This window comes from Ruditapes philippinarum, unplaced genomic scaffold (genome assembly GCF_026571515.1).
Source record: "Ruditapes philippinarum isolate M1 unplaced genomic scaffold, ASM2657151v2 ctg4660_1_1_1_1, whole genome shotgun sequence".
Taxonomy (NCBI): domain Eukaryota; kingdom Metazoa; phylum Mollusca; class Bivalvia; order Venerida; family Veneridae; genus Ruditapes; species Ruditapes philippinarum.
The window spans coordinates 109-144,287 of NW_026866199.1; the positions used below are offsets into that span (position 1 = coordinate 109).

Genomic DNA, 144,179 nt, shown 5'->3' on the forward strand with positions numbered 1-144,179 from the left:
TAACAGGAAAAAAAATAGTATGGAAGTTATTGTCTATACACATGTTCATATACAAAAGATGATTTAGCATACAAGTCAGAAAATTCTTTAGGTTCTTAGTGCGTAAGGTCTTCTTGAAACTTCTTTTGGATTAAAATTAAAGTGATATATTTTGGATATTTAAAATTATTTAGTTCTGTGGTTATATTTAAAGATAAAAAAGAGTTTTATATGAGTATAGTTAAAATTGATGTTTGTTAATAAATCAGAAAAGTTAGGTATCATATTAAACTGTAAAACGTTTCTTGTGTTTAGTTCTATTTTCTTATATTACTAAGTAATTGTTATGACAAATAGTTATAACAAATACTTAGTAGTAAAAAGCATAATACAAAGGGTGAAATAAATTCAAACACTGTTTCAGTGTGGTATAAAGATTTCAGTCTATGAACATTAGTTAAAAGAAAACCACAGTGCTAAGATATCATAAAAACATTATATATTTTATTTGGAAAAGAGGTTGTGTGAGATATATTACTAATATAAATGATAATGAAACTAAGTTTTCAAAACTTATAAGCAGACGCCTTCATTACAAAAAAAAAGAAATGTTGATAACGTTGATAATCATTTCTTAAGAATATCAATTGTTTATGTTTATTATTGCATTAAATATACACGAGGCATACAAATCTCGTAAAGAACATGATTATGTTCTAGCAGTACTATCTTACAGATACGTTCACACTGTCATAAGTTTTTAGAAAGGGAATACTAAACTGGTTATATATATAACGATATAAATGACAATTGTACAAGCATCTAAAATATACCATAAGGTATAAAATTGCATACTGTAAATAATCATATACTCAAAACAGTGTATGTCTGTTTGATATATACTTTACAGGATATGATTTTTATGTCTATGTTTCTGCTATCTTCACTTTATATCTTCATGCTACATTTGATTTGTACTTAATCTTTATGGTATGCATGTTATTACCCCCGTGTCTCCTATTTATGCACATTTTTATAATACTGCACGTGTGTAACGTCGCTTTTCATTGGATTATCGTGACGTATATATAGATTTATATACACGGCTGCTGTCGATTCATGAAGAAATCTTGCTTTTTCTCTAAAAAATTATGCTGATAAAGATTGTTGACAGGTTATATGGCCACATATAAACGGCTGTTTGCACAAGAACCCTCGCCTAGCGGCTCGGGTTATATTTACAAATAGCCGTTTATAACCTATCAATAACTAATAGTATATATGTGAATATCTTACATATATTACAATCATGTTAATCACTTAACTATGGAAATAAAGAGTAAATACACCATCCTATGAATTTGACTAGATGTGTGAAATGTGGGTTAATGCCCCAGTCTATCAACGCAACTTAATATGTAATAGAAAGAGCACCGAAACACGAGGCTATCTGATTTGTACGAGGGGGCGTAGCCCCCGAGTATTAATCAGATTGCCGAGTTTTTGGTGTTCTTTCTCTTTTGTATCATAGTCAAACATAAAAGCACGTTCCCTGCTGTCACACTATGAAACCCCGGCAAAAATGAACCAATGAACGAACATCTGAATATGACATTTTTCTCGCTTTCCCTTTCTCTGCCGTCACAATATCTTAAGCCCACCAAAAATGAGCCAATCAATGGCCATGCTATGGAGTGCGGGTAACTAATACCCGCACTCCAGTTAACGCACTGTGCATGTATATGTATACGATTTAACCCTGACACATTTTCAACAGAAAGGTCTCCAAACTATGATACAAGGTCTGATAATTCAAAGTCATGTAGGGGCCCATGCATAAACAAACAAAACAGAAACAAGGGTTTTGAATTTATTTATAGCTATATCAAGTTAGCATTACATAGAGGATATTAAATGTGTAGCTTCAATAATTGAATGAAATTATTATATGCGAGTCTTTTGCACACACCGACATACACACACACACACGCGCGCACGCACGCATATATACACATTGAACACTATATCAAGGTCATTGTTCATATGCAACATATCAACATGTAATGGAGACTGAAATTTGGTTTAATGAACAGAATAATTATATTACTATATTACAATATAGAGTAAATGAAGCACAAGTTTCACATAATGGTATCTATTTAGTAACAGCATTTACCTACAATATATAAATTACAAGTATGTAACAAGTCTTCTTAATTCAGACATTTTGAAGATACCGTTCCAATAATACATGACTTTCATCTTTAAGTTATAGCAAATATCACATTTTCTTTCATTTTAAGTAATACCTTCAGATTTATGTCATCTACCAGTTTCTTCTTTGAATTAATGTGAAGAAATACTAAAGCGGGATAAAGATTTCCTGAACTTTACAATACTAACCATTGACAGACTGATTGCAAGACAAAAATAACAAAATAATACATAACTCCTTGCTCTTAATGAATCTCTTTTTTTTGTATACCAATTTATTAATATGATCTAACTATAGCTGCAATCTCATTGGTCCAAACAGTAGTCAACAGAACAATTTATAAAATCATATATTTACTGGTTGTAGTATCATATTCACTGGCTGAATTGGATTTTCACAGTCTAAAAATAGATTGAGACTCACATTCAATGATCATACACCGTAGACTGTTCATTACGCGTGTTAATTAAAACAAATGTTACTTTTTGCTCTTTATGGCATATTTCGCAATTAAAATATCAATACTTTACTATTATACTTAAAGGCTTAACCGCAATGATGAGTATAAATTTGAATTATTTTTGTATGCGCAGCCTTTGCATAGTCGTTGCACGCCTAATACGTGCGTCTTTTTTTCCCGCGTGTCAACGAGGCAAAATTGGAACATGTATATAAGGTTGTACGTTCTGTGATTGTTTTTATTTCTTAGCCTATTCATATAATAAAACAATTATTGACTCGTGAGCCATTGAATATGATGTGATATTCACCGGCCTGTGAATATTACATCATATTCAATGGCTCACTAGTCAATAATTGTATCTGTCGATCATTGTTTTACTACTGTTATGAATATATTTACATCTCCATTACCCTGATTTTATTGAAATATTGTAACAAATACATAACAGACTTTGCACAAGTCATTGAATTTGGCTTCAGTTCTTTTCTACTAAAGGTAGAAATATTTTGTACTACTTGACTGTACAACTAATATGTTATGACGTTAACAGCTCTCATCGTTTTGAAAAATGTTCACCCTTGTTCGCTTTAGATAGAAATATTTATGACTATCAATTAATCTTAGGATGGGGGATGTTGCACTTTTCATTATCCTTCATGCACAGACTCAATCAAACCGAATTTGCTATTTCCATGTAATTTTGTTGTGATCAATGCTTCCGAGGGATAATTTTGTTTCCAGATTTAACATAAAACGAGTATACGTATTTTTTCCCAGGGTCAACCCTCAAAAAACGAAACCTGGTTTTTTTTTTGACACCCAAAAAAGATACAAACTTCATAAAAGAGGCAATAAATTTTTTTTCCCAAAAGTTCCCAAAGGGGAAATTTTTTAAAACAAAAATTTAAAATATAGATATGTTTTTTAATATAAAAAAGCGGGCACAAAAAATGTGGTGGAAAAATTTTTAAGGAAATTTTTTAACAAAATTTTATTGGGGGTTTTTTCCATTTTGCCCAAAAGGGGAAAAATTGTCATTAATTTTTCTTCTGTAAATTTGAAATTTTTTCTTGGGTTTATTCAAAAATGTGTTTTGAAAAAAGTAACTTAAAAAAAACCCATTTTCAATGTTTCTTTTTCTTCTATGTTTTTGTTATGACAAAAAAATGATGTTGTACCTAATGAAAATATAATTTAAAAAAATGGGTATAAATTTACGAGGAGTTTTAATCCCGATATACAGCTTATTGAATTATTTTATTTTTTTTAATGAGTGAAATATTAGGAAAATGATATTAAGAAGTTTCATTATATGTGCAACTTACCTAATATTTACGCATCTGAAAAAGGATGTTATCTACGGGATTTGAAAATAAGAGCAATATCTTATTTTATCATATCAAATCCTATCTTAAATTTAGTAGGGTTGTCAATCCTGTAATATAAATATATTGCAAGTAAAACGTAAAATTCGAATATCCATTTTAAGACACTTACATTTCGTTTCGCTTAGAATCTCGTTTCAGTCTGAGGATATAAATGACTACATGTATATCATTTATATTATAAAGTCTCTACTTTTGACTTTTGCCATGATAATTTTTATGTGTATATTACTTCTTTCTTAAATTATTCTTTGCTCCATCCACATCCTACAATCATCGTTTTTACTTTTTTCATATATATTTATGTTTCTTTCTCTCCGTCTGTCTGTCAGTTAGCAGTGTCGTGTCCGATCTGTATCTTTTAAATTGAAACTTTTTGTAAGAAAGGTTAACCATAATAAAATGATGAGCAGAGCACATGTTTGGGTTTCCTCAGATCAAGGTCAAAGTCACATTTTGTGATATTGTATTAATTTCATGCACACTCCGTATCGTTTAAAACGATTGTAGTAAATTGAAAATATATGGCAGAATATTCATTTTACTGAGATGATGTTCGGAGCAGGTGAGTTTGGACTTCGTCGGGCTCAGGTGGAGGTTACACACACTCATTCAAAATCCTTAAATAACTTTAAATATTATAAAGGGAGATCAAAATGTATGAATTTATTAATATGTTTCCTCGATATATGTAAGTATGTAAGTAGTATGTTACCTCCCTTTATTATTAACAAATGTGTTACTTTTCATATACAAAATTTATTAAATGACTGAATATCAAGCTGGCGTCGAATGCAGAATCGGCTCTGAGATTTATTTTAAAAATCAAATATCGTACTAGCATTGAACCGATAGTCAGCTCTGCGATCGATATCCATTTTTGGAAGGGCAAAATTCAAGCTAACATCGAATTTAATGCTGGCTCTGAGATCAATTTTCAATATCTTTTAAACCTGAATATCCCGCCAGATGTGAATTCAGAGCCAGGCTCTGGGGTGATGTTCAAATTAGATTGTACGAGCAAATCATTTTTCAAAGGCAAAATTTAAAAATGTAAATTCAGAACTAGTGCCAAATTAAAATTATATGTTATAAAACGGCTCAAAGATTTTGCTTAAAAATGAAAGCCAGACATGAATCATAAATTAAACGTATAACAACATATGATTCACTCCGTGGTATCTCTTTTGGAATCAGTTCTGGGAGTCGCTCGCAAAAAAATGAACTTCTTTTTCCAAGACGGGAAGTCTTTGTGTGTAATGCATTAGAAATTTGTTACAACTGCCTAGGTAAGATTACAGACATTATATTATTATTATTATTGTTATTTTATTAATATTATATTGATAGTTTTTCATTTAAAGTGGAATTTTAGATTTTTGCAAGACTTTCAAATTTTAAAGCTTCTAGACAGTAGTGGAGCTTTAAATAACAACGTTTCCCGCTGCCTAACACAATTCATGTACCTATATTCGGACAATTAAAAATACCCGTACATTATGGCCAGATAGTTATCCAATTTAAAGGGAAGTGATCAAGAATGTATTATATTTTTAATATTACCACAATTAAGTGATTATAAACAATACTATACCGCGATTCTTTAAAAGATATGTCTTTAGTACATGTACATATAAAACATGTTCTAATAAGGAAACCTGCCAGGAGCTCGGGTTTCTGTAATTTGTATGTATATCTTAACATAACTTCATAGACGAAAATACAGGCAGAGTGTCCGTGACCAGAGATGTAGTTATCTATGTCATTGCCCTGATATAATACATCAATAATGATGGTCACAATAATAATAATTATAAAAAAAAACTTCAAAAGTGAAGCATTTAAATAGTCCGCTCTAGCTGTCGTTACACCGCGTGCCTCATATTTTAACCGATGTCTCTTGACAGCTGCGACGGATACCAGACGTTAAGATTTGAAGAAATTTCTACTATAAAATGATATTAATCAGCATTTTTAACTTTTTAATTAGTCAGATGTCACTATGCCATAAAAAGGAACCATATATTATGACCCCCTTTAGTGCAATATTTGCCTGTTATGCAATAATCTAGCGTGAAACGTAGGGGTCTGAGAGAGAAAAGCCGATTGATGACGCCTCGTCGTAGGATTAATGTTAATTCGGCATATCTTTTTTAGTAAGCAAACAATTAGCATGCGGTTTAAAACACATTAAAAGGAAATTCATTTACATTGGAAACCGTGAAAGGGTTCTCGTTTGCTCAATCAACGACTTATCTTTAATTATGTACCATGTTTGGTAAAAAAGTCGCATAAAATGTTTGACGTCACGTAATATTTTTTTAGAAAAGATACAAACGGTCTAAGACACGATTCCCTATATATTATAATGATGTTTATTATAGTTTGATGACAAAAACAATGAAAAATGACTGTGATATGACAATTTCAGAGTATACCATTTTTGCTAAAAATCAATTGTTTACAAAGGCATTTAAAGTTTTTTTTTATCAAGATCAAAGACATTTAATGTATAAAATTTAAATAAATGTCCATTATAATTACAGAAGTTGGATTTAATGACATTTATGGTAGTACCACGGAAAGTGTTCTCTCCTTAAAAGAAGTTGAATAACAATCACAATCTCCGAGCCAGCTCTGTTTTAACGACGAGACAATCGTTCCTTTAAAACAGAACAAATAAAGGTCTCAGAGCCAGCTTTGTGTGTGCAGCTAGTGCAAAATTCATCCTTTTCAAAGAGAACTGTTCATGGTCTTAGAGATATCTCTGTATTCGACGATAGCCTGATACTAGCCCCCTTTTTAAACAGGCAAATAACGAGCTGAGTGTCAGCACTGGCTTCACCGCTTGCACAATATTCACTTCTTTAAAAGAGAATAAATAACGATCTCAGGGATAGCCTTGGGTTTATTGCTAGAACGATTTTCACCTTTCTAAGAAAAAACGAAAAACGATCTTGTTCACAACTGGAACGATATTCGCTCTGTTAAAAGTGAACGAATAACGATCTCTGATCCAGCTCTATATTCGGTTCATTTAATGGAAACAATTATCGACCTCTCGGTGGTTAAGGTTCGTTTCGCCATTAGTACGACATTCGCTCCTTAAAAAAGATATTGTATAACGATCTCAGTGCCTGCTCTGGATTCAACGCTAGTGCGGTGTTCGCACGTTCAGAAGAGACAAAATATTGATATCAGATCCAGCTCAAGTGAAATTATCACTTCATTTTAAGTGAACGAAGAACAATGTCCGAGCCAGCTCTGATATTTGTTCCTTTAAAAGAGAGCGACGAACAATCTCAGTCAGCTCTGAGTTCGCCGCTAACACGACTTTTGCTTAGTTATGCAGGCTACATAACCTCTGATCCCCTTTCAAAAGTCCTTTTTATTTAGTTCCGCCTATTGATTTTTCGTTTAGGGGACACGCATTATTTAATTTGGAGACCATATACCGCTTTTCATGTAACGGCGCTAACGTGTCACAAAAGGTTCAATGATAACAGCTGTATCAACATATTAACGGATGGATGTTTCTAAGTTCAAAATTTCACCATTTTTCCTGTTTAAATGTTGAAAGCTGCTTAAGCTACCGGGTGTTGACGGTAACTTGCACTTTCCAGTACCGTCTATAAACAGGCTCAATCAAACATTTTCAGTTGTGTCGACTGGGCGTTCTTAAGGGACTCTTTTAGCACGATATTTGCGCTTTGAAAACTGAATTTTGTCTCAGAGATTGCTCTGAGTGTTATTTTAAATCGACATTCGCCCTTTTTGAAAAATGCCAATACCGACATCAGAGCTAGTTTGAAATGCAATGAAAGCTGGATATTGGTTACTTTTCAATGAAAAGCGATCTCAGAGCCAGGTCGAAGTTTAAGTAAAAATTGAATTTCGATGTAAATAATTGACCGTCTAAAACCCACTGAATAATTTTTATGATTAATAAAATGTCAGCTATAATTGATTGTTATTTTGCCAATTTTTAAATACACATGTACTTTATTTTATCATAGAATAAACTTTGGTACGAGAGAGTTAAACAGGCTCAGTGACACTTTGGAGATTCAAACAAGATTTCGTCGCTATGGTTTGTTTTCTGGCTATTCCGATGTTTGCGGAACAATCTTTATTCTATTGGACCTGATCCATTTATGTATTTTAGCGGCTGCTCTTGTCTTCTAATAAGGGCCCCAACACTAGTGCATAATTTTGAATAATGCCTTTTGTTAGAGCACATTTTATTAGTATTATAATTTATATGTGCATCATATTCTATTTAAAACATATAAGGATTTGTATAATAATAATAAAATTTTATCAGTGTCTTTTAACATACGCATGACATTCCTTTTAGCAACGTTTTACCAAATCGATGATATGTTGCCCGAACGTTTTTGTTTTGTTCATGAACAGGCTTAATCAAATCAGGCCTGCAACATTTTCAATTTTTGGTTTTGGGCGTTCTTTAGGGATTCCGTTTTTCTCTATTTATTTTTTAAGCTCATATGACACTTTTCGACCAGCGGTTGGTTTTGTTTTCCCTAAATAAAAGTTAAGAAAATATGAACTATGAATAAGCATAAACCAAGCAACCAAAGTTTGATTTAAAATAATACCATTGCGTGCAGGAAAAACTGTCATTAAGCAACATAAAATTTAATTTCCGTAATAAGCATGCCCTGTTTTCATTATAAAATAAATGAGTATATGAAACAATTAACGTCTTAATGATAAATTCGTATTACAAAATTCTATATATAGATATGTGATTATTAATCAGAAAAAGGAAATGATGAGACTGTTCACTTTTTCAAACCTTAAAAAAGTCTTAGAAAGTAAATTTGTACATTGTCAAAAGTAAATGAGTTGTTCTCATCACACAGAGTTTCGTATAATATAAGTAGGTTTAAGAACGAAATTTTTGTGACTGGATTTGATTTGAAACAAAAATGTGAAATTTTAAAAGAAATAGCATGTAAACGTTCTTCACTAGATGGTACTTTTTGTGTGAATATAGGACATGTGATAATGACACAAAAATCTGGTTGGCTTCTAAAATGATATTTTGTATCAACTTATTTAAGATCCTTTTTCGATGTTTCGATGTTTGTTTGTTTTGTTGTTGCTTTTTATGAATGACTATAATATTTGAAGGCAGACTGCAACTATTAATCTTTGACCATATTGTTAGCACTATAATAGCACTGCATTGATAAGACAAGATAAGAAAAAAGTACATATTTTTATTTACGTAACATTTGTGACAATACAAATACATTTGAATATAAAGACTAAGTGTAATCTGGTTACATGTTAATTATATACATCACAAACACACGAGATTAATAGGCCTATTAGTTATACTTATAGGTTTTTAGTTATCAAACCTCCAATTTTCATATAATTTTGCTGTTTATAATACTTCCAAGGGATCACTTTTTACCAGATACTACTTATAGTAAATCAACAAGCTTTTATTTGGAAATTTCATGGCCTGGGCCGACACTGAGGGTCTTCCTCAGCATAATGTGTTTGAGGCCGTAAAGCCGAAGAGAAAAACCGATTTGAACAATGATAATAATTATCCATTTTTATACTGCGGTAATCTACATAAATATATCAGTTACCTTTTTTGTTAATTTGTTGATCCTTAAAGCGCAATATATATAGGTTTCTTCTTCATTAATAGAAAATTTAAGTAAATTGATTGCATGATTAGGTATCAGAGATATATTTAAATACAATCAAACCGTTTACATTTCGCAATATATTAGTTGTAATGAAAACAATATAGAAACTGAAGCTGCTATTTATTTTGGCCTACGTTGACATGTTTGACAGTATTTGAAGCATCTACAACATTTATGTTTCGTATTCAAGGTAATGTTGTTGCGCTTGAAATACATTGAATATATAAGTCTAGATTATGCTCAAATATTAAAGTCAATAGTATAATACGAAATGGTTCTGTGATCACTGTACGTATTGGCAGACCCTACAACACAGTATAGGCGCCGCTACAAGTAAAAGCACATTATGCCACAGAAACGCATATTTTTCTCTTTTTTTTAGGAAGGGCAAATATGGGTTTTAAAATACTGTCATAATTGATAAAGAACATTTGAAATGCTTATTACTTGAAGAACAAAACAATGCATATGATTGATTTTGTGATAAAACTAACAAAATATAAACAATTCCAAACACAAAGTAACTAGGATAATTGCTTGAACGCAAAAGAAGCTAAGGCTGTTTCAGGTAAATGCATATGGCCAATAAGTAATTTCTTGGAAATAAGTAGAATGATAAACATATCCTGGCTCTTCCTAAAGCAATTATGTTAAGACGACCCTAATGTTAAAAAAAAGCTTTTATTGCTTCCGTCAGTCGGTATCGGCTAGCCCTAAAATTCTGTACTGGGACTATAGTTAAATAAATATAGACTTTTAAGGTACAGAGTTAAGTTCGTTTGAAGAAAATAGTAGGGCGATAATGGGCAAGGATTTTATAATCTTTCTGAAATAGTTTGAGTCATATCATTTGGAACACAGATTCCCATTTCTTTGTCAACGCTTTCCACATTTCTCTTACATTTTCGCCATATTTGTAAGCATTCTTCTACTGGCGGCAACACAACAACTATCACTGTACAAATAAAACAGTAAATCTGAAACGTTTTTAACCATGATGAGAACTGGTCAAAATTCAGAACCTCGAAACTTAATGCAATCGCTGGAATAATAATCACAAAAATCACCAAACTGATTACACCACCAACTGCAGCATATAATTTCGCTTTTTTGAACACAATGTCCATAGTTCTGGCTGTAATATAAGTTCCTGCATTCACCGCTTTTAACTCTTTCTCGTATAATTGACGGAATGGATTCAATGGATTATCTATGTTGATAGTTTTGGCCCATTCCCTGTCGGCATCGGCGTCACAGCGTATGTTATGTGTACAGAGAGATACACCGACACAAACAAAACAACTTACAACGAAACCGCTAACCATAGCCGTTAAAAGACTGTAAGATTCTGCCGTGTTAACGTAAAAATTACTGAGTCCACCTTCATATGTTGATCCCATCACCAACATACCGGCAATAGAACATATTGTACCAATTATACCGCCTGAAATATGTCAAGTTGTACCAATTATATCACGCTGTACCAATACAATCATGTTGTATCATAGCTTGTGGATCTTTATATTGAAAAGGTGTCAAAGTTAAATTGTATACATATATATGCACAGTGGAGTGCAGGTATTAGTTACCCGCACTCCAGAGCATGCCACTTGATTGGCTCATTTTTTTTCTAGGGTTTCATATTGTGACAACATGGAACGTGTTTTTATTCTTGACTATGATACAAAAGAGAAAGAACATCAAAACACTCGGCAATCTGATCTATACTCGGGGGCTACGATCCATCGTACAAATCAGATAGCCTCGTGGTGTTTCGATGCTCTTTCAATTACTTGTAGCAATGTAAGAATCTACCATCTGAATCATAACATATTGTTCTGATTAAACTACCTGAAATAAAACATCGTATACATAAATGTGCTACATGTAATTATTTTACACGATATCGTATATCAATTATATGTATTTGTAAAGGTAACAAATCTTTAAGTAAATATGGCTATTATTAAATGGAATTGGTCATGGGTTTGGTCATGTTTGGATTTACCAGGGAGTAGGAAATATTCACTTGTTCTGTCGTGAATTATCTCAAAGATTGCACGATATTGATGTTCAAATTGACTTTATAAGAGAATCGTACCTAGATCTAATTGAAAATTCATATTTCATGTCAATCATTGGTTAAATTAAGAGACGGTTTACTGCCCTTTGGTTAAAACACTGGATTCTGCAATAATATACCAATTGATCAAAGGATATGTCCTCTCTGCTATACGGACTTAGATGATGAATATCACATTCTCTTGATTTGTACTCACTTTCATTCTATACGTAAAACATTCATATATTGGTTAACAATCCTTCACGTGAAATATTTATATCTGTTCTAAGAAACGCAGATGCGACATTATATAAGACTAAATATCTTAAAATTTCTTTGATATGATGTCTACCAATGCTCATATTACAATATACTTTGCATATTTTTGATTACCTCATTGTATTTTACATTGCTATGTCATGTTTGTTGTATTATGTTGTATTTTAGGCCTGAGGCCTATGTTGCAACAATAAACTTTAATTTTTAGTATATATGGCTTCATGACGTTCAAAGAGACCGCAGAGTTAACTTGAATAATATTTGTTTGTATCCGAACCATGTAAAAAACAACTAAGTAATCATAAAGTGATAAGATTAGTTGTAATATTTATATATCATCTTAATCATTTATATATTTATCCACATGCTGGATTTAGACGAGACATATGATTAGATGTTACTGATTGTTTATGTTGTAAAATACGAGTATTACAGATGTAAGATCTCGACAGTTTAATCAATTTATTTGATATCATGTGTCAAAATAATCTAAAAATTTCCTTCCTATCAAAAACAACACAACAACATTTTAGATAAACCTAAAGGAAAAACGCTTTTATGAAAAGAAAAGATGACTAACCTGCTATAACACCTTGTGCTGTTGCCTTGGACCAAGTAATGGTCAAGAACAGTGGCCATAGGAAGGGGCTCGTTAGAACTTGAGAGCCAAGTGTTGCCCAGTTTACGTTCATACCGGTTTCAGATACAAGCAAACCATATGGTACGATACAAATGACAACCCATATCATGCACCAGCTCTGAAATAACAACCGTAATCATATACCAGCTCTAAAATAACAACCTAAATCATATACCAGCTCTAAAATAACAACCTAAATCATATACCAGCTCTGAAATAACAACCGTAATCATATACCAGCTCTGAAATAACAACCTAAATCATACACCAGTCCTAAAATAACAACCCATATCATACACCATATCATAAACAACCTTTATCATATTCCAGCTCTAACATAACAATCCATATCATACACTAGCTCAGAAATTACAACCATATCATACTACAGTCCTGAAATAACAACCCATACCATACATAACCTCTGAAATAAAAACCTGTATCATACACAAGCTCTGAAATAACAACTCATGTTATAGCCTTTTTATGCTCACCGAAGGTAGAGCATATAATCGCCGCATTGTCTGTCTGCACGGCCGATTAGGAATAAGGGGACATCTTACTGTCAGAACAATAGAGTTCATTCCGTAAATGTAGAGTAAGGCGCCAATGGAACCCTATTAAACTAAAGAAAATAACAAAAGTAATTGCCCCTTTTTACATTTCGGCCGGACGTCCGCCTGTCCGTCTTTCCATCTCACCGTCTGTTTGTCCGTTTTGCTTGTGCGGAGCATAACTTGAAAACCCTTGGAGATAATTTGTTTAAGCTTAACACAGTGGTAGAGGGCATTGAGGCGGAGTGTAGTGTCAAAGAACCATAACTCCGTTTTGTCCCGTTTTTAAATTATCCCCTCTTTTCAAAAAATCTTGCCCGGATAACTATAAAACTGCAAGAGATATCAACATGATACTTTGTAAGTAGATAGATCTCAATGTGTAGATGTGCAATGCACAATAACCGTAACACTGTTTTGCCTTATTTTGAAGTGTCCTTTGTTCATTTTACACTTTGAACGTTGTCCAGGACATAACTCTGTAGGTAGATAGAATTCATTGTGATCATTAATTAAGATAACAGTAATCTACCAAGTTCGCCAAGTACCGCTAAGCTTGGAGTTTTTTTGTTTTAAACCTGAAACATTCTAACAAGGTCTTAATATATATAATTTGTCCTTTTTTCGTAGTTATGAACCCCAACCCCAATCTTTGAACCATATAGAAGTATTGGCACCACCATGGTATCAAACAATGATAATTCAATTTCAACTTCAAATTTCACTTTGTCAAATAAAAACATAAGATTGTGGTATACCCTTAATGCTTGATCCTGTAGTGTCTTAACTGCATGTGTCATATTACCTATTTACTTAAACTTAATGCCTAAATAAGTAAAGCTATCTACTTGCTCATTTTTTCTCACAGTTTATATAAAAAAATCTATATTTACAGCGTTAGACCGTTTTATAAAAACACATATTTTGATTTTACTGACATTAGATTTTAAACACTCTTTCACAATAATGAAATATAGTATCAATTTGTTGCTGTAGACCTACAGAAATCGTAGCAAACAATTAAAGCTAGCTGATTTATATCTTTTTGACTATGATGCCTAAAAGGACATTTAAAACTTACTTAAAAAAGTTATCTTGAACAGTTACATAAACAATTAAATACATTTTAATGAATGACGTTTCTGTTAACAAATTGTTGTGTCACGCTTTTCTTCTTCTTTTTGTGCTTTACATATTTTATTCCATAGGCTGTTAGATAAAATGTATTCAAATTTTGATTATTATAATCAACGTAAAATATACCTCGGTTGAATGACACTCTAAACACTAGCTGTAAAAAACAACCAGTAACGTGCCCATTTGTTCGACACGTGGCACATAATCGAGAAAGTGTACAGTTACATATATGTAAGTAATATATAATACATGTAGTATATGAAACGAGTTAGTTACGAGCTGGGGCGACATCAAGGGATGTTTCTGTTTAAAAAAAGTCGCGGCCCAGACGATTTCTTTGCAGAAACATCCCGAGATGTTATATTATAACTGTTTCATCGAAATTTTATAATGATTTGTAACAGAAATCACCAAAAACTTACTATTTTTAGTGCTTTTCCCTCTAGTGTGCCCTTTCCCTTTTGTTTTGAATGGGGAAAATGAACAAATACCAGCAGCATTTGCTAGCGAGAATGTATTATAACCCGCCACATTCCAACCTCTGTAATAACCACACTGATATATAACAGGTGCAACCCCCACCCCCCAAAAAACAAAAAAAAAACAACAACAACAAGAAAAATAAACACTGCTTATATATAAACTGAGGTTCTTTTCTTATATGAATCATTAAAAAAAGAAATAGCACTGTTGTTTCGTAGTTTGGTGACCTTAACATTGAAAATGTTTCAAGAGTTAAATTCATACCCATACATGAAACAGTGCATTAATTTTAGTGCCCATTTCAGTTACTGCACTGTCTGTCGGGGATAAAAATAGAGCATGCTCGTTGATTAGCTTATTTTGTCGGGTCTACTAATTTTAACGACAGGGAAAGGGATAACGATAAACATTTAACAAAAAAAATATCTATGAAATATGAATCAGTAGATGAAGTGCTTAAAAGTGGGTTTTAGTAGCAGTGTGTGTAGTAATAATGTTCAGCCTATATCTCTCTTCGTAGACAAAGCTTACAATGATTTAATAATTTCACAAAATGAGTTTCTAACATATTTGATTTTATGAAACCCAATACCTTATATCCATAATATATAATGGGTGCTATTTGCTTATAATTTAAGAAACGAATTTAAAGCACGATAAAAGTGAAACATTTGAACACCTTTTACATATATTGACTTGAGAGTAACGTTGCCTTAAATCCTTATCTGAAACATTGATAAGCGGCTGTAGGAACGCCCGATCAGTATGCTTTTATTTACTATTTCGATTTATGTTTTTTTACAAGAGACTTAGATCTTTTTGATTCATGGATCTTCTCTTTAAAATTAATTCTGAATTTATTAACTTGGGTGTTAAATTTTTGTAACGATATCTCTTAGTTCTTAAATCATTTTGAATAAATAAATATGTCGATGCCCTTATACAATGTGATACATATAACAAAGCCATTACACTCTTCTATATGTCGCCGTTCCGGGACGGCGATATATACAATTAAAAAGATTTGAACAGTTCTACCTGTACACCGCCTGTCTTTAGCCAATCAAAGGGAATAATTTAATATCACATGATAACAAAATGGACGTAAAAAACCGCCCAAACGCCATTTTTGCCGGGTAAACTATTCGTGCAACTGAAAAATACCATTATCAATGTACGAATTCAGAACCAGTCTTTAAGTTCTTGCAGGAAAAAACACAGCAAAATCCATATTTTTGCTTCATGTCATTATTCATTAAATAATGAAATCTAAAGAGTGGGGTTTTTTGTATTCCTTCCAAAAACTTGCACTTGAAGAAAAAAACCCTTTCTTCCCGCGAGTTTAGATTTGAAAGTTTTATTGCATCATATCTTCAGTATAGCAGGTCAGTAAAGTCCGTTTCAAAAAGAAAAGAAAAGCAGTCGAAGTAGGTAAGCATGAAGGAAAAAATTCTCAGACATCAATATTAATAGCTTGACTAAAAAGAAATGGTAGAGTAAATCAAGTATTTTGTTGGCTTTATGTGTTGACCACATACAATAAAAGTATAAGGCACGACATATGCTCATGGTTGAACGGCGATTCCATGCATCTTTGAAAATGCTAATACTTGTATGGATATAATGTTTTTGTTTTTTTATTGATGTAGGCACAAACAATGGCACGTGTATCTTTTAGGATAAAGAACTTGTTGGTATGATAACTAACCTTATATCGAATAAGTCCATCTTCATACTGCCTGTATTTACCATGAGTGGAGCAAGTATAAACAACATTGTCAATACCGTCTCTCGCTCGGTTTTCAATATCCAATTCACATGCTTTACAACCAATAGAAGATTGACACTGGCACAGATCGTTTCCTTCAGCACACATTTCCTTCAACTTTTCCTTTCCGCACAATATACAACTTGTTGGCGTAATATTTTTTCTTAGAAATATAAAACTCATCAATTTAAAACTATCCGTTATGAACTTGCATATATAGAAAAGATCTAATCAACGTTACCTGCAAAAACTGTGTAAAAACCAAATCATGTTGGAATCCTGATTTGAGTGACTTTGGCAAAGTTCTTTTAAATTTTAATAACAAATTATGCTCTTTCTAATACTAGATGCTTTTTGTGATAATGTTTAAACTCCATATGAGATGTGATGTTTAAAGGACCAGACAAGAACAATAAATTTATTCATGTTACTCAAAAAAATAGTAATTATTCATAGCTATAATCAAGTACTCTAAAGAACTAATAAGATATATGAAATGAATTTGTGGTAGAACTATAATATGTACAGAAACATCTCTAGTAGTCAAAGCATTATCACGTGTACAGAAATTAATCTAGAAGTGGTAATGAATATCTGATATCCGTACAATGTATGTTAAAATAACTTTAGTAGTGATGCACCCTAGAAGTGAAAAAACTCATAGAGACAAAAGGGTTACATTACCTGAACGGTTTAATGTATGTCTTGTAAATATCATATACAATAATAGATGACACAGCCATAACTTCTCCGGAACCTGTCGACATTAGTGACATCATCAACATGGTTAACAACAAGTAAGCACCTGTTTGTCCCAGCAGATCATTCATCACATATGGAGTTATGTAACCTAGTGAAATCCATGAAAAATGCAGCAGAATTTTATTGTACCTATCATATAATTTGGAAGTATACTAAAGCTTCTATAAATTTTATTTAGTGTGATCATTGTATGATATCTCAAACTTTGATACATGTACAGATCATTAAAAGATTGCATTAAAATTATACAAGTACAAACTACATGTATGTTATATACATACCATTGTCAATTTCCTCCAGTGTCAAGATATGCGTGCCATTTTCAGCACTGAGGGAAAAATATGTCATTGTTGCTGTAAAGGAGAGGGCTGTCGGTATAACAAACCACATGTATGCTGCTAGGAAAAATCCCAAAACACCTTGAGATGGTTTAGCCGCAATCCTGCTTTGCCAGTTTGCCTGGTCACAAAAGCTTATTGATGTTGCCATAAACATAAGGACAACTCCATATATAATTCCTGGTGCCGACCGGAAAGTCAAATAAGAGTTGTTAAAGTTGTCATCAGGAGCTTTCATACATGATGCTGCATTGTACAGGGCTTCTATTGATGTAATATCCTTAATATCTTCTGACGGAAAATAGGTCGTATATAAAATGAAAACACTTACAGTTATAAATGTCAGTGCAGTGTTAAAATATGAGATATAGAACGTCGTACCAAGGCCTCCAATCATACAGTACGAACCAAACATAACCGCTAAAATAAGCACAATAAACTCATTGTTTGTATCTTTACCGAGCACCTGTAACGTAGATTTCCCCGCCAATAACATGCTGGTTGTCACGATTAGATTACACACGAGACCCAAAACACAGAACAAAATATGTGCTGATTTACCAAACCTGGCATAAGCTATCTGAAACAAAAAAATCAAAACGTGCATTTACAAGTAACGTTAACATATTCTTTTTGTTTTCAATCAAATATCGGCAATGATAGTCCCTGACAAAAAAAATGAAAACAAAAGGCAGAAGCAAATCACACAGTTGCCATGAATATGTTATTTCAATCCATGGCACATTATTCCCTATTGATCATTTATACTGCAAACTGGTGAATTATTGTTTTAAGTTTAACAAATACAAGTTAACAAAACGTTTGAAACATGATAGAGGTTGTGATTGTATGTAAGACTATTATCATATATCACTTAATTATATGTAAATGGCGTTCTGTTTGGAGAACATAAGAGTGAATATGGCAGCAGATTTTTTAAAGATGAGTATTTATTTGACTCTTGTAGAATGATGCACTTATAATTCATTAATGTTATCAATACAATTAGTCTTTATATCTCCCATGATTCCCTGTAACATGTATTCCCGCCTAAATATACGCAAGTAAGTAAATTTAACAGTCAATATCTGGAAAAAAGTGATCCCTTGGAAACATTGAAACAGCATAATTACATAAAAATTGCAGACTTGGTTTGATTGAGTCTGTATATGAGGGATAATGAAAAAGTGCAACATCCCATATGTCCCCTAGCACCGGCTTAAGCAGTACTCAATTTTCAGCACTTAAAAGTGCTGGGGTCAATGATCCTGAAGGACCAGAAAAAATAACATCACTGAAATGAAGTACAGGGCAACTTTTTACTACTGTCATACAGCATTTGGTATCTGCTGTTGTGATGTATAAATATCTGGAACACTTTGTGTTAGTTGTTTACAACATGACCACTGTCCATACAAATAACCAAACAATACAGGACCGACTGTCAAAACAAAATACATTTTCATATATACTGTATTTGATATGTTTCCGTATTTGTTGAGACGGATGATTAATTACGACTTATTAATTTGTTGTTTTTTAAAAATGGAAGGAATTGTACGGCTATCTAAGAGATGTGACGACAGCAACTTCCCAAAGGCAGTCGAAATTTTGTATGACATGCAAGTCTTCATTGATCCTTTGGCAGAGAAAACAGAAAAGGAAAAAGTGTACTATCTACGTTTGTGGCTTTGTGATAAAGGCCATTACACCCGTCATTCTTGGACTGATATAACGGAGAAAAATACAAAGCTGCTCGATACAATCTTTAAAAAATTTAGAACTTTTCCAAGGCCAACTCTTAATCCAATTGTTATGCCTCCACCAAATAATGGCTGGGGCATATAGTGTTACCCTGTTCCGTCATTCCGTCCTTCCGTCATTCTGTCATTCCGTCTTCATCACTTTCCGTTCATTATCTTAGAAACTGTTAAACACATTCAACTCAAACTTGGCATTTTCAGTTTCCGTTCATTATCTCCCCAACGGTATTACACAATCAACTCAAACTTGATATATGGATATGTAATGAGAAAATACAGGTCAAGTTCGAATTTGGTCATGGTTCGATGATTTTTGGCAGAGTTATGCCCCTTTTACTTTGAAAATAATATGAAATTTTCTGTTTCCGTTCATTATCTCCCCAACGGTATTACACATACAATTCAAACTTGACATATGGATATGTCAAAGGAATGGGCAGGTCAAGTTCGAATTTGTTCATGGTTTGATGATTTTTGGCAGAGTTATAACCCTTTCACTTTTAAAGTTATAAGAAATTTTCAGTTTCCGTTCATTATCTCACCAACGGTATTACACATTCAACTCAAATTTGACATATGGATACGTTAAAAGAATGCGCAGGCCAAGTTTTAATTTGGTCATGGTTCAATGATTTTTGCAGAGTAATGCCCCTTTCACTTTAGAAATAATAGGAAATGTTAAGTTTCTGTTCATTATCTCGCCAACACTGTTACATATTCAACTCAAATTTGACATATGGATATGTCAAAGGAATGCACACGTCAAGTTCGAATTTGGTTATGGTTCGATGATATTTGGCAGAGTTATGCCCCTTTAACTTTGAAAAAAGGACATTTTCAGTTCACATTCATTATCTCCCCAACAGTTGTACATATTCAACTCAAATTAAAGATATGGATATGTCATAAGAATGCATTGGTCACTTTCAAATGTTACGAGCCAGGCGTAACGAGAAAGAAAAGCCAGCAACAAACTTGTAACAATAACAAATTTATTACAGAAAAATTAATAAAGAAAATCAAAATAACAAATTTTGTGTACAAATACCTGAAGTCCAAATAAAAATTACAAATGTCTAGTCTGATCCTGGAATGATCCTTTTTCAATAGCACAGTTAAATCCAAGTTAAATCCAAGAACACTTTAGAATAAATTCCCACAATAAAATCCACAAGAATAATTAATAATCCAAGCTCCAATAAATCACTTAATTTCCAAGTTGAATAATACTCCAAATATATTGATGACTTAAAAGATCACTGATGACTAAAAAGGTAAAGGTAATGAAAAATGTCACTTTATATATATTAACTAAGAAAATTCCAGAAAGGTCTATTATGTTCTAAAGTAATCATAATCTAGCAACTTCAACAATAAAGAACATTCCAGAAGTTTCTATCTAAATATAATGCATGAGTTTTCTACAACAGTTAAGAAAGTTCTAGTACATACATGTAGTTAATGTTCTAAAAATAGAACAATGATAATATTGGAAATACCAACTGGTCAGATATAAACTATATACATGTAATATGTTGCATACATAACACAAATTTGGTCATGGTTTGATGATAGCTAAAAGAGTTATCTCTCTTGAACTTTGAAAAGAAAATCAGAAATTTTAAGTTTTCGATCATTATCTTCCCAATTGTTGTACACATTTAACTCTAATTTGACATATAGATACATCTTAGGAATAAGCAGTTCAAGTTTGAATTTGGTCGTGGTTCAATGATTTCGGACAAATTTATCTTTCTTGAATGTTGGAAAAAATTTGAATTTTCTGTTTCAGCACTCATATTTTGGGGAAATGTATGTAGCCATTATTTTGGCTAAAAATATGCAATATGCAATTTACAAAAGGTTAACACTGAATAGTTTCAGTGCATTGAACTTTGTATAAAAATGGTTGAACACATCTGCGGATGTTTCTAAATTCAAAATTTTACCATTTCATGTTTAAATGTTGAATTCTGCTTAAGCCGGTGCTAGGGGGCGTGGACGGTAACTTGCACTTTCCAGTACCGTCCATGAACAGGCTCAATCAAACCGAGCCTGCAACATTTTCAATTTTGTCGTGTTGGGCTTTCTTTAGGGACTCTGTATTTCTCTATTCTATTGTGTTAACATTGGATAGTTTTAGGGGCTTTGAACTTAAAATGAAAAAAATAATTTGTGCAAACAAATTTGGAACTAAATATTATAACATCTGAAATTATGGTTGTATGCGGGGGCATTCGAGGCGTGACGACACATTTCTAGTTGCTACATACTTTTTTTTCAATGAAATCCAAAAACACGAATCAATAGACTCCAAATGTGGATGAAATACTATGAGAAAGAGTTGTATTTGGGACAAATTCAAACAACATTCAAGAAAGATTGATAAATCAAGAGAAGGACTTAACTTGAAAAGCTGTTCAAATATGTCAAAAGTACGGATATTCCAGGGGACTAATGAAGGAAATTAGCGATGACGTGCATGTGAGTCAAAACACGTTCAACCGCCTCACGTGCAAAAGTTGGCAAAAGTAATCAAAAACAGCACTGGAAAACCTAGGAATTGGGCAGTCATTGATAAAAATGTGATAATTATTGACAGAGAGTGTCGTGCAAAGGAAAAAATGTGACAAATGTAGAAAATTTAACAATTTTAAGAGTGCATACCGTTCTAAAACAGTACATGAAATTCAGGCAAATACGCATTATGACACATCAGAAAATTCTGATGTTGCTTTATATGTAAATACGGTAAATAAGTCTTTATCTCAAAAAGATCAAGCATTTGCATTAAACATTGGTCCCAATTGTACTCAAATCTTATTCAGTATTGATACAGGTAGTCAGGCCAATATCTTGCCGGAATCAAAAATCAAGCACAATGGTATTAAGAACCCCTTAGAACCCTCAATTGCAAAGCTTTCATCATACCCTTGCAATCGCCATAAGGTAAAGGGTACAATCAGGTTATAAGTTCTTAACAAGTTACATGTACTATGCCTTCTACAAATTTGTTATAAAAACTACATCCTCACCCTTGTTATCTCTTCAGGCATCCACTGACTTAGACTTCATCGAAATTGTTGACTCATTAGATAGCCAGGGAAATATCTCCTGAGATTGGCTAAAAGCCCTCTATACCCAATGAATTTAAACCTGTCTTTGATTTCATCGGTTTAATGTTATACGAAGTGAAATTACATTTTAGGCCCGACTCTATACCAGTCGTAAACCCACCTCGGCGAGTCCCTGTCGCATTAAAAGACAAACCAGGGGAGGAACTTGACCGCATGGAAAAGCTCGGAATTATCAATAAGGCCAAAATTCCGAATGAATGAGTTAACAATCTAGTGACTGAAGAGAACCCTAAAATTTAGAAACATAGGGTACGCCTATACTCCAAGACACTCAATGAAGCCTTAAATAGAACTCTTACTCTATGAGTACACTTCAATAAGTCACTTCGCAACTTGCTGGTGCAAAATATTTGTCAGAATTTGACGCCACGAGTGGTTATTGGAGCGTGATATTGGATGAAACTTCAACATATTATAGAACCTTTAACATACCATTTGAAAGATCCCATTTTAAGTGATTATCCTTTGGACTTATATGTTCACAGTCAAACAACAATTAGCAATCATTCACAATTTCATTTGCTAATTGATACCATTTTAAATGGTGGGCGTAATCTAGAGCAAATCATCCCGCCAAATCATAGGTTTCTGTAATCACAGAGATGAATTGTCCGTGGGAAAAGATACAATTTTACTTTACTTAATTTCTATGTTCCTCTGGTCCGCCCGGAAGCAAGTATGGGGCAAGTGTGGGGCAACCGATTTGTTGTTGAATGCGACTCACAGAGATAGACGCAAATAGAGAGACATGATTTCCTAATGGCAATATATGTTTTAATCTAAACATATTACATATTAAAGATATACCTGGGGGAATGTTTTAGCTCCTGGTGCTCGTGTCTTCAAGTAGATAGAGAGAGTGGGAAACAACAAAATGTCAACAACAACTCCAATAGCCATCCACAGACTTCCACCTAGACCAGACTGTAGAAAAACACGATACATGCATATCTTACAATGTGAGATAAAACAATTCATGTTACAGGCAGATATACAGATATGAACCAGGAATGAATTCCTGAGCTTTAATAAACCGCCGTGACCGTGATATTCATGTTGTAAAAAACTTTTAAATTGATCGCTACTAGTCTGAAAAATGCTCTATATCTGTCTGTACGAATCGAATCTAATCATGTTCTTCCGTGATATTTATACATGTTGTATGGCATTTATGTATACTTATTTAAAATTGCCCTTTCAGGATATCTGTAAGAATGACACATATTGATTAAATATGTTAAAATATATTAGGACAACAACATTTGCCGTTTTAAGACATCTTTACCTGATGAAAGTGTCATTTTTAAAAAGTAAAATATTAAATTTCAATTTAAATGTTTGTCAAACATCTGACCACTTTTTGTTGCTAGAAACAGGTATGCCGAACTGAATTAATTTTAATACCTTGCTAATAAGTGTTGAACTTTGAAGAAAGTCTGCCGGCCATAACAATTGTGACGTCACAGTTACTGCTGTCAAACTAAAGCTAACACGACCACCAGCATCAAATACCGTATCAAGATGTTGATCGTCTTTAAACACGTACTTGCGGAGTGACTTGTAACCACGGGCAATAAGAAGAGAAAATCCGCCAAACCCAAGCAAAAGAAGTAGTGCCAAATAACTCTTTGGTATAGATGGGGAGATCCTAGAAAAATATAGAAGCCATTTAGATATTGCAATCGTCGTTCATTATTATACGTATACGTTTTTGTACATTTGTACCAACAAAGTTATTCAAATGTGTTTAATTGAAGAAATATCGTTTGACGATGTAATGTTTAAAGTTTCTATTTTAAATACTATTTGTAAGAATATTTCAAAACGTGTGTTTCTGTATACGTTTTTGTACATTTGTACCAACAAAGTTATTCAAATGTGTTTAATTGAAGAAATATCGTTTGACGATGTAATGTTTAAAGTTTCTATTTTAAATACTATTTGTAAGAATATTTCAAAACGCGTGTTTCTGTGTGTATATGCGTGTATTGCGTGTGTACTTATTTGATTTACTTTTTATGTAATACCTTGATTGACCTTTGTACTCCTTCAATTGAGTTCCACATGTATCCTGGCCTCCAGCTTCAGCTTTCAGTGTACATATGCACAACGCAAGGAAACATATGACAAAAAAACTCATCTGAAATATGATAAAAATTGAAAATAACGCAAAGTAGGAGATAGAAAAGAAATGGAAGAAGTGAAATATTAAAATGTGGGAAATAAAAAAGGATAATGTGAGAACAACAACGTGTCGGATAACGAAAGAAAATATAAAATAACAATACGTCAGAAAAAATTCAAGACATAGTAAAATGTATGAAGGCAAATAAATATGTGCGCAAAAAAATCACCACAGACCACAGGGCAGGTATACGCATCGGTGATGTTTGTTTCTTTTCCAAAAGGGATCTGAGAGGTACATAAATAATGTTAAAAGAAAAAAGGGAAAGTAGACACTTCTGGAGTTTTGAAGTCCACGACCATCAGTTTCAATGCGTTTGACAGTAATTCAAGCATATTTGAATACTTTTTAATGTATTGCAGTATTGGTGGGGGAGGTTATTCCTTTATTACGCCATATCTTACCCGGATGTAATAGTGAATATTGCACTATTCAACTTTACGAAATTAAATGTAATAATACTAATTGACAGGGGAAAATAAAATATATTAGCTCACAAAAGCATCTTGGTATGTTGAATTGATTTGTCATAGAAATTACAACAGTCTATAAAAAATAAAACTGTATGGCCAGTTGTGCAGATAAACTGGACAATACCAAAAATATGAAAAACAAGATCAACAAGGAAGGGCGACATTCAGTGTACGCAAAACCCACACGACCCAGCAATACAGAACCACGGGAATTAAGCCCTGCAGGTCACCGAACAAAAACTGGACAGGACTCAAAGCAAAGCTCGGTGATAATACATAATACAAAATAGGAAATAATAGAAACCGGCAAGGAAATTAAAGAAGATGATAAATCAATAGACCTACAAATAAAGTGGTGTAGGGGAAGGCGGATTGAGGGTCGTGAAATGGGGACTTGAGGGCGGAGAGGAGGGATTAAAAAGAAACTAGGGGCAAATGGAAGATACTTACAGTAGTGGAGGAAAAAAGAAGGGAAACAAAAGTGTCACCATAAAAGTATGAAACAACAAACAATACATAAATCTGATGAACACAGAGGAGCGCCGCCTTATAACGGTAAGCAGCATAAGCTCTGTCGGTGGAGTTTAAACCGGTTTATGGTTCATTAAACCTCACTCTTAGTCCCCAAATATTCCTTTTAAACGAGACAGTGTAAATAAAATAATCCCCGCCAGGTGAAAAAAGTTGCTCTTGTTACAAAAGATGAAAAAGTAAAACACAGAAATAATCATGTAGATACACGTAAAAGTAAAGCAATTTACCATAACAAAAGTATCCAATGTATTAAAGGCGGACAGTCAAAATCTCCCCGACGAAGCAAGGTAGAAAACGGAAATTAAGATAACTGAGTCCGAAAGGGCTTTAAGAAATGTCAATCAAAGAGTTTCCCATTAGTCCCTCAGATGCAATCAAAAGAGGCTGCTGTAAAAGAGTTGAACACTAAGCATGCAGTATGTCTTAATATAGTAGGATCAAAACCTCTTTTAACAAAACGTCTAATAATTTTAGTCAAGACCATGAAGACAGCAGACAAATTACCATGACCCAATATCTCACGAAGTTTGTAAATCAAATCAAATCAAGCTCTAGCGAATCTTATTATCTTAAGATACATATACATATTCCCCGATGTTGCATCGGGTACGTCTCAATCTAAGCCTGGATAATATATAATATATAAAAATTAACAACTTTGCTTTATTTTTTTATATAAATATTTGAAGAAATACTAGTCATTTTTATTTATTAACATTTTTTTTTAGATTTTTTAGATTGTTCAGTAAGTTTTTTCTTAGGTAAATTGTTGTTCAAGAAATTTTGATAAATTTTCTTTTTAAAGTTTTTTAAAGTTTAATTTACTTTGTAGCTTATAACGTATAACCAAAAATTGGATGGACTGTAAGTCTTCTTTCTTCAACCCGTTGCAAAAAGTGTGTATATACTGAATCACTATAAACTACGCTTTAATGCTTAAAAATCTATTTCTATAGCCGAGTGGTTAAATTGTTCCCTTACACCCCTAACACACACAGATCAAAATCAATTGTTTGTGTAATTTTGTTTGACTTGGTGTTTTTCCCATTGCAATTCTTGCAATTCTTTTTCTATAGTCTTTTTCTATAGAAAAAAGAAAAGAATAAGAAATAAAAATGTAAGTGTCGACTGCTCTATATGTGCATATACCTTGTTTGCAAATTTTGCAAGAATTGATTGAATGTTATCGTTCGCGTTGCAAGTAAACAAATTTAAACTTACACGTGTACGCGATATGAAGTTTATACTATCTGATGGATTGGGGCAATTATTAGATTGTATACAGGTGGTGAAAGCAGATAACTAGCACACACAAGTACTCGAGCTCGAATCTTGAACGAGCTGATATTTGTTTTATTTGAAAATAAAAATAGCAGCTTTATATTATTATAAACGATTTGAAGAATAAGAAAGAATTGAGAATCGAACAATTCGACGACGATTTGAAGCAGATTATTTTGAACTCGATCAGGAAAATATAGATCAACAAAAAAGTGATAGAGAAAGTGAAATATCTTGAATACAATCGATGAATTTGTACATTCTAAAACATTAAACGATATCCAAGACTTGAAGATTAATGAGCCACAAAATTTGTTTACAGTCAAAAGATCAAAATAGAACATTGGAAAATAATTTTGCATTTTAGATGATTACATAGAGATACGTCGACAGTATCGGGAAGTGCTATTTAATGCTACAATAAAAACTTGTTGTGTATCTGGAGTGAGGCTCAACATAAAGTCTTTTTCATAGTATTACAAAACAAATCGGCGAACAGCGGTGCACAGTTAGTATATTATTTAACATTCAGCGTCGATGCCGACTGGGTGATTCGTTAAGTTGTTATATTTTTATTTCATGTCCTGAAATACTTTCGCAGAAAATTGGATCAAATAACAATGTTAAAGGAATTAAAATAAATGTGTTAGAACAACGGTATCTCAATTTGCAGGTGATGCTGCATTTATTCCAGATTGCCTAGATGGACATTTGCCTCACACTTTCTTCTACCTCAGGTCTGAAAGTTAATTTTAATAAAACGAAAGTCGCATGGAAAAGAAAAATTTCGTATAAAAAAAGCGTATATATGAGGTAAAGGGTTAAACAAGTTAAACTAGGAAAAGCATAAGCAATTGAACGAGAGCATTTGTGAATAAATAAGGAAAATTAAAGATAACGTTGAGATGTATGGCGAATTGGTATTTCGAGGGTTGTAAAATTGCAAATTGAGAGAAAACCGAAAAAGAATGCTTCTGCAACAATAATAATCAAGAAGTGTAATCACAAGACGTTACACCGCACACAACCTGTGACAGTTCACAACAAATGATGAAACACAGAGGGACTCCGCCTTAGAACGGCAGTATCAAATCGCCTTTTACATCTCAACAATAGGTGGAGCTTAATAAAATGAAAATTCATATTACATAAACTAGTCTGTATGGAATTATGCTGGATGAATGGCTAAAACGTTGCTGATAAATTATTAATTGAGATTTTGACACTATAAGAAATTGGGCAGAATCATGGTTGGATAATTGTCTTCATTTAAGATTTATCATAAATTGCGGCCTAATTTTAAATAGAACCTACAATCCTTACAAAACCATTGCTAAAAAATGAAATTCTTATTCGCTATCTTCTATTCTTCTCTAGTCTATTCGTTTTGAAGGCGACTTTTGTGTTTCTTCGAAATTAAAGTATTCGTACTCAAAGCATTTAAAACTTTATGTTCTGAATATTCAGTATACCTTAGACATTTGCCAAACTATTAGTGTCATATCACACTACACTTAAACAGGTTGACAAAGATTATGCCGGTTTTTATGAAGTAATCAGAATCGTTCTCGAATTCTGCGATACCTCGTCAAAGTTTATCTTACATATTATCTTCTAATTTAAATGTAATAGGACTCGAGTAGTATGTACTGTAATTGACATGTATTTTGTCTTGTATTTGTATGTATGCAAACAGAGAATATGTAAAGAAAATTTGAACCTAGAAACAAGTGTCTGAGGTACACCGAATATTAAAAATCATAATGTAATATATGCGCTTTTGTATTTAAATATAACGAAGAAATACAAAAGTCGCCATTGACACGCTAGAATGATCTTGTAAAACAGACACTTTCATGGAATTTTTTATTGATGATGTTTAAAATATTATGTCTCAGCAGTCGTATTCGCTGATTTATTTCTTTTAATTTGTTGTACAGTGAAAAATAATAGTTTATTTACTCTTCGTAGTGCTGTTTCTGTCCTACAACTCTGTGTTAAAATTGCACAATTCCTGCGTTATTTGCACAGTCCACAAACGATGATGTACTTCTGTGTCAAATACATTAAATGCTAACTGATACGTTTGTTTAGGCTTATAATATGTTTGGTATTTCATTATGTTGATCTGCTTGATTAAATTTTCAATATGAATAATGTGTGACGGACACTTACCTTTATAGTTTATGAGTGAACAGCACTTACCTGTATAATTTATGTGTGAAAGCACTTACCGTTATAGCTTATGATAAAATATTAATTAATGTCTAGTGTAAATATGTATATTTTCGGCCATCAGAATAACATCAGACATTTCTTAACTAAATTAAAATAGATATCTTTCATATTCATGTACTAGAATAAGGGAAAAAAATCCAGAAAAAAGCCTTAAAGGGCGAAAATGAAAATGTTGTTAGCTCGGTTTGATCGGGCCTATTCGTAAATGCAAGCTTTTACCCATGTCCGACGCACCACGATTAGCAGAATTAACGTTTAAACTTTCAATGTTGAAATTATGAGATAAAAATAGCCTCTGAGTTTTTTAACACAGCTTATATCACGGAACCTGAATAGCGGCATTTGGTCCTCCAAGTAAAAGTATGCTTGTACTCTAAACGAAAATACAATGCGCTAAATAAAACGATTTTTTTGAAAGGTATCAAAAGCCTGCATATCACAGACAAGACAACACAAGCTTTTCTAATAAACAATTGAAAAAGGAATTATCCTATTGATACGTATTTGATTGTATTGCAAACTAAATGAATAACACGATTTTAAATGTCTGGCGTTGTTGCAAAACTTTTATTCACATTTTCTTCAAATGGAAAGTCCATGTTTTCTTATATCCGTATACAAATAATTGACTGTGCATTCACCGAAAATAATTATCATGAAACAAGGCTAAATCACGTTGTCTTCACATAAAAGGGAATTGTTTCGCATTTGGACAAAACGCATCGATGTAACATATGCCTTTAATGTTTATGCTTAAATTTGATGTTTTATCGTTGGTCATTTGCCTATTAAAAGTTCATAAATTATATCGTTTAATCGGGATATAAGACCCGCATTGCGACCACCCCGATTTCGAGACCAAACGCTGATAAGAACGTTTTTTTTCAGAGCCGACTTTCTTCTTCTTTTTCAATGGTCACCAACCCCGATATCGAGACCACCCCGTTATTCCGTAACTCGACCAGTTAATTCAGTTCCGTTTGGTAAATAGTGTACATTTGTTAACCCCTAAATACGAACGAATACACTTTAGATGTACTGACCATGTATATTGCTAAAATCCTTTTAACACGTGATGTAAACAACAGTTGTCCCAGCTCAGTTTAACGACATTTTACGATATCCACTTTACGGTAGAACTAGGTGAAGGTAGAGCTGTCATCGATATCGACAATATCGATGTATCGTTGATATTTTTTTGCCGATCAATAATCGATACACATTTTAAAAAATCGATACTTTTGACTAATATATTAAATGTCTAGAAATTATAAAATTCACCCAAAATATATACAGAAGCAGTTATTTATATCTAATGTTATGCCTTTGTTATATAGTGGAATTATTTCATAGCAATTGTGACAAAAAATATTGTTTGGAAAAAATCATGCAGTGGACAAGACACTGTACAGAACATGTTTTTGACTGAAATCATTGAAACAGGTATGAAAATGAATGACAGACAAGTGAGTATAGGATATTATCGATATATCGGTGTATCGTTGATTTTAGTCACTTGATATCGATATATCGTTGATATGCTTTGCACTGAATCAATGACAGCTCTAGGTGAAGGTAAGTGTGTATTAAACCGGTAATAATCGAAAATACCTACAGGCACGAAAACGTTCTGTCTGTTTTTCTCACAGGTGTTCGGCGCGTTGATTGGTCAATACTCTACAACCCTCCTACATCTCCAAAACCATGTAAACTGCAGTTTCTTTCATTTTAAATATGTTTTAATATTTGAGATTGCTTTTAGTTCTGTTACCGTCATTTTCCATAAATAAATAAAAGAAAAGAAAATGAAACATATATATTTAGTAAAGGTATGCAACTCGCCGCCTATTTTTAAGCACTCATCTTAATGTGAACTCCATAACTCCAACATTTTCCCCAAATTTCAAAATCTTGGTACCAAATGGTAGATAATTGAGTACTTAAAGAAAATAAAGCTGTTTTTTACAATCATTTCAAGTTATCTCGAAGTCACCGCAATTGTAAGTCGACTGCGACCTGACCGCTGGGTTTTTTTGTTGTTTTTTTGTTGTTGTTTTTTTTGTGTGAAAATTACCCGACTGAACGACAGTTTATTCGAAATGAATAAATATATTTTTATTGTATTTCGTATATTATTATAATAGAATTATGTTATTATTTGTAATAACTGTTCAATCAAAACATCATATGAAACAATTACGAACCGATTTCCTGATTTGCCAAATTCAGAATCGAAACGGAAGTAACGGGTGTAGCAGAGTGCTCTCCCCTTTATTCTTGTACGGAGTATTTTTATTGATCTGAGGTTTTGACATGATCAATGAAAATACTTCATACGAAAATTAATGGGAGCAATCTGCTGCATCCTTTACTTTCAAGCCTCCGTGGTCGAGGGGTTAGAGTCAATGACTTCTAATCCAGTTACCTCTCTGGCGTGGGTTCGATCCCCGGGAGATGCTTTGGTAGTTTAGCACGGAGGAAGGTAGTCTTGTACTGGTGTAACTCTCTAGGAACGATGGTTAGTAAACTACCTGCCTATATGACTGAAATACTGTTGGGAAAAGGCGTAAAATGAAACAAACAAACAAACAAATTTACTTTCATTTAATATTAATATTACAGTTTGAAGAAAGTCCAGTATAAATACGTTACATTTATATATTTTGTATAAATATTAATGTATCAAAGATCATAATGTCCCGATTTTCAGAGAAAACATATACTAGAATTTCAAAATATATTATCACAATCATTGTATAGCCATGTAGATTATTTTCTTGATTATTTACGTGCAAACACGTGTTGTCATAACATTTTCGCACCACTTAAATTGACAGTAATCACGCGTTAATCCCACGTGTATGATGTTTAATGGCGATGAAAGAAAACTTCAAAGGCAGTGTACAGTATATTAAATTTTAAAAAATCCATTTTTCTTTCTACATCTACATAATTTTATACCATTAACAAAAATCATATAACTCAAATCAAAATTGATTTTGCGTAATTAATTTATTTTCTCTTTTTGGACCAGGTACGTATATATTAATATACGTACCTGTTTTGGACTTATTTGTTTGTTGTTTTTTCTTGAGTGTTGTTTTTCATTCCTACCTTTATAGACGTCAGACGAACTTATTCATATTTTTCCGTATTAATCTATTGCACCAAAATTTAAAAAATCTTACGTATCTATTCATATATACAATGGGTAACGGCCAATACATTTGTTGTTTAACCCTTAGGTATTACTGTAACCAATCATCGATTAATGTATATGTAGCTGATGACACTTGCCCGTTGTTTATTGAAACTAGATATCTCTGCGCAGATTACAGTGAAATCATGCTCATCCAAGTGTAAATGGTCAATGCATAGGTTATCATTGTGTTAAAATAATATTTTACAAAGTAAAAAAGAAAGAAAGATAGAAACAAGTAATCCACGAAAATTTCTAATGATATTGTACTGAATGTATCGGTAAAGTTTATTGGGGAAATATTTTATTTAGGCATTTTTCTATATTGAAACCTTCATAAATTAACACTACCAATATGTTGTTCCAAAATTATGGTCATTTCCTGTATGATTCTATATACTTGCATTGTCTACTTACATCCTCATTCATTGCTTGTCCAATTACTTTCAAATTTTCTGGATCATAGGTGATTAACACCAAAACCTATCTGCGCATGATTAAAAAAAAGATCTTGCCTGTTTCAAGACCTATCAAGCTCACTTTTTATGCCAGGAGGACTATTGTTTCGCAGATGTCGGTCACTCGGTCTATAACCTTCTCGTTTCCGGATGATAACTTGTGAACGCTTTGGCCTAGGATCATGAAAGGTGATAGGGATGTTAGTCATCACTGGCAGATGACTGCTATTGATTTTGAAGTCAAGAGGTCAAAGGTCAAGCTCTCAATGGGCCGAAATGGTAAAACCATGATGGTCAGTTGAGAACACTGGCCCAGGATCATGAATGTTGATACGGAGGTTGGTCATCATTGGTAGATGACCCTTATTGATTTTGGGTCAATAGTTCAAAGGTCAAGGTCACAGTGACCCAAAATGTTTAAACCGTTTGAGGAAAATAACTTTAGTATGCTTTGGCCGTTTCCGGACAATAACTTAAGTTTGCTTTGGCCCAGGATCATGTAAGTGGTGGTTTGTCATGATTGGCAAATGACCCCTATTGATTTTGAGATCAGTAGGTCAAACGTCAAGGTCACACTGACCCAAAATGGTAAAACCATTTTGTGGATAATAGGCCTAGGATCATGAAAGTTGATATGGGGGTTGATAACTTCTGGCAGATGACCCCTATCCATTGTAAGGTCATTACGTCAAAGGTCAAGGTCACGGTGACTGGAAATAATAAAACCATTTCCGGATGATTACTTGAGTATGCTTTGGTTCAGGATCACGAAATTTAATAGAGAAATTGTTTTTCATAGGCAAATGACCCCTATCTATTTTGAAGTAAGTATAAGTCAGAAATATTTTATCTATCACGTGCGCACGCGATGGGGGACATCGGAAAATATTTAAATACCACGTGCGCACGCGATAGCTACCACGTGCGCACGCTATGACTACTACATGCGCACGCGATAGCTACTACGTGCGCACGTACAATTTATTACGTGCGCACGCGATAGCTTTTAATTTCAAACAAGTCATGAATAAGCACTTCCCTGTCCATTTTAGAAATTGAAGGTATTACGTGCGCACGTAGTAGTTATCGCGTGCGCACGTAGTAGTTATCGCGTGCGCACGTAGTAGCTGTCGAGTGCGCAATTAGTAGCTGTCGCGTGCGCACGTAGTAGTAGTATCGTGCGCACGTAGTAGCTATCGCGTGGGCACGTAGTAGCTATCGCGTACACACGTGATAGATAAAATATTTCTGATGTCCCCATCGCGTGCGCACGTGATAGATAAAATATTTCTGATGTCCCAATCACGTGCGCACGTGATAGATAAGATATTTCTGATCTCCCCAATCGCGTGCGCACGTGATAGATAAAATATTTCTGATGTCCCCTCTATGCCACCGTACGAAACAAAACGACTTTCTGAAACATTTTTTTTATTTAAGGCTATTTTTAAACACTTTTTTGTTTCGTTTATTGTAATGTTAGTATCGAAATCTATTGAAAACAGAAAAACATGTCTATCCTCGTCCAAAGACCTTTAAACATAAAATGTTAGCTTCATAATATATCTACATTGATTATCATATGTAATATATAGAATCATACCTTGGATCGTGACATCTTCCACTTTCAAAATTTATTTCCAAATATATCTCATGCTTTGTGTAAACAACGATGATTACAATATTTCAAACGTACAGACGTTTATATACTGCTCGCCAGGCGTGTAAAATACCGACGCAGTTAAGGTAAGGGTCTGAATATTTATCGTTTTAAAGTGGATAAAATTATATACACATATATGTATATTTGTTGTCTGAAGTTTACAAAATTATTGTTTGGATTTTTAAAAAAAAACGATACTGACAAAATACTTGTATGAAGGAAATGTATATTTTTATTGTTTGCTGATTTATAAATGTGTACGAATACTTTTTTCCGTCAGCCTAAAACTCAAAGCATTCTACAGTTTCATTAACCCCTTTAACAATATTGCTGTAAATCTAATGAAATACTGTTCAGAAATTATGATTTTAAAGGGAACATTCCCTTCTGTTAATTCAACAACTTTAGTTTTTGCATATTATAATGTTCATTATCAGTATTATGACGTTCTCCAAACGTCGTTATAGTATGGAAAAAAAAGCATTTGTTATATAATGCGGAAATATACCACTATTTAACGCCATGGGTGATGTTAGGGTGCTTCAAAGGCGGAGTTTCTCTTGCAAACAGAAACTGTACTTTGGAAGTTCCGCCACAAGGAGCTTGTAGACATTAAATTTTACGCTTATAAACCTGGACACCAGAACGGTATGAAACGAAACTGATGACAAATTTATTTAAATGCACATTATGCCTCTGAAATCAATATTCATTTATTTCTTTTGAAATGTCAAACATGTGTTTAATAATGTTTTAATAATGGATTTAGAGCATTTTAGATGTTAAACAGATGTGGAAAGTAGTACTGAATGTGCAGTCCTTAATGTGTTGTAAAAGTAGCAACATGCAAACAAATTGGTACATGCATTTTGACTTACATACGAAGCAAAAAGAGCACAGATAGTTCAACTAATTGGCAGTTAGAGTAGTTTTTGGAAACTGTTAACAAAGATATCGAAAATGAAAAAGATTTTGAGAAATAAAAATTGTAGTATTTCTGAATGATAATGGAGCTTTGACATTTGAAAAGGGGGCTATGTATATCAAGTAGCTTTATTGCAAACCTGACAATAAAAAAGATAAAACGTATTGTGTGTGTCAAGTATTTTGTTCGTAGGTTTCATTTATCGTGCACACCTGAATAAGCTAACATAAAATGATGATGGAAAGGTATGCGACATGCGCTTCATACAAATAATGTTGTCGTATAGTTTATTGCACAAGTTAATTAGTCATACATGTTATATTCAAAAAGAATGACCAAAAAAAAAAAGATCTTACAAGTGCATATGTTTATTTCATAATGTGAACTGTAAAACATGACATTGATTTATATATATTATACTACAAAATACACGCAGGCTGGGCTGGATGGTAATAATATGTCAAAATGAGAGTTCTGCATGTAACTCTAAAACGCGTGCATGTATAAAATTATAAGTTGTCATTATTGCAGGCTGTCATTATAAAATACTGGTCTCAACGCCCATTCAGATAGTTCGAATTTGGTATTTGTATATTAAAAGTATGAAACATCTGTGAGTTCTTTCTCCGTTATACGACAATATCATTTTGTAATTTCGTACGCAAACAAGTCAAATCGGCCACAAGTCAGACCGGACCAAGTCGAACCGGCCCCAAAATTAGTCAAATCGGTCTCAAAATAAGTCACAGAACTATCGTGGCTGATTTGGTACGCTTTTGTACGCTGTCGTCTTGTCGTCCTGTCTCTAGCGCGGCACGCCAAACAGCGTGATGTCACATTGTCGCTCGGTTCAAATTGAAGGATTGGCTTATAAGCCATGCGATAGGGCGACATCGCGACGACAACGCGCCATTTGGCGTGCCGCGCTTGAGACAGGACGACAGTGCGACAACGCGCCGTTCGGTGCGGCGCTTTGTCGTGTTGTCACTAGCGCCAACTAGACGAACAAAAACGAACCAAATCAGCCGCCATACAGAACAGATACGGTATTTCAGTATAACGTACGCTCAGAAACTAAACACGTAAACAAATAGTAATTTTACTAATTTAATGCTGGGAGTTGTTGGCAAGTTTTATTCCTCCAATATATCAAGTAAATCTGCCTTAAATAAGTGAATTCATTGATAAAAAAACAGACTTCATAAACGAAGCAATATTCCTGGCAATCAGCGTACAACAAGCGCATGAAAGTGTAAAGAATTTGTACAAAATTGCGTTTGTTCCATTTAATATCTGGACATTTTATCATTTGTTATTTCTTATTTAAGTACATGGATATGGAGCAAAATTTGGGTATTATTTCATTTGACTACTTGTTGTTTTCATTTGCCTAAGTTTAAATAATATTCCTACAAATTTGATTCATCTGTGAGTAAATCAAAGTTCTTTATTTAAATATTTATTTATTCTTTCTTACTATGTTATAGTAAGTTGTAATATTCTAAAGCCAATGCCAGTACTTCATCTTAATTCGTTTAATTAAATATTAAATACAAATTAATTACTTTTTATGCCCCCACAAAATGGGAGCATATAGCGTTGCACTTGTCCGTCCGTCCGTACGTCTGTCCGTCCGTCCGTACGACCCAAAATCTTGTGAACGCAACTCCTCCTAAACTGGATGGCAGATTTTGCTTAAACTTACAGAGATGATCAACCTTAATGTCTAGATGGTAGTAAAGGAAGGAATTTTTGCTGCGACCAAATTTAACAGAATTATGGCCCTTTGTTGATTTTTTTTCACCATATACCATATAGAAATTTTGTGAACGCAACTCCTCTTAAACCGGATGGCAGATTTTGCTTAAACTTCTAGGGATGATCAATCTTAATGTGTAGATGGTAGTAAAGGAAGGTATTTTTGCTGCAACCAAATTTAACAGAATTATGGCCCTTTGTTGATTTTTTCACTATATACCACATAGAAATTTTGTGAACGCAACTCCTCTTAAACCGGATGGCAGATTTTGCTTAAACTTTTAGGGATGATCAACCTTAATGTGTAGATGGTAGTAAAGGAAGGAATTTTTGCTGCAACCAAATTTAAGTGAATTATGGCCCTTTGTTGATTTGTTCACTATATACCATATAGAAATTTTGTGAACGCAACTCCTCTTAAACCGGATGGCAGAATTTGCTTAAACTTCCAGGGATGAACAACCTTAATGTGTAGATGGTAGTAAAGGAAGGAATTTTTGCTGCCACCAAATTTAACAGAATTATGGCCCTTTGTTGATTTTTTCACTATATACCTTATATAAGTTGTCAGTGGGGGCATCCGTGTCCTTTGGACACAGTTCTAGTTTTTTTAAACTTGTGCTATTTCTACTTATTTAAAAGAAAGTGTGTTTTCTCAAACTTGTTTTTATGCCCCCGGGCATATAGTAATTGAACCGTCCGTCCGTCCGTCTGTCCGTCTGTCCGTACGAGGCTAACCTAGAACGGCAAGTTGGATTTTTCTTAAGTTCTACATGTACCAATGGCTTCTAAGTTTACACCTTTACTAATCAATACAAAGTACATGATCTGGGCAAGTTACATAACTATGGCTTCCGTATTTACCAAATTATTGCCCTTTTCAGCACTTAGATAATCTAAAACGGCAAGTTGGAAATATCTAAAGTTCTATCTATACTAATGGCTTTATAATTTCCACACTTACTTATCAATACAAAGTGCATGATATTGCCAAGTATATAACTGTGTCATCCATATTTCCCTGTTATTTCCCTTTTTCACTTTGAAAATAGGGCCTTGTCTGGTTAACCTATTTCGGCAAGTTGGATTTATCTTAAATTTCTCTTAATTGCTTAATTCTTTTTTTTGGAGTAAGCGGTGTAGGAGCACTGTAACACCGCAAAACGTCCGTACATAAAAACGTACGTATATTGGCGTTTTGCGGCGCATATCGTCCACATTTTTCTGACGTACATTTTGCGGCAAAAAGGCATGGTCCTGCCGCATAACGTCCATATTTTAAAGTTTATATAATTTTCGTTAATTTTGACCAGTTATTATCAGGTGTTATTGAGTGTTAATATAGTTCACCTGAGTATGCGCCTGTCTGTCTGTCCGTCCAAATTTAGCTTGTTACCACTCTAGCATCCACATACCCTAAGCAATATGTCAAGAGTTATCTGTCCATGAATTACAATATCTGTTATATTTCACATTGTTACCACTCCAACGCTTTCATTTCTTCTTTAATCTTGACAATTTTCAACAGAATATCTATTACCATAAAATCTCAACAAAGTTAAAATATAGGCTAAATCTAACAAAAAACAACAACATTAACGCACAAATTATCACCTTGTTAGTGCTTTCGTTTCTTCTCCATTCTTAAAGTATTTTATACAGAATATGTATAACAATAAGGTCTCGATAAAGTTCATTTATGAGCTAAAACAACTGAATATGTCAAGAGTAATTTGCCTTTGAATAATAAAAATAAAGACATATTTTAAAGTCAAATTATTGAATTGTGATAAAACTGCCATTTCTTTCTTATCAATGATCAGATGTCATTCATACATTTATGACAGAACGGACATCTTGAATAGTTCAACTATAATATTGACCTTGAAATGACCTTGACCTCAAGGTCACTATTGAATTTTGCTTAAATTACCATATCTTTGTCATTTACAGATATTTGGATATTGATGACCATTTCATACGTAGAATTGAGTACTGGTATCAGTTACCCAGATTCTGACCAAGTAAATGAAACGTACTTGCTTTTTATTTGTAATATTCAATGCTATCTACCCTTGTCATGTGGAGCCTTTATAGGCCGGTGGGCGATATAAGGCCACCATGACCTTTTTGCTTTGTTCAATTATAAAGTTACATTGTTCAATTATAAAATTACATTATGGCATTCAAACAAAACGCTGGCATTACGATATTTTAAAATATGCTTTATTTTTTATCAATAGAACACATTGAACTTCTTTTTCATCATTTCCTATGCGGAAGAATGTTTGTTATAATATACTCTGTTACATATTATCTATGTAACTTATAGGCAAAATGTTTTGTTCTTTAGGCGATAAAATAATACGGTTTTAGTAAAGGGACGGATTTTCCGGCTTACCTACAGATTAAATCATTTTTTCAAAGTTATATTTTATGACAATTTCAAACTTGCATTTACTAGATTTGTAGTTCAAAATATTTGAGCTGCGTCACGCAGAAATAAGCACTATCGTTATTTTTTTTCCACATATTGATGATGTTGAAAAATTACAATATCATCTTTGAGAAAATATTTTAAAAAGTACAGGGTTAGTTACTGACCCGATACGGGGATACACGGTTCTGTAGGAAACCATAACGGGACTCAACCCACAGAAACGTATATTACGATATCTTACCCTTTAACGAGTCTATCTCGCCGAAAACCTTCCTCATCGTAATTTAGTATAACCAGGGAGACCATACCACGTGATAGTATGTTTATACAGCAAGTAACAAGAAATATCTTTAAAAAAGATAAACGGCGTTGATGGAAAAGATTTTCATGTATAAGAAAGAAAGAAATATAGAGCGGCAAAGCGGACGCAGTTTAGTAATTATATTTTACTTGTTATATCTGTTGCCAAACCATCACTGCCTTCTTAGCATGGCCTAAGGATTAAGCAACCGAGTCGTGGAAACCCCATAACTTCATTCAAGTGTCTGTCCAAAAATGTTGAAGCTGTTGCAACAATTTCGTCTGGTGATAATACGTCGCTCAAAGAAGCACTGTCTTACATTAAGTCGTAATCTACATTTATTCAATTTCAATGCAATACCTCTAGTAGAATTATAATTCAAGATGAATAAATGTTCTTGAAGTATTCGTGAATATATTTTACTACAGAAATTGTGGACGATATGCGGCGCAAATACACACTCTCGCCGCAAAACGTACCAAGTACGATATGCACCGCAAAACGTCCACATGTGTACGATATGCGACGCAAATCGTTCACACGCGAACGTTTTGCGGTACGGACGTTTTGCGGTGTTACAGAGCACATTTGTCTCGGAGCACATTTGTCTCACGAGATGTGACTGATGTGCTCGTAAACATTCATATTTCCTCGCATGAATAGTTCGACGCTCCGAGTGAGTGTCAAACCTAGAGCGGTTAGGCGCAAGTAGTTTTTTTAAATCACCCGGCCACGGAGACCCCTAAATGATCTAAGGACCATCCCACACGTATTTTGTTTTCATCAGAAACATTTAAAAAATATCGCCATTTTCAGAGAAGTGATGCTTTCAGATCTACCATTGAAAAGCACTTACAACGTGCATGAGTTCCTAAAAGAATCCGGTTAATCCATAATTATGGAATATCGGACCTCGCAGAATCGGGCGAGACGCAACATTCCGACGAGACCAGAAGCGAGGCACGATACTGTATCACGAGAACTCGCAATGTCTAAGTATCCCGTATCACGAGATTTCACGGCTCGCTTCATGTTTTGCAAGAATGCCGCTTTTCTTGTCTCTAGCGCATCGCTTCGTGCATGTGCTTCTCAAATGCCTGACTATGACAAAGGAACCAGCGCGGGAGCCATCTTGGCTTGTCGCCTAATAGTTATTGACACTTTTTTCACACTGCATGGCCATAGACGTCAACACGTCAACCTTTTCTGTTGAAATTTCATCATGGAAAGGTTTTTGACATTTGGGTTGAAAAAATGCGAGCAAAGGTTGTATTTGATTAAGTGAATTTCTGTCTTAGTTATGGTAGTTCTTCTTTCACGTCACAGCACTGTAATTCTTAAGTGATTTTACAGTAACAAATCTGACGCTAGAAATTTTTCTTTCATCATTTTATATCAGTTTTATCATAACTCTTTAAAATGAGATAAGGATTTGTTTTATATAGAATATAAAGGGAATACTATTTAGTGCTATATTGCCTTTTTCGCGTCGACGTACGAGATGCGAAGCGAGACGCGAGATTCAGGCGAGATGCGAAACGAGTCGCGATATTGTATCGTTCAAATATCGCCCGATTACGGTGATCCGTGACATTTTTGTCTCCCTGAAACCAATATGCACGATGGTACAATGGTGATTTCAAGCGCGAAGGTACGATGGTGAAAATACGACGGCATGATGATGAAACAATGATGGCACGATGCTTAAATCACAATGATGCAATGACACGATGTTGAAAATAATATCGCGTTTTCAACATAATGCCATTGCAGTTTCATCATCGTACCATCGCATTTTCACCATCGTACTTTCACGTTTTCATCATCGTGCCACGCTGTTTCACCATCGTACAATCGTTGTTTCAAGTTTGTATCATCGTGTTTTCACCATCGTACCATCGCGTTTTCATCATCATGCCATTGTGTCATCTCGTTTTTACCATTGTACCATCGTGAACAGGATTCCGTATGTTTCAGTGTTTGCCTTCAGGTTTAGCCAATCAAATTTCTTGAATTATAGATATTATAATTGATAGTTCCACTGTAGGTTTTAGGGTTAAGATTTAATAAAAAAAGACATTTGCAAACCTATTGTTGATTACATTTGACATAAGGTAAAACGGCGAACCTTGAAAAAATCTGCATGAGACACATGTGCTTTCTTGTCCCTTAAAAATCATGAGACAAATGTGCTTTCTGGTCCCTTAAAAAACTTGATCGGAGCACATTTGTCACACAAATGAGTTTTTTGGGGTACCCATTTGTCTCACGTGGGACAAATGCGACCGCATCGGTCTTACGTAAGACAAATGTGCTCCGAGACAAATGTGCTCCTACAAAGCGGTCTCTAGGGTCAAGGTCAAGGTTGCTGGTTTAAAAAATAAATATAAACATTTTTGCTCATACAACCTTTATTTTTTAGTTGATGTCTTAGTTTAATACAAACATGCCAAGGGAGGTCCTCCTTCTTTGGGTGTAGTAAGGGGTCATTTGGGTCAAGATCAATGTTACCAATGTCAAGGTCACTAATGTTAAAAATAGATTTTTACATTTTTACAGGTGTATTGACCGTATTCTATAGACAGATATTATTTATAATTGATAGAAACATAAACTTTGATGGAGTTAGTGGTCAGTTAAAAAAGTTTTCTTGAATGAAGATTGAGATACTGCTTAAGTCTAAGAAGTAAATAAAGCTGTGAATTGCATTTTATTTTATAGTTGACTGGACCTGTGTTTTTCCATTTAAGATTGTTGTCTACATACATTCCAAGTAGTTTTTCAGTGTTTGTATATTCTATTTCTTGGTTATTAAGATACAAAGTAGGGGGTTGCATATTATCTGGGTTTTTTTTGTGCTTTTTATTGATAAATGCATAGCTTTAGATTTCTGAGCATTCAGAAACTATGAAACTATGAAACTATGAAAAATGCTTCAATACTGATGAAACTTGGCACAAATGTTGACTGGACCATAGCCTCTGTAACATCATGCTCAATCGTTAATTTTCTCTTACCATGGCAACGGGAAACGTCTCAAACTTGCGAAAAATCACTATTTGACAAAAGCATAGTATAGTTTAATATATATATATAACACTATATTACGTTGATAATTAAAATAAAATTTGTTTTATTAGGTTTTACGTCGCACCGATATAGGTCATATAGCGACGTTCAACTTTACTGGTAGAGGACAACCTCAGGTGCCCTTCCATAAGCTAGCTTGATAGCTTCCTAACATGGAACAATCCAAAGTTCTTATCGGGGAATCGAACCTAAAGCAGTGAGGGGCAAGTGGTTTGAAGTCAATGACCTGCACCACTCGGCCGTGGACGACCCTTGAAAAAACATGTTAGGGACATGTGTAATGAATGGATCTCCATTCAAATTTAAAAACAATGATTACTTTAAATTTTGATTATTTAAAACAAATTTGCATTCGGGCTTGTATTGACCTCCCTATACCGTGATCTGGTTTCTCATTTTCTTTATAAACATTGTAACAGTAATGTTTTTGTAATTTGCATAATACGTATCTCTTCATTTATGGAGGAAATAAAAAAATCTTATCTTATCTTACCTTTATAAAAAATAAAGAAGGAAATTTGCATCTTTACGCAAATTGAAATAAGAAAAAAACACACACAAAAAAAACACATTTTGTTCGTAAGCGATGCATGATGTATTATTTATAAAGACAATTTTACTTTAAATTTGCTGATGCAAAAAGACTAGTTTATATTAATATTTTATTTTTTGCATATAAATCTGTTGTCAGAGTTGCTACTTTATTCAGAGATGTAGATCTATGTGTCTGCTTAATTCAGGTATTGGTATTTCACGTTTATTAAATGCTTAACATATTTCTTGTTATTTTTTCTTTTTCAATTTATGATGTTATGATAATGAACCAGCCACTAACATTTAGACAGTTTTATTATTCAGAACAAATGAGCCGCGTCACGACAAAACCAACACAATGGGTTTGCGACCAGCATGAATCCAGACCAGCCTGCGCATCCGCGCAGTCTAATCAGGATCCATGCTGTTCGCTATCACTTTTCTACTTGTTATAATTATGGTTTATAAGCGAACAGCATGGAACCTGATCAGACTGCGCGGATCGTAAACCCATTATGTTGGTTTTGTCGTGGCACGGCTCAAATGTTATTGTTATTTGTGTGTTTTGTACATTGTGTTTCAATAGGTACAATTTAACAAACACTATGTTTTGTAATTGGCTGTTTTTATAGGCGGGTTAAGAAAATAAGACAACACAGATATATTTATCTTATATTCTTCGTGCTCATCATTAATATAATGGAACTTATACATGTATTGTCGACTTTCTTTATAAACTAAATGATAGCATGGATATTTCACCTAATTTCTTGTGATTATCATTACCTAAATGATGACACGGATATCTGGCCTTTATTTCTCGTAATAATCATATATTAAATGATTACATTGATATCTGACCTTTATTTCTCATGAATATCATAAATTAAATGATAACACAGATATTTGACCTTTATTTCTCGTGATTATCATAAACTAAATGATAACACAGATATTTGACTTATGTTCCTCGTGATCATCATGTTCGGACCCGGCTAGTCTCGATGTTTCTCTGTTCATATAAATTCTAATATCTTCATCAAGTAGTGGGTCTTCTACTAGGTATATGCGTACTAACTCTGTATCATCACAAACTAGAACACGTTTAGTATTACCAATCATATTCCAGTGGTCACTACATAATGTATGAACATGTGAAAGGCCTTCTTCTGCTGGAATGACCGACTTTATTATTTGTCCTGAAGTATTTGCAAAGTCTACAGTTTTGCGATTACTACGGGCCAGCAGTAGATTGTCTCCAAATAGTGTTATCCCTCTACAGTCTGATATGCGCTTTTCCCAGACAACTGACCCTTCCATTGTTATACATTTCAAACATTGATGGATTTTGTCAGACACAAAAAATACTTGCTTTGATTTTGAGAATGTAAGAAACGTTGGACATAACATTGAGATAGTCCCTGGACTAACAATTATCTTTTCTACATGTCGCAGGCCAGAATATTGTAGAATTTGTACTGGTCGAGTACATATACACTTACTGCAAACCTATTGGTATTACTTTCATCATCTATGTAACATAAACCGTAACATTCTGCTTCAAACAGTATTGTTTTATCAAGTTCTATTTCTCGATCATATATGCTTAGCATCATCAAACATAGATCTAGTGGACACGTGACCACGATAAAATAGTTATTGAACGCGAGAACATCATGACAACGGGCTTTGAAGGCAGTAACGAACCGGAAGTGGTCATCAAATAGTTTCACTTTTTCGTTTGACTTGTCGGCAAGTACTAAGAAACCGTTTGGCAGAAACGTTGAACCAGTTATCTCTGCATGTACCACGTCAACAGCACTACTTTGTTTCTTTCTTTCTCTTTCCGATGTGATGTGTTTATCCCAAATTTTCGAGTTAAATACTGTTTCTAAACCTGCTCGAAGTAGTGCATCTGTTTTTAGTGTAATCAGATCCTCTATAAGCCATACTCTATGTTCCTTGGAGCGTCGCAGTAACCAGTGCTGATTTCCACACTCTGTACAAAAATATTCTTGACAAGCTTTGCAATATTTTGTTGCTACAACGCCTTTCCATTTTGACAAACAGAAAGCGCACTTTTCTTTCTTATCTCCCTGCTCTAATATCCGGATTTTTTCAAGTCGTTTGTCTAACTGATGGTCTGTGGGAATTGTGTCTGCCCATTCTAACAGTGGTAATGTCGGATCTTTAACTTTCACCATGGAACGACATCTAGGGCATGGAAATCCCGTGTCTGTTGCGTTGCTCAGGCAAAACTGTTGGAGACATGACCTGCAGAAAGTGTGGTTGCAGGTGAGGTTTTTTGGTGTATTCAAGTACTGCGCACATAAGAAACAAGATAAAGATGGTTCATCGGAGGTCGTCACTGAAATAAAAGATATCATATAATTACATGTCAACATGGGCTCTAAACACTCGTTAGCAATACTAAACAAACATACCGACGCAAAAAAAAAGAAGCAAAATATGCATGTCATCTTTGGAAAAAAAGCTTAACCAAACAGGAACGTATGTTGTAACTCCATTAGCTGTGAAAAACAATATCTGTCGCTATGTTAAATCCGTTAAACAAAATATGTGTTGATATGTTATATCCACCAGTCATCATTCAAAACATATGTTAATATGTCAGGTCCGTCAGCACTGAAACACAACTTGTGTTATTATGTCAAATACGTGAGCACCGTAACAAAACATACGTTGGTGTGTTATTATATTCGTCTGTACTGAAACAAAATGTGTGTTAATATGTCATATCTGTTAGCAATGTACCAAAAGATTATTGGTAAATTATGTCTATCAGTTGTGAAGCATAACATAACTGTGTTGGTATATTATGTCTGTCAGTTCTAAAGCATAACATGTGTTGGTATATTATGTCTGTCAGATATAAAGCATAACATGTGTTCGTATATTATGTCTGTCAGTTCTAAAGCATAACATGTGTTGGTATATTATGTCTGTCAGGTTTAAAGCATAACATGTGTTGGTATATTATGTCTGTCAGGTTTAAAGCATAACATGTGTTGGTATATTATGTCTGTCAGGTTTAAAGCATAACATGTGTTGGTATATTATGTCTGTCAGGTTTAAAGCATAACATGTGTTGGTATATTATGTCTGTCAGGTCTAAAGCATAACATGTGTTGGTATATTATGTCTGTCAGGTTTAAAGCATAACATGTGTTGGTATATTATGTCTGTCAGGTTTAAAGCATAACATGTGTTGGTATATTATGTCTGTCAGGTCTAAAGCATAACATGTGTTGGTATATTATGTCTGTCAGGTTTAAAGCATAACATGTGTTGGTATATTATGTCTGTAAGGTTTAAAGCATAACATGTGTTGGTATATTATTGTATATCAGGTCTAAAGCATAACATGTGTTGGTATGTTATTTCCGTCACGTCTAAAGCATGACATGTGTTAGTATATTATGTCTGTCAGGTTTAAAGCATAACATGTGTTGGTATATTATGTCTGTCAGGTTTAAAGCATAACATGTGTTGGTATATTATGTCTGTCAGGTTTAAAGCATAACATGTGTTGGTATATTATGTCTGTCAGGTCTAAAACATAACTTGTGTTGGTATATTATGTCTGTCAGGTCTAAAGCATAACATGTGTTGGTATATTATGTCCGTCAGGTTTAATGCATAACATGTGTTGGTATATTATGTGTGTGTCAGGTCTAAAGCATAACATGTGTTGGTATATTATGTCTGTCAGGTTTAAAGCATAACATGTGTTGGTATATTATGTCTGTCAGGTCTAAAGCATAACATGTGTTGGTATATTATGTCTGTCAGGTCTAAAGCATAACATGTGTTGGTATATTATGTCTGTCAGGTTTAAAGCATAACATGTGTTGGTATATTATGTCTGTCAGGTTTAAAGCATAACATGTGTTGGTATATTATGTCTGTCAGGTTTAAAGCATAACATGTGTTGGTATAATTATGTCTGTCAGGTTGGTAAAAGTTTAAAGCATACATGTGTTGGGTATAATATGTCTGTCAGGTTTAAAGCATAACATGTGTTGGTATATTATGTCTGTCAGGTTTAAAGCATAACATGTGTTGGTATATTATGTCTGTCAGGTTTAAAGCATAACATGTGTTGGTATATTATGTCTGTGTCAGGTTTAAGCATAACATGTGTTGGTAAATATTATGTCTGTCAGGTCTAAAGCATAACATGTGTTGGTATATTATGTCTGTCAGGTCTAAAGCATAACATGTGTTGGTATATTATGTCTGTCAGGTTTAAAGCATAACATGTGTTGGTATATTATGTCTGTCAGGTCTAAAGCATAACATGTGTTGGTATATTATGTCCTGTCAGGTTAAAGCATAACATGTGTTGGTATATTATGTCTGTCAGGTTTAAAGCATAACATGTGTTGGTATATTATGTCTGTCAGGTCTATAAGCATAACATGTGTTGGTATATTATGTGTTGTATTATGGTCAGGCTAAAGCATAACATGTGTTGGTATATTATGTCTGTCAGGTTCTAAAGCATAACATGTGTTGGTATATTATGTCTGTCAGGTCTAAAGCATAACATGTGTTGGTATATTATGTCTGTCAGGTCTAAAGCATAACATGTGTTGGTATATTATGTCTGTCAGGTCTAAAGCATAACATGTGTTGGTATATTATGTCTGTCAGGTCTAAAGCATAACATGTGTTGGTATATTATGTCTGTCAGGTCTTAAAGCATAACATGTGTTGGTATATTATGTCTGTCAGGTCTAAAGCATAACATGTGTTGGTATATATTATGTCTGTCAGGTCTAAAGCATAACATGTGTTGGTATATTATGTCTGTCAGGTCTAAAGCATAACATGTGTTGGTATATTATGTCCGTCAGGTCTAAAGCATAACATGTGTTGGTATATTATGTCTGTCAGATCTAAAGCATAACATGTGTTGGTATATTATGTCCGTCAGGTCTAAAGCATAACATGTGTTGGTTTATTATGTCTGTCAGGTCTTAAGCATAACATGTGTTGGTATATTATGTCTGTCAGGTCTAAAGCATAACATGTGTTGGTATATTATGTCTGTCAGGCTTAAAGCATAACATGTGTTGGTATATTATGTCTGTCAGGTCTAAAGCATAACATGTGTTGGTATATTATGTCTGTCAGGCCTATAGCAATAACATGTGTTGGTATTTATTATGTCTGTCAGGTTTAAAGCATAACATGTGTTGGTATATTATGTCTGTCAGGCCTAAAGCATAACATGTGTTGGTATATTATGTCTGTCAGGTCTAAAGCATAACATGTGTTGGTATATTATGTATGTCAGGTTTAAAGCATAACATGTGTTGGTATATTATGTCTGTCAGGTCCTAAAGCATAACATGTGTTGGTATATTATGTCTGTCAGGTTTAAAGCATAACATGTGTTGGTATATTATGTCTGTCAGGCCTAAAGCATAACATGTGTTGGTATATTATGTCTGTCAGGTCTAAAGCATAACATGTGTTGGTATATTATGTATGTCAGGTTTAAAGCATAACATATGTTGGTATATTATGTCTGTCAGGTTTAAAGCATAACATATGTTGGTATATGATGTCTGTCAGGTCTAAAACATAACTTGTGTTGGTATATTATGTCTGTCAGGTTTAAAGCATAACATGTGTTGGTATATAATGTCTGTCAGGTTTAAAGCATAACATGTGTTGGTATATTATGTCTGTCAGGTTTAAAGCATAACATGTGTTCGTATATTATGTCTGTCGGGTTTAAAGCATAACATGTGTTCGTATATATGTCTGTCAGGTTTAAAGCATAACATATGTTGGTATATCATGTCCATCAGGTTTAAAGCATAACATGTGTTGGTATATTATGTCTGTCAGGTTTAAAGCATAACATGTGTTGGTATATTATGTCTGTCAGGTTTAAAGCATAACATGTGTTGGTATATTATGTCCGTCACGTCTAAAGCATAACATGTGTTGGTATATTATGTCTGTCAGGTCTTAAGCATAACATGTGTTGGTATATTATGTCTGTCAGGTTTAAAGCATAACATGTGTTGGTATATTATGTCTGTCAGGTTTAAAGCATAACATGTGTTGGTATATTATGTCTGTCAGGTTTAAAGCATAACATGTGTTGGTATATTATGTCCGTCAGGTTAAAGCATAACATATGTTGGTATATCTTGTCCGTCAGGTTTAAAGCATAACATGTGTTGGTATATTATTTCCGTCACGTCTAAAGCATGACATGTGTTGGTATATTATGTGTGTCATGTATATTCTGTTACGTTATGCCGACCATAAATAACATAAAACAGCGGTCAAAACTGAATTCTATCTGAATAAAAATGAAAATGTATTTACAATTTATTCATGATCATTTAGATTTAAAAATCTTAATCATACAGTTATCAATGCAAATATAATCTGAATAAACCATTAATAAACATTCATTTAGATACCAATCACAAAACTTAATATGATTTGATTATTCGATTTATAATGATGCATGAGAAAAAAAATGGCTTTCTTTGTTTTAAATCATAAGTTGTATCACCATTGTAACATATTATATATCATTAGTTATATCACCATAGTAACATATCATAAAACATTAGTTATATCACCATTGTAACATATCATAAAACATTAGTTATATCACCATTGTAACATATTATATATCATTAGTTATATCACCATAGTAACATATCATAAAACATTAGTTATATCACCATTGTAACATATATTATATCATTAGTTATATCACCATTGTAACATATCATAACTCATAAGTTATTTAACCATTGTAACATATTATATATCATAAGTTATATCACCATTGTAACATATCATAAAGCATAAGTTATATCACCATTGTCACATATTATATATCATTAGTTAAATCACCATCGTAACTTATTATATATCATTAGTTATATCACCAGTGTAACATATTATATCATTAGTTATATCACCATTGTAACATATTATATATCATTAGTTATATCACCATTGTAACATATCATAACTCATAAGTTATTTAACCATTGTAACATATTATATATCATAAGTTATATCACCATTGTAACATATCATAAATCATAAGTTATATCACCATTGTCACATATTATATATCATTAGTTAAATCACCATCGTAACTTATTATATATCATTAGTTAAATCACCATTGTAACATATTATATATCATTAGTTATATCACCATTGTAACATATTATACATCATTAGTTATATCACCATCGTAAAATTTTACCTGTGACTGCACTTTTCCCTATTAAGGGCTTCCCCCCTTGAATGAATTCTTGCTTCCCACTTGTCAATTTCCGTACATGAATCATTTTGTTTGTGTCCTACACTTTACTTTATCTGATTATAATTATAAAATCTAAGTTATATCATGTGTTCTATAAATCAAGAAAGACTTATTTAATGTATATTTTGTATACTCAACTAACAAATTAATCATTGTATTTCGTATTATTTACATTGGCAAGCAATCAATGTTACATTGTCTATTTGTTATATAAATGAAATATAACACGTTACGAGTATAAACGATTATTTGTAATACTTGAAGTTGTATCATGTCGTATATCAATATTTCTTTATAGCACGGAACACTTAAACTATACTGTAGTTTAAATCTTATCATTAGTATTCATAATGTATTCTTATTGAATTGTTTGCTTATCGTGAAAAATAAAATATAAATGTTTACTTAACTTGTAAAATTATGCAAGCGGCACGCCTCTGAATGACTTACACGTGGCGGGGGGGGGGGGGTTAACAAATACAAACCGATTTTGAAAACGCACGCTTTACATAAGACCTCTTTCACAACGAAGACGCTTATAGTTTTTACATACACATATTATTTTAAAGATATACTGTGGTCATCCTTGAGTAAAATATATTCATCACAAAAATTTACAAAATTAACTAAAATCTGTGAAGTTTTAGACACTAATACAATTTAGATTGATTAAGTAATATAAAAAAAAGTAATCGCATAAATACGGTGTTCTTAACATGAAAAATAAAACTTTTAGGTAATCCTGTACTTACTAACAATATATATACACACGTACAAATGTTGCTGAGAATCTCAGTGCCAACATGCGCTTATGACGGATACCTTACCAAATAATTCCTGCTCACATTTCATTAACTATTTAGGTTACTAATAGACCTTATTCCGAATGTTCTGTAGATCAACTATACTTATAACGTATGCATTCTCCATGAGAGGGGGCAGGTATTAAATAAAAAATGTGTCTGTGGGCGCGGAGCAATAAACCACAATCTGGTTTCCTGCAGCTTCCGGTAAGTTCGGCACGGGGCAGGCGGTGTATATTTATTGTAATCTATAGTAAGCGTTAAATGTGCACTTTAGTTTACAATGAATCATTCTGACCTTCCATGTATCAATTTTACTTCGTTCATCTTATCTATTTATTTTACTTTTGCTTAGCGATATTTGTCCAGGCTGTTTAAACATAGTCGGGGTCAACTGTAGAAGATACATGTTTATGTAAATAGTGAGTGAAAGGGAATATATTAGTGAGTATGGTTTAATTGGCTTATATTTTTTAATGTTTCAGTACTTTACCAGGCTTAATACAATGGTTTTTACTTTTTGTGTAATTTAGAAAAGACTTAAATTAATTTTGTCGACATGCTCGCTTTTTAACCCTTATCCTTGTTTGACATAGACAACTCATGTAAGACTTAAGTATAAGTTAATGTTTATTTGTTAGCATTTACAATCAATTGATCAAAAGCGACACCTATACTTAAATCTTATATAGGAAAATTTTATAAAAAGAGTCTACCTCCGAAATACTTAAGCACGTCTTCAAGATTTATCGGTGTACTAATACATGTAATATTTCAAAATGTCTCTTCAAAAAGACTGTACATTAGATATTTGAAAGGTATCGTAATACCGATTTGAAACTTGCATATTGTGACATGTTTACTTCAAATTAGACAGTCCGCTTCCCTGATATCGGGATGTACCTTCGTTAGATGTACATATATATATTTTAAGTCAACCTTTAGTCTCTTGTAAATCTTATAGATTGGCAATGTGCATTTATATTGTATTTTATATGTATTTTAACTGTGTACATTGATGAGACTGTAATAAACTAATAAATAAATAAATAGATATATAACTAACTGATCTTTATTTGCACCATGGTGGTAGGAGTAAATATTAGGATCGACGCTCTATACGGTTGAAAATTTTGATATTTTTCCCATTTCGACAACATATAGTTCGCATTCAAATGGATGCATGTTCCGCTAGAATGATATTGTACTTGCATTTTGATGAAAAGATAACTGATTTAAGATTATATTTCAGCAGTTGGCTGAAAAGATATATTTATAGATTTTATTACATTGAAATTTCAATTTGTCATACATCAGAGCGTGATACCTCGTCTGCTTTCTTGTAAGGGAGCTAATGCCTTATACACAATTAATATAAAAAAAATTGAGTTACTTCCCATGCCGGAAGGCATCGTATCAAAATATGCACTGCTTAAATAATTTGTTAAAATAATTAAGGGTGAAATGTATCAAATATGCGATAATGTTCACATTTCGAAAAAAAAAAGAAATATTATGCTACCGTGTCACTAATGTCTTTAAAAATTTTACGTTTTTTTTCAATGATACATGATTAAGAAGTCTATGCTATTGTGCTTATCGAGCTTGGCATTGTCGTAGGATTACGTCACATTGTCGTGATGTCACTTTACAATGTCATGATGTCACATCACATTGTAGTGATGTCACTTTACAGTGTCATGATTAAAGTCACGTGTCAAATATCTCATTTTAAACTTTAGTGATGTCATATCACAATGATGTGATGTCAACTCACGCTGTCTTTATGTCACTTTACACTATCATAGTGTTATTTTCATATGAATGTCACTGCACATTGTCTGACAAGATAAACACTTCACGTTGTCGTAATGTCACTTCATAATGCCATATTGTCACGTCACGTTGTCGTAATGGCATTTCATAATGCCATAATGTCACGACAAGTTGTCGAAATGTCACTTCATAATGTCACGTCACGTTGTCGTAATGGCATTTCATAATGCTATAATGTCACGGAACGTTGTCATTATGTCACTTCATAATGCCATAATGTCCATCACGTTGTCGTTATGTCACTTCATAATGCCATAAGGTCACGTCACATTGTCGTTATGTCACTTCATAATGCCATTATGTCACGTCACTTTGTCGTACTGTCGCTTCACAATGTCACGTCGCGTTGTGGTAATGTCACTTCATAATGTCACGTCACATTGTCGTAATGTCATCTCATAATGCCATAAAGTCACGTCACGTTGTCGAAATGTCGCTTCATAATGCCATATGGTCACGTCACGTTGTCGAAATGTCGCTTCATAATGCCATAATGTCACGTCAATTTGTCGTAATGTCACGTCATAATGCCATAGTGTCACGTCACTTTGTCGTTATGTCACGCCATAATGCCATAATGTCACGTCAATTTGTCGTAATGTCACGTCATAATGCCATAATGTCACGTCAATTTGTCGTAATGTCACGTCATAATGCCATAGTGTCACGTCACTTTGTCGGTATATCACTTCATAATGCCATAATGTCACGTCACTTTGTCGTACTGTCGCTTGATAATGCCATAATGTCACGTCACGTTGTCGTAATGTCACTTCATATTGCCACAATGTCACGTCACGTTGTCGTAATGTCACATCATAATGCCATAATGTCACGTCACGTTGTCGTAATGTCACTTCATATTGCCACAATGTCACGTCACGTTGTCGTAATGTCACATCATAATGCCATAATGTCACGTCACGTTGTCGTAATGTCACTTCATATTGCCACAATGTCACGTCACGTTGTCGTAATGTCACTTCATAATGTCATTATGTCACGTCTAACTGTCATTATATCATAGTACCTAGGTCACGAAGCAAACAGTATAAAGTTTGTTTTCTGTGTTTTTTTTATTTTTCAGAAAATGTCTGAACAGCAGGATACTAAATGGAAAGCGGAGTTTAAGAAAGATGTCGTGTATTTACACGTGATTCCCAGATCACGTGCACGTGCTGTGGTTAATATATCTCCATACGCCATTAAACTTGAGTTATGGCTGAGAATAAACAATATACCATTTGAGGTAAGCATTACATGCCTTACAACATGTTATCTAGATATGATATATGCGGGATCACAGTTAATATTTAGTGCGTGGCATTAGTTAATAAATGCGTGATCACAATTGAATGAAGTTCAGACCTATGATGGTGGTGTAGTGATGGTGGTAGTGGTAGTGGTAATTACAATGTTCACATAAAGTATTGCATGATCAAACTAAACTGATACTGCCGGGTCGCACTGAGAGGTCAAAGTCATAAAGTGATGGGCCTCAAAGTAAATAACATTTGAAATATATATTTATTTTACAGTTCCTGTGCAGGCTTGCGGAAAACCTAAATTCGAACCTCAATCAACTAGAGGCGAATGTATCTTTAAAGGTCGTTTCTAAAAAATGAAATTAAGAATAATTTCTTTTAAAAAAAGCGTGTCTTTGAAAACCACTTATTTCGAATGCACTACAAATTACGCATGATGTTCCATTAGAGTAGAAAATAAATTCTCACAAACATGTGAGTGTCTGAAATTATTTTTTGTCCAATATAATTACAGTATTCAAAATGAATCATAACACATGTACTTTGGTAAAGTCTAGTAAATCGTCAGTTTTAGTAAAAATAGTTTCAAACACTTACTTGGTTACTGTTTATAATTATTAGTGTTTAAAATTATTTTGTGTCCAATACGATTGCAGTATTTCAAATGAACCGTAACACATTTACTTTTGTAAATCGGCAAACTGTTAATCAGTCTAGTAAATTTACTGTTTATAAAAATAATTTAAAACACTAAGCTGGTTAAAATCTAGTACGTATTTACAAATTTAAATTGGTCGCGCGGCTTTTGTTGATAGTTTACACTTTTATTTGTTCCTTGTCATGAAGAGTTTTTATATTCAGGTGAGCGAATTCAAGGCCATCATTGCCCTCTTGTTTAAGGACTACTTTGCCAAAGTTTAAGATAAACTATTTTAAGAATGTCATGGATCCTTTTAAATGGATCCAAAAACACTGTACTGCCACACAATGGATTCTGTTATTAATAAAAAATCAAAAAGATAATCTAAGAGTAAGTCTTAAACAAACACTAAAAACTATAACCATGTTTTTATTTCTCGTTAACATACAACGCATGTTACGAATTTCAAAGACTCGTAAAAATATTTATGTTTCCATTCCAGACGATTGATTGTCAAGCATTTTCCAAAAAAGGTCAAAGTCCTTTTATAATGTTTAATAAGGAAGAAATACCTGACAGTAATTTTATCATCGAGTTCCTCAGTGAATATTTCAGCGTAAATCCATTTCCAGGTTTAAACGCCACAGAGAAAGCAGTCGCACGTGCATTCATAAAAATGGTCGAGGAAAATACGTCATGGTGAGGAGAAAAACATGTTCTATACAAATTTTAGTAAAACATGTTCTATATAATTCTTAATGAAACATGTTCAATATAAATCATAGTAAAACATGTTCAATATAAATCGTAGTAAAACATGTTCAATATAAATCATAGTAAAACATTTTCTATTTAAGGTAGCTCGCTACTTTCCGACCGAAATATGACAACATCTCAGATCTTGATGATTTTTGGTATGCAAACATATAGATATGTGAGCTTTACTTCTGCAGTATTATTTTATAAATAAACAGCGTTACTATGACGTCAAAGCGCCCTCTATCGGTGGCGGCGAAATTGTGTCTTTTTATCAATAAACCGGTCTGTTCTTATCAATTTTCATCCGATTTCATTCATTTTAATTTTATAATGTTCAGTAAATGTATGTCTTTGTAATGATGTCTTTCTTTAACATTTACATAATAGTCTGCGATTTTACGTCATTTTTCTCTTCGTTCTGACGTCCATATTTGATGCAAACATCGCGCGATATCGCAATAAAGATTGTGGTATAAAAAAAAATCAACACGGTGAATTTTGCTATAATTTTCCGAGCGTGTAGTGAGATAATGAAGGAAAATATTTATGCAATAAAAATATAGGGTCAACGCGTAAGATATTTTGCTATTACTGTTTTAAAATAAAATAAAGGGTGAGTGAAACGTAATGACTTTGGTGGTGTTAATAGATGTTTGTGTTCAAAGAATAATACCAAATAACCATTTTCTTACGTCAAACATTACCATAGTAAGTATAAACAACACAGGGACTTGATGAAATGTATATTTTTTAAATTGTTGATTATTTTCTCATTGAAAGCATGCGATAGATGAGCACATTTACAATGTTTAATCCGACAATCCCTTTTTAAATACTTTCCTAATTTGCAGGACACAGTCTCATACATCTTTTAATTCTAATTTTAAAATGTGATGTTGTTAAAGTGTTATATTATTATATGAATTAACTAGTTTCAGCTAAAAAAATAGATTCACATATTGCTGTATGAATGAATTAAGAATTTTAGGTCGCTTAGCTTATACCCGTAGAATATTTATTTAACGTTACATTCAGCCTTTAAACACTTTCATAAAATCACATAAAGGCAGACGAGCCTCGGTGTCAAAACACATCGTAAAAATACAATTAAAATAGATATGCATACAAATGTGCCGAAATAAGTGATAAATAAAATTCAGAAATAGTATTCAAATATGTTAAAGGGACTCCACTGAGGTTTTTTGCCATGATGGAACTGAAAATATTTTTCCAGATAAATGTACCATTTGATGTAGGTTTAGACCATTAATCTTTGTGCAAAATTTCAGAGCATTCGCGCACTTCGTTTTTCCAGAATAATTAATCAAAATGAAAAGCGTTTAAACGCTTTTCACCCAAATCGGGCAAACAAAAGCATAAAAATACGATTTTCAATTTATTTCAAAGTATATTTCTTAACTATCTTCGCATATATTTCCGTTTAAAGTGCCCCAGCTCATTTATGTAAGAAATTCAAATGTTATGTGTTTGGCTTTTCAACCGAAGTGGAGTCCCTTTAAGAATATTTAAAAACAAACTGTACAAGAAACAAAAACCTTTATTTTATTTTTATTTTTGCTTACCATTTTAAGTCTGTGCAATACATAGATTATATAATTATAATCTATTTAAAATGTCATGATAATTAGAAAATGAGCACTTATGTGACAAACTATAAACTATTTTGGAAGCAAAATCATACTGAATAAAAAAAATATATAAGCATATTCGCAACTGCAGACTCAAATGTGAAACACCCAATATAACCATTACTCAACTCGGATTCATTACAATTTCTTTATAAATCTTTGAAAACATGCCCCACCCCTCAGAAATTTGCCTTACATAAATTTCCTCCCTTTTTTCTGTCAAGGTGGACATTTGTTTGTTTATTATCTTCAATCTACTGCACATTAATAGAAATAAAACAGTAATGACACATTGGAAAGAAACGGAACAAACTGCAAAAAATATCAAAAAGCAATTTTCCAACCTTTAATTTTCTAAATATTCTTAAAGGGTGGTGGTTGGGGTGGGGAATATCCGCCCTTTCAAAATATATGAGGGGTTGTCAGAGGCAACAAATGTTCTAACATCACTAGGTAAGTGTCTTTATTATAATCTGTATTACTATATTTATTCATTATTCATTATATGTAATTTTATGGTGCTCTAAACTAATTATACCATCGTATTGTACTAGTAAATATGTAATTTTCTTATTTCTGACTGTTTTACAGGCCAATTTTCATCTATCGTTATGTAGAGAACATAGACGAATACTCGGAATACTTCTCACCAGATCAGCCAGTCGAAGTTAGAAAACAAATTCTAGGAAAACTACAAGAATGGGTAGGTGCATGCAATAAAGCATACAATAAAAATAATTTATAATGTATGATGTAGAATAAGTAACGCAACATTAAAAACGCATACTGTAAAATAATACTGTATGACGAAGAATAAGTGATGTATTAATATGATGTAGAATTTGAAATGTTTGATTTATGGTCTAAAATAAATGATATATGATCTAACATTAATCATGGATTGTGTAAAATAAATTATGTTTGATGTAGAATGAATTGTGCATATTGTAGAATTAACTATGTGTGATGTAGCATCAATCATGCATGAAGTAGAATATCGGCATTTTTTTATTCTTTAAATGATATTTCTTTTGTACCGCCTTCTTGTCGATACATGGTGAAGACGTTTTCCAACGTCCCTAGCAGCATAGGTTCTGGTGCCAATTTTCGTCGTTTCTCATTTTGTGAATTTAACTACCTTTTTCAAAGAAAAAAATACACACATACACAGATAAGAAATATGTAGTGATATTATTATTTTTGATTGAACAATAATTGGACAATTTTAGAATGAACAACTTGTTAAAATATAAGGTTTATAGCGTTTAATATGTGAACAAGTTTATATATGAATTATTTTGCATTAAATATATTGTGTGATATCATTATGTATCGTTTAGGTAGGTAAACGTGCACATGGTCACGGTATAGGGCGTCATTCTAGTGAAGAGGTTCAGAAAGTAGGCTGTGACGACATTCAGGCCATTTCGGATTTCCTCGGACAGAAAAAATTTATGATGGGTGATAACCCAACAGTGGTAACACTATCTCCTATAACGTCTTTCTAAAATAAACATAAATATTCTTTTATATACAAATGTATGTACATTGAAATATTGGTGTATTTATATATGTACATTATAGCACTGATTTATATGTGTACATTGTAGCACTGACTTATTTATATATGTACATTATAGCACTGATTTATATGTGTACATTGTAGCACTGACTTATTTATATATGTACATTATAGCACTGATTTATATGTGTACATTGTAGCACTGACTTATTTATATATGTACATTATAGCACTGATTTATATGTGTACATTGTAGCACTAACTTATTTATATATGTACATTATAGCACTCATTTATATGTGCACATTGAAGCATTGGTGTATTTATATATGTACATTATAGCACTCATTTATATGTGTACATTGTAGCACTAACTTATTTCTATATGTACATTATAGCACTCATTTATATGTGTACATTGTAGCACTGGCTTATTTATATATTTACATTATAGCGCTCATTTATATGTGAACATTGTAGCACTGACTTATTTCTATATGTACATTATAGCACTCATTTATATGTGTACATTGTAGCACTGACTTATTTATATATGTACATTATAGCACTCATTTATATGTGTACATTGTAGCACTGGCTTATTTATATATGTACATTATAGCACTGATTTATATGTGAACATTGTAGCACTGACTTATTTATATATGTACATTATAGCACTCATTTATATGTGTACATTGTAGCACTGGCTTATTTATATATGTACATTATAGCACTCATTTATATGTGTACATTGTAGCACTGGCTTATTCATATATGTACTTTTTAGCACTCATTTATATGTGTACATTGTAGCACTGGCTTATTTATATATGTACATTATAGCACTCATTTATATTTGTACATTCTAGCACTGGCTTATTCATATATGTACATTATAGCACTCATTTATATGTGTACATTCTAGCACTGGCTTATTTATATATGTACATTATAGCACTCATTTATATGTGTACATTCTAGCACTGGCTTATTCATATATGTTCATTACAGCACTCATTTATATGTGTACATTCTAGCACTGGCTTATTCATATATGTACATTTTAGCACTCATTATATATGTACATTGTAGCACTGACTTATTTCTATATATACATTATAGCTCTCATTTATATATGTACATTGTACTGGCTTATTTATATATGCATATTGTAGCATTTTTGAACTACATAATCATATGTTATACGTATACTGTATTTGCCTAAAAAATCTAATTCAAGAATAAACTGTATAAGAGAACTGACGGGAACGTATATTGTCCAGGCATGCGTAGCGAGGAGAATAGCTGAAGTTTCTTATGACATATTTATATAATTTCAGGTGGACTGTTCTGTGTTTGGTGTTCTATCACAAGTTGTTTATGTTCCTATGGGATATCCTATGAGGAAATATATCATGGAAAAATGTCCAAATATTTTACAGTTATTTGACAGATTGAAGAATACTTATTGGACGAATTGGGACGAAGAGTGTAAAATGTAAAACAGAGCAAGGTTTAACCTAGAATAAATTGTGATCAAAAGATATACGTGTTTGTTTTATAACAATTTATTTCTTTGTTTCAATATTATATAAATATATATTTTAATGTCGTTCAAATAGAGAGCATCATTTTTGGACCCGAACTATCTTAACTTTAAAATACACTTTACGTTTTTCTTAGGTTAATCAATAAATTAAAACATGTTAACTTGTGAATAAAGTGTTCAAAGGTCATATAATTTGTGTGGTGAGAAAGTTTTTGGTATTTTAGGGGATTTGTGTAGGAAGATATTATCTTCTTGTTATACACCCGGTGGGTATTGCCAATTTGTTTGACGGTATTTAGGTGACCAGTCATGTGATCATTTATGATTGTATCTTAGGTCAATTGTCCGGATGAATGGTCATTATATAGATGAAGTATGTGATACAGTAAAATAGACATTTTATGATAAACATTACAACCATCTTCCTGTATCACTTTTAGCCTAGCCTCACGTTGTTTACTTCATATTTATACAATATTTGATAATCAACGATTTAATGTGGATTATATATACATAGACAAATGACAGTGTTCATTACAATAACATATCATGTAATATTTATCAATTAAGCATTTTTTTTTTAGTTTTTGTTTATATATAAATATAGAGAAATGTTTACAAAGATCATTATTGTATTTTATTGGAGTCTTCGATTCTGTAAGTATGATTTTGTTTTAAACTTAATACATGAATCAAGTTGATCAATTAATTTATTAAGAATTTATCTTCTATACGTATATTATTTAGTATACAACAACTTGTTTATATAAAGTAAATGTTTAAGCAAGTTTTTTTTCTAACTAATTAAACTAAAACACGCCATGAACTATATAACATTAAAGTTTTTAAATAAAACTCGATATAACTACCATCGTAACATGAAAACCGTGGTAACATGACATTTTGCCGTTAACATATATTTGTATGATTGACATTTTGCCGTGTACATATATTTGTATGATAAACTTAATCCATGATTGACATTTTGCCGTGTACATATATTTGTATATGATAAACTTAATCCATGATTGACATTTGCCGTTAACACATATTTGTATGATAACTTAATCCATGATTGCCATTAACACATATTTGTATGATAACCTTAATTCATAATTGTCATTTAAACCGTTAAGACATATTTGTATGATAAACTTAATCAATGATTGCCATTTGTAAGATAAAGTTAAAAAAACATTACCATTTTTGTCGTTAACAAATATTTGTATGATAAAGTTAGAAACATCTAAGATAAAGTTTGGATAAATACTAAGAATAATCACGAAACATTAAAAGTGATGGTATAAAAATGGATCAGAATATGCATAACAGCGCTGAAATACAGTATATTAGAATATGCACAAAAAACATAATTGTTTTGGAAATCGAAAAATATACCCATAACTTCAAAGTAGTGAAACACAAATGTAGCACAGTATGAGGACTTTCCTAAAATAGCGTATTCATGGACCAACCTACTTGATAACACACCTTATTATCAACCAACCAAATAATCCAACATCATCATAATCTTATACAATAACTCAACTTTCCGAATAACAGGACAATGTAAGATAGAATAGTTGTAAGACAAAAATACAACCGTCAACAGGACGGTGTTGACGGAAATGCTGTAAACAGGACAGTATATAACAAAAATACAACCGTCAACAGGGCAATGTTTGATATAAATATTGTAAACAGGACAGTATAAGACAAAATAATGTCAACAGGGCAATGTTGACAGAAATGTTGTAAACGGGATAGTAAAAGACAAAAAAATGTCAACAGGGCAATGTTGACAGAAATGTTGTAAACGGGACAGTAAAAGACAAAAATACAAACGTCAACAGGACAATGTTGACAGAAATGTTGAAAACATGACAGTATAAGACAAAAATACAAACGTCAACCGGACAATGTTACAGAAATGTTGTAAACATGACAGTATAAGACAAAAATATAACCGTCAACAGGAAAATGTTGACGGAAATCTTATAAACAGGACAGTAAAAGACACAAATACTGTCAACAGCTAGGGCAGTGTTAGACAGAAATATTGTAAATAGGACAGTATAAGACAAAAGTACCGTCAACAGGACAGTGTTAACCAGAAATGTTGTAAACAAGACAGTATAAGACAAAAGTACCGTCAACAGGACAGTGTTAGTCAGAAATGTTGTAAACAAGACAGTATAAGACAAAAGTACCGTCAACAGGACAGTGTTAACCAGAAAAATGTTGTAAACAAGACAGTATAAGACAAAATATCGTCAACAGGACAGTGTTAACCAGAAATGTTGCAAACAAGACAGTATAAGACAAAATACTGTCAACAGGACAGTGTTAGACAGAAATGTTGTAAGCAAGACAGTATAAGACAAAATATCGTTTCAACAGGACAGTGTTAGACAGAAATGTTGTAAACAAGACAGTAATAAGACAAAAGTACGCCGTCAACAGGACAGTGTTAACCAGAAATGTTTTAAACCAAGACAGTATAAGACAAATATCGTCAACAGGACAGTGTTAACCAGAAAAATGTTGTAAACAAGAGAGTATAAGACAAAATACTGTCAACAGGACAGTGTTAGACAGAAATGTTGTAAGCAAGACAGTATAAAGACAAAATACCGTCAACAGGACAGTGTTAGTCCGAAATGTTGTAAACAAGACAGTATAAGACAAAAAATACCGTCAACAGGACAGTGTTAGTCCGAAATGTTGTAAACAAGACAGTATAAGACAAAATACTGTCAACAGGACAGTGTTAGGACAGAAATGTTGTAAGCAAGACAGAATAAGACAAAATACCGTCAACAGGACAGTGTTAAAGTTCCGAAATGTTGTAAACAAGACAGTATAAGACAAAAAATACCGTCAACAGGACAGTGTTAGTCCGAAATGTTGTAAACAAGACAGTATATAGACAAAATACTGTCAACAGGACAGTGTTAGACAGAAATGTTGTAAGCAAGACAGTATAAGACAAAATATCGTCAACAGGACAGTGTTAGTCTGAAATGTTGTAAAACAAGACAGTATAAGACAAAAAACTGTCAACAGGACAGTGTTAGACAGAAATGTTGTAAGCAAGACAGTATAAGACAAAATACCGTCAAAACAGGACAGTGTTAGTCCGAAATGTTGTAAACAAGACAGTATAAGACAAAATACTGTCAACAGGACAGTGTTAGACAGAAATGTTGTAAGCAAGACAGTATAAGACAAAATACCGTCAACAGGACAGTGTTAGTCAGAAATGTTGTAAACAGGACAGTATAAGACAAACGTACCGTCGACAGGACAGTGTTAGACAGAAATGTTGTAAACAAGACAGTATAAGACAAAAGTACCGTCAACAGGACAGTGTTAGACATAAATATTGTAAACAAGACAGAAAAAGACAAAAGTACCGTCAACAGGAAAGTGTTAGACAGAAATATTGTAAACAAGACAGAATAAGACAAAAGTACCGTCAACAGGACAGTGTTTGACAGAAATATTTTAAACAGGACAGTATAAGACAAGAATACAACCGTCAACAGGACAATGTTGACAGAAATGTTGTAAACAGGACAATATAAGACAAAAATACCGTCAACAGGACAGTGTTAGACAGAAATATTGTAGAAATTTTATAAACAGGACAGTATAAGACAAAACGATCGTCAACAGGACAGTGTTAAACAGAAATGTTGTAAACAAATAGTATAAGACGAAAATACCGTCAACAGGACAGAGTTAAACAGAAATATTGTAAACAGGACAGTATAGTCAAAAATACAACCGTCAACAGGAAAGTGCAAGATAAAAATGTCTTTAACAGGACAATATAAAACAGAGATATTGTCAACATGACTGTGTAAGAACAACATTTTATTGTTGAAAGAAAATCGTTCTCTACGACAGTGTTTTTTATCGAGTTTATACAGACATATTTCTTAGATCCAACTCAGATCTTAGGTAATTGAGAAACAGACAGAGAATGACATTGACCAATGAAAACCCAAAGATTCATAACAGTGATGAGGTGTTTTCTTTTAATCTTGAGACCAGCTGAAACCAGAAAAAAATCTTACTTTAAAACACGTGATAAATTATGTAAAATCATTTAATTAAGACCATGACCTTGCTAATAAGTTAATAGCAAACAAATAAACGTGTATTCCTCAATTGTTGCTGTTCTTTTTTTTCTTTCTTTTTTTAAGTCACAGATAAATATAATAACCTTCAAAACACCAGCTATATAGTATTATTGTATCATTGTTTGGAGACCTTTCAGTATAAAGTTAAATCGTATACACATACCCATTGATTGGCGCATTTTTTTCTGGGGCGGCAGAGAAAGTGAAAGGGATAAAAAATATCATACTCAGATGCTCATTCATTGCTTACTTTTTTCAATGCTCTTTCTATAACATAACCAAAGTTAATCTAAAAACATTATATAAAAATAGAATACATGTATAATAAATTTGAAATAGTTATTTAAAAGCACTTCATTGCATCGTATTTTTGGGGCAAAGATTTCAAAGTTAGATCACTTAAAAGCGAAATCTATTTTTTCACAATTAAAGATTCTGCATATTTCACTCAAGTATTTTGACTTTCCTTTCAGTGCTCTATCTATATGTATTTATATCTGTATTGTTTACACACACTAAACTATCAGCGTAATTATACACCGTATTTTATAAAAAATTAAATGTTCAGATCTCGTCTGCTTTATATCAAAGTCACGAGTTTTATAGTAACATTGTCTCTGTGGGTATTTATTTGTTGCTAGGGGCATTTATTATAATCAGCATGTTAACAAATCAAGCGACGAGAGATGGTTTAGATAAACACATGTATCACATCTGCTGGACACCATTATGTCTTAGGGGTAAACAATAAATACTTGATCATTAAATCAACTGATACTTTTGACCTTTTGGAAGACATTCAAACACTGATTTATAATGAAGTACAAAAATCATAATCAAATATTTCTGCTTAAAGTCAGCAAAATCACTTATAATATCAGAAATGCTGTACAATATATAGAGGATATTTGTTTGTTTTGCATGTAAGATTGAAATATAATTTCACTGAGTGAACACCAGATGCAATATTTTCACGAGTGGCGTAGCCACGAGTGAAAATATAATAGCTGGTGTTCACGAATGAAATATATTTCAATCTTATATGTAAAACAAATAAATTTTCTTTTTATTTCATGCTTTCTAAGTGATTTTATATATTTTTTACTGATTTTGCCGCGTAACGTCGCGCATTCTGCTTTGTGACGTCATCACATCATGACGTCACATCATCAATTTTGAAATATAGTTCTGTTAAATTTCTCTAATTTTGTTACAATTTTAACATGATGTATGGTGACATCGACTTTCTTTTCCTAAAGAAGCAAAATTTACGCATGACAGTTTTTATTTCAGCTTGTTATTCCATTTTGTTATGATTCTCTTTTCATCCGCATTCAGATATAGTCCGGCTACAGTGAAAATTATATTTTATAAATTTCACTAGTGGTTTATCAGAATATAATCATCTGATATATTACAATAAAACACTGGAAAGCATGAAATAAATTGCAAGCAATAAAATCACGTGTACTTGATACATGCTATAAAATGAAAAAACAAAACTTTATAGGTAAATAATATACAACAGATTGTAACTCTGCTGTACATAAAAAGAAAGCATTTGTTTGTTGTTTTTTTTTCGTTAATATGACAATAATTATGATAATATGCCAGTTGCAGAATTCCGTGTACAAATACGTTGAGACAATAATAACAAACGCGTTTCAATTGTATACTATGCCTAGAAAAAATGAAATAATATTTTTCTACTATCCTATAGGCTTCTTTTTTTTTTTTTTTTTTTTTTTCATTTTACCGCTTAAACTTAGGAAAGCAAGACACACTTAAAGAAAATGACGTCTGGAGTTCAATGTTACCTAGAAAAAAGCAATTGAAGTTCATAGTCGTTTTTCTGGTAATGTGCCATAAAGAAGCAAACGTAACAATATTGCGTGAAATAACGCATTAATAAGAAGTAAATCGGACGCCAACAAAACAAAATTAATAAAATTTATATCTGTAATTATTAATAAACAGTGTACACGTGATGTAGACGGCAGATTTACTATATCCGAACGTAATAACATTACGTAGTCACTCGAAATATCTCAATGGCAATCGCACTAGGTGGCTACGTAAGATATTTAACGTGCGCACGCTATGGGTATTACGTGGCCACGAGATAGATATTTCAGGGGCACCCGACGTGCTTTACATGCGCACGGGCAATACCTATCGCGTGGTCACGTAATACTATAGGGTGTCCACATATTAAATATCACGAAGCCACGTAAAACCTTTCTCGCGCGCACGTACTTGTTATCAAGTAAACACGTAGTAAGTCCAGTATGTACCAGCAAAGATATATTGTAAGTGATACGGTTTTTATTTCACTAATGACATCCAGTGGTTTACTTTTTTGCATGAAATATTATCATAACATCATAACTGTTTTAGATGTGGAGTGCTGTGACAAAGGAAAGACTGGTCCTGAATGTTTATATAGTAAGTATACTGATTTTATAAGAAATTGGTTCTGAATGTTTATATAGTAAAGTCCTGTAGTTAAAATGTTGCATTTATGAATAACAAACAGGTCGTGATTGATTATATAGTACGTACACTGTTTATTTGAGAACTTTTTCCTTAATGTTTATATAGAATGTACACTGATTTTATAAGAAATTGATCCTGAATGTTTATATAGTAAGTATGTTCATATGAAAGATTGGTCCTTAATGTTTATATAGTAAAGTCCTGAATGTTTATATAGTTAAAATGTTGTCTTTATGAATAATTAATTGGTCGTGATTGCTTATATAGTAAGTATACTAATTATATGAGAAATTGGTACTGGATGTTTATGTAAGTACATGTATATCGTTTATGGTAGAGACTCGTCCTAAATGTTTAATAGTCAGTATACTGATTTTATAAGAGATTGGTCCTCAATGTTTATATTGTAAGTACTGTTTATATAAATATTAGTCCTGAATGTTTATATAGTTAGAATATTTTCTTTATGAAACGTTGGTCCTAATTGTTTATATATATAGTATACCGTTTATGTTTATATAGTTAGTATGTTGTCCTTATGAAGGATTGATAGACGAAGTAAACTGTTTATGAGGTCCTAAATGTTTATATAATTAGTATGGGGCTTGCATGATTATATACATGCAGTAATTATACAGTTTATTTGTTATCTCATAATTATCTTATGTTATTCTATGTATTAGTCCTTTTCGTAATATTTTGACTTGGTTTATGAAGTGTACATTTGACTAGAAATATATCTACACCCGTATAGAATAATATAGTACCATCCGTAAAATAGTTTATAATGTTAACATATGATATGTTAACTGGTAAAAGAAAACCTTTTTACCAAGAATGTAGTTCAATTAACACGTCACATCTTCATATAAGCCGGCCTTACTTGCTTAACAGCATCTAATATTTTATATCTGCATGTTCTCCATTGTTACAGGAAATCAGGTGTACTGGTCATCAGTATCGTCTAACTTAGGTCGTGATGAGGTCAGAATTAAAGATAACCGATATGAAACATGTTCCAGACAGCAAAAAACTGGCTCGGACCCTTATATCCTAGTTACATTGGACGATGTTATATATGTAAATGAAGTGATCATTAATTTTTATAATCTAAGTATGTTCTTCCTGTAAATTTATCATTTTTATGTAAAATATATTCTTACTCATAAATAAATCATTTTAATATAAGATATGTTGTTTCTGGTAGATTACCTATTTAAATACCAGATAATCGTCTTTCTCATAGATTAACCTTTGTAATAAAAGTAACTTCTTTTTCATAAATTATCATTTTCATATTAAATTTGTTCTTTCTTATAAATTTAGCATTTTGATGTTAGGAATGTTTTGTTTTTCTCATAAAATGATCATTTATTTATATTGATCAAGTTCCCTGTTAGTTCATGTGGTCAAATAGGTGAAACTTGTGATGTTTTTTGTAATGATCAAATATTAAGCAAGTGGTAATTTATTTGTTACATCTTACAGCTGCCGTTGCTGGTTTCCGGGTGTATGCCGGGCTCACATCTGTCATGGACCAGACGACACTTTGTTACACAGACGCTGGTGACGTCCGCACTGACAAGCACGTGAGCGTTATATGTGAACAAAGTATGCTTGCAAGATATATATCAGTTCACATCGAAGGGTCAGAAAACAAACTAGAAATTTGTGAGATAGAAATACCAATTGGTAAGATAAATATCTGGTCTTGACATTCTAATAAAATCAGATTATTACAAATTCCGGCCATCATATTTATAAATAAATCTATCCTTATGAAATCTATTATTCATTACATTTAAGTTATTGTATAGTTGTGAGTATCCTCGCCTGTCACGCGGGAAACCGGCGTTCAATTGAATCAATTCCCCGTCGGGTAGCCACTCGAAGTTAAAATAAGTCAATGAGTTTTTTTTATTTATCTAGGTACTATAAAGAACTTATGATAACAATAAAACAATCATAAGATAAATAAGAAAGATATTTTACAAAATCCATTTCAAACAATTCACACTTGATAGTTCACAATTATTACAAAATATACATTATTTACTTTTCACAATTCCAACATTAATATTTATATATACATAGGTTTGATATTTGAGATTACCTCAAAATAGATGTGCAAAGATTTTTCTATGAAGAAAAAATAACTGAAACCTTGATATTTGAAAAAAAAAATTAAACAGATGTTTCTACTTTGAAAGCAATAGAACAGAACATAACAGAACGTATTTTATGGTACAATATAAAATAAAATGAACATAGCAGTTCTTCGTCATTACACATATTTATATACAACATACGAGTTGATATTATCAGTTATATATTGTTCACAGGAGTGGACATTAACTAAGAAAATATGTTACTCCCTCCCATGAACCAAAAATAACAAAAAAATAAAATAACTTTCATACTTATCACTTATCCATTATATTACATGTAGCTATTAACAAAGGAATTGTTTATTTATAAATATAAATTATGTGTTATGTTTATACTTCAAATTTGTGTTCGCAGCTCGCATGTAAGAATAATGTTTAATGTACAGGTCGCCTTCTATCAGAGAAAAAACCGACGAACGGTTCGGAAGTAGAGAAGGATAAATATATCAGGTATGGAAATGACGGACAGCTTGGCACTTTTTACGCGAGTAAAGCTCTCGACACACCGTTTTGGTACGTGGATCTACTGCACGTGTACAATCTGAACACAATCATAATAACTACCAGAGAAGACCGTAAGTATAAACATACAACCATGTTACTTCTATATGTTTATTTGTAAGTATAACCATACAACCATGTTAATTCTATATGTTTATTTGTAAGTATAACCATACAACCATGTTACCTCTACGTGTTTATTTGTAAGTATAACCATACAACAATGTTACCTCTATATGTTTATTTGTAAGTATAACCATACAACAATGTTACCTCTATATGTTTATTTGAAAGTATAACCACACAACCATGTTACCTCTACGTGTTTATTTCTGAGTATAACCACACAGCCATGTTACTTCTATATGTTTATTTGTAAGTATAACCATACAACCATGTTACCTCTATATGTTTATTTGTAAGTATAACCATACAACCATGTTATTTCTACATGTTTATTTGTAAGTATAACCATACAACCATGTTACTTCTATATGTTTATTTGTAAGTATAACCATACAACCATGTTACTTCTATATGTTTATTTGTAAGTATAACCATACAACCGTGTTACCTCTACATGTTTATTTGTAAGTATAATCATACAACCGTGTTACCTCTATATGTTTATTTGTAAGTATAACCATACAACCAACCATGTTACCTCTACATCTTTATTTGTAAGTATAACCATACAACCATGTTACTTCTACATGTTTATTTGTAAGTATAACCATACAACCATGTTACTTCTACATGTTTATTTGTAAGTATAACCATACAACCATGTTACTTCTACATGTTTATTTGTAAGTATAACCATACAACCATGTTACTTCTACATGTTTATTTGTAAGTATAACCATACAACCATGTTACCTATATATGTTTATTTGTAAGTATAACCATACAACCATGTTACTTCTACATGTTTTTTTGTAAGCATAACCATACAACCATGTTACTTCTACATGTTTATTTGTAAGTATAACCATACAACCATGTTACCTCTACATGTTTATTTGTAAGTATAACCATACAACCATGTTACCTCTATATGTGTATTTGTAAGTATAACCATACAACCATGTTACTTCTACATGTTTATTTGTAAGTATAACCATACAACCATGCTACTTCTACATGTTTATTTGTGAGTATAACCATACAACCATGTTACTTCTACATGTTTATTTGTATAAGTATAACCATACAACCATGTTACTTCCACATGTTTATTTGTAATGTAGTTTTTGTAAAACTACGGATCGAGCTTGTAACCCAAGAGACTCCAGAACAAATGGTGAATTTATTGTACAAAACTTTTATAACAAGGAACATGAGAGCGGATATATTTGATATACATATATAGCATACCATTAACATGAGGGGTGATATTTGATGGTGATCGTGTCAACAAGAAATGATTAAGTTTATACAAATTTATGTTAGTTCGGTTGTGTTGGAAGTTGTAAGCTTATTGAAGCACTCTCGAATCCGTTCCTGGAACCGACCAGTACTAAGCAATGAATATAAAGTTTCTCGCTCAAGGAAACAAGAAATAATTTAATATAAAGCATAACATGGACACGAGTAAGAGTTTTTAATGTATAGCATAACATGGACATGAGTAGGTGTATTTTAATATATAGCATAACATGGACACGAGTAGGTGTATTTTAATGTATAGCATAACATGGACACGAGAAAAAGTATTTTAATGTAAAGCATAACATGGACACGTCGAGTAGGTGTATTTTAATATATAGCATAACATGGACACGAGTAGGTGTATTTTAATGTATAGCATGACATGGACACGAGAAAACGTATTTTAATGTAAAGCATAACATGGACACGAGAAAAAGTATTTTAATGTAAAGCATAACATGGACACGAGAAAAAGTATTTTAATGTAAAGCATAACATGGACACGAGAAAAAGTATTTTAATATATAGCATAACATGGACACGAGAAAAAGTATTTTAATGTAAAGCATAACATGGACACGAGAAAAAGTATTTTAATATATAGCATAACATGGACACGAGAAAAAGTATTTTAATGTAAAGCATAACATGGACATGAGAAAAAGTATTTTAATATATAGCATAACATGGACACGAGAAGGTGTATTTTAATATAGCATAACATGGACACGATTAGGTGTATTTTAATATATAGCATAACATGGACACGAGTAGGTGTATTTTAATGTAAAGCATAACATGGACACGAGAAAAAGTATTTTAATATATAGCATAACATGGACACGAGAAAAAGTATTTTAATGTAAAGCATAACATGGACACAAGAAAAAGTATTTTAATGTAAAGCATAACATGGACACGAGAAAAAGTATTTTAATGTAAAGCATAACATGGACACGAGAAAAAGTATTTTAATGTAAAGCATAACATGGACACGAGCTGGAGTATTTATAGCACAACATAGCCACGCCACGAGTAGGAGTATTTTAATGTATAGCATTACATAGCCACGAGTAGGAGTATTTTAATGTTTAGCATAACATGGATAATTTAAATGGTTGGCATACATTGGGAACATATAAAGGCATTTCAATGTATAGCATAACATGGACACGAGTACATGTACTTTATTGTTTGGTATCAATTTCTTAACAAGCGATCGACTCCGTACTGTTGTAAATCAAGGAGCTCCTATCATTTATCTAAATGTGAACTTTCTAAATGCATTATGACGGCAGCCCCTAAACTCTGGAATGCCCTACCTAGAACACTTAAAAGCTGTGAAACTCTAATAGTGTTTAAGAGAGCACTTAAAACTCACTTATGTAAGAGGTTTTATTTGGACTGATTATATTCTTAAGTCTTACCTGTATTTTATTATTTATGTGCTTTTAAAACTACATTTGATTCTTCACTTGAGCAATATTGATGTTTTAATTTGTTTTGTTTTTTTTAAATATTGTATCATTTATACTGTACAGCTCTTTTAACATGTCAATGTGCATGAAAAAAGTGCTTAAGAAAATTAGTATATAATAATAATAATAATAATAATAATAATAATAATAATAATAATAATAATAATAATAATAATAATAATAATAGTAATAGTAATAGTAATAGTAATAATAATAATAATAATAATAATAATAATAAGAATAACAATGATAATAATAATAATATTAATAATAATAATAAATAATAAAAATAATAATAATAATGATAATAATAATAATAATAATAATAATAATAATAATAATAATAATAATAATAATAATAATAATGATAATGATAATAATAATAATAATAATAATAATAATAATAATAATAATAATTAGACATGTTCATTTCAATAAAGGTTACTATGTAGAGAGACTGTTCAGGATTTTCCTGATCCTAATATCATAAGTTACTCAGAATAATGATAATATATTATGGATAATATTTTATCTTAACAAGTCACTGTTGATAAAAGTTTTATATGATAATATTTCAGTGAAAAGAATGATCGTAGGATTCCAGATACATATAAGTAACAGCTCGAACTTTGATGAGGCCAAACTTGTCTATACGGACACTAGTACAGAATCAACAGTTGACTACTATATTGTTGTACCACTTAAATCATCAACAGCACGATATGTTCGTATATCAGTACCAGGAATCAACCAGAAACTTAATCTGAAAGAATTCGAGGTCCTTGGAGGTAAACATTCTTGCGTTATTAACATGGATAAGAGGGTGAGGGCTTAGGACTACATACGACGTTGTACATGTAAACTTTTCAAGTCAAATAAAATAATTGAAAATACATGAGATGTAAATGCTACACTGCGAAATATATATAGTTGCTATACCTCGAAATAGAGGTCAAACTACTAAGTATAAAGGTCAAAGTGCGAAAACAAATTTTCTATCAACTGTAGCTGTAACATTATATCACAATTTTACAACTGACATGCATAATAAGTAATAGAAACGAGGCTATCTGATTTGTACGAGGGGGGGGGGGGAAGACTGCCGTATATTAACGTGTATAATAGACATTTAACTATCAATATCGTATATGAACATGTAAAATAGACATTTAACTATCAATATTGTATATAAACAATGTTTTCAGATTGCACAGATAATTACTGTGGTGTAGACTGTAGTAAAAGATGTTTCTGTGAGGATGACAAGTTAGGTATAGAAGACAAAATAGAAGGAAAATGTTCCGGTGAATGTCAGAGAAACTGGAGAAACATGGACGGTTATTGTAATTCTGGTACTAATTTAATATCACCTTACATTGTGATCATCCTTTACAAGTAATTGCATGTTGTGTTTTTTTATTTTAATTGTATTTCTTTGATATGGTTATTTGTCTTGTTGGTTTACAGAAAATCATAATTAATTAAGAATTATGTTCTTTCTAATTGTTAGATTTGAGCTTTTTGCTTACTAATTATGATAAGCTGTTTGTTTTATATTTATATCACAAGGAAATAAATAAATCACCGTTCCGTTGCCTTTGGATTTATGCAATTAGACGAGCTATGTAAATTTTCAAACATACCTTATATTTGAAAAATATTTTCACAATTTTCAGGGATTTGCTCTGGTTATGGTTTCGGGTACCAGTGTAAATACAGTTGTAAATGTTCGGGTACCTGCGAGCCGTGGACAGGTGAATGTCTGCCGGACACCACCTCATGTCGTAAACATTATTATGGGGATAATTGTCAAGCTCGTAAGTTATTTCTCCATGTCTATTTTTTATCCTTTAAAAGTCTCAATAACATAGATGTATCAATCAATCAATGTGCAATACAAGACACAATGGCATACATATATTAAATTAATCAAATATTTGATTTCCTCCAGACTATTAAAATAAGCTACACTATCGCACTAAAACATAAAACACAATCAAATATTTTTCAAGACTTTTTGAAAAAAATAACCAAAATAAGGGACAAACAGTTAACATAGAATAGAATAGAATAGAATAATGTTTTATTACCAATCATGGGCCTTCTCAGGCATACAATTACATAAAATATCAGTACATTAAATGTACATAAACAAAACAATAATAAGATAACATAAGCTAATTCTGATTTGATAACACAATTAACAAAGGACTAGTAACTATATGTATTCAACAAAGGCATTTTAAATGACAACACATAAAAGAAATAGAGTTTGTAAAAAACCTCAACAATGACTAACCCACATTATCTTTTGAGATGTACATTGACAAAGACTAATTAATGATGTTAATAAATAACTACAATTACTTATTATGCATAAAAGTTCTATTATTGTTGTACTGTATAAATGTATTTGACTAAAATGATTATTTATACAATCAGCTATTGACCTATAAACGCATATTAACATGATGATTGTTTTCACATACAAAATCTAAAATTGATATACCTCTGAGTCCATTTTAATCATAACTTTGACAGGTCAAAAATCTTGACGAGTGTACAGAGCGACATTCTATATCTATCAACTAACCCCAAAATGCTCAAAATTGAGTTGAATGTTTCTATCGATACGATTGAAATATTCTGCCCTAACAGAAGTTATGTTGTTTTTCAAAAGTGTTTTATTCCTATTAAAAGTGTAAATTACATAAATATTTTTTCTTTCCATCTTTAAATTAAAAAATAGAATTGTAATCTAGTATAAACACAGTAAAAATTTTCTTTTATCTTCAGAAAATGCAATTGCTAATTCTGGTTCGACACTACAAGGTTTTGATACGCGCTATAATCCTGCACCAGTTACTGTAGATGGCGTTCTCGAGACTTGTTCACCGGAACTGATTGGTATGACGTCATCCTGGTTTATACTTTTTGACACGCAGAGAACTGTTGATCAGGTACTCGTGTATGTCAATGGTAAGTGCATGTATCTTTATACCATCGTATTCTTTCTGGTTATTTCTTCACTATTTTATAGTTTTATAAATTCTCTATATTTAAGTTAACTTATTCTCAATATTTTAGTTCATTTTTACATATTATCAGTTAAAGTTATTTAAATATAATATTGTATCTGTAAGGTTTAGTTAAGTTCATTACTAGTATTTTGTCGTATCCCTTTTGTTGAGTTCTTACCCTCATCCTCTGTTTATGGTTTAGTGCGTTATTGTTAAGGTCATTTTAATGTCGATTTTTCTATAGTATCGGTTATACATATATCGTATTCTGTATACTTTAGTTCATTATCAATTTGTATTCTCTACAAGTTAATTTATTATAATGCCGTTTCTACTATAATTCAGTTCGTTCCTCCATTAAAATTTGTATGCTGTATAGTTTAGTTCATTATAATGCCGTATCCTGAATAGTTCATGATATTTAAAAATCATTTCTTACAACGATGTTTTACTTCTGTACAGTTTTATGTTTTAGAAGGTAATATAATGTTCAAGAGGTAACGTTATTATGTTTTGTAAGACACCTATATTTCGCCTTTATTTCACACATTAAGAATTCTAAGATAAATGAAAATATATTGTTGTTTTATTGCAGAGAGTGTTACAAAATCAGGGTTGATTGTAACAACAGAGAACGGGGATAACTCATCAACATGTGTAATAAACAAGATAGATGTAGACGGTTGCTTCTTGGCTACATGTTTTAACACCCCAGCAACTCATCTCCGTATCTCTACACGTTACGTCATACAAATATGTGATGTTGCTGTACTAGGTGTGTAAATCAATTTTTTCTTTCATAAATTATAGTTTAATTTATTTATTTACATTCCCTTCCTTTAATAGCGAGCATTACGGTATCATTACGGTACATAACGAGTACCTCCAAGTGATGGTTTTGCCGGGAGTTTTACAGGAAAATTATGGGCTCTTCATCCATTCGGATGATATTTTGGTTCCCTGTCCTATTAAATTTAGAGCACACCAGGAATCTGTACCAACAGACACTTGGGATGTGGAGCTCAAAACGCCTTTAAAATAAAAAAAATGCGTGTTAATGTCAATCCCAGAACATGCACTGATCATATATATAAAAAACTTAATATAAGCAGTTTTGAAAAAAAAAACATATTTCAACGTCTATAAAAATACCATAGACGTTGAAATATCATTTTTTTTTTGAAAACGGCTTTTTAAGTTTTTTTGATATATATGATCGATGCATGTGCTGGGATTGACAAATATGCATTTTATTTGGATTTTAAAGGCGTTTTTAGCTCCACATCCCAAGTGTCTGTGTCTGTACCAGCAGTAACCTGCACTGTTTACCAAGCATGATTGGTGACTGATTCAAGTATATAGTACATAGTTTGGTATATTATAATTAAAATAGTCACTTTTATACGCAACTTATCCATATGAAAACAAGAAATAGGCGCCCAGTCAATATCAAAATCCTGTAGGTTCACGTTTCGCGATATCCTTTTCCCGAAATTTATTTTAACATAATTTATGATCTCTGATGGGCGGATTCAATTGAAATATAATATTCAATATGATATAAGATAACGTAATAAAATAGTTTGATTTATGTTGTAGATTGTTCTGACGGTACATTTGGTTATCTCTGTGAGAATAAATGTTTATGTGTTGATGGTGCTCCATGTGACAAAACTAACGGATCATGTCCACCAGGTGGTTGTGAAGCTGGTTACCAAGGTGATACGTGTAGTCAAGGTATACCGTTAAAATATATACCGGTAAAATATATACCGGTAAAAATATATACCAGCAAAATATATACCAGTTAAACATAATTATAACAGTAAATATATACCAGTAAAGTATATACCAATAAAGTATATACCAATAAAATATATATCAGTAAAGCATATACCAATAAAATATATACCAGTGAAATATATACCAGTAAAATATATACCATATAAACATATACCAGTGAAATATATACCAGTTAAATATATACCGGAAAAAATATATACCAGTTAAACATATACCAATAAAATATATACCAGTAAAATATATACCAGTAAAATATGTACCAGTAAAATATACATTATATACCAGTAAAATATATACCAGTAAATTATATACCGGTAAAACATAATATACCAGTAAAACATAATTTTATACCAGTAAAATATATATCAGCAAAATATATACCAGTAAAATATATACCAGTAGAATATATTCCAGCAAAATATAAACCTGTAAAATATAAACTGGTAAAATATATACCAGTAATATATATACCGGTAAAATGTATACATGTACCAGTTAGACATACACCAGTAAAATATATACCGGTAAAATATATACCGGTTAAAATATACCGGTAAAATTAATACCGGTTAAATATATACCGGTAAAATATATACCAGTGAAATATAAACCATTAAAATATAAACCGGTAAAATATATACCAGTAATATATATTCCAGTAAAATATATACCAGTAAAACATATACCAGTTAAACTTATACTTGTAAAACATGTATGTACCAGTAAAATATATACCAGTTAAATATATACCAGTAAAATACATGTACCAATAAAATACATCACATTGGTCATCTATGTTTCAATGTAGTCTATGTGTACCATATAGTATATCATGTTGAATTATAAACAAAAGAAAAAATATAAATAGTAGATGCACTAAATTGTGAAAAAAATAAGATAAGATTATCATTTATTACAGTCACTTATGTTTTTTAAGCTTAACACGAAGCTAGTTTAAATAATTGTTTTGTTTTACGTATAAGCAACTATATATATTTTAAACCTGTCGTAGCTTGTTAATAAAATAATTTGTTACCATTTATTGATATTATATGTAATAGTATCATTAATAAAAGTCGAATCGTTTACAGAATGTACACCAGGTTTCTATAGTAACAATTGTACGGTAGAATGTGGTCATTGTTTGAATGGCGAGGCTTGTGATATATTTACTGGTGAATGCCCGGATGTTTGTGCACCAGGATGGCAAGGCGGTCGTTGTGATATAGGTATTATAAAATCTAATGTCTTTCAGTTTTGAAATTATTTTTAAACTCCTGTTTGAAAAACGGATCGTATTATAGTCCCCCAACCCCCTGCCGGCCGGACGGGCGGGCGGCGTCCGATTATTGTCCAGAGCATTACTCCTACATGCATACAGGAATTTTAATGAAACTTCAGAAATGTTCAACACTATGAGAAGCTGTATCGCGCACATGGACCCCAGGTCTCTAGGTCAAAGATGAAGGTCACACTAAATCTTAGAGGTCATTGAAAAACACTTGAGGGGTTTCAATATAACTTAGTACAAATGTACACCATTGTGAGGCGGAGTGTCGCGTACAAATTTAGGTCCAGTTGGTCATCAATTATTAAGGAATTGAAACATGAATAGTCATTATCATGACTACTGGTGTAGAACATGTGATTTAGGTTAAATTTATGCAAGGTCAAGGTCACGAAAGATGATAGTCAAGGTCACCAAAGATAATGAAATATAGTAATTTTGTTCAGAGCATATATCCTACACATATAGGGAGGTTCTAATGAAATTTCATACAAGTGTTCAAAACTGTCAGAAGCAATGTAATGCGCATGAATTAGGTCTCTGGGTCAAAGGTCAAAGCCAAAGTTAGAGGTTATTTAAAAACACTTCTCCGGAGCAAAACTTACAATACCTAGAGGGATTTCAATATAACGGCGACCAAGGTCAAGGTCACACATGAGAGTCAAAGTTCAGATAAAATATAAAAATGTGTATTCGGACAATTTAGTTATCATTTATTGAGGGATTGGAACACAAATGGTCATACATTTGTTTAGAAATAATAGTAGAACTTTCAATCTCTTACCTTCCAAACATCTTTTGAGATTGATGATCTTAAGAGATGATTTTCATCTAGGCATTAAAAGATAAAAAATAAAGCAAAGCGAAAATGTTGACACATGATTGTACAAACAGGATTTATTCGGTAACTATCTCTATATTATAACAGTAATATACAAACAAACATTTTATATACAAAAAAAATCATTGAATATAAGATAAAGATATATAAAGAATAAAGCATTATTGTGTATTTTCTCATAGAATGTTATAATGGTACATACGGTGACAACTGTGACGGGGTATGTGGTATGTGTTATGATGGTGAACCATGTGACAAGGTTTCTGGATTATGTGATGACGGATGTGATCGTGGTTACTTCACTTCTAACTGTACTCTAGGTACGAAAATTACATACTACATGTACTTGTAATTATACTCTAGGTGAGAAAAAAAAAACACTTTTAACTCCATCGTGTAACACAGGAACTGCGCAAATGTATTGACGAACCTGTGTAAGTCGAAACAAGTAAATGGAGTAAATCAAATGTAAAGAAATGAAAAAAAATCTAGTGGCTGCTATTTCATTATAATTTACACGAGTATTTTACAAATATTTTCAGGAAATTGTTACTTTTTAAGATCATTCTTGAGAATGACGATCTGACTACCGTTTTGAAGGCAACTTTTATGTTCCTTAGATATTCATAAGTACAACAACGCAGTTTTGATATTCGGTTTACCTTCCACACTTGTTCGGTGATATGAGGGAGGGACATATGAAACTTTAAATTTGATATGTGCGCACGCGATAGCTATCAATCTAGGTCGTAATGGAAGTACAATTTCTTTTTTTGTCAGAATATTGTTGCTCGGTATATCGCAAATGTTTGTTCTCTATAGTTTTATTTTTACATGATAGCAACGTTTCCAATTTATTACCAGATTTACAATCATGTCGTATTTAAATGTTATAAGCAGATCATATTTAAATGATATAAGCAGGTCGTATAAAATGATATAAGCAGGTCGTATAAAATGATATAAGCAGGTCGTATAAAATGATATAAGCAGGTCGTATAAAATGTTATAAGCAGATCATATTTAAATGATATAAGCAGGTCGTATAAAATGATATAAGCAGATCGTATTTTAAATGCCATAAGCAGATTGTATATAAATGATATAAGCAGATCGTATTTAAATGATATAAGCAGATCGTATTATATAAGAAACTAAGGGGTCTTATTTAAAAGATATAACGTTGATTTATAGAATGTCCTGAAGGAAGTTTTGGTTACAATTGTAATGAGACGTGTGGCTCATGTAAATTTGGTGACGTGTGTGAACCAGTCAATGGTCATTGTTTGAGCGGATGTGTTGTCGGAAAAAATCCACCCACTTGTATAGACGGTATGTATTTTATAATTGTTCTTACCATTGCTTACTGTTGATTGAAACGAATATACCAAATGTAATAACTGGTCACAAGACAATGTTTAACATTTATCATTTTACAGCGTCCATTTAAAATATGACAGCGTATTGATTAAAAATGTTTTATTATTATTTTATAGATTGTCCATTCGGGACGTATGGACAGGGTTGTTTGAAGACATGTGGTAGATGTCGTGACAACAATACATGTCACCTAGTAACAGGAGTTTGTGAGGATAGTTGTTCACCTGGTGTATACGTGAATAACGTGCAGCCAATGTGTGATACAGGTCATATATTCTAGTTTATTTATCACATTTAGAACGTGTGTAATATTGCAAATTGATAAAACAACAAGTTTATAATTATTCTAAGCATGTGGAGCTTATGACGGTAGTCATATATTGAAAATATTAACTTATTGTTGTACAATCCTAATAACAACTATATCATGTCCAATGAAATATGTCAGTCAAATTTTAAAAGTAAAGAAACCAGTTCCAAATGATCACTAAATATTATCAAATATAGTAATTTTGTCCAGCGCATATATCCAATTACATATATCCAATTGTATTACAGGTATTGAAGTAACTATATTATACTGCATGTAAATTTTTAAATCTGTATCAATGCTCCTTTTTCTAGTCGGTAATTTTTAAGTTATGACTTTGGTTATATACATTTAAGTATGCCGCATGATTAGATGTTCTATAAATAATTCTAAAGTTAGGAATACCTTTTAAACTGAGTGTATAAGTTGTAATTGTTGTCAGTGGGATTCGCCTGAAATAGAAATATAAAAAGGTAATATTTGTTAATGTCAACCATTTAAAATTATATATTGTATTTTTCTGTATTGTAGAATGTCCTGATGGTCTGTTTGGATATAATTGTAGTCGTCAATGTTCGGAGGACGTTTGTGTTGGAGGTAACGTGTGTGATAAAGTTACAGGTGGATGCTTGCAGGGTTGTCTAAATCCTGGATACCGGTCTCCGCTCTGTCAATACGGTACGGTACACACGATGACAGTTTTTTCTATATTTAAATAAATAATTAACATTCCGAAGTTTGATTATTTGACATGATAGATAACGTTTACAGGTTACTTATATATCTATATTTATTGTACATAATTTAGAGTGTTATGACGGTACATTCGGGGTTGACTGCCTGTCTATGTGCGGTGCTTGTAGAGATCGGACACCCTGTAACAAAGTCACTGGTCAGTGTCCATTTGGTTGTCAAAGTGGATTCAAAGGTCCAAAATGCCTTCAGAAAGGTCAGTGTTTTTTTTCTTTTTCTTTTTCAATTTATTTTACAATAAAACTATAAAATTATACGAAAAAAAAGTTTGTATAATTTACGAATACAAATGCAAATCATTTTGATAATAGCGAATGGACAAAAATATACAATGATTACGTTTTATAATAAAATCACTTCCTTCCTCTTTATCGTTACATTCAATACCCATAAAACATAAAGTTTATATCAGTTAATAAACATACTCCTATTTTATACAGAGCCAGTATAATATAACAGCTAAGTTATCAAACAGCTTAGTTATAATACATTAAAGTTACACAGAACAATCAGTCCATGATCAGTATAATAAACAGCTAAGTTATAATATAGAGCAACCATTCCATAATAAAACATCTAAGTTATACAAAGGAATCATTCCGTTCTTTATTTTAAAGACTTGGTGTAGAAATGTTGTAAAACTCCGTAACTAATACTTAGAAGTCTCTTACAATGCTATTTTAGAATGGCATAACTATATAAAGTGTATGTACTGATGATATGAGTTTGACAATGATAAGACTTAAATAAAATAAAAGTCGTTTAATCAACAAGTCACATCAAATCTCGTTATAGACATTCTAAATTATAAAAATATACAACATTTTTTACATTTAAATGTTTATATATGTATATATTATTGTAAACTTCTAGATGTACAGTTATCTGCAGGAAGTATAGTTATGTTAGTGTTTGGATGTTTACTGGCTGTTGCCGGCCTCGTTGGTGTATTCATTGGATACTGGATATATAAAAAGTAAGACATATGTTCAACTAGTATACATTAACTATACCTTTATTGTTTACAAATTAATATATTCATTTATTAGTGTAAGTAAACTGTTATATACACGATGTAACTTTTATATACAAGATGTAACTGTTATATACTCGATGTTACTGTTATATACACGATGTAACTGTTATATACACGATGTCACTGTTATATACACGATGTTACTGTTATATACACGATGTAACTGTTATATACACGATGTAACTGTTATATACTCGATGTTACTGTTATACAAGATGTCACTGTTATATACACGATGTTACTGTTATACACGATGTAACTGTTATATACACGATGTTACTGTTATACACGATGTAACTGTTATATACACGATGTTATTGTTATATACACGATGTGTCTGCTATATACACGATGTTACTGTTATATACACGATGTTACTGTTATATACACGATGTAACTGTTATATACACGATGTAATTTTTTATATACACGATGCAACTGTTATATACACGATGCAACTGTTATATACACGGTGGAACTGTTATATACACGATATAAGTGTTATAAACACGATGTAACTGTGATATTAACACAATGTAAAGGTTATATACACACGATGTACCTGTTATATACACGATGTAACTGTTATATACACGATGTAACTGTTATTTACACGATGTAACTCTTATATACACGATGTAACTGTTATATTCACGATGTTACTGTTATATACACGATGTAACTGTTACATACACGATGTTACTGTTATATACACGATGTAACTGTTATATACATGATCTTACTGTTATATACACGATGTAACTGTTATATACACGATGTAACTGTTATATACACGATGTAACTGTTATATACACGATGTTACTGTTATATACACGATGTAACTGTTACATACACGATGTTACTGTTATATACACGATGTAACTGTTATAATTACTAGTACGTGATGTTACTGTTATATTATTAGTTATAAAGATTGTTGACAGGACTGTTATATGGCCCTATATAAACGGCTATTTGTAAATATAACCCGAGCCGCTAGGCCGCTATATTCACGGTGTTACTTTTACAGAGGAACTCTTCCATGGGCTTACGTTAAACGTCGCTTGAAGAAAGATGTGAAGGATGAAAAGTCACCAAGAAGTTTATCTATTGTATCGAGAGTTTATGAAAATGATATCAACATGGAATCTGGTACAATTCTCACTTGTAATTTGTAAATTGATAAAATGACAGTTTATAAATATATTTGTACATCCATTTAATTATTAATTAAAAAAAATCCAAGACTTAATTTGATTTACTTTAACTTAATAAATGTCAGCAATTTATTTATGTTATTGTTTATTGTCAGCATTATATTAATGCAAGCAGTTAATTAATATCAGCAGTTTATTAACGTCATTGTTAATGTCAGCAGTTTATTTGTGTCAGCAGTTTATTAATGTCATTGTTTATTTTCGGCAGTTTATTAATGTCATTGTTTATTGTCAGCAGTTTATTTAATGTCCTTGTTTTTGTCAGCAGTTTATTAATGTCAGCAGTAGTTTATTAATGTCAGCAGTTTATTAATATAAGCAGTTTATTAATGTTATCAATTTAATAGTGCGACTTCATTTGATCAATATTTATTTTTCAAAATACAGCTAAATTAAAGAGGACAAACTCTAATGCTAGTAATTATAAGCTATCAGAGATGAAACCGAGGGGAACTATAGCAGTCGGTGATTTTTGGGATTATGTTCAAGATAAACAATCATCCAAACAGGAAATAGTTCAACAGTTTAAGGTAAATATCATTTTATAATGACAGCACATTTTATCAGTCTAAAACAAAGAATAATAAACATTGTATAGCTCTTCGGAGTATGAAACTTTAAGCTGATGAAATATCACATATACAATACATGTAAATCATAATGAAAGATATTTGTTAACGTTGCAATTAATCTACCCATCAGCGGTCATTATTAAAATTTCTAAGATGACATAACCGTTGTATGCGTTAAGCAAATTATTGCTAGGGTTATTTCCCTTTTACCAGTGACCATAGGATACGAGCTAGTACCGCTGACAAATCTGAATTAACTACCTAGTACCGCCGACAGATCTGAAGTAACTGGCTAGTACCGCTGACAAATCTGAATTAACTACCTAGTACCGCCGACAGATCTGAAGTAACTGGCTAGTACCGCCGACAAATCTGAAGTAACTAGCTAGTACCGCCGACAAATCTGAAGTAACTAGCTAGTACCGCCGACAAATCTGAAGTATCTAGCTAGTACCGCCGACAAACTTGTTGGAACTAGAAGTACCGCCGACAAACTTGTTGGAACTAGAAGTACCGTCGACAAACTTGTTGGAACTAGAAGTACTGCCGACAAAACTTGTTGGGACTAGAACTACCGCCGACAAACTTGTTGGAACTTGAAGTACCGCCGACAAATTTGTTTGAACGAGCAAGCTATTAAACAAATCATTTTAATTGCTTTATTTTCATTGACAATGAAGTAAAAAAACAAATATGACAGCTCCACAAGTAAAATTTACTCTTGTTTTGTTATTTCTTTTTATTTACGTGTTATTTAATAAAATTTATTTACCAGTGTTTCCCTTTTTAGGACCTTGCAGTAGGCCTGACACCACCCCTGTGAAACACGGAAAAAGCGCAACTGAAACTAGCGTAAAAATTAGAATTATAAAGAAATCTTTTGCTTTGTACTGCCACAATTAAGTAACAAGTTTTACGGACAAAAAAGCTTATACTAACAACAAACAACGAGCAACTAAATAAACAAAAATTAATGATTTGCGTTTTTTTATATATTCAATATGCCCTTTAAAACCAAAAATTACTCATTTCTTTTAAAGTTTATAAAAATATTACCAGTTGCTGCCTTTTTATGACCTTGCGAGGCTGACCCGCCATGAACATCAGGTCCAGATAGTAAAACTGATTAGAAACTTGTGCATTTCTGTTATAATAATTTTAATCGCAATGCAAAATTTTAAATAATAAAAAATTCAACAAAACAACAGAAAGTAGTTTTGTAGCCAATGCATATAATTTAGCATAAAATATCTTACTAAGGTTTCGATACTTAAATCAAATGAGGCTAGTGAAGTAGATAATTAAATCAAGCATTGCTAGTGAAGCAGACTGTACTGTTATATAATACCTGTATTAACTCCGAGCACTTTTTCAGATGACCACAGTCGAGTGAAGCTTGACATGATAGCAGGAGATTCCGGCAATGATTATATCAATGCCTGTTATATAAGTGTAAGACGTTTTATTTATATGTAACTGAAAATATCTTTGTAAGAAAGTGTCTAATTCAAATCACTGTCCCGTTTCTCAATAAAATATAGTTTAATTTGGAATAATAGAACCAAAATAATTAATCAATCTTGACACACTGGTGTCGTCGGAGAGTTAACTGAGTACACTGGTGTCGTCGAACAGTTTACTGAGTACACTGGTGTCGTCGAACAGTTTACTGAGTACACTGGTGTCGTCGGACAGTTTACTGAGTACACTGGTGTCGTCGAACACTTAACTGAGTACACTGGTGTCGTCGAACAGTTTACTGAGTACACTGGTGTCGTCGAACAGTTTACTGAGTACACTGGTGTCGTCGGACAGTTTACTGAGTACACTGGTGTCCTCGAACACTTAACTGAGTACACTGGTGTCGTCGAACAGTTAACTGAGTACACTGGTGTCGTCGGACAGTTTACTGAGTACACCGGTGTCGTCGGAGAGTTAACTGAGTACACTGGTGTCAACAGACAGTTGACTGAGTACACTGGTGTCGTCGGACAGTTTACTAATACACTGGTGTCGTCGGACAGTTTACTAATACACTGGTGTCGTCGAACAGTTAACTGAGTACACTGGTGTCGTCGGACAATTTACTGAGTACACTGGTGTCGTCGGACAGTTTACTAATAACACTGGTGTCGTCGGACAGTTTACTGAGGTACACTGGTGTCGTTCGAACAGTTAACTGAGTACACTGGTGTCGTGGGACAGTTTACTAATACACTGGTGTCGTCGGACAGTTTACTAATACACTGGTGTCGTCGAACAGTTAACTGTGTACACTGGTGTCGTCGAACAGTTAACTGAGTACACTGGTGTCGTCGGACAATTTACTGAGTACACTGGTGTCGTCGGACAGTTTACTGAGTACACAGGTGTACATTTATGTTGTACAATTTTGCTGTACATTTATGTTGTACATTGTACATTTATGTTGTACAATTATGCTGTACATTTATGTTGTACATTGTACATTTATGTTGTACATTATGTTTTACATTTCAGGGTTATAACCGTCCACACAAGTACATAGCTGCCCAAGGTCAGTATAACATTTATTTGCATATAATAGAATAGATTTATTAAAGTTATACACTTAACTAAAAATAATCATAGCTATAGATATTTTTATTTCTTAGTTTGAATAACTTTATCTGGCAGATTTTATGTTTGTTAGGATAACATACCATATGTATGGCATGACATGATATTGTTAATAACTTATACTTGTACATAAAATCATTGTATATAAACGACATTCAATAACAACATTTTTTTTTAGAAACAACATTCAATAACAACATTTTTTTTTAGAAACAACATTCAATAACAACGTTAACATTTAATTATGATACAAACAAAATTCAATAACAGCATTGAATTTTTGTATATTTGAAAGTGAAAGTGACAATTCTATTTTATTTTCTACAGGTCCGACGGAGGAGTTTGTTTGCGATTTCTGGCGGATGATTTGGCAAAAGAAGTGTCGTAAAATAATTATTTTAACCAGACTTGTTGAACACAATAAAGTGAGTTTTCTATATATCCCTCTTTATTCAGTTTAAATATACATGTATATCTAAATGATAGTTACTATATATAATAATCTATACGTACATTTTCTTGTCTTTGATAATTATAATGATGAATGTATCTTGTTACAGGTAAAATGTTGTCAGTATTGGCCGGATGATGGAATAAAACAGTATGGTAGTGTTATCGTAGAGTACCGTGAATCAGAAACATTCGCTGACTTTACAATCAGGTCTTTCTTTATATCCCAGGTACAGTAGCCAATGTAACACTTCATTATGTGGCGTGTATACATCCTAACACTTCATGTATTTGCATAAATACTAGAAAAAAATGATAACTCACAACTACACACTAGAGGATACACACGCTCGAACTTTGATGTGAAAATGGAATATTGTATAATTATTATCATATCACTGTTGAAATCGTACAAAAACATTTGAACGTTTTTCTATGACGATATTAAGTATTTTGTGTATTACCTGTAAAATTTGTAATTGTGTCTATAATATAAGCATAATTATATAAGCATATATTTTGGGCCAAAATGATTTTCAACATAAACTAGAAAATGTACATGTGTTTGCAGTCATATGACTTTCATTTCACTATATACGTATGTAAACCATATGAAAAATAAAGAAAAACAAATATCGTAGTTAAACAAAAAAAATATGGCAGCGGTGGGATTCGAACCCACGCCTCCGAAGAGACTGGTGCCTTAAACCAGCGCCTTAGACCGCTCGGCCACGCTACCAAGTTATGTGAAAGCGAAAAAAAGTTTAAAGTGTATACCGTAAAGCAGTAAAGTTAAAAATAGAATTAACGGAAATTACCGAGTTTACTTCGTAATGACACGATGAGGCATGGAGCTAAATATAGATATTGTAGATATGGCTATTAAATTTCTATACAGTAAACAGGATATACAAAACAAAATATACACGTATTATTAAATCGGTTATATTGACTCGCTTTTAATTGCATTAAAATTAAAAATCATCGCATTATTGAATAGAAGAAGTTATCCTTGGTGTATTATCTTAATTTTAGATATGTCAAATAATTAAAAGGCGGTTGACATGAGGCCGGTTAGCTCAGTCGGTTAGAGCGTCGTGCTAATAACGCGAATGTCGTGGGTTCGACCCCCACACTGGCCAGTTTTTTTCCCCATATCAATAATTTATTATTATATATACCCTTTTTTACTGTTTTACGTGTGAACTTTATGCGGATAATATTTCACTTTTCGGCTAGCTCATTTATAATGACCTAAAATCTCGTGACCGTTTGTTAGACGTGCCGGGACGCAAACTCCAACTCTGTCACGTGCCATCATATCCAGCTGAAACCATAGCCAATTTTGTTATGTTTAATGGTAATAAATTTATTTACTAATTTTCTCTATTTTTAGACAAAATTTTACAGTCATAATTTATATATTTCATTTAAGGAAGGGATAGAGGGTCGTTTAGTCCGACAGTTTCATTTCGAGTCTTGGCCAGATCGTCACGTGCCAGAGTATGCATCATCAGTGGTACATTTTTGGAACAAAGTTCGGACATCTGATGTTAAAGATAATGTTCCTATTGTTGTACATTGCAGGTCAGTGCGAGCGTTCTATATAGTTCAATGGTTGTTTTAGACACCAATGCAATAAACAGTAAAAAGTCAACATAAAACAATTGTATTCTGATGACAAAATAACTACACGTATTAATTATATTATGATAACAAAATAACTACACGTATCAATTTACAACATGACATAGACAAAATCCATGTAAAAAGAATCTCATATTCGTTGACATATAAGACAGAATTTATTTACCTCGTGTAAGAAAGCAAGTCTCGCTGTACATCAATTTCTTGAACTCGTTTGATAAAGTTTTATATTATAAGGCAACTCACGTAAGATTAATTCAATCAATTCAAATAAACAAATAAATTTATGCTGCATATTAACATTTTCTAACATAAAGAAATAATTTGCAGGATGTGTCGTATGTAGTAGTAAAAGTACATTAACAAAAACACTTGTTAGACTAATTAATCTATATAATTAGCTATGATAACTTAAATTGTTTTTATTGATCCCCAGTGCTGGTATAGGGCGGACGGGAACGTTTTTGTCTCTCGACTATTTGGTGGAACAGGCAGATGTAGAAGAATATGTAAACATTTATCAATGTGTGCAAAATCTACGACACCAGCGAGTAAACATGGTCCAAAACTTGGTAACACTTTAATTTTTCACTATGTGAAATTAACATTTGATATATGAATTTTATTTGTTTATTATTTTAGTCTACCGTACCTGGTTTGAAGGTAACCAGTATCATGTTTTACTGTGAAGTACAGCGTGAAGTTGATTTTATCTAATTAATATGATAATATTAATTATAAAATTCAATTATTTGTCATTTTTTGAGTGGGTTTCATTATTTGTCACCTCAACTTTGCAAAGGAAGACCGTTAGATGGTCAGCATGTGTATGAACTATCTCTAGATGGTCAGCATGTGTATGAACTATCTCTAGATGGTCAGCATGTGTATGAACTATCTCTAGATGGTCAGCATGTGTATGAACTATCTCTAGAAGATAGAACATTTGTGTAGATTTTATGTATATTTACTTTAGAATATTGTTACTATCATTCAGACACATTTTATCGTTGTTTTTTTCAGGATCAATACGTATTTCTACATGAGGCATTATCCGAGGCATTGTTTTGTCCGAGTATAGCTATACCATGTGAACAGTTTTGTAAAGTGTATAAAAACATGCTCGAGCTGGATAACAAAACAAAAATAATTCAATTAGAAATGGACTTTGAGGTAAATTTATCAGTCTGGTACCCAACGATCTGGTGAAACCGTGTAAAAACGGTTGCAAACATCGTTTCAAAACTATACATGTATATAATAACAATGAAATAATAAAAAAACATCATGACATAGCGTACAACAAGTATAAATCCGATTCTGTAGTTATCTCTGTCTGTAAATAGCTGTACTGTAACTACTATAAATTACAAACATGAGTGTATAGCAAATAGAAACAGTGATATGTATGAATTACTGTAAGACAAGTATGCTGCCATCTTGAATAATAATACAAATTTATCTTAATAAAATTTAATATATGAGCACATTTAACAGTGAAACTTATTAATTATTATATTCTTAGTAAAAATACATCTACTGTATAACAACAAAAAAATACCCAACAAATATTACCTAAGATGACCGGTCTGACTGCTCAAAGGGACATAATTATACAAAAAAATGTTGTGTTGAAGTCAAACAAGGTCGACAGAGTTGTCTTTCCTGAATAGTTATATTTATTACTATTTAACGTCTGTTTTATGCAACATTTTGCTGGCAGATATGTCGCGTCCAAATATTTGAAATGTTTGAAGATCTATATCATAGTCACGCTATGAATGATACAAATTATAATGATTTATTTAGATTATTATTTATCTATTTCATTCGAGTATTTATTATATACAACCAGTAAGATATTTATTTATTTGTAGAGAATTCAATGTGTGACAAAGTTCAAGGAGAGTATGAGTCCAAGTTTCTATGACAACGGTAACTACAAAGGGGCAAATAATAGTGCTAATATAGAGAAGAATCGGGTACCCCACATCCTTCCCAGTAAGTTACATGCGGTATTTCATAGAAATATTTTTTATTTGATATAAACGTGCAGTGTTTAGGATCGATGTCGTTTCTTTATTATAAATACATGAGGTACATGATTGCAACACATGTACTTATATATACAATTATAAACATACCGTCTTTGAAAGCAATTAGTACGGAAACGTATAGCGACCATCCCTATATGATATATATCAAATGACTTTTTTACAGTTTTATAGTATGTTTGTTATATGCAAATATGATCTGAGGAAAGAATTACATATTTAAAAATATGTAAGTGTTTTATTTTTTCATTTTGTCAAAAAGTTAATAGTTGTTTATCTTGCATTATAAGATAAAAACGTACGAAAGATTACAAAAAATACGTATTATATATGATTAACAATATTACTTGATTTAATTGCTTCCTTTATCAAAATCAAATGTTTGACTTTTCTCGTGTCACGTATCATATAAGAAGAAATATCGCTTGCGCTTTGGGATCTATGTTCCTATAATAACATCAACTAGTCGAATATTCCTTTTTATATAATATATTTCATGTACCATCCTCTGTATATACATTTAAATTGGTAAAATTTGTCAGTAGTTATCGTTTTAAGCTCTATATTATATATCTTACAAAAATGTAATGGTTTCTATGATAACTAATTACATCAGGTACTACTTCAGTAGCTTATTTTATGCTTATTAACATATTATCAAATATAAATTGTAAAATATGTTATATATATTTTATAATGTTAGGGGAATGCGAATGAAAAGCCTCAATATATAAAACTAATACATATAAATGAACAGAAAAAATGTCACATAAATTTGAATCAGGCAACAAAACAGCAGATTGAGTAAATGATATATATTCAAGATCTAATATCGATGTAAATATTGTCAAATATATATCGTGTATAAAATAAATTGTCTTAAATTCTGTTTTCACCAACATGCAGGGGCTGTATATATTACTAGATAAATATTTCAGATCAAGTAAGTTTGTAAAAATTGGTAAGGTATATAATATGTATTAAATAAATTGTCAAAATTTCTGTTTTAACTAACATATAGGGGTGGTCGCTATACGTTTCCGTAAATTAGTACATTTTATTATATTGTTTTTCTAAACGCATGCGGTATTATAAAGCGATTTATTTTTTACTATAACTTGAAAGCACGATGACAAAATCATTAAATACACGGAAAGCCTGAGTGCAACATAAATAACTTACATTCCCTAATTTATGCCGCCGATTTAATTATAACGTTGAACTGGCATAATATAAAGCTATAAATTAGTTTTTAAAAGTTTTCAAAGATAAGAGAAGACCCACGGAACGAAACTTTTTGGATTATTTTGCCAAATATTTGTACACCATCGAATCATTTATACTAAATACTCCAAGGCATACATTTTCTTTTTTTTTTGTGTCTTTTTTTTATTTTTTACTATGTGCAGGAAGTTCGGTTTCGTATATTTTGTGGCTAGAATCAAAACTACGGAAACGTATAACGGCCACCCCTATATGTTAGTAAAAACAGAATTTTTGACAATTTATTTAATACATATTATATACCTAACCAATTTTAACAAACTTACTTGATATGAAATATGTATCTAGTAATATTTACCGCCTTTGAATGTAAGTAAAACAGAATTTTAGACAATTTATTTAACACATGGTACTAATAGTATATATTTGACCAATATTTTAATTGTTATTTGATATTGAATATAATTGTTTACTCAATCTGCTGTTAATATTGCTCGATTAAAATTTATGTGAGTTTCTTCTGTTCATTTATATGTATTAGTTATATATATTTGACGTTTTTTTATTATAATATAACATATTTTACAGTTTATAGATAATGAGGACAGAAAAATCCCACGCAATATATAAAGGAAGCAATTAAATCAAGTTATGTTGTAAATCATATAATTTTATAATACGTATTTTTTCGTAATCTATCGTACGTTTTTTATCTTATAATGCAAGATTAACTACTTTTAACTTTTTGACAAAATGAAAAATAATACACTTACATCTTTTTAAATATGTATTTCTTTCCTCAAATCATATTTACATATAACAAACATACTATAAAACTATAAAAAAATGTCATTTGATATATATCATATAAGGGTGGTCGCTATACGTTTCCGTACAAAACAGAACAGCTTCCTGTCTTATTATTTTATATTAATGTTAAGTTTTATAAATTAAATCCTTCAAAAAGATAATGTAATGTTATCAGTTTTATTTTATCAGTTTTATGTTTATACATTATTTTATCTTTATGATATATAAGGTGACGCTCATCGCCCCTGGCTTATTACACGAGTATCTGATCGTAACGACTACATCAATGCTGTTTATCTACCTGTAAGTATACATTTCTCTAGGCCTATCATATATAAATTACTCTGATCGCATATTTCATTTAGACATGCCTTGTTTGATTTTATTTACCTCACTATTGAGTACTGAACAAAAAACACAAATGCCCGACAATATGTGGTTTCTCTTGTTATACCATTATTATAACTCACCGGTATTATCCACAGACACTTCGGATGTGGAGCTCAAAACGCCTTTAAAATTCAAATAAAATGCATATTTGTCAATCCCAGCACATGTACTGATCATATATATCAAAAAAACTTAAAATAAGCCATTTTGAAAAAAATTCATATTTCAATGTCTATAATAATTATAAACGTTGAAAGTCAAAGTTGACCACCAAAGTCCGCTTTGGAACACAACATCGTTGCGTATCCTTGGCAACTATTATGGGTATCATAACGCCACAAAAGATCTTAAATTCTACAGTATTCGACGGAAATAATTTTTTCATTCATTCTTACATGAAATGTACTGTATCGTTTGACGCCGCAAAATGTTTGAAAAATGGAAAGAAACTAAATTTTGTGTAAAATTTGGCGTTCAGTTTATATTAGCTACAATTTTCGGCTTTAATAATGCGGCTTATTAAAAATACCTGAACTATTTTATTTTTTTTTTGGATTTTTTCTTAAAATGTCTTTTAAACTGTATAATTATCCTACATGAATAACATTTGGGTCACCGACTCAAATTTATCGGTACACGTGATTTTAATCCCCCACCCGTTGCGTTATTTTTGTAACGAAATTCGACGTATGCAGATACGTATGAGACTACAAAGTTCGGCAATATTGTTCAGCATATCAGGGGCATTGCTCCAGTTAATCATACTACTGGTAAAAAATGAACCCGCACCTTGCTACAATATTTGCTTTCATGAAAATATTTGATCAAATTTTGTTTGTTGTGAATCCTTTGAATTTAAATTTGCAATTTTTGTGTTACAACTTGATATATTATGACAAAGGAGGACTATAAATATCATTTGTTGTTATAGCTTCCGGGAATTCTTCCATATTCTAGATTTTTACAGGATAATTGTTATATATTTCAGTCTTATCGGAATGACAAGACATTCTTGCAGACACAAAATCCTCTACCAGACACTATAGTTGATTTCTGGCGGATGGTATATGAGAACAAAGTATCTACAATTGTAAATCTTGACCGTATCACTAACATGGTAAGCTATAAACATTCCTTGTACAATTATATACTTTCAGTAAAAGAAATATTGACCAACTTTAATCATTATGTATTATCCAACTTTAATCATTATGTATTGTCCAACTTAAATCATTATGTATTGTCCAACTTTAATCATTATGTATTGTCCAACTTAAATCATTATGTATTGTCCAACTTTAATCATTATGTATTGTCCAACTTTAATCATTATGTATTGTCCAACTTTAATCATTATGTATTGTCCAACTTTAATCATTATGTATTGACCAACTTTAATCATTATGTATTATCCAACTTTAATCATTATGTATTGTCCAACTTAAATCATTATATATAATGTATTTGTCTCAATTTAACGTGTCCATAAAATCAAGTATATCTTGGTTCAGATAGCAGTGCATATCTTGGTTATAGCAGTTATAATATATACATGTTACCACAATATTTGACATAACTACATTTATATGGTGTTTTAAATTACAGTCAGAGATTTACTGGCCAAAAGAGGGAGAAACGGTAACATTTATACCATTTACCTTACATCATTTGAGTGAAACAGATCACGTGACCTTCACAGAGATAAGCATAAGACTTCAAAATGCCGAAGAGGTACGATATTACTTTATGTTGACTACATAGATATTTTTTTTTTCATACGCAAAAAGTAAAATACAGGAGTTTTTTTATATCTCTAAAGTATCAGACATACAAATAGCAGTGTAAAACAAAACTTTCTTTTCAATGATGACTTTCGTTTAAATAATTTATTATTAACTTCTTTTTTAAGCCACACGAAAAAGCGAAGATACTAAAATTGTTTGTGTGTAAGTTTTGGATGAGTGAGGACCGGGTACCAATCGGTGGTGAATCAAGCATCTTGGAAGTTTATGAACATGTTAAAGTCTGGCAAAAAACAACAGGCAATCAGCCTATTGTAGTCCATTGTCTGTAAGTATAGCGTTCTTCCATATACAACAAATGTTTCAGTGTTGAAGTACAGCGTTCTTCCATATACAATAAATGTTTCAGTGTTTAAGTACAGCGTTCTCCCATATACAATAAATGTTTCAGTGTTTAAGTACAGCGTTCTTCCATATACAATAAATGTTTCAGTAAGTACAGCGTTCTTCCATATACAACAAATGTTTCAGTGTTTAAGTACAGCGTTCTTCCATATACAATAAATGTTTCAGTGTTTAAGTACACTTTTATTGTCTGTAAGATTGTCTGTAAGTATCATATTTTCATTTACATTACTTTGTTCACTGTTCTCTCGGTTTACCCATGGTTATTATAGTAGTAGAAATCAAACTTTCGTACTACAGTTGGAGTCGTTTACTCCTCTTTTTTTCTCACATTACGGCGTAAAGTAACTATACAGCCTTCTTATATTATACATTTAGCAAACCAGTCGTTAGTGTAGAGAATTTGAGAGGTCGCTCAAGGAAATGAAATTAGACGTGTAGCCATGTAGAGATTTTGAGAGGTCGCTCAAGAAATTAAAATTAGACGTGTAGCCAATTTGAGATTTTGAGGGGTTGCTAAGTGTAGCCATGTAGAGATTTTAAAAGTTCGCTCAGTGAATTGAAATTAGACGTGAGCCATGTAGAGATTTTGAGAGGTCGCTCAAGATAATTAGTATTATCCCGGATATGTTTCGAACTTTCGATCACGTTGTGTCAAATCACTTGATCTTAATACCCCAGATCGTACATTTAGAGTATTAAGTTGATAGTCGTGAAGATGATCTCTGTACACGTAGGTGATAGTTGTGTAGATGATCCTTTTGCGTGTAGATGGTAAAATTGATAGTTGTGGATATTTTTGTAGAGGATCTCTGTGCACGTAGATGGTTGGGTATGATCCTTGTGTATGCAGATGGTTAAGTTGATAGTCGTGTAGATGATCTCTGTACACGAAGATGGTTAAGTTGATAGTCGTGTAGATGACCTCTGTACACGTAGGTGATTAAGTTGATAGTCGTGTAGATGATCTCTGTGCACGTAGGTGTTAAAGTTGATAGTCGTGTAGATGATCTCTGTGCAAGTAGGTGTTAAAGTTGATAGTCGTGTAGATGACCTCTGTGCAAGTAGATGTTAAAGTTGATAGTCGTGTAGATGATCTCTGTGCACGTAGGTGTTAAAGTTGATAGTCGTGTAGATGATCTCTGTGCACGTAGGTGGTTAAGTTGATAGTCGTGTAGATGATCTCTGTGCACGTAGGTGGTTAAGTTGATAGTCGTGTAGATGACCTCTGTGCACGTAGGTGGTTAAGTTGATAGTCTTGTAGATCGGATTGATCTCTGTACACGTAGGTGGTTAAAGTTGATAGTCGTGTAGATGACCTCTGTACACGAAGGTGGTTAAGTTGATAGTCGTGTAGATGACCTCTGTACACGAAGGTGGTTAAGTTGATAGTCGTGTAGATGATCTCTGTGCACGTAGGTGATTAAGTTGATAGTCGTGTAGATGACCTCTGTACACGTAGGTGATTAAGTTGATAGTCGTGTAGATGATCTCTGTACACGTAGGTGATTAAGTTGATAGTCGTGTAGATGACCTCTGTACACGTAGGTGATTAAGTTGATAGTCGTGTAGATGATCTCTGTACACGAAGGTGGTTAAGTTGATAGTCGTGTAGATGACCTCTGTACACGTAGATGATTAAGTTGATAGTCGTGTAGATGATCTCTGTACACGTAGGTGATTAAGTTGATAGTCGTGTAGATGACCTCTGTGCACGTAGGTGATTAAGTTGATAGTCGTGTAGACCTCTGTGCACGTAGGTGATTAAGTTGATAGTCGTGTAGATGATCTCTGTGCACGTAGGTGGTTTAGTTAATATTCGTTTAGATGATCTCTGTGCACGTAGGTGATTAAGTTGATAGTCGTGTAGATGACCTCTGTGCACGTAGGTGGTTAAGTTAATATTCGTTTATATGCACCATTGTTGCTTTAATCAATAGAACTAATGACAGAGTTAGTGTAAGTAGATGAAACCCTTATTATATTATCTATGGTTGTTTTTATTGATACCGTCATTCGTTTACTTTCAAACAAAGGTGCAAATGTTTAACAAAGATATTTACAACCGCAGTACCAAAGAACACCCTCCTTAGATATATTTGAATGGGCAGGGGTTTTTACACAAGCTTTGACTTGTAAATATATTCGTTACTTTGTTCTGTATATTGTTTTTTTTTCATATATGATTTCTAATCATTTTACAGGAACGGTGCTACGAAGAGCGGATTGTTTTGTGTTGTTATGTCAACATTAGAGCGCATGCGTGAAGAACGGGAAGTTGCTTTACAGCAAGTTATAAAACAAATGAGAATTCGTCGACATCACATCATTCCTACATACGTGAGTGTTCACTAAAAGTATTTCATGTAAAGATATGATTTTACAGTTCGCGTCCAATGGTATTTAAATCCATATCTCATATCATATCTCTAATTCTAAAAATTTTTTTAAAGTACATGTATGTAAAAAGGGTCCTTCATTCTATATTTTGTTGAAATTTCAATTCATTGTTATAGAACTTTATAGAATATGTCTGTGGTATTATTGCAGGACCAGTACAAGTTTTGTCATGACATCATAGTGGAGTTTCTCAATGGATGTGATAGTCTCTCAAACTTCTACATTTAACAGTAGATCTCCACTCTTGCGGGACACATGAATGATTTAACAGCAGTTCTCAACTCTTATTGGACACTTCAATGTTTTAACTGCAGAATTCCACTCTTACTGGATATATGAATGATTTAAGAGCAGTTCTCCACTCTTACTGGCCACATGAATGATTTAACAGCAGACCTCAACTCTTATTGGACAATTGAATGTTTTAACTGCAGAATTCCACTCTTATTGGATATATGAATGATTTAACAGCAGTTCTCCACTCTTAGTGGACACAACTTTATTGGACACTTGCATGTTTTAACTGCAGAACTCCCCTCTTACTGGACACGATAATTTGAATAACAACATAAAGGAACGGTCTCTATATCAATAAACATTGTATATTATTCTTGAAATATTTCCCACAATCAGAATTACCAATACCATGTCTTACTCTCATTTGTGATTGTACACGCATATAAATTTTAAGTAAAGAAACGCGATACAAAATTTGTATTTAATTCATCTAGTATCTAACTTATTTTGATATGAGCAAATTAAGTAAAGAAACTTAAAGTTCACGTATAAATACGTATGTCATAGAAATGTTTCTATATCTTAATCAAATGTCTGAAATGGCGACTACCTGCACAAGTGACTTTAATGAATATAAATATGGCATGCTGCATAGACTAAATTATTACAGTACAGGTACAGAAAATATTTCCCACACACAGGTAATTTTATAAAGCATATGTCTGTTTTTTTTTTTTAATTTTCTAGTAATATTTTACTTAACTGCATCAATTAATTGAATTATGTATGCTTCTTGTTATTTTGCTCGTTTAAATGGCTGAAAAAAAAACAAGATCCTATAACATAAAGTTGGAATTTTATTTTTCTGTAACGCATGGCTGAACTGTGAAGTTTTTCTGCAATGCATTTCAGAAACGTGAATTTCTTGAATGATATCTTTATCTATATAGAAGAACTCTGTGATTGTGTTGAACTACATCTATATCTGTATGGATAAACTCTGTGTGTTGAACTATATCTAGATCTGTATATATGAACTATATTATGTTCTTGATCTAGATCTGTATAGACGAACTCTGTAATTGTGTTGAACTATTTCTGTATAGATAAACTCTGTGTGTTGAACTATATCTAGATCTGTATATATGAACTATATTATGTTCTTGATCTAGATCTGTATAGATGAACTCTGTAATTGTGTTGAACTATATCTAGATCTGAAATAAACTTTGTGTTTTGATGATGATCTATATATAGATAAGTTATCTGATATTTTTACAAGCATGGTTGATCTATCCTTTCGTTAAATCATTGTAATGATAATATCATATTTTATGTAAATATCCTTAACAAATATCTTGAATAAATGAGCACAGTTCTATAGAGTTCGAATATCTGTTTCAGGCAAGTCATGTATATAAATGAACACCGTACATACATGAGAAAGATTTTCACTTTGCGAAATGAATTTTTGTTTGTTTTAAAAACGTATAAAAACAGTCAATTACTGAACTTGTAGTAGTGATGATTGTGCACAATGACATAAACGTTTATATGAACTCACCCTGTTATAGCCTCGGATTTTATTTATCTCTCATGTTCGACCTGCCAGCAGCTTGTTGAACATAACATAATATATATAAAAATATAACAAAAACGCCCACTAAAATAGATTTAGTGTTTGAAATTATTACTTTTGTCCAATAGGATTGCAGTATTTCAAATGAATCGTAACACATTTACTTTGGTAAATCGGCAAACTGTTAATCAGTCTAGTAAATCGACCGTTTATAAAAATAATTTAAAATACTAAGCCGGTTAAATTTATTAGTAAGTATTTACAAAAATTAAATTGGTCGCGGGGCCGATAAATACTATTCAAATGCGTATACACCTGCTTTATTATTTCATTACTAATTGTTAATTTGCACAACTTAAATCTCTCACCTATTTAACAGGCTCCACGAATGTTGTAAATATATTTATTTTTATCTTTAATGTTTACATTAAGATTAGGATACTTAAACATTTTCTATGAACGAGATATTTTTCTAATATCTATAGTTTACATGAAATCCAGTGACCGAGAACAATGAAAATATACTTATGCATTTTCTTTGGTTTTCTATACTCTTCCGTAGTTTTCTGATGGATGAAATGATATTCGTTCTAAAAGGCGTGACAAGTCGTATCGGCCCGAAGTCGTTAGAATTTTGTCAGTATCTGAATTATATACATTGTATAATTATTTTTAATATATGGCATTACATTTTCAACAGAAAGGTCCCCAAACTATGATACAATATAAAGTAAATATGCATTAAGTTAACTAAGTATACATTTTAATTTTGAAGTCATGAGTTTAATTACAACACTGATTTCTTTAAATGTCGATGAGATTGATGGAAATATTCAGTCCAAAGTAATGAAGTATGAAATCAATAGTAAGCCAACTTTTATTATATGTCAGTGCTGTATAAAACAATGTACACGATAATAGATCAATTCGAGTACTATAGTAAAACTTAGGATTAACTTCTTTAACATGAGATTATATTAATCTTACTGATTATTTCAATTTTTTCCAACTTACTTTAAAGTCCACAATATTTGTACGTCGGTCAAAGTTAAGTGTTAAAAAAATGATGTTACCTGGTTTTATTATCTCTTCAATGTTGGTGATAGGATTAGCATACTACATGTATATACCGGATACCGAACTATTGTCGTCTGACTCCGTTTTTACCTCACAGTTCAAATCCCTGTGTACTTATTTGCGAGACATAATTTATTCTAACAGTGCACCGGAAGTGATGTCACGTGATGATGGGATATTGGTGAGTGTACTAGAGAAACTATTAACGTTTATTATATGACGGCTTATTTATTACATAATAATGTTATATCTTAACTACCTACATGACACTTATATTACCCGAAACTCATATTTACAAGAGACTTAATACTTTCTATCAGAAGAGATAAAATACACCTTTTTTGTTTTTATTTTATATAAATATTAGTAATAAACATAAACAGACACTGTAAGGGTGTGTTTTGTTTGTGATGTGTGCATGAAAGGGTGGGGGGGGGGGGGTTAATACTCCATGCATGCACAAAAGCACGCTCGCACATATACACCGAATTCCCCTAACATTAGAGTGGGTGGTGTTCTGCTATAAAGATTTCATCATCAAGTCAGATGCTAGTTATGTTTTCTTATAGTCAAATGTACTTTTGCAATTTATCATAAAAAAATAAAATATATAAAATCTATACTTCCTGGCTGTTGAATTAACTAAGATAGTGATGTTGTCGAATGCTGTTCAATGCAATGTAATGTCTGGCGGCGACACCCCACGATATAAAATTTCTGGTAGCGACATTGTTGCGCTATCCCCAACGATATGAAAGATCTAGTATCGACGTTGTTGAGCGAACCCTCCGAGATGTAAAAAGGTCTGGTCTCGACATTGTTACGTGATTCCTATGAAGTGAAAGGTCTTGCAGAGACATTCTGCGCGACCCCTTTTATGTTAAAGGTCTGGCAGCGACATTCTGCGTGACCCCTTTAATGTCAAATGTTTGGTAGTGACATTCTACGTGCGACATTCCGCGTGACCCCTTTTATGTTAAGGGTCTGACAGCGACATTCTTCGTGATCCATTTATGTTAAAAATCTTACAGCGACATTCTGCGTGACCCCTTTTATGTAAAGGGTCTGGCAGCGACATTCTTCGTGACACATTTATGTTAAAAATCTGACAGCGACATTCTGCGTGATCCCTTGTATGTTAAAGGCCTGGCAGCGACATTCTGCGTGATCCCATTTATGTTAAAGGCCTGGCAGCGACATTCTGCGTGATCCCATTTATGTTAAAGGCCTGGCAGCGACATTCTGCGTGATCCCATTTATGTTTAAGGCCTGGCAGCGACATTCTGCGTGATCCCATTTATGTTTATAATCTGGCAGCGACAATTTTCGTGACCCATTTATGTTAAAAATCTGGCAGCGACATTCTGCGTGATCCTTTTTATGTTAAAGATCTGACATCGACGTTGTAAAGAGTTCCTACATTGTGTGTTTCATAGCTCGACTAATTATCTTTTTAATTTGAAATGACGGAGAATATCATGACAACTCCTCCTGTGTTAGACACAAGTGTAAACCAGAAAATGTATGAAAATTGTCAATCATTAATAAATATGAAACATGTTTTTTAAGACCAAACACGAAAGTATTGATGGTGTCGATGTTTTGATACATAGTCCAGTGAATACAGAAGGAGTGTTGCATCCGGGCATTATATATTTCCATGGTGGTGGCTGGATATCTGGCTCAACAGGTATGTTATATATGTCGACAATGTATTTTGGACGTTTGCTTTTGTTACCTGAATGAGTTATTTGTTTAAACCTCAAAAGACGGTAGGATTTAGTTGAACGACACCAATTAAAAGTATAATGTACAATCTAGTCATCATATTTCCCTCCAAAACATTTCCCTTCAAATGGATCCTTGAAGAATTTACTAGAATATGTTAAATGTGATGATTGTTGGTATTAAAAAAATAGGAAATTGTTTTAGAGTTACACCACATGGTTCGGTCACGTATAGCATGGAGGCAGCATTTAGAAAATTGTCATGTCCTGGAATAAACTGAATAACTGAGCACCCTAAAGTCTGTTCTAGAGTTTGCTTTACGGTAGATAATTTTGTTTTATTTGAAATGATAGAAATTCATCCATTTTTTAAACTATTATGTCAATAATCCTTAGCTGGTAAATTTGGAATTCGAACATCCAACAACTTCGGGGCTTCCAAGCGTTTTTAACATCCCCTTTACTTCATTTTACTACTATAATGTTAATTTTTGTTCTGGAAGAACTTCATTCAGTACATAACAAGGTTATAATCTGGATACTCGTATGTCACTTATCATCGCGGGCGGGTGTTTTGTACAGCAAGAAATACAAAAATGGAACATATCCTATCCTGTATTTCTAAGTTTCACAAACTTAAGAAATAGTAGCTTACACACATTAAAGGTCAGTGACCCGCATAATCCATATGCATGTGCCAATTTTATAATTGATCATGTTTAGAACAAACTTAAGGAAGTTTATTTTTCATTCTTTACGCGTGAAGTTTTTTTGTAATTGCCTTAGTATAACTCTTAAGCGGTAACAGATGAAGAGTTGCTACGTGTTATGCAGGTGCGACCTTAAACCGGAAGTGATGTAAATATATCTCTATGTAAAATATTGTAAGTTCATGATCTAAGGATATTTTTCAGTAGTCCTCGTTATATGACTGACATTGATGTACACATTGTGGGTGAATGAAATAAAAAGAAAATTTGCATATATTTATTACCAGAATAAGTTGTATATATATTTTACTGGCATAATTTGTATATATTTATGACCAGAATAAGTCGTATATATTTATGACTAGAATAAGTCGTATATATTTATGACCAGAATAAGTCGTATATATTTATGACCAGAACAAGTCGTATATATTTATGACCAGAATAAGTCGTATATATTTATGACCAGAATAAGTCGTATATATATTTATGATCAGAATAAGTCGTATATATTTATGACCAGAATAAGTCGTATATATTTGTAACAAGAATAAGTTGTATATTTTTTATGACTGGAATAAGTTTTACTAAAGCATAATTTGTATATTTTTCACGGGAATTAACAACAGAGTTGTGTGTTTTGTGACAAGAAAAAAATTATGACATTGTGGAGAAGAATACATTTGTAATAGTTTGTTACGAGAAAGTGTTTTCGTAATCAACAACAACACGAACCGTCTATTTACAAATAAATAAACGAGGACAATATACTTTAATATATATGAACACGTGATGTTATTTATATTTTAGAGGAATATAAGGCATTGACACAGTACATCAGCAAGATGTCTGGTTTCGTCGTTATATCAGTAGAGTAAGTTATTTGTTTAATATTTTAATGTCAACTAGTCTTACTTGATGATTTGCGTTAAAATTGTTGTACAAACAAATACAGAAGTTTAATTGTTTGACCATTATAAACATGTATATTTTATTTAAACTGTTGTCGATTTTCCTTTTTAAAATATCAAAATGTATTTTGTATTCTGACTAAAACTAAATGATTGTTATCTTCTTACATAAGTTATGCCTAAAATATCACAATAGCGGATAGATATTTCAAAGATGTTTTTTTTTTTCAATATTTGTTTGACAGGTATCGGTTGGCACCTGACTTTCCTTTTCCCACAGCCTTCGAGGACTGTTTACGTGCAACGTTATATCTGTTAAGAAATCCGTCAACGTTTGGTCTCCTGACCAACCAGATTACACTAGCAGGTAGTAAATATATCATCAATGTTTGCTTGTACTTAACATTTTTTTCTTCTTACTAACTATAAATCATATACCTGTACATTCTGTCTTACATTTAATGCTTGTATTACATGCGCAAATACGACCCGACAAAATAAATGTCGTACTATATACTAATTTTATAGTAAAATACCAGCATTTATCAAAGATTTACGTATCAAAGCCTTCATCTTTTATTTAATTAATGGACATGAAGATTTAATAACAGATTATATAAATGTTTCTTAGAAATTATTTTAAAACTACGGTAAGTCTTCTTAATTTCATTTTTTCTATCAAGACCCTCACAATTTTTCAAATGCCGGGGGCGGTGTCTGAACATTTTTAAAGGTACAAATCTTTAAAGACTCCCCGAATTTTTCGAATTGTTGTTTATTTACTTATGAACCATGAGCTGCCTTTCATGGAATGGAGTTAACTTGTCTCATTGACGGTTCCATGGTCATCGCAGTATGAACATATCTGCGGATGTTTCTACATGTATACTTGTATTCAAAATTTTACCATTTCATATCAAATGTTGAATTTTGTTTATTTTCAAATTTCAGGAGGTATGAGGGGTGAAATTTTTGGGTAGAGGGTGTTCGTAAACAGTATCTTGCACATACATGTATCAGTACCGTCCTTAAGCAGGCTCAATCAAAATGAGCGTGCAACAATTTAAATTATACTGTTTTTGGACATTCTATAGGAATTCATTTTTATAGTTAGTTAAAATCCTTTTACAACTTTTGCTTTATTTATACAGGTGACGATGTAGGTGGAAATCTTGCTCTCTCCGTGTCCTTGAATATAACAAAAGAAGAACCAACACTCTCAAAATATATTCGTCTGGTTGGGATGTTTTATCCCCCATTACAAGCATTTGATTTTAATCTTCCGTCTTATGCTAAAAACACTAGACAACCTGGACAGATTGGGAAGGAAGATATCGTAGAACAATTTTCTCTTTACCTTTTCGGTGAAAACAATACAGAACTCGTCAATCAAATGATGAAGAATTTACATACGACTACTGAACAAAAGAACTCAGAAATGGCTGAAATTTTAGATCTTAATATGTTACCATTTTCATTCAGAGAATACTCCGAGCCTGGCTTGACGAAAGATGCTGGTAATGAACAATTGTCACGTGATGTTTCACATCTTATATTAGACGACAGGGTCTCTCCCATGCTTACAGCTATGCAGCACTTAGAAAATCTACCGTACACGTATTTTATTTCACCGGAAGTTGATCCAGTTAGAGACGAATCGTTCATGCTTTACGCTGCATTGCGGGAGTTAGATATGAACAAACATGAACATGCTTATTACCGGGGACAGAAACACGGGTTTCTAAAGCATTTCCATACAAATGATATAGCCAAGCAAGCAATTTCGGAATTTATTGCACATCTCAAAAAGACACTTTTAGGAGAACGTTGAACATTTATTTTCTATTTTAGAAATTACATATTTACAGGATGTTGTGTTATAATTATCATTTGTATTTATTCTATGCTTTTCGACATGTCACCTCAATAATGTTGTTTTTGTAATAACTTTTTTACTATTCTGTAATACCTACCTGTATAATGAAGTATGCGGCTAGAGACTGTATAATTAAGTATGCTACTACTGTACAATTTAGTGTCCAACGAGATACCAAAAAAACTAAGTATGCGACTAGGAACTATATAATTAAGTATGCGACTAAATACTGTATAATAAAGTATGCGACTAGATACTGTTTAATTAGGTATGCGACTAGATACTATTGATAAAGTATGCGACTAGATACTGTTTGATAAAGTATGCGATTAGATACTGTACAATTAAGTACGTGACTAGATACTGTACAATTAAATATGCGATTAGATACTGTATAATTAGGTATGCGACTAGATACTGTATAATAAGGTATGCGATTAGATACTGTATAATTAAGTATGCGACTAGATACTGTATAATTAAGTATGCGACTAGATACTGTATAATAAAATATGCGACTAGATACTGTTTAATTAAGTATGCGACTAGATACTGTAAATTTAGTATGCGACTAGATACTGTACAATTAAGTATGCGACTAGATACTGTTTAATTAAGTATGCGACTAGATACTGTATAATTTAGTATGCGACTAGATACTGTACAATTAAGTATGCGACTAGATACTGTATAATTAAGTATGCGACTAGATACTGTATAATTTAATATGCGACTAGATACTGTATAATTAAGTATGCGACTAGATACTGTAAAATTTAGTATGCGACTAGATACTGTACAATTAAGTATGCGACTAGATACTGTATAATTAAGTATGCGACTAGATACTGTATAATTAAGTATGCGACTAGATACTGTATAATTAAGTATGCGACTAGATACTGTATAATTAAGTATGCGACTAGATACTGTATAATTAAGTATGCGACTAGATACTGTATAAAAAAGTATGCGACTAGATACTGTACAATTAAGTATGCGACTAGATACTGTATAATTAAGTATGCGACTAGATACTGTATAATTAAGTATGCGACTAGATACTGTATAATTAAGTATGCGACTAGATACTGTATAATTTAGTGTGCGACTAATTACTGTACAATTAAGTATGCGACTAGATACTGTATAATTAAGTATGCGACTAGATACTGTATAATTTAGTATGCGACTAGATACGGTATAATTAAGTATGCAACTAGATACTGTAAAATTTAGTATGCGACTAGATACTGTACAATTAAGTATGCGACTAGATACTATATAATTAAGTATGTGACTAGATACTGTATAATTGAGAATGCGACTAGATACTGTTTAATTAAGTATGCGACTAGATACTGTATAATTAAGTATGCGACTAGATACTGTATAATTAAGTATGCGACTAGATACTGTATAATTAAGTATGCGACTAGATACTGTATAATTAGGTATGCGACAAGATACTGTAAAATTAAGTATGCGACCAGATATTGTACAATTAAATATGCGACTAGAAAATTTATAATAAATTATTTGACTAGAGACTGTACAATAAAGCATGCGACTAGTTACGGTATAATTAAATCTGCGACTAAATACTGTATAATTAAGAATGAAACTAGATACTGTATAATTAAAAATGCGACTAGATACTGTATAACTGCGTATGCGACTAGATACTGTATAATTGCATATGCGACTGTATACTGTACAATTAAATATGCGACTAGATAATTTTAAATTGAGTATATGACTAGAGACTGTACAAGTAAGTACGCGACTAGTTACGGTATAATTAAGTATGCAACTAGTTACGGTATAATTAAGAATGCGACTAGATACTGTACAATTAATTATGCGACTAGATACTGTACAATTAAATATGCGACTAGATACTGTATAATTAAATATGCGACTAGATACTGTATAATTAAGTATGCGACTAGATACTGTACAATTAAATATGCGACTAGATACTGTATAATTAAATATGCGACTAGATACTATACAATTAAGTATGCGACTACATGCGGTACATTATAATTCAGTATGTGACTAGATACTGTATAATAACGTATGCGAATAGATACTGTATAATTAAGTATGCGACTAGATACTGTATAATTAAATATGCGACTAGATACTGTATGATTAAGTATGCGACTAGATACTGTATAATTAAATATGCGACTAGATACTATACAATTAAGTATGCGACTACATGCGGTACATTATAATTCAGTATGCGACTAGATACTGTATAATTACGTATGCGACTAGATACTGTATAATTAAGTATGCGACTAGATACTGTATAATTAAGTATGCGACTAGATACTGTTTAATAAAGTTTGCGACTAGATACTGTATATAATAATTTAGTATGCGACGAGATACTGTATAATTTAGTATGCGACTAGATACTGTATAATTAAGTATGCGACTAGGTACTGTACACTTAAGTATGCGACTAGATACTATATAATTAAGTATGCGACCAAATACAATATTATTAAGTATGCGACCAAATACTGTACAATTAAGTATGCGACTGGACACTGCATAATTAAGTATACGACTTGATACTGTTTAACTTAGTACGTGACTAGATACTATATAATTTAGTATGCGACCAAATACAATATAAATAAGTATGCGACCAAATACTGTACAATTAAGTATGCGACTGGACACTGCATAATTAAGTATGCGACTAGATACTGTATAATTTAGTACGTGACTAGACACTATATAATTAAGTATGCGACCAAATACTGTACAATTGAGTATGCGACTATAGATACTGTTTATAATAATTTAGTGTCCGACGAGATACTGTATAATTTAGTATGCCTGTAGATATGGTAAACTTAAGTTTATGTCTGTATCAGTAAACTGAAGTTTATTTCTGTATCAGTAAACTCAAGTTTATGTCTGTATCAATAAATCCAAGTTTTTGCTGTATCGGTAAATCTAAGTTTTTGCCTGTATCGGAAATCTAGGTTTTTGTCTGTATCGGTTGATTTTTGATTGATTTTCTTTAGACCGGACGGTCAAGGATAACCTACGAAAGTGCAAGCACTTATTTTCAGTAGGGTCCTTACCTAAGCAGACTCTAGAGACAGCTATGAGTTACAAGGGAATCCGGGAAACAGTCCCTAGCTCTTATTGAATATAATCCTTGGTTCTTTTACATGCCAAGTGCATAGCACTGATACATGCGAGTATTACCTGGGTTTTGAACCAGTAAACCTCTAGTTAGGTGGGAAACACTGAAAGTGTTTCTGAAAAATCCCAAGGGTGTTACCAAGGATCGAACCCGGAACCTCAAGACTGACAGTCAGGGGTCTAACCAACTGAGCTATCGCGCCACCTTATCGGTAAATCTAAGTTTTTGTCTGTATTGGTAAGCTCAAGATTATGTCTATAAGAATAAACTCAATATTATGTCTATATCAGGAAACTCCTGTTCATCGTAATATCAGATAATCAGGTTTAAGTATTTATCAGTAAACTTAAGTTTGTGTTTAAAAAGTAAATTACAGTTTATCATGAAATATTTCAGATGTTGTGTACATTGATGAAAGATAAAAAATTACTATCAGACACTTAGACAACTAAGTGATCAGCACAATTTAGGACTGACTCTTGTTCGTTTACATTTGTTCGACCTTTAATAAATTTTTGTTTTATCGTTGATGACACTCATTCATTACTTAGGATCAAGGACCATATACCGCTTTTCATAGAATGCCATAAAAGTGCCACACTAAAGGTTCCTTGATCACCGCAGTATAAACACAAAGTAATTTAACGGCGGGACATTATCTGATTTGTGAGCTTATATGATAATTCATGACCATTGGCTCCAAGTGAGGTTATTCGACAAGAGGTCGATAGATTAACTTTTCCAGCATCAATTCAGTACAATATAGGACTGCTCTTTACTTTTGAATGTTAAAATATAAACTTCAAATGCAGCACCTTCTGGACATATTGGTTGGAAACCTACTACCAACCCATTGGAGAAAATTGTCTGTCAAGTTGGTGTAGATACACTGTAATGGATGCAAATAAACTTATTTTGAAAAACATTTTCAAGTGGGCAAATTGATTGTCAAATACGAGATACAAGAATTGCTATGTTCAGGTATATAAGAAGTTTAGACAAAATGATTTGGATTGATATCGTAGCATTGATACATCTTATGCAACAGAACACATTGTAAGAAATTTGCTGCCCAAAATTTATGATGACTATGTTCAAGAATGGAGAACCGATGTGAACCGACATACTTTTCGGAGAGATCCAGGTGGAAATAAACTTCGTACATACGAAACTTTTATACTAAGTTTGAAACATAACATTCTGTTGTTTTTTTATTATAAAAGATATAATAGAGGTGCCTTGGTAAAAGTGGAACAACTTGAATATGTATTGAACTAGGAATATGAAATAAAAGGAATATAGCTGAAGATGAAACTCATCTTTTGTTACATTGCCTTTGCAATTCAGTTAGATTAGATTTACTGTAATCAGCAAATAGACTTTGAAATGGTTTTGATAATCTATCTAACATTGATATGGTCAGATACATATTATCTTAGACATGTACAAACGTAGCAAATGTAAATTTCGAAACCTGTAATCATATGTTAGATAAACGAAAACTAGTTTTATATTATAACTGACCATAAAAAACTCTATGTTGTTGTATATGTGTCTTTTAGTAATAATGTTTTTAACGTTTTGTCGAAGTGCTTATAGTATTCCTTTATTTGTTTTAACGATATATCCAATGTTTTAGTACTGTCCTAAAGTTTCTTTGTTAATCAAATTGTGTTCTGATCTGATCAAACACATACCATTATTTTAGTCCCATTTTGAGATTGTGGAGCATATCTTTGAATGTTATATTCAAGTAAGAAATCCTTCTAAAATATTTTTAGACTTTCAACGCACTTTACTAAATGATGTGTTTCATTTATGTAATTTGATACTGTGTACATTGGTAACACTTTAATAAATGATAGATAAGTAAATAATCCCTTGCGATGAAGAAATTAACATGAAATCGTGAAATACAACTTTATGTCTTTTTGACGTTTCTCCTCGCTTTTTATGATACAGCGATATAATCCTTAAAATTAAAATCGGTTAACACCAACATTACACCAAAAAACATTGTTGTTTACTTTTTCTGTCATGTATTAAATACTGTATTGTATAACGATGTCTTTGATAATATAAAAACCTCTACAGTCTTATATCAAGAGTCGCTAAATCTTTTGAGTATTTCACATTAACATACGAGTCTTGATCTGTAGCATGTTTATACGATACGCTGATATTTTTGCCGATATTTGCATCGTGTCCTTTCCCAACACTCGTGCTTAACTTATATCTGACATTTTTGTCATCTTTTGATTCTTTGATTTTTTCTCTTTGTCTCTCAAATCTGGATAGGAACGCCACAACAAGTATAATAAGAAAACTGACAAGTACAATACAGACGCCAGCTACCACCTCTATCCCCATGTAAGCGGACGATTTCTCTGTAGTATTTGGTACATTAACCCTAGTCGACGAAGTTACCGAAAATATCCGAGAAAATAAAGTAGAGTATTCCAAAAGAGCCGATGAGTTTAACGACTTACTTATAGTTTTTGTGTTAGTCATTACGGTTGATGATGCGGGCATAACAGATTTCTGTCTAGTACTCGGTACACTAGTAGACGAAGCTACCCTAGATATCCTAGAAGATAAAGTAAAGTTTTCTTTAATAGCCGAGGAGTTCAACGAATTACTTCTACTTGTTTTTGTGTAAGTCATTACCGTTGATGATGAAGGCAAATATGATTTCTCTGTAGTACTTGGTATATGAGTCGACGAAGAAGTCCGAGAAGATAAAGTAGAACTATTAATCATAGTCGAGGAGTTCAAAGACTTACTTCTACTTGTTTTTGTGTTAATCATCAGCATTGATGATGGCGGCAAAGAAGTTTTACTAGGATCCGTAGTCCCGTTGCTAATGTGTGTATGAGTGATTATCCTGTTTACGAAAGGAGTTTTTGAAGTGGAAATTGTACAAATAATTCCATTTTGTATAAACAAAACCAATCCCAATAATAACGCTATAAATCTATTATCGAATGATTTCATCTTTATGTAACATACACTCACATAGAACCATAAAGATTGAAGTTTTATCACTATAGTTTAATCTTACTAAATGGACTTTGGGTTACGTTGTGATAAAGCAATGCAAAATTAAGATTAACAAAACTTTGATCGGGTTATAAAATAGAATGAAATGAATAGGTATTTGAATATACCATAATTAATAAATGCCGAGTCATTCAATAAAAATGCTAAAGAAAGAAATATCAGTATAGATTAATGCCTCATAAGTTTAGAACATTGACAAAATCTATGATACAAATACTTTCTTATTGATGATAATAATTATGATTTTAATTGTTTTGTAAAATAATATACTAAGTGCTTATGTTTTCAACTGTTCTTATCTTAACGCTATGTGATTGCTATACTTACATGCTAATCACAAAATTAACGCAATCCAAATTTCCGTGCCAAAAATATCAATAAATATTTTATAAAGTGATTAAATGATAGCTTAACACTTCAGACATTATTCACATACAAAATCACTTTGCTGGGTTATCAAAAAAGAAAATCAAAGCAGAAAAAACACGGGAAAATTATAAATGTAAAGGGAATGAACAAACAATTTGAATTTATTGTTATAAAACTCGACATCCATGTCGGCAATTAAATAATACATAACATCCCTATATATCTATTCCATGTAGTAATTTATTAATTCTTAGTTGATAACTCAATCAAATGTTTTGTTATTGCAACATTTTGAAAGTCAATTAAACTAACAGTTGCGATTTATGTCATTTACCACCAGGACTATAATTTTTTAAACCATAACAAACAAAATGTTACTCTGATATGATATCAAACTAAAGACAAAACATGCATACAGCAAAACCATTGTAACCAAAATTATAATCAAAGTATAAAAAACTGTGTTATAAAATCTATTGTAGACAAATATTTTAGCTAGTTAGATAATACTGTAGAATAACATAAATGTAAATAAAACAGAGCCAGTCGCCGTGTTATTGTCACTTTAAGTGCTTGCTAATTGTGATAATTGTTAGTGTCAGTTTTATTATATTGACAGTTTTGCATATAGTATCGGATGATAAGGAACCAAAAAAAAAAACGAGATTTCCAATGTCATTTAACAAAGTCTCGGTCATCAAAGTACTTTCAATACTTTATCCAATTTAAAGAAAATTACATGTTCCATAGTTTTCAATATTCCACTTATAATTTATGTATCTAATCTTATAACATTCGTATATTATACTCCATACCGTTATAAACAAAAAGTACTTAAGGTGTGAAAGATATGATAATTTATCATTCCATAAAAACCAGAATGTTTGTTGTTATTGATGTTAATTTTGTAAATTTAACGCCTTTGTATTAAATTTCATCTACATGTATTTAGATGAACATTAGAGTCACTTATTTTTGTCAGTCATTTCAAAAGCTTCATTGTTATGTGAAGTCATTGCCTGTAATTTTTCTTTTTGTCTCTCAAATCGTGCGAGAAATGCAATAATCAGAATAATAACTATACTGACTACTACGATAGAAATACCAGCCACTGCTTCTATACCATCATACGCTTTGCTGCTTGCTGATGCAGTTGTTACCTGTGTTGTAATGGTGTTTGTGGTAGCTTCAGTTTGAGATGTTTTTGTTGGTGTTGTTGACATAGTTGTTCTTGTTGTTACAATTGTAAGTTTCGAATTTGATGTTGTGGTTGTTGTTGACGTTGTTAATACATCTGATTTAGTTGTAGAGGTCTGATTTGCGAATGTTATATTTTCTGCCGCTGTAACATTTTCTACAGCTATTGTCGCTGTTGATAATGTTGCTGTCCCTTCTCTTATTGCGGCTGTTGTTATTCCTAATAATGATGTTGCTGTAGGTATTACTACTAACGATGCTGATGTCTGTATGCCTTCTGTTGTGGGTGATGTTGTTATTCCTGCGGATGTTAATCCTTCTGTTGAATAAATTTCTTTCGTAAGTGGTTGCGTTGTTATTGTACTTGTCACATTTGATACTGAAGGTGTAATTGATATCTTTGTCGATGCTGACATTTCACTGTAAGTTGTTGCACTTGATTCTAAACTTACAGTCAGGTTAGGGAATGACAAGTAACACAAAAATAGTATAATCATTTCAATCTTTCCCATAATTGTATAAATACATTCCATTTGTGTAGGATAGAGATTTCCGTATATTTAAGAATTATTTTACCACATATAATCCGTCTTTCTTAACGTTATTTACACATTTAGGTTTAGCCCAAGGCTTTATCAGTAATAAAAATGTTCATGCTATTACATTCATTTATTGAATTCGTTATCAGTAAAATTCCCCTTAAAGATAAAACACAATATTACACGAAGCCTCTTGAACCTAACACATTTATTATTTGATAAGCTTGAGGGCACTTTGGCTCTCTTTCTTGTTTGAAACTAAATACATGAAAACTTTCGATTCACACTTTATCAAAACAATGAAATAATTAATAGCAAAAAATTCTGCTTCAAAAGCACTTTTACATTGAGAAATTCTGACATGTTGTGTTGCACTCACACAACACAAAAATTAAATTTTCTGAAACCTTCACTAATTTAACTAGTTTTATCGATATAATCCAAGATTTGAAAAATTTTAAATCCAAATTTTATAGGAATAACAATTCGGTTGAGATAAGCAAACTTCCTTTACGTTTCATTCACATTTAGAATAAGTTTTACCCGCGATATTATCAGTATTGAAATTCTTCATACTTTTTACATTCGTTAATTTAATCGTTATCAATAAAATTTGCCTTATAGATAAAGCACAAGTATAACATTAAAGCACTTGAACCAACTTTATGTTTTCATGAATTTAGTGCGTTTTGAGATCAAGTCAAATCAAGTCAAATATTTTATTGGAAAAAGCAAATACATGCATGTTCATCGCCAAGTTACCGTGGCGGTTATAACATATTTACATAAAATAAGAAAAGTATGGTTAACAGTTAACAAATATCAAAATGTCAATTAGAGTCACAGAAGTAAATACAGAATATGATAATTTAGAAACAAATACATACATATATAAAATTAAACGTTTGAGCTTCTCTTAGCACAATAAATAAACTTAGCTAAATTAACAATTCTTTTCTTTTGCGAAGATTGCATAATTGATATAAACTTATTGATGGTTGGCCAAGCACAAAATTTTTAAGGAAAACATTCATCTATCAATTCACTATAGAGTGGACAAACTAATGCACTTCAAGATTTACAAAACAAACTAAAAGCATATTGTGATACTTTGGGCCTAAAAATAAACACCAACAAAACAAAAATATTGATTTCGGAAAGGGACCGTCATACACAACATAATTTTATTTTATGTGAACAACAATTAAAGGTTGTTAAATCCTTCAAATACTTACGAACACACCTTTTTAAATGGTTCTTGGTACAGAACGCAAAGCAGGATATCACAGCACGCATCAAATGCTTTACAATCATAATGTTCATTATTTTCAATCAAGTTGAATTAACCAATAAAGATAAATGCAATCTGTTCGATGGCCTAGTTGGATCAGTCCTAAATTATAATGCACCACTGTGGGGAAATCACGAATCAAATGCTATTGAGTTGATACATTGTAAATGTTTACGTTAGGTGCTTGGTGTAAAAACATCTACAAATATAGAAGGGCTATATGTTGAGGTTGAAAGAAGGCCTATGAAAATATATAGAAAACTATTGATGATTAAGTACTGAATTTAAATATTGACATCTTCCATGTATTTATAAGAAAAGTTTATGCTATGTTGTCAAATGATACTAATCAAACTATTACATATAACAATATGAAATGGGATTATCAGATAAAACATATTATAGGGTTATCTGACATATGGATTAATCAAAATAATATAGTCATCCCTTATTATTTCATCAAACAGAGAATCCTTGATATTTATAAAAAATCTTGGTACACTCATATCATTAAATCTAACAGACTTTCTTCATATTGTCTATTTAAACATACTTTTAATTTTGAAAAATATCTAGAATGTATAAATGAAAGAAAATACCAAATAGCATTACTTAAATTACGATTGTCTTCTCATCAACTAGCTGTCGAAACTGGAAGATACACAAATTTCGATCGACAACTTCGAATTTGCCAAGACTGTAATATGCACATGATTGAAAATGAGTATCATGTTTTATTAGTATGCCCGAAATATAGAGAACTAAGAACCAAATACTTTAAACAATATTATTGTAGATGGCCATCAATCCAAAAGTTCATAACCCTTCTATCATGCGAATCCTCAAAAAGTATTACCAATGTTGCTAAATTCATATATTCTGCTTTCCAATAACGAAATAACAATGTTTGAATACACTGACGATTACTAAGTATTTTATACCATCATACTATATACTGATCAAAGAGACGCAAATCTTATAGTAAATTAACCATTGAAAACCTCTAGTCAAAGTTGCAGATAACTTGTACTGTCTTTTTGAACATTGACTGAATGTACATTTTACCAATATACTTATTCTTTTTGAATTGATCACGTTCTTCTGTTAAAAATTTCATGTCTGTATTTCATGCATTGTAAATGGCTATATATGTAAACACATTTTATGCTAATAAACTATGTTATGAAAGAGCCAACAGTATCATTACGCAAGTCACTGTGCATATCATTGACGAAAAATATAAATAAAACAGGTGAGAGTGCCTCCCCTTGCTTTAAACCCATATAACTATCGAAATAATCAGACAATCTTTCATTCGCTCTTACACATGACTTTACACAGGTATACATACAATGTAACATTTTTACAATTTTCAATGATACTCCCATTTATACCAATTTTCATTTCTTTACAAAAGGTCAAAACATTTTTAAAGTCTATAAATGCAGCATACATTTTTTTTTTCCTTTTCATGTTTTATTATCCTATCGATTATTGAACTCAATACAAATATACAGAGAGTAGTGCTTTTATTGTTTCCATAATCAAATTGAAAATCGTTTAACACGTGATTTCTCTCAGCCCATTTACGTACACGAAAATCCAGCATAATTGAAAACAGTTTTGAAAAAACACTGGTCAGAGTAATTTACCTATAATTATTCACATCATTATTTTCAATTATTATCAATTTATTTCAGTTTTGGGCTATGATATCATTCACAATTAAATCAATATTCATAATTTCTTTTTCAATGGATTTTTATATACAGTTATTTTTCCTTCATCATCAGTCTCATTTTACTACATCATTATTAATATCGTCGTTTACATTATAATTATAGATACATTTAAAACAAAAATCTAATTGTTCCGGTTTATGGTGCGAAAATGTATACAAATCATGTACAATGAAACTACAAACAAAGGGAAACAACTCTTGCGATAAAATAGCATAATCGAATTAAGCTTTTACCCAAATTAGACAAAAATGTAAAATTTCCCCATTCACAATTTTAAGATCGGTACTCAAACATAAATCTAGAAGTTTATTTCCCGATGGATTAACACCGTCATCTAACGTTTTTCGTTTGGGTAACGTATAACTAAAACTATTATATGCGCTGTCTTCAATAAGAATGCTAAAGCGGTCAATACAACTGCTTGTATCTAATACAACGGATTTATTTACACATCGAGCACTAGGATGACCAAAAATTGATATTTTAACGTAATCTGAATATTTTCTCAGTTTCAAAGAAACCAGTTTTATGTATATTATAATAAATTGAGTTACTTATAGGTATATACAAAAAAGCAACTCAATAATGCTAACCCTTATAGAATAAAAAAGGAAACGAAATTAACTATATTAATATAAGTTTGCTTTAAGCGATTTTTTTCACCGACACAAAATCAGTTGCCGTCAGTTTACCTTCAATTACTTTTTAAATTATAAATTTAAGCCTCTATAGTTTTGATAAAATATGTGTCGATCCTATCTTCACATCTGCAATACAAAATATGCAATTGTTATCGAAGATATATGAATAATTAATAAAATACACTCACTCTGACTGACTCTGGTTCACCCTCCCGCACTACTTCATCCGTAAGTAATCCGTATCGCATGATTTCACCTCACGTAAAGAAGTATCGCACCACTATACGTTGAACCCCTGGTAATATGCAAATTATTACTCGCATTGAGATTATTCTTCTTTTCGTAAACTCTAAGAACATTTTTTTCTTGTTGTTTTTATAATACAATTGTGCTCATCTAAAGGAATGCAGCTTTAAATCGGACAAAAATCTAACAAAAAAGAGATTTATCGTCTTTTTTTTAATGAACAATATGAACGCATTGTATTCATTATATTTCTAGAAATTTTAATTACATATTTGGTTTTTTGACTTGTAACACCACTAATACTTTAGTTGTTATTAGAAACAGAACAGGTATTTGCTTGACATTTGCTTGACATTTAAAATGTATTCATGGATACTCAACAAGCACAGACAGGAGGCAGTTTCCGTCCATCTCTTCTATTTAAATTCCTAGTCAGAACTTTCATGCCCCATCTTCTTCTATTAAAAATGTTTTGACAGCATTACTCTCTACTTTACCTTTAAACTTCGCGGCTATCTACTCAGTCGACTATCACTCCTTGAAACGAATTACCTACAAGCAAAGCTCTATTCCTCTACTTTATTCGCACCTGCTGCTACATGTAGCTTTACTTAAAAACTTAACAATTACAATTTATCAATTGAAACCAAACACGAACATGATTTGAATTCATAGTCAAGCTCAGCTTTCACGAGTTTCACCACTCCATAATTGCTTTTTTCGTAAATGCTCTGCTTCAACTTTTTTCTCAAATACAAGTCTGTCTTGACTGTTTTTCTTCATAAGAAAGCACAATCAAAGTTTATATTACCATATTCAAACCTGTTTTTACAGTTGAAATATTTGGTTTTTAATTTAAATAACAGTAGATGTAATCACAAACGTTGCTGCAAATAGTTTATGGTCATGTTCCACTATTTTAAAAAATAAAAGTACTCAAGCTATTTTTATTTCAATACATTTACATGTATTTTTACCGTTGCTTTTGTTTCTATCTATAGGCAGTTATAGTGGACTTATCTTTATGGTATAAATCTTATTTTTTTTAATCTGTTCATATCTTATAGTTAATATTTGTATCATGATTGTAAATACTTTAATTATTAAGAGTAGTTTAGCTATGTTTTGTTTAAAGAAAATGGCATTGATCATTGCTCTGTAATTTGTGTGCCTGTTATATATTACCTCACAACACTATATTTACTTTAGTGTACCATGTACCATAATTCAGACCTGAAATTTGTCCTAGTTAATAATAGTGAACGAGTCAACAATTACATGGGATATTTCATATGAAATATTTCTATATGAAGTTTGAACTAATAAAATGTAGAATACTATTTAAGTATTTCTCTTCTAACAGCTAAGTATGTACCTTTAAAAGAACATTTTTACTCACGTAAAAAGTTACCTTATTTAAGCATGTCAGGCACATATTTCCCATTAGTGTCATGTTTGATGTTTTGTTTGCATACGGAAACATACCGTTTATAAAAATATTACTTAATTTGCAAATTCTATTATGTGTTTATTATCAGTTTGTTGCAGCCGGGAAAATAACTTATTGGTGGGAATGTTCTTAATTTGTGAAGAAAATCTTTCAGGATGTACAATGAAATGGGAATGTGATTGGATAACTCTTAGATGAGATTAAATGTTTAAAATATGTTTGAAAATACTTTCAATTAATAGGCCCAAGAAATTTAGATATTTCAATTTAAATTTGTATTCCAAATGAACTATCTAAAATTTACATAACTAGACAGGAAGTTTTTTTTAAAAGATATGCAAAGTTAATAAAAAACTGACAATTATGACATTATCAAAGTTAATTTGACTTGCACATGCACATTCGTCACTCATTTGAAACAATTAGCAAAACTTATTATGTATAATTTATGGTGGCTGATTTGGTACGCTTTTGTGCGTGGCGTTGGCGCTAGCGGCAACACGACAAAGCGCTGTCGCGCTGTCGTCCTGTCTCAAGCGCGGCACGCCAAACGGCGCGTTGTCGTGTGACGTGTTGTCGCGATGTCATATTTTCGCTTGGTTCAAATTGAAGGATTGACTTATAAACCAAGCGACTGGGCTACATCGCGACAACGCGCCGTTAAGCGCTTTGTCGCTAGCGCTAACTAGACGCACAAAAGCGTACCAAATCAGCCACCATAATAATCTAATATTTCGAAATTTCTTTCTGTAAAATGTATGAACATCTATGTCTTTCTAAGGTTTAAACTGTCAAAGATGTATTGTCTGCATGATGTGTATTCTGTCATACGTATTATACATGTATTGTGATCATCCCTTTCTAGTTTTACTGGTGGAAGAAGACTTCAGTTGTCCATCTACATTATTTCAAGCACAAACGGGCACCTGGGTAGAACCACCGATGTTCTATAATCTTGCTGAATAGCTTTTCCATAAATATATATTATCGTCTGCCAAAGTAACTGAAGCGTACAAACAAGGTGTGCGATGAGGCATAGAACAGGGAACACTAGAAATTCAGTATTATGTTAAGTAGCGTTTGTAACATTCTTGAATGTGAATTGTCATTAATAAGAATTCGCATTGTTATATATTTGTAATACAAGTTACTAATGGGATATACATGATACTATAGCCTTCCTGAGATATATACCCTTGGCTGTCGCCTCAGACTATAATATTGATCTCAGTCAGGCTATATTCTCCTGTATATCCACTCAATTAAGATAATATATAATGTGATCTGCCTAAGGTTTTCTCTGTCATTAAAATATATATCTTGGTCTGCCTAAGTTGTATCCCGTCATTTTGAAAAGCTTAGAAGAGCTTAAAATATATATATTTCTTAACATGACATCAGCAGTCCTATCTCACAACTGTTCAATGTTTAGTAGTGTAGTTTTCAATGTATATTTTATAAAAAACACAATAGAATATTTATGTTTTAAAAATATGATATATGTCTGCCTTATGCTGGTTTAAGTTTTAGGTTTGCCTAATGCTGAAAATAGATGATGGTAGTATTTCAAGATCTAGGGCTCTCTCTCTCTATCTAAAAGGAGCTGTACGCAGCTAGAGTATCATGTTACAGTTTAACTCATCATGCTACAGATATCTCCAAGATATTTTCAATATTTCTTTCATTTTTCAGTTGCAGCCAAAAGTACTGAAAACAGAGATCGTCGTACAATGAATGCAAAGTTATGCAAATCAATAACAGAATTGCAAGATAAAGGTTCTCAAAAGTGTAGTAAGATTCATGCTGTATTTCTTTAAAAGCTCTTTTAGAGGACTTAAATAGAGACATTTGAACCCCTTCAGTTAGCTTAGCTAGTAGACCGTCAGTCCTAAGTATTGTAACGTACTTTTGCCGCAGTGTCAGGATAGCTGTTTCAAAAATACGCCACAAGTTCTACTGTATAAACATATATACTAACTTAGCATCAGTTATATACAGCACCAGGTTTCAATGTTATATAAGTAGACTCTTTTCTTTAGGATTTCCGGAATAAATAATACAACGCTTTCATCAAGTTTCAATTCTTTGGTTTAATAGTGTATACATAGTTTTGTATACATAAACTGCATATATATTCTAACATTTAATATATCTTATCATCAATATACAGAAATAAGTTTCAGCATCATTTCATAAGGCGCTATGTTAAGTGGTTTGATGATTTCCTAAAATATAAGTCAACAACGCTTTTATCAAGTTCGGATTCTTTGGTCTAATATTTGTTTAATTTAGGATTAAAAGTTACAGCATGAAGAACGTCAGCTCTCATTCAGGAAAAGTTGCTTAATAAAAGTTTAATACATATTCCAATGTGATTTAGGAGTCTTTCCTAAATAGAAACTTACTAAAATTCAGTTTTGATGTTTTCTGCTCAGTTTTGAATTATCGCGCCTAAGCAACTTTAGTGGGCGTTGTTGTTCCAAAATGAGGACTGTCGCTCTATTTATAACCTTTGAGCCGTTTAGGAATTTAGGAAAGGATTCCCGACCAATCAGATTGCACTTAGGATTTATCTAAGCCAATCAGAATCGGTTAGGAATTCCCATCCTAAAATGAGTAAACAGCTCAACAGATCATAATAACAAAATACAAAGTGAACATATAAAGTTGTAAGTAATCATTATGTTGAGAAATAACACTTACGCTATTAAATACATCTCAATTAAATACTTATGGTAATTTAGCAGGATTATTACAATTTAAAGAGAATTAGGGTGATTCCACATCCAACTTTACTACGCGAATGACCGAACAAATAGTGCGGTCTTGTTTTACACAAATAAATTATTACAATAAATCTCTTGAACAATTTGAGAAGCAAACATTATAATCACATAATACAAAATACATGTTACACAATAAAGTCAAATATGCTTCATTTCTAAACAAACTACAGATATCGGTACTCGTGTACCTAAAACAAAGATGGCAGCCTCCATGAACATTTTGGGAAAGTTTTAGGAATTATTATTTAGACAAAAATAAATTGATAAGAACATGTTTTATGAACAATTACTGATAATAACATCAAAACATAATGGATACTACAAAAATGTGGAGTAACAGACATGTTAATCCAGGAATAAAGAAATAATCGTGCTTCCTAAAATGTCAACAATCTAACATGAAATTCGGAGAAAGGTAACATTCAATTTTAGGAACGTTTATACATAGTGAATAATTAAAATGCTGAAAACAATATAATTACTTTACTGCCCTTATTTGAATAGGAATATTGCGTATACATTACTTAAATGCTGAAAATGACAATAAGTAATTATTTAATAAATAAATAATGATTCTAAAAATAGAATATTTCAGAAACAATAACAAGCTTTACATGCCTTACAACTCTCCCTACCTTAAAAGTCTTACTTCTCCTGAAGTAACATGTTAAAAATAAATATCAATACTTACATTTTAAATTATTTTGACATTTAATGATTTATGACTAGATATTTATGAACACATTTTACTTAGAAAACTATTTTACCTAATACTTCAGTTTAACAATAATTCATTTTAATTTTAAAGGTACATTTGAAAGTTTCTTGAGCAGCTGGTCCTGTCTGTTGTATCCTGTTGTGTTAAAGCAGTTGAGGAATTCGACTTGTTGCGAAATGGTTGATCGGTCTTTTCCAGTGGCTATGTTGAGGACTGCCTGGTAAAGGATATCCTAAAATAGGTGATGAGGTTAACGCTAGCTTTAATGATTTAAAAGCATTTTCACATTCTTCGGTCCAAAGGAATTTAACAGATTTCTCAGCTGCTTGATTTAAGGGTTTCGCAATTTTTGCAAAGCCTTCAACAAAACGCCTATAATACGAGCAAAGACCCAGGAAACTTTTTACATCTTTAGCATTACGAGGTGTCTGCCAATTTTGCACAGCTGAAATTTTATCGGGATCCGTTGCAATACCAGATTCTGAAACAAGATGACCTAAAAATTTTACTTGCTTTTGAAAAAGAATGCATTTAGATGGTTTGAGTTTTAGGTTGGTCTCCTTAAGCCTTTGAAAAATATGTTCGAGTCTCTCAAGGCCATCGGCAACTGTTTTACTTGGGACAATAATATCATCCATATAAAGAAGACATTCTTCCCATTGAAGGCCACGCAAGACATTTTCCATGAGCCTTTCAAATGTAGAAGGGGCATTAGCTAAGCCAAAACTCATGACAGTAAATTGGAATAGGCCAACAGTGGTAGCAAAGGCTGTCTTTTCCTTGTCCTCTGGTTTCATACCAACCTGCCAAAACCCGCTATTTAGGTCTAATGAACTAAAATATTTAGCACCAGACAATGAATCAATACAGTCGTCAACTCTAGGCAACGGATATGCGTCTTTGACAGTAACATCATTTAACTTCCGGTAGTCTATACAAAACCTAGGAGTACCATCTTTCTTAGTGACAAGGACAACAGGTGATGCCCAGGCACTATTTGAGGGCTCAATAACACCTCTTTCAAGCATTTTGTTAACCTCTTCTTTTTCAATTGCACGTTTACCTAAAGGCAAACGACGTGGGGGCTGTCGGATTGGTTGAGCACTGTTTGTATTGATGGAATGTTGAACTATGTTTGTTAAACCTATATCTTCTGGAGATTTTGAGAAAGTACTTGAGTATTTGCATAAAAGCTTTAACAAACCATTCTTCTCAGTTTCACTCAAATCTTTAGAACTTCGTTCATAAAGATCTTTAAGATGGTCTGGTAAGATTGGTTCTGTGTCAAATTCAGATTGAAGAACACGTGCAACCCGTGCAGAAGTCGTATCTTGTTCTTCAAAGTATGATTCGCAGGTACCTATGTTCGTATTCTTATACAAGGTTACTGTATCTTGGCCATAATTAATAACATTAATCACAACCTCATTGTTTGTTTTTACTATACCGCTCATCATAATGACCTCTTTCTGAGCCATAACATGTGCAGATGGCTCGAGAAAACTGTCCTCTAAAAGATGTTCTGAATATGGAATCTTAACAGGTATCCACATTCTAGATTGAGCTGGCAGGCGTACAGTATCTTTTACTTCTACCCTGCAAACCTGAAATGCTTTTCCTCCACTCCAAAGAGGAACAAAATCATTTCCAATTTGAAGGCAGTTTTGTCTATAATTAATACTATCTACATTTTGTTTTAAAAAATCTTGGCCTAAGATACCCTCTGTATCTATGTTGCATACGATGAATGTCACGTCATAGCGCTGATCACCAAGCTGAATAACAAGATCAACGCTACCACTGACAGACATCTGTTCACCGTTAACTGCATGTAAGGTTTGTGAAACTGATGAAAGTGGAAATAAACTGTTGTCTGGGTCAATCTCAGAAAGTTTTCTTTTCGAAATTAAAGAAGACGTTGCTCCACAATCAACTAGAAAATCTACTGAAATAGACCCAATGAAGCATGTTGTGTAAAATCCATTATCAAATATGTTAAGGTCTGAACCAGCGCGAGCGGTGTGAATTTCGGTAGTTAAATTGGGCATTTTGGTAGATGCTGATTCTTTGCCCACAGAATCAGCGGCAGTTAGTTTTCCGAAAATTTTGACTGAATTGCGCCCGATTGTGAGCTGGAGACGTTTTTATAACCGCTTGCGTTGCTGTCATTATTAGAACGGTGGAAATATTGTTTGTTTCTGTTACCAGTAGAAACCTTGTTACTGTTGTTCATTGGACAGTTTCTCCACAAATGATTTGCAGAGTTGCAACCGAAACACAGTCTTGTGTTACTTGTTGAAGCTTGACTAGAGTTTATTTTACACGCACGCTCAATATTTTCAATTTTAACCTCAAGTTTCTTTATCATAGATTTCAGTTCATCACCCTCATTTTGTGGTTTTGATGAACTCTCGAAAGCTCGAATCGGGGCTGTGTTTTGTAATCCTAAAATGCTTTCATAGCGTTCTATCACAGTAACTGCCTCATTTACTGATGTGCAGTCATTATCTACGCAGCGGCATTTCATGTCGGTCGATAGAGATTTATATAATTGATTTAAAGCAAGTTTTTCTTGGGCTTTAATTCCAAGATCTGAGTGTGCTTTTTGCGCAAGTTGCCTTAGATCGTCACCTAAAGACGCGATACTCTCACCTCTCTGACGTTTTCTGCTCTCTAGCTTTTGTAACCACAGGGCTTGGTGCTTAAGACTACCAAATCGGTCTTGTAGTCTAGAAACTAAAGTACTATAGTCTCTGCGCTCAGCGACTGGCAATGTCATGTAATAGGTTCGAGCCGGCCCTCTAAGACTAGCTGATAAGATAAGGACGCGTGTATTTGCAGCCCAACACGCTAATTCAGAACAATCCTCAAAATGAGACAAGTATTGTTCAAAACATTGTGAACCATCATATGTGTCGGGTTTAACTGTATGTGACATGGAATGGTGTAATGCGGGAGCCGATTGTATAAAATCACCGGCATAGTTATTGTTTGTTCTATTACTGGCTTGCTGATAAATATGAATACCATCTCTAGGCGGTAACTGGTTATTTGGCGAAAAATCCCCGTTATCATTTGAAGTAACAATACCTGTGATATTATCTCTATCACAGACAACATCTGCAGGAAAGCCATTGCTGTCCTGTGATTCATCCATTTGATCGTCTCTATGTTCATTCAACAACGGGAATGAAACTTCGGGATCGGGTGAAGACATATTCAAAGATAGAAAAATACGTTTTCTATCTCAAATTAATTGAAGACGTGTGTTCTTATGCGGTATATAAAACTTCAAAAAAAAATACCGTACTTCTGACACCAGTTTGTAACGTACTTTTGCCGCAGTGTCAGGATAGCTGTTTCAAAAATACGCCACAAGTTCTACTGTATAAACATATATGCTAACTTAGCATCAGTTATATACAGCACCCGGTTTCAATGTTATATAAGTAGACTCTTTTCTTTAGGATTTCCGGAATAAATAATACAACGCTTTCATCAAGTTTCAATTCTTTGGTTTAATAGTGTATACATAGTTTTGTATACATAAACTGCATATATATTCTAACATTTAATATATCTTATCATCAATATACAGAAATAAGTTTCGGCATCATTTCATAAGGCGCTATGTTAAGTGATTTTATGATTTCCTAAAATATAAGTCAACAACGCTTTTATCCAGTTTGGATTCTTTGGTCTAATATCCGTTTAGTTTAGGATTAAAAGTTATAGCATGAAGTACGTCAGCTCTCATTCAGGAAAAGTTGCTTAATAAAAGTTTAATACATATTCCAATGTGATTTAGGAGTCTTTCCTAAACAGAAACTTACTAAAATTCAGTTTTGATGTTTTCTGCTCAGTTTGAATTATCGCGCCTAAGCAACTTTAGTGGGCGTTGTTGTTCCAAAATGAGGACTGTCGCTCTATTTATAACCTTTGAGCCGTTTAGGAATTTAGGAAAGGATTCCCGACCAATGAGAATGCACTTAGGATTTATCTAAGCCAATCAGAATTGGTTAGGAATTCCCATCCTAAAATGAGTAAACAGCTCAACAGATCATGATAACAAAATACAAAGTAAACATATAAAATTGTAAGTAATCATTATGTTGAGAAATAACACTTACGCTATTAAATACATTTCAATTAAATACTTATGGTAATTTAGCAGGATTATTACAATTTAAAGAGAATTAGGGTGATTCCACACCCAACTTTACTACGCGAATGACCGAACAAATAGTGCGGTCTTGTTTTACACAAATAAATTATTACAATAAATCTCTTGAACAATTTGAGAAGCAAACATTATAATCACATAATACAAAATACATGTTACACAATAAAGTCAAATATGCTTCATTTCTAAACAAACTACAGATATTGGTACTCGTGTACCTAAAACAAAGATGGCAGCCTCCATGAACATTTTGGGAAAGTTTTAGGAATTATTATTTTGACAAAAATAAATTGATTAGAACATGTTTTATGAACAATTACTGATTATAACATCAAAACATAATGGATACTACAAAAATGTGGAGTAACAGACATGTTAATCCAGGAATAAAGAAATAATCGTGCTTCCTAAAATGTCAACAATCTAACATGAAATTCGGAGAAAGGTAACATTCAATTTTAGGAACGTTTATACATAGTGAATAATTAAAATGCTGAAAACAATATAATTACTTTACTGCCCTTATTTGAATGGGAATATTGCGTATACATTACTTAAATGCTGAAAATGACAATAAGTAATTATTTAATAAATAAATAATGATTCTAAAAATAGAATATTTCAGAAACAATAACAAGCTTTACATGCCTTACAGTATGTAGAATATATTGGGTTTGTGACAGATTATGGGGTTCTTAGTTAATATGTTATGGAAACAGCCATTAGAAATCTTATGTTCAGAAACTACAATGGCCAGAACTTCGATATGAATCATCTTCTTAATGATCTACAAAAGTTATGGAAATCACGCCACCTAGGTCAATATTGCCTACACTAGTATTGAAGATGCAACTGGTAGAATTAAGATGGCACAATGGTCATTTATTTAATCTTTTCTCTGAAACTGTATGTGCATCTAACAGGTAGTTCTACCTAAAAGATTTTTACAAGATTTATAAATCATGCTCCTGAGATTCAAATGTCTCTGCCCCTAGGTGGAAATATAATTTACATAGTCTTATGCAAAAACCTGACTTTATAAATGTCAAGAGCTTAGATATCTGGTATAGTAGACTCTTACAAAAATGTAAAATCATTACCGTCGGATGAATGTTGACCCCGCCATCGAAGTCACTTGTAATCTTTAACCTTGTCTTAGGAAAACTTATTTAAATATTTTGTGACAATGTGCTAAAACTTTGATATATGGCAGTCATCTTTTTCTATTAAACCTTGTACATGGATAAAGCTATGAAGATAGAACTTAAGGCTATAACTCAGTAGGTAGAGGACCGGAACTAAGTATGTGGATAGTGAGATTTAAGTTACGTAGATAGTTTGATATAAGTTAGGTAGTGTGGTAGGGTGACAATTACGAAAAAACTAGCCTATTTATAGGGGCTACCCGGACCCATTTTTTAAAAAGACATGTCATATACCAAAATGTTCCCAAATGTTTGTAGTTTCCAAATCTGTCGGCATAAATTGACATAAATGGTAGATAATAAGAGTTACGTAGGCAGATATTAAAATAATAGTGTAAATTAACATAAACATAAGACGCAATATTAGATGTAAGTAAATAAAGTGTTAAACACGCTTAATCAACATGAAATTTATTTTTTCCTGCTTACAAAGCAACATGCGGGTATCTTTGCAAGGGCAACGACATTTTTTTTTGTTCTGATGATAAAAGCATTCTAAACTTGAATGTATTAAACATTACACATGCATATTCTCTCCCATTTTATATATCGGTGTTCGTTGTTTGTAGATCAACCAAAGTGTTTTGTAATGAACGATAAAGGACCAGTAGCATTCACAGCAGTAATAAACCAAGGTCAGTTGATCATGTGAAACATATGGACACGATAAAGCTTGAAAAAGTGATAACGGATATAGGGGGAGGCTACAACAACCGGACAGGCGTGTTCGTTGCTCCGCAAACAGGTATCTACATGTTTAGTTGTTCCTTGATGGATCATGTGGCACCAAGTGGTGTCATGTTACATGCTGAAATTGTACACAACCAGCGTGTACTTGGCCGCATATTCGCTCATGCTGAAGGGACGTCTTATCGTGACCAGGGTGCCCAGACAGTGTTTACACACGTTAACCAAGGCGACTAAATTTTGGTGACAACCCGGATCTTGGACTTGGTGGTGACTTTACTTAACATTTTCTTGTTACCTGCTTCTTGCAAAAAATCGTAATATGTTAGTGACAAATACGGTATACCGGATTATTTTGCACGTTGGTTCCTATCTTAGCTGTGTGATACGTAGTAGTTGGAAACGATTAGTAAAATTATCCAAGGCGTGGCCTCTTTGCAAAAATTACATATTTATCTGTCATTCAGAAATTTGATTTATAGTCAGCTATATATGTACTATTAATGTAGTTTCTGAAATAACTAATAGAAATTTGGTATACTGAAACTCTTTTTGTCTTAAAACGAATATGTATATTATAAAAGGATAATAAAGTTGAGGTATTATTCTTGGACTTTGTATTATCGTTGGAACATATTAATCTCGCTAGACCGAAGGTCTCTGAACTCAGAAAGCTCAATGTTTCAACATTATTATTATCCTTTTATTACAAACATTGTGTTTTAAGACAAACAATGTTTCAATTAACTTAACTTCTATTAGTTATTCCAGAACCCGATATAAAGCTGTTAAGAAATAAATTTCACAAATTGTGGATATATACGTATTTTTATTTTGTGCAAAAGAGGCCACGCCTTGAATAGTTTAATTACCTTACTGCTACGTAACATACAGCTTAAATTGGAACCAATGTGCAAAATAGTCCGGCACTTCTATATATGGTAATTAACTAATAAACATTTAGTAACTAGATCTAATAGAAGTTAAGTCTGCTGAAACATTTTTGTCTTCAAATTAAATGTTTATAATAAAATGACAATCATGTTGAAGTATCTTTCTGGTACCATGCATTTTGCTACAAGCAGCGTTGGGATATAATTTCTTGCATATCAGACAGGATTATCTCCCGTTAATACCGGTGTTAGAAAACGCTGTCTTACACACCCTTGTAAGACAAGTCGCGTGCTTTAAATGACGTCATTGCCGCGCACCTTTTATTTACGAATTGCGTTCTTAGGATGACGTCAGTTAACCGTTATGAATGAATTTGTAAGTTCAAACGTTACTATAAGAACAACGTGTAAATGAGAATATCAGCTTTCGTAATTTCTGTTCTGAAAATAATTGATATGTAATATGCAGGAAAAAAAATCAAACAACGGTTGTCGGTGTAGAAGGGAATATCAAGCTCTCGGGTAATTGTTTAGCGGAACTCGGCAGAGTCTCGTTACTGTCTTGAGTTAGATATTTCGCTCTGTACCGGCAACCAGTGTAAGATTCTTATTGTCTACATTTTCACCGTGCATATCCAGTAACGCAGGGAGGTGCAAATAACGTAAAAGTAGGGCCGAATCTGTGCAACGTTGTTGCCGAAACGAATAACACAGTATGTAAACGGATCAAAATATTTTATTCTTAATCAAATTTAAAGAAACGAATTAGCGCATACGGTCGCTACGACTTTTTATACTTTAACCAGCATTACAATTTTTTTCCAGGAATATGTTTACTTCTTTGGATCATTTGTGAGAAAGTCAACCTGATTACCGTTTTGAAGTGTCGTATAACAATAGAAGAAAGCTGGTAAAATAAGATTTAGCTACTTTTAATGAGATAACCGCCTTTGCTTCAGTGCTTCATTCACGGATTCGGTCAGACACTCACATTGATATTTCCATAGACTTACATTATAAGAAATGGTCCCTTATCCTACCTTAAAATTCAGTTTTCATGCTAAAGAGGTATTTTTTCTAGCAGAATGAAATGCCTGACACATAAAAATGGTCCTGTTATATAGGGGTAGCCAACCAATTTTTTTGCAAAATGACTTCAAAGAGGATTACCCCCCATTTTATTGAAATTTTCTGCTGATCACAGGACTGACATACACGTTTTATAAATGCAAATATCCAAGTCAAAATTATCACAGAGACTCATGAAATATTTTATTTTCTTCAGAAAACATTGTAGTGTTACTTTTTAAATTAGTTTTTATACTTAAAAATATCCCACTTTCATCCAATCGCCTTATGTATAAACTGAATCATACGGTTTTCCCTGCACTTTTTTTCAGCCAATCGCTGGCCGTGTTACAATGCGATACCATGACCATTCGGCGTTATCTGGTAAAATTGTCTCAAATTGCGTTATTGGACGAGTGTTTGCGCATGAATCATTACAGGGTCCAAGGAGCACAAACGGTCTTCGTTAAAGTAAATCAAGGGGATCGTATTTTCATCAGAAGTGTTGACTACAAAGCTCTAGGACTCGGTGGAGAATTATACTCTACCTTCTCTGGATTTCTTATAGCACAATTATAAAAATGTTACTTACTTTATTAAGTCTCATTTCTTTGCATAAAATTAAAACGTATTTATAATGACATCATGTTTTATCTTAATATCATCATCTTCTAACAAATATTCTAAAGGTGAAATAAAAATGCGGAACACAATTAATAGCTGGAAAAAACGCGTAACGAGAAAAAATACACGCAGTTATGCGACCTAATAAAGCCAAATAAATGACAACTTAGTGCCAAACGAAAGCGTCCTAGTACCACAGTCTGAAATTTTCATTTTATTACTTGTAGTAGAAACTATCTTATATGCATGACTTATGTCATGTTATGGTCATGTTTAAAAACCAGATTTCTCAGTAAGTATAAGAAATTTAACACAGCTGATACATTCGTTACAAAGGAAATCCAATTTGCCTAAGATTATTTTCGCATGCATAATTCAGAACGAAATACGGAGGTAAACCGATTTATATCAATGGCAACGCTATACCACTGCGCAACACAACGCCGAGACAGTGATTGATATCAGCAGCTATGTCGCGGACAAATTGTTGCTAAATATCTAAGATAAAAAGGTAGATTCGTAATATATAAAAGGGTTTCAAACAATGTCTGTACGTACGATTATTGAAATAAATCTTATTCAAGTACAAATGCAAATACTTAACTAAATGTAATCCAGTCATTTGTCAACATTAATTCAAAACTATAGGAAATTAATACCCGTTCCATGCAACTAGCATGCACATGGTAAACATTATCAGAAAGGTCGGAAAAGAGTTACACCCTGGCTCTATTAATATTATTATTATTATCAGTATTGATTGTACAAAAAATATACAAATATAGCCTGTATACAAACTTGAAAAAGGGGCGGTGAATATCTTTACCTGAGTTTTTACTCCTAATAGCCTGTTTTATCATGACATACTCATTGTTAATAGTTTTGAAATATTTTGATTTGATAAAAAAACATCAAAGTTCAGGTTGATTTCCCGACTATCTTGTTAAAACACGAGTGACTGGTTTTAAAAAATGCAATGGATAAATATTGATCTCGTGCATTTGATTGCATAAATAAGTAAGGAAGAGAAACCTACTTTTCCTGCTTAATAGCACTGAAATCTTTACTTTTCCTGTCTTTTGTTAACCCTACTTTTATCTCTTCTTTCTCTCTTTCTGTTTTTCTTTTCTTTTGTCTCGTTATCTGCCATTTGAAAGCCTTAAAGTATTTTTTCATTGATAACTTAGCGGTGGCCCTTTGTTGCTTGGTCGTGTTGGTGTTGTGTTCGTTTAATGCCACCATTCCTTGTTGATTTTGTTTTTCATATGTATGTTCTGGTATGTAAGGTCCCCTAAGACATTTTCTTTGGAATTTAATACTAAGTGTTAGCACTAAAAATAAGAGAGGTACACCAGATTGCTTGCAAAATCTTTATCGTCAGGATAACTAGGTTTACAAAACAAAACGCACCCTTGTATTTATACCCAGGATGATTTCAAGTAGTAGACAGAATGTTCTTAATATTTGAATTGAAAAGAATTTGATAAAGCAAATTTATGAAAGAGAAATCAGGGATGCTACTTATTTAATTATTTGCCCTTAAAAGAAGGTTTATTTTACTCGTTTAGATTATTTTCAGAGGCAAAAGTCTCAAAAAGCAAAGGTATACTTATATAAAGACGTAAAACCTGACGTATAGAATTACTTTTCTCGTGAAACTGGAGTGAAATTGCGTTACTTAAAGTCGCAAGTGTATCCTTTTTTTCAGTGCCTTCAGCACTTTGATCTTATCTGTAGTAAAACTAAACTATATCATTTTAACCGACAAAATCATTAAAAAACAAGTTCCTATGAGAATCATAAACGTTTATTGTATCATAGTTATGGGACTTTTCTGTTGTAAACGTGTCAGAGTTAAATCGTATACACATACATGCACAGGGCGTTAACTAGAGTGCAGGTATTCCAGTGGGCGTGATCTGTCGGAAGCATACACTTCAACATCATTTCTATGCTGACGATTCGCAATTGTACATGGCATTTAAACCAAAGGTAGTAATGTCACGCAATGAGACCTTGCGACGGATTGAAGCATGCCTGAATGACATCGTACTATGGATAAATAATAACTTTTTGTAACTCAATGCGGACAAAAAAGAGGTGATCGTTTTTATACCAAAACGAAGTGATGTTGAAGATCTTACTGTAAGAGTAGGTGATTCTGTAATAAAACCATCAACAACAGTTAGAAACCTTGGCGCCGTATTGGACTCTCATTTAGACATGGAACAACATGTGAACTCAGTTTCTCGTTCATGCTTCATGAAAATACGACAAATAGGTTAAATTCGGAAATACTTGACTGTCGATTCAACCAGAACCTTGATAAACTCGTTAGTGACATCAAAATTAGATTACTGTAATTCGTTGCTATATGGATCTCCACAGTACGTTCTCAACAAGCTCCAAAATGTTCAAAATACGGCTGCTCGTGTTATTACCAACACCGCGAAACTGCCACATAATCCCGGTTTTAAAGGAACTACATTGGCTGCCTGTGCACATCAGAATCGAGTACAAACTCCTTACATATGTGTTTAAGGCGCTTCATGGACATGCACCTACGTACATACGAAAGATGCTAGACATTTATATCCCATCCAGACAATTTAGATCCCAGAATGATTGCTTAGCACTTGTTATACCGCGTAGTAGGACTGTGACTTATGGTGATCGTGCTTTTATGACGGCAGCCCCTAAACTCTGGAATGCCCTACCTAAAACACCTAAAAGCCGTGAAACTCTAACAGTGTTTATGAGAGCACTTAAAACTCACTTATTTAAGAGGTTTTATTTGGACTTATTATTTTTTAGGTTCTTACCTGTTTTTATTATATATTTACGTGGGTCTTTTTAACTTTTAAAACTACATTTGATTTGAATTTGTGACTTGAGCAATATTGAAGTTTTATTATATACTTATAAATGAAATATTGAGAAATATTGATGAAATAAAATGCGTATTTTCATTTTCCGTAATTTTAACTGTAAAAATTTATTTTTCACTGCAGTGAAACATATTTTCCGTATTTTCACTGGTGTCTTGCCGGACTACTTTCTTTTAAATTCTGCCAGTACACAAAATTTAAGGGAAAGTCTTTCAAATTTTATTGCAAAAAAGAGAAAAAAGTATATAATAAACAGAAAATTCAAGTTTTTTCTATAAATACATGATTTATTTTCATCTTGTGGCATGAAAATTACCATATTTCACTCGTGGCTACCGCCACTCATGAAATATTTATTTTCATACCACTCGATGAAAATAAATCATGTATTTATAGAAAAAACTTGAATATCCTCTATTAATTTTTTTTTTAAATATTGTATCATTTATTTGGTTATACTGTACAGTACTTTCGAACGTGTAAATGTGCATGAAAAAAGTGCATAAGAAGTTTGTTTTATAATAAAAATAATAAAGGTATTAGTTACCCGCACTCCAGAGCATGCCCATTGATTGACTCATTTTTTCTGGGGGTTACTTTTTGTGACAACAGAGACAGGAATAACAATAGAAATGCCACATTCAGAAGCTGGTTTATTGGTTACTTTTTTCTGGGGTTTTATGTTGTTACACCACACAGGGAACGTGTATTTAATGATACAAAAGAAAAAGAACATCAGAACACTCGGCAATCTAATTAATACTCTGGGGCTACGCCCCCTCGTGCAAATCAGATAGTCTCTTGTTTCGATGCTCTTTCTATTACATAACATATATAATGACAGATGTACACTTGAATTTGATGTAATGTTCATAAATGAGTGTGTTTGAAAGTGTATGTAGTGTCATATCAAGATAGCCTGCGAAACGTCACTCATTGTACTCAGTTGCCCGTTTGTGCCAGAAACAATTTTGCAAAGTGGGGTACCTGATTTCTTTCTCCAACAGTAAAGCTGAAGAGTCGCAAAAGTGACCTACATTGTTTTTGTGCACAGTAAACCCCCACCCCACCCACAAAGCAGAAAATCAAATGAAATGAAACATGCTTTTAAATTCATCATTTCTTTCAGGATGGAATGTCATTAACTGTATTCGATTTAAATACGTAATAGATAGAGTTAATTACATTTATTATTGTGAGTACATTGTGCTCGTTATAGTATAAATATCACCGATGCACTATGTTCGTCTTCATCCAATTCTTCAAACTATCGAAATTTAAACTTTTCGATATACATCAAAACAATAAACATCTCTCCGTTTTGTCTACATGGTCTAGAAAATGTCCGTTTCGCTGACGTTTAATATTGCAAGACATCAAAATTGCTACTTTGAATAGCTTTTATACAATTTTTCTTTGTTATATGTAACAGTGTCTTATTTCTAAGATCAGATCTAAGGGACAATAGTCTTGCTTTACTGTTTGATTTCATAATTTTGAAAGGAAGACAAATCCGCCGGTCTTGTCTGATACTTTTCAAGGGAGGTTACTTTATTGGTTTTAAGTGATTTAATCTTATGTTTACATTGATTGGATCTGTGGTCATTATTCTAAGAAATCATATGATTAGTTCTGGGACCGTTGTTTTTAAGCTATTTTCATGTCATGTGATTTCTTGGCGGGAAAAATTATTGTGTCTTTGTTATGTTGTAAAGGAGAGAGGTTAGAAAATTAGTGTTTGTGGTCAAGTTCTTTATTTCTGAAGTTGGTATGTATTTATCCTGACTGCTACTAAATGTTTTATTGTAAATATGTAGAATTGCATTATTGTGATTCTGTTCTATTTGGTTCAGTCCATTGATTGTGAAATTTGTAGATAAGTATGAGTTACAGAATGACATGTATCTATCAAATCACCTTTCATCTTTTTCACTTTTAATATTTAACCTTGCAGTTAACAGTCACTGGTGTGATAGGTAGAGAAGTAATTATTAGACTCATCCCTCAGATGGTAAGTTACATGTGTGATGTATTGTGTATTGTAATATATGTTAATTTGGTGTATAATTCCATAAGTTATAATATGATATTTAAGGACTGTTGCTGAGTTTAAAGAACTGGATTGGCCACTAGACATGTAATTGATTATGTTTTATATTAGAACATAAGTTATGATATTAATTCATGTAATGCATTGTTTCTACTTTATTTTACTTTATATTTACATAGTGTTATATACTTATTTCAGAGTGTTGTTTGTACCTATAGAATCGACTTCTTGTAACAACCTTACAGTAATTGAAGATTGGATTGGTATATAAACATATTAGAACCTTAAAGCTGTTTGTTGAATTGATTTTAACAATCCCGAACTCATTACACCCTTAAGGGCTCGGATAGCTACATATTAAATTCCGCCGAACCTCCCTTTTTACATCTGGCCCCAACATGGTTATATAGGCACGATAGGTTAGAGTGTTGATAAAAATCAATAGACATTTTCCCCGTTTATTCTGTTGCCCCAAAATTTCCATTGCGTATTTTAATCATCTCCGTTGCATATTTTAGTCATACCCGATGAATTTTGGGTAACTTTTGTACATGTCTGGGAAAACCAACTTTCAATTTTGCATCAAAAGCTAATGTGAAGGCTGATTAAAGTGTAAGTTATTGTTATTTTAGTTATAATATTGTGATTTGTGTGGAAATTTGTTTACATTTTTTTGGACACCAAATTACCTCTCAGACCCCAATGAAGCTCCTTTAATCAATTTTTCAATAATTCACGTTTGGTATCGGCAATATTACGTCTACATGTAAAACTAACGGAAACAGCATTATCAAAATAAAATCTATCGATTTAATTAAATCTGAAAATAAGAGCGTAATTTCATAACTGAGTTTTTGTTAATACATGTATCTTGATACATAATTTTAAAAGTGATCTTTTATGAACTTTAAAACTTAAGCATAATATTTTCATTATCATTTTGGTGAATTTTGATAATACGAGTACAGTGTACTTTGAATGTTTATCTCCACTTTTCGGAGCTATTAAAATGTCCAATTCGGCGGTGTCTGTTTTTGTGTGTTTGTCACTATTTCAGTAATAATAGCTAACCTAATACATTAAATCGTGCTTGTTTTATGTCACAAACGATATCTCTTTCTAAACACGCAAACAAACTGTTACCTTTATATAGCTTCACGGTATTGTCCAACAATATTGACCTGGCACTTTATTGACTTTCGTAAAGGTCATTTGAATAAACACTGACCAGTATCTATTGAATATATCGATATATTTTCGAACTTCACTCATCGGTGAGGTGTGGTGTATTAGTATAGATATCGGACCACCGATCTGAAGGACTCTGGTTCAATTCTTACCAACACCACGTTATGATTTTTTTCTTAAAATTTACTTGCAATAATTAATTTGAAATCGTTTTACTACACCTTGTTTTAGAACATCTTTTCAGTGGAGTTTTATGGACCATTTTACAATACGATTTTCCATAGCAACGAATGTTGCATTTAGCGCATGCGCATTCGGCGTGGGGCAAAACGCAATAACTATGTCTACAGTCTATCATACTTTAAGGCTTTAATAGATGCGATTTCATGTTATGTCACCCAAAAAATATTAATTTTTAGATGACTTAAGGCGGTAAGTACTGAAAACGTGAATTTATTTTTTAAACAGATTTACAAAAATGTGCGGGACTAATAATTCAATGGTCAAAAAGGGCACAAACATGTCGTTTGTTTAAGGTATCATTATACGACTTTTTCATCAGTAATTTAAATGGAAACAGCAGGGTGTTACAGATAAAACTATATTACCCCTGTATTAGTAATAGAAAGAGCACCGAAACAGGAGGCTATCTACGCCCCCTTGTATTAATCAGATTGCCGAGTGTTTTGGTGTTCTTTCTCTTTTGTATCATTGTCAAACATAAAAGCACGTTCCCTGTTGTCACAATATGAAACCCCGACAAAAATGAACCAATGAACAAACATCTGAATATGACATTTCTGTCGCTTTTCCTTTCTCTGCCGTCACAATATGTAAACCCCAGCAAAAATGAGCCAATCAATGGGCATGCTCTGGAGTGCGGGTAACTAATACCCGCACCCCAGGTAACGCACTGTGCATGTATATGTATACGATTTAACCCTGACACATTTTCAACAGTAAGGTCTCCAAACTATGATACAACATAATATTACACAATTTGTATTGTACACTTCCTTTGAATAACTAGATTGGTCAGGCGTAAAAGAACATTCAACCGGGACTTTTAAATACCATGATATAGTTTATCAGTTACCCTTATTAAAATGGTAATTTATGTAACTTTTAAATATACCGATCAATTTTTATGGATTTTGAGAAGGGAAAAATTGTGTGACGTGCATTATTAAAAATATCATGTATTACGAAGAAGCGGATAAAATGTGTGTTATACATGTATCTCTTCCAAACAACTCATCTTAACTTCTCAAGATTTTGAAAAAAAAAATATTTTTTTAAAATCTATCTATGTGACTTATTTTTTACTGTTTGCATGACAGGCAAATAGGATAAAGGATATATATAATCAGGTATATTGAACATATTGAAACATGCATTATCACCTGTTCTGATATTTTTTCATAATTATAATTAATCTCGATTTCATGTTTGAAAAATTCCTTTTGTTTTTATATGAACTATTTCAACAGCAAATAAGTTGACTTTCCATTTGGTAAGAGATACATTTCAACATCTTCTTTAAAAAAATGATCCCAGTGTCAGGTCCGTGATCCTAATTTCTTAAACAAGTATAAGTATGACATTCTTCGCCACAAAGCTATAAGTCATCTTTTCTTTATTTGTTAAAAGTTATTTTATATAATTTTCTACCGTTTACCTTGAACTAACTCGGTATTGTCTATGGACTTCTACTATATTTCTATGTAGGGCAAAGCATTTTCGAATTCTGCCCTACGCAGATTGCGCATGCGCGAGAAAATTCTTATTCCGGTCGATATTTCATAGCATGGGACCGCGTCGTAAAAAGGTCTAAACACAATTATATTTTTATTACAGTATCTTTCAACGGTTCTCTATGTGACATTATGCAATCGTAACTATATGCTTAAGTGCATACACGCTAAAAAGGCAGTTATTAAAATACTACATAGATATTACACACAACAAAAAGGTTTGCAATATTTTCAAGAGAATGGCAATTTTAGAATTAAAATAAATCGCTGAAATAGGATTCGATCCTACCAGTGTACGTCTACATTCTTCAAGTGAAGAAAGCACTTTACCAACTGCGCTAAAAGAGTTTTAAAATTTATACCATTTGAACGATTGGATATTTACATTCATATGGATTTACAAGTTGATCGTAACGTTTACGGAATATTCCGACTACAGAGTCAATTGCAAGATGCCAGGTCAATGTTGTAAGATAATACATTACCGTTCACAACCAATTTACTACCTTACACTGATGAACAATATGAAAAATAAAGCGTTTTTGTTTTTACCAGCAATTGCTATAGTTTTGTCTACATAAACACATTTTTAATTAATCAAAACATGGCATCAATACTGATTTGTTCTTCCATTGCTCATTTATCACCATCACATTTACATTAATTGTTTTTCCCATTAGATAAAGGGTTTGTCTTATAAACTTCTTTTGAAGCGTGTGTAAAAAAATAAAAAATTTAAAATATTTGAAATAAATTTACGGGAATAAAATTGTTGTTGTAAAATCCCCTAAAAAAAAGAAAAAAAAAACAACGTTTCCAATTTGAACAGTTTTCATCAAGCGAAAATTTACCACTACCATTAAAACTAAACGGCAAAAATTGAGGTTTATAGGTGGTAAAATTTTAGGGAAAATTTCTTTTAATAAATTTCCACACCCCATTTGAATTTTTTTTAAACAGATTAAAGGGAATAGTGAATTCAGGAAAATCCTGTTGTTGGGTAATGGGTTTTCCCCCTTAAATAAAAATTATATTTCTATATAATTTTGCTTTAAAACAATTTTTAAACATCGAAGAAATGTAAAATATTACGCATATATTTGTACATATTACATGAATCATTAAAATGCAGCATTCATTTTTATTGAAAAATTTTACTTAAACTTTATTTTAAAAAAAGTTTTTTAATTTTTTCAACCCCTTTATTTTTCATGAAATATTAAAATCGGTAAATCTTTATAAAACTTTTGGAGCTTTCAAAAATTTTATAATTTTAATTGGCTCATTTTTAAAAAAAACCCTAAAAAAAGTGTTTACAGGGTCTCTAAAAATTAATATCAAAACTAATGGTTATAAAAGAATGTCTTTTGTAAGTAAATTGTTTGTTTTTAGATGGTTTTGTTCAAACATTTTATTTAAAATTGTCGTGTTTACAACAAAGAGCAATTATTTAAAAAAGGGGTTAAAATAGAGGTTTTCCTTTTTTTATTTTTATAAAAACGTAAGTGCTAATCAAACAAAAATACCCCCTTAAAAGGCTAAATGCAAATAAAAAAATCGAATATTGCGAATATGTACACATGTAGACAATTTTGTAGCGTTTTTAAAAATTTAATTGTTTTTGTTAACCCATAATATGTCATGCATTGGAGAATTTACCATGTCTCTGACTAAAGCCAACAGCAACTTCACGTTTTACTATTTATATATGACTATTGACCACGTGACTGGTCAATTAAAATGCATGTGGTTTAATTAAAATAAGTAACTTAGAAAATGTTATTATAAATTCTAAGTAGTAAAATTGCGTACTATTCGAGTGACCATTTCATTAAACACATAAAAAGGATTATAGTAATGAGTGAAAGTTGATACCGAATTTATTGAAGCGAGTTGAATGAAACTGTAATAATGACTTCTGACGAGCATTATATTATTTTATTCAAGGAGTTCAATGAATTTAGTATCAAACTTACGAATTTTTAAATATTCTTTTTACGCAACATACAAAAACTAACAGGCGCGTTGTTTAAGTGAAAAGAACCAAATTTTCATTGACTCGCCTGTAGCATGCGCGTCATTGATGCCAAGCACTATAGCAGTGTTGGAGAAATTGAAGTACCGCTCAAGCCGGTGCTACGGGGGCGTAAGGGATGTTGCCACTTATTCAATAATCCCTCATGTATCAGACTCTAATCAAACCGAGTCTGCAATTCCTTATGTTTATTTTTTGTGATTAATGCTTCCGAGGGCATTTTTTTCCGTTTGAACGCTATGTTTTTATAACGGAAAGACGTCACGTCAAAATATATACACGCCGTGTAATACCCCCTTTTACGGAGTCCAAAAAAATCCACGGGTTAATGATAAGAAGATTAAACGTTTGTAATATTTTTTAAGGTTTTATTTTTAAAACGTCTAAATTAAATTCTTGTAAAAAATAAAAAATTGTTTTAAAACTGATGCTATGTAAAACAAATGTATTTGTAATCATTATGAAGCACTTGTTGCTTAAAAGTTATGTATTATGTTATGTAATATAAGAATATGTTGTTAATATTAAAAGTTTTAATATTAAAGTTTTGTTTTTAGTAAAGGGTTATTTAAATTATTATGTTATTTTTGTTGTTATTTTTTCAATGTGTTATGTTAAGCTCAAAACGACTTGCTTTTGTGTTTTTAAAGAAACATAAGTGTCTTTTTTTGGTTTTTAGTTATAGCGTTTCGTTAAAAAAAAAAAAACAAAATTTAAACGTCAACAATACAGACAAACCATTGCTGTATACATCGACCAATCACATTTGTTTTGAGACTGATGGTATTTCTTGTCTTTACAATGTTCAGCATTATATAGCTGTATACATTTTATAATTTGGCCAATACCAATACTTCTACTGTATATAACACTACGACACACTGTCTTAACCTGTTAAACAACAATTGCTACAAACATCCAAATCCACTACTATTGCCAATCTAATAGCCACTTCCACTGAAATACCTACTATCACAACCACTGCAACTACCACAGCCACTCCTACTTC

The 144,179-nt window shown here is 32.3% G+C and overlaps 6 protein-coding genes and 2 non-coding genes across 9 annotated transcripts; 4 read left to right on the forward strand and 4 right to left on the reverse strand.

Moving 5' to 3' along the window:
* Positions 1–9,274: 9,274 nt before the first annotated feature.
* LOC132731673 (uncharacterized) lies at positions 9,275–34,767 on the reverse strand. Its single transcript, XM_060717887.1, has 9 exons — positions 34,630–34,767; positions 24,686–24,798; positions 24,063–24,306; positions 23,466–23,582; positions 17,702–18,338; positions 17,343–17,508; positions 16,599–16,821; positions 12,657–12,834; positions 9,275–11,179 (listed from the first exon to the last, which is right to left on the reverse strand). The coding sequence occupies exons 1-9, from the start codon at positions 34,642–34,644 to the stop codon at positions 10,551–10,553; spliced, it is 2,322 nt and encodes a 773-aa protein (XP_060573870.1). The 5' UTR covers positions 34,645–34,767; the 3' UTR covers positions 9,275–10,550.
* LOC132731675 (failed axon connections-like) lies at positions 34,757–61,097 on the forward strand. 2 transcript variants are annotated; one of them, XM_060717891.1, is made up of 6 exons: positions 34,757–34,772; positions 54,803–54,964; positions 56,123–56,319; positions 58,620–58,731; positions 59,369–59,506; positions 60,894–61,097. In XM_060717891.1, exons 2-6 carry the CDS (start codon positions 54,806–54,808, stop codon positions 61,053–61,055), a joined length of 768 nt encoding a protein of 255 aa, XP_060573874.1. In that variant the 5' UTR covers positions 34,757–34,772; positions 54,803–54,805; the 3' UTR covers positions 61,056–61,097. The 2 variants fall into 2 exon arrangements, with proteins under 2 accessions (XP_060573874.1, XP_060573873.1); XM_060717890.1 differs by lacking the exon at positions 34,757–34,772 and adding an exon at positions 52,173–52,323.
* Positions 44,639–51,254, reverse strand: LOC132731676 (uncharacterized). Its single transcript, XM_060717892.1, has 2 exons — positions 51,017–51,254; positions 44,639–46,105 (listed from the first exon to the last, which is right to left on the reverse strand). Exons 1-2 carry the CDS (start codon positions 51,099–51,101, stop codon positions 45,180–45,182), a joined length of 1,011 nt encoding a protein of 336 aa, XP_060573875.1. The 5' UTR covers positions 51,102–51,254; the 3' UTR covers positions 44,639–45,179.
* A 130-nt stretch (positions 61,098–61,227) lies between the features above and the next one.
* Positions 61,228–101,130, forward strand: LOC132731671 (uncharacterized). Its single transcript, XM_060717885.1, has 35 exons — positions 61,228–61,759; positions 67,648–67,695; positions 68,681–68,860; positions 69,235–69,438; positions 70,301–70,489; positions 73,903–74,112; positions 74,530–74,676; positions 75,001–75,141; positions 76,121–76,303; positions 76,940–77,119; positions 77,944–78,081; positions 79,239–79,376; positions 80,459–80,596; positions 81,471–81,608; positions 81,773–81,922; positions 82,498–82,644; positions 82,775–82,915; positions 83,593–83,695; positions 84,786–84,907; positions 85,360–85,502; positions 86,335–86,363; positions 86,909–86,996; positions 88,044–88,080; positions 88,470–88,567; positions 88,703–88,822; positions 90,028–90,179; positions 90,676–90,811; positions 91,263–91,412; positions 92,117–92,240; positions 94,557–94,630; positions 95,706–95,834; positions 96,323–96,448; positions 96,627–96,787; positions 99,069–99,204; positions 99,415–101,130. Exons 1-35 carry the CDS (start codon positions 61,714–61,716, stop codon positions 99,490–99,492), a joined length of 4,524 nt encoding a protein of 1,507 aa, XP_060573868.1. The 5' UTR covers positions 61,228–61,713; the 3' UTR covers positions 99,493–101,130.
* Trnal-aag (transfer RNA leucine (anticodon AAG)) lies at positions 89,250–89,331 on the reverse strand. The gene has a single exon. It is a non-coding gene; the product is annotated as a tRNA-Leu (tRNA).
* Trnai-aau (transfer RNA isoleucine (anticodon AAU)) lies at positions 89,661–89,734 on the forward strand. Its single transcript has one exon. It is a non-coding gene; the product is annotated as a tRNA-Ile (tRNA).
* Positions 101,131–102,025: 895 nt separating the features above from the next.
* Positions 102,026–107,453, forward strand: LOC132731674 (arylacetamide deacetylase-like). Its single transcript, XM_060717889.1, has 5 exons — positions 102,026–102,338; positions 103,727–103,847; positions 105,405–105,468; positions 105,751–105,872; positions 106,657–107,453. The coding sequence occupies exons 1-5, from the start codon at positions 102,144–102,146 to the stop codon at positions 107,334–107,336; spliced, it is 1,182 nt and encodes a 393-aa protein (XP_060573872.1). The 5' UTR covers positions 102,026–102,143; the 3' UTR covers positions 107,337–107,453.
* Positions 107,454–114,950: 7,497 nt separating this feature from the next.
* On the reverse strand, positions 114,951–115,694 carry LOC132731672 (uncharacterized). Its single transcript, XM_060717886.1, has one exon. It carries the CDS (start codon positions 115,692–115,694, stop codon positions 114,951–114,953), a length of 744 nt encoding a protein of 247 aa, XP_060573869.1.
* Between the last annotated feature and the right edge of the window lie 28,485 nt (positions 115,695–144,179).

Bases quoted from the DNA above. Each gene is read 5' to 3' on its own strand.
- LOC132731674 (XM_060717889.1), top strand. From the start codon at position 102,144: ATGATGTTACCTGGTTTTATTATCTCTTCAATGTTGGTGATAGGATTA. The intron at 103,848-105,404 runs GTATGTTATATA...TTTATATTTTAG, and splicing joins CTGGATATCTGGCTCAACAG to AGGAATATAAGGCATTGACA. The intron at 105,873-106,656 runs GTAGTAAATATA...TTATTTATACAG, and splicing joins CAACCAGATTACACTAGCAG to GTGACGATGTAGGTGGAAAT.
- LOC132731672 (XM_060717886.1), bottom strand. From the start codon at position 115,694: ATGGGAAAGATTGAAATGATTATACTATTTTTGTGTTACTTGTCATTC.
- LOC132731671 (XM_060717885.1), top strand. From the start codon at position 61,714: ATGTTTACAAAGATCATTATTGTATTTTATTGGAGTCTTCGATTCT. The intron at 86,364-86,908 runs GTGAAACACGGA...ATTAACTCCGAG, and splicing joins GTAGGCCTGACACCACCCCT to CACTTTTTCAGATGACCACA. The intron at 90,180-90,675 runs GTCAGTGCGAGC...ATTGATCCCCAG, and splicing joins CCTATTGTTGTACATTGCAG to TGCTGGTATAGGGCGGACGG.
- LOC132731676 (XM_060717892.1), bottom strand. From the start codon at position 51,101: ATGATTCATGTACGGAAATTGACAAGTGGGAAGCAAGAATTCATTCAA. The intron at 46,106-51,016 runs GTAAAATTTTAC...CTTTTATTTCAG, and splicing joins AGGGAAAAGTGCAGTCACAG to TGACGACCTCCGATGAACCA.
- LOC132731673 (XM_060717887.1), bottom strand. The intron at 18,339-23,465 runs GTATATCTTTAA...TTTTTGTTTCAG, and splicing joins GAGCTAAAACATTCCCCCAG to ATAGCTTATGCCAGGTTTGG. The intron at 17,509-17,701 runs GTATGTATATAA...GGATTTCACTAG, and splicing joins ACTGGAGGAAATTGACAATG to GTTACATAACTCCATATGTG.
- LOC132731675 (XM_060717891.1), top strand. From the start codon at position 54,806: ATGTCTGAACAGCAGGATACTAAATGGAAAGCGGAGTTTAAGAAAGAT. The intron at 54,965-56,122 runs GTAAGCATTACA...TTTCCATTCCAG, and splicing joins TAAACAATATACCATTTGAG to ACGATTGATTGTCAAGCATT. The intron at 58,732-59,368 runs GTAGGTGCATGC...TGTATCGTTTAG, and splicing joins TAGGAAAACTACAAGAATGG to GTAGGTAAACGTGCACATGG.